We start from the raw sequence: 144,179 nt of genomic DNA, 5'->3' as shown, positions 1-144,179 counted from the left end.
GCTCTTTCTACTATAGCACATGATTGCTAGTGCTCCCTCGGACTTTACCGAAATGGTAAATATGGGGATGAGGCTAGAAGAGGGAGTCTGCGAAGGACGACTGTCCCGTGATGACCATTCGGAAAAGAAATATGAAGGATTCGCCAGGAAGAAAGAAGAGGAGACTCATGTTGTTTCTTCCCATGTTAAGAGAAGGCCCTTTGTGAGGAGGAAAGAAGTCCGACCGACTGTCAACCAACACCAGGTGGCTCATATAGCACCTGCTTTCAGAGAAGTTCAACAACAATCACAACAACAACATCGTCAACAAAAACAGGCTTACCAGCCTCGTAACAATAATAACACCAGCACCATCAACTATGAGAGGAAGAGGGTAACTTTTGACCCGATTCCTATGACGTATGCTGAACTTTATCCTTCCTTAATTGATAGGAAGCTGATAATTCTTCGTGATCTTTCTGCTGTGCCAGCTAATCCCCAATGGTGGTACAAGCCCGAACTTCACTGTGTGTATCATTCCAGTGCTCCCGGATATGATGTGGAGAATTGTTTTCCTTTGAAGACCAAGGTGCAAGACCTTGTGAGGAGTGGGATACTATTCTTTGAGGACGTAGGCCCAAATGTGAAGAAGAACCCATTGCCCGAGCATGGGAAGACAATTGTCAATATGGTTCAGGGGTGCCCTGGCAAATATAAAGTCCTTTATGTGAATGAAATAAGGCAGTCCTTGGTTGAGATGCATAGGCTTTTGTGTGAGCACAGTCATTATGAGCATGATCATGATAAGTGCCAGGTGTGCACTATCAATGAAAGAGGATGCCGCAAGGTGAGGAAGGACATCCAAAAGATGCTAGACCAAGGGATGATTGAGATACTTCAGAATTGTAATGAGGATGAAGTTGATGTTATTACTCCCGTATTCAAAATTCCTGATCCTGTTGTTATTAAGTATGATGGCAGCAAGAAGAAAGTGTCGCCAACTCTTGTGATCAAGCCAGCGGGCCCTGTCCCGTACGTGTCAGATAGAGCGGTCCCGTACCGTTATAATGTTGTTATGCTAGAAGATGGGAAGGAGGTGTCGTTTCCCTCAACCTCTGTCGTGAGCATTTCCGATGTTAGTGGTGTGACCCGTAGTGATTGTATTTTCTCGGCTCAGTCGAAATCCCATGAAGGCGTTGCGAAGAAGGAAGTTGTCAGTCCTGCAGGTCCTGTGGGGACTTCTTTTTCAAATCAGTCTATTCCTGTTGTGAAGGGTGTTGACCCTATTGTTGTTAAATCCAATAAAGCTCCTATCCTGGTTGGCCAGTCTGGCATGTTAAAAGAGGATGGTGATGAGATGTTGAGGCTCATCAAGAGAAGTGAGTACAATATTGTGGAGCAGTTGCTTCAAACTCCATCAAAGATATCTGTCATATCTTTGCTGATGAATTCAAAGCCACACCGTGAAGAGTTGCAAAGGGTGTTGGACATGGAATACGTGGATCACGGTGTCACAATTGAGCAGTTTGATAGCATTGTTGTAAATATAACCGCTTGTAACAATTTGAGCTTCTGTGATGATGATCTTCCCGAGGAGGGAAAAGACCACAATTTGGCTTTACATATCTCTATGAACTGTAAGGACGATTCCCTATCCAATGTGTTGGTGGACACAGGGTCATCACTTAATGTATTGCCAAAGTCCACTCTCGCTAAACTTTTATATCAGAGGCCTCCCATGAGGCAGAGTGGAGTGGTAGTGAAAGCTTTTGATGGATCGCGTAAAACTGTGATCGGTGAATTAGACCTCCCGATCAAGATTGGACCTAGTGATTTCCAGATCACTTTCCAGGATATGAATATACATCCGTCATACAGATGTTTTCTTGGTAGACAATGGATTCACGAGGCAGGCGCCGTGACATCCACCTTACACCAAAAGTTGAAGTTCGTCAAGAACAAAAAGTTGGTAGTGATAGGGGGAGAGAAGGCTCTCTTTGTCAGCCATTTATCTTCTTTCTCCTACATTGATGCTGAGGATGAGGTTGGAACTCTGTTTCAAGCCTTATATATTGCTGAGCCTTCTAGGAAAGGACTTTCTTCATTTGTCTCCTATAATGACGCGAAGTTGTCCATTGAGCACGGTGCAACTGATGGTTTGGGGAAAATGATCAAGTTGGAAGATAATAAGTCCCGGGCTGTTATAAGGTACTCTTCTGGTGTTTCTAATGATCTTGGGTTGTTCTAGAGTGGAGGTTTAATCCACACCGTTGAAGATCAGGAAGCTGCTGCCATCATGGAAGAAGATGAAGAGGAAGACCTTGGCAACTTTGTCATACCTGGAGGGATCTGCAATAATTGGGTCGCTGTTGATGTTCCAACAATCATCCATAAGTCAACGTAATGTGTTCATTTTGTTTGAAAACCCTTCTCCCATGCCAAAAGGAGAAGTGAAGACATTGTTGGCATAATTTGATTAATACAATGATATTCATTCAATAATCGCATGTTAAATGTTTGTTTTTCAAATTATTTTTCATTTTTTGCTTTTCGCATGAAATTGGTGATCACCATAAAACCCTAAAAAAGAGAATAAAATCAATCTTTTCATCTGCATAATGATTTGCCTTGTTTGAATTCTGAAATCTCTTTTATACTCAAAATCATTATGCAGGTTAATCAAACCCATTGAACATAATGATCCAACACCATCTCCCAACTTTGAGTTCCCTGTATTTGAGGCAAAAGAAGATGATGTTGAAGAGATTCCTGATGAGATTACCCGTCTGCTTGAGAACGAGAAGAAGATCATTCAGCCACATCTTGAGAATCTGGAAACAGTCAACTTGGGGTCTGAGGATTGCATTCGTGAAGTGAAGATTGAGGCACTCCTTGAAGAGTCTGTTAAGAAGGGGTTGATTGGGTTGCTACGAGAATATGTTGACGTCTTTGCCTGGTCGTATGAAGACATGCCTGGTCTAGATACTGATATCGTGCAACATTTCTTGCCGTTGAAGCCTGAGTGTGTGCATGTGAAGCAGAAGCTCAGAAGAACTCATCCTGATATGTAAGTGAAGATTAAAGAAGAAGTTTAGAAGCAAATTGATGCGGGGTTTCTGGTGACTTCTACGTATCCTTAATGGGTGGCCAATATTGTATTTGTGCCTAAGAAAGATGGAAAAGTCCGAATGTGTGTGGATTATCGTGACTTGAATAAAGCTAGTCCAAAAGATGATTTTCCTCTACCACACATTGATATGTTGGTAGACAATACAGATAAATTCAATGTCTTTTCATTTATGGACGGATTTTCCGGTTATAATCAGATTAAAATGGCACCCGAGGATATGGAGAAGACAACATTCATCACACCTTGGGGAACATTCTGTTATCGAGTGATGCCCTTCGGTTTGAAGAATGTCGGAGCCACATATCAACGTGCTATGACTACCTTGTTTCATGACATGATGCACAGAGAGATCGAGGTGTATGTCAATGATATGATTGCAAAGTCGAAAACGGAAGTTGAACATGTAGAACACTTGTTGAAGCTATTCCAGCGTTTGAGGAAGTACAAGCTTCACTTGAACCCGAATAAGTGTACATTTGGAGTCCGTTCCGGCAAGCTATTGGGCTTTATTGTTAGCGAGAGAGGTATTGAAGTTGATCTTGCCAAGGTCAAAGCAATACAAGAGATGCCTGCGCCCAAAACTGAAAAGCAAGTCTGAGGTTTCCTTGGCTGCTTGAATTACATTTCGAGATTTATTACCACATGACTGCCACATGTGCGTCTATATTCAAGCTCCTCCAGAAAGATCAATGTCATGATTGGACGGAGGATTGCCAAAAGGACTTTGACAGTATCAAAGAGTATTTGTCTGAGCCTCTGATTCTGTCTCTGCCTGTTGAAGGGAGACCGTTGATTATGTACTTGACCGTGCTTGATGATTCCATGGGTTGTGTCCTTGGTCAACAAGATGAATCAGGAAAGAAATATTATGCAATATACTACTTGAGTAAGAAGTTCATCGACTGTGAGTCTCGGTACTCAATGCTTGAGAAGACATGCCGTGCTTTGGCTTGGGCTGCTAAGCATTTACGCCAGTATATGTTGAATCATACAACTTGGTTGATATCCAAAATGGATCCGATCAAGTATATCTTTGAGAAACCTGCTTTAACTGGGAGAATTGCCCGTTGGCAGATGTTGTTATCTGAGTATGATATTGAGTATCGAGCTCAAAAATCTATTAAAGGTAGTATATTGGCTGATCATTTGGCGCATCAACCAATTGAAGATTATTAGTCTGTGCAATATGACTTCCCTGATGAAGAGATTCTGTATTTGAAAATGAAAGATTGTGATGAGCCTACGCTCGATGAAGGGCCAGAGCCTGGTTCCCGATGGGGTATGATGTTTGATGGTGCTGTCAATCAGTATGGAAATGGTATTGGGGTAGTGATTATTACTCCTCAAGGCACACATTTTCCTTTTACAGCAAGGCTAACTTTCAAATGCACGGATAATATGGCGGAGTATGAGGCTTGTATCATGGGTTTGGAAGAATGTATTGATCTTAGGATCAAACATCTTGATGTTTATGATGATTCGGCCCTTATTGTTAATCAAATTAAGGGTGAATAGGAGACGAATCAGCCTGGCCTCATCTCATATAGAGATTATGCGAGGAGGATTTTAACTTTCTCTACTAAAGTTGACTTCCATCATATTCCTCGAGATGAGAATCATATGGAAGATGCTCTCGCTACGCTTGCTTCAATGATTGCTGTCAATTATTGGAATGAAGTCCCAAATATTACCGTGATGCGCTTGGATAGACCAGCTCACGTGTTTGAAGTTGAAGAAGTGAAAGATGATAAGCCATGGTATTATGATATCAAGTGTTTTCTCCAAAGTCAAACTTACCTGCCTGGGGCATCTGTTAAAGATGAGAAGACTTTAAGGAGATTATCTGGCAGTTTATACCTTAATGGTGATGTTCTTTACAAGAGGAATTTTGACATGGTTCTGCTCAGATGTGTGGATAGACACGAAGCAGACCTATTGATGACTGAAGTCCATAAAGGTTCATTTGGTACTCATTCCAATGGATATGCTATGGCTAAAAAGATGTTAAGAGTATTATTAGCTGACAATGGAGTCTGACTGCTGCAAATTTGTGAAGAAATGCCATAAGTGTCAGATTTATACAGACAAGATTCATGTTCCCCTGACACTTCTGAATGTTATTTACTCACCATGGCCCTTATTATAGCGGGGTATTCGTTACCATTAGAGATATTGACTAAATCCAAGGTAAATCATACAAGTCGAGTCGCCACCGTACTTCTATTTATCCAAAGGAATGGTTAGAAAGCGAACAAAAACCTAAAAGTTTTATCGAATCAAAAACTAGTAAAAATGTCAAAGATCTGGGTAAGGGGGTTGGTTATGCAATGGGAAGGTGTTAGGCACCCAATGCATCCTAGGTACTCCTAGGGAGCCCTTTTCACATTTGTTGCAAAGGTTGTTGTTTTTTGTGAAAATTTATTTGTGCAAACATGATTGAAGGGATGAGAAAAGCGTGTATGTTTATCTAATGTACTACTTACTAAAAGAAGGGTCAAAAGAAAATGACTCGCACGGATGTCGCATCCACTGCATACGTATCTCATTTGAATATGAGAATCAGAGTCTTCGTAGCTCGGCTACCTATGGGTTAAAGAGGAGTGTGCTCGCTAAGACATCGCGTCTTATGCCTACATATCTCATCTGGGATGAAAATCAGAGCGAAACGTAGTTCGACCAACTACGGGGTTATGGATTGGGTTTTGGACGAACGACGTTACTACGCAATCTACCGGATGCTCGACCTTTGGAGACTTACTCGCCTGTAGTAGAAGGAGATAACGTGTTCTTAGGAGAAGAAAAATCAATGAGTTTGGGGTGTTCAGGGATGCTTATGCAAAAAGGCAGTCCTAGATGAAGGAACCGCGCTACCTTAAATGACATGCCACGAGAGGCTATACGAAACCTAAGAAAGCGGTAAAATGCGGGAAAAATAAAGTACCACGCGGATAAAGATCCGAAGCAACAACAATTTAAGAGGTAAGAAAACCAGAGATTCCCAAGCTAAACACCATCAATGAAAGTGAGTCAGTACAGGTAATCGGAATAGACCTCCAGGTGGTATCCCACAAATAAAGTGGAACGCCAGACAAACCATCTCTGCAAGAGTCATGTGAGCCCTCACAAAAAAAACTCAACAAACAGGTTAGAGAAAAAAAGATAGGGTAATCAAGGGTTGCCCCCAAATCAAAATGTAACCACATGAATCATGCCATTAAAATTCACAAAAAGCTCACAAAAAGCAACCAAGGGTAGGAGGCCTAAACCTCTCGTCAAACACATGCATCAAAAGGGTATCAAATTCACCATAATACCTCATACATTCAGAGCATTCAAATTAAAAACATAAAGTAATGGGAATAAGGCAAACCTGATTGGAGAGACCGATGAAATTGAATGACATGGTTAGGTTTGCAAAGCACTTTTAGGGTTTATATGAGAGGGAATTGGTTCTTTGCCGATGAGTTTCCTTCAGTCTCTGGAGGTTGCTCTGAACTCTGTTAGCTCTTCTCTCACTTTCTTTTTCCTGCCAGGATAATAGGAATAGAACGGAATTTTGTTTCACTGAAACTCTGAATTTATAACCTGATTTTTGTGGACCTGTGGGCTCAAATGAGAGAGACCCAAGTCCAAAATTTTTCTGTTATATTTTATTTATTTATTTATTTATTTATTTATTTATTTTATTATGTTTTTCGTTTTTCGTTCTTTCTTTTTTAAACACGTGGGCTTCGGCTAGCGAGCATGACAGTTCAAGAAATTCCTCTGAGCGTAGGTGATTCTGGTGGCTTTTCTTGGGACTCGCTAGGCGACCCATTCTGCTTGCCTAGCGAGCATGACAGCTCATGAACAAACTTTTGCTCCTTCAAGATTAACGTTTTGACTGCCGAATAGACCCCATTTGAACCTGTTGGAAATATCTCAAGCCATTCCCTTGTGTTGATTGATCATCTAAATAGAACCCACAAAGTGTCTTGGATGATACTCAAGCTTCAAACAAAAGATGTTAGTGACACATTTTTGTGCTTTTGGTTAGTAAACAAAAGTAAGAGAAACAATGATGTATAATTCAAGCATGTTTGGTGATCTCAAACCAATCACAAGGAGTCCCACCCAAAGGCAAAGGGAACCGAGATGCTAAAGATCCTTGAGGCAATGCAAATGCAATGTTATGATGCCATGAGGGATCTTAGGGTCAAAATTAGGGTCTTACAGATGCCCCTATTTAAGGTCATTCTAGCCGGAGAAGTGAAGGTTAAAATCTTCGTCTCGACGGGGTATAATGGGCTTAAATAATAACAAAGAGACGAATTTTGGTCCCTAAGAGACCTCATGATGCAAATGTAGGTATGAAAAATGGTAGCACTCTGTGGAGATATGTGTCCACAAAAGCAGAGAAATCAAAAGCCACTGATAATCCATATGAGCAATTCACTCCATGGGACCAAGACCCTGGGCACTCTCCTGGGGATAGAAAATGGATAAAAATGCGCGAGCAGGTCACGACTCAAAGCTTGGGGAACAGAATTCCAAAGGGAAAAGATCCAATGGAAAGACTCGAGCTGACTCGAAGATGCATGTATTGGGGAATATGCCAATACAGCAAAAAACTATCCATAGCGGATACTTCGGATAAAATCCGGATGAAAAAAATCCACTAAGGGACTTCACTGGGGATGTCCACAAGGAGACTCCTGGGGAAGCAGCTGGACGAGGTATTACCGGTTACTGGGTAATAAGCTCAAGGAGACATGTGATCTGAACGCCAGGTATGAGGGTGAGAGATACAACATGCTCAGGAAGAGCTGAATATCCAAGACCGGTATAAGGGTGAGAGATATCAAAACTTCAAAATGTCTGAGGAAAACCTAAAAGGTATACTTCAACTCAGGGATTCTGACTCCACAGGGGACAAAAAGTCATAATAGGGAGCAGAGAGGAAGGAACACCAGGGATACCGGTTACTGGGCATATAATAGGTGACCAACCAAGGCGTGAATTGGGGAATATTCCCAAAATACTCATCATCCAAAAGAGGGCTAAAAGCAAACTCGATTACAGGATGGATATTCGACTCCACAAAGGGGATACGAATCTTACTCAACTAGGGAAGAACAAAAGGCTTCAGACCTGAGAGTGCATGAGATATACTATCTATTACCGTCAGAACATAGATAATATACTCGCATGGACGATTATCCACAACCGGTTATTGGGTTAATAAAGGATAAATCGACCGAAAAGAAAAGGCATCGGGATACCGAAACTAGGTATATAATGATGACCAATTCAGGGGAGGAACAATCGTTACCAACAACAACAAGGTAGACGAGAGATGACCCGCTGGGGATAAATTGCGTAATCAGGGCAATTATCCAAGCAGATGAGGGGATATCATCACCGAATATTGGATGAAGATAACTGTCACCAATTAAAGATGAGCAAAAATAGTTACTCTGCAAAAAGGGAAGAAATAGGGTTTATAACTACCGGTATGAGGGTAGAGAAACACAAACTCCGCCGGGGATAATAATTACTAATTATTGAGCAATTATTCATTTACCACGGGGAAACAGGAAAAGAGTCTCAAGAGACCGATCTAGGATCAAACTAGATAGGCACACCAAATCAAGACTTGTCCTAGTGAGGATATAACTCAATGGGGAAAACCATCCCAATATATGTGTTGGGAAGGAACAAAAACAATCAACATCCACGAGGATATAACCCGGTGGGGAATATGGAAGAAAGGATAAACGCTTTCTGCCTATGGAGCTGACTCTATATGGAGAGATCATACACACACATCTGCTTGGGGAAATATATCACCAAATAGCAGGAGACAACAAATAACGATATATGGCAAAGAATGCAACATGAATATTTGAATGTTATAATTATGCATGTATATGCGTGGCTTATGTATGATGTATGCTGACAAAAAGACATATCTAACACAACCAGGTCCAGGAATCAACCACCCGGTACTACATCTCAAGAGAGAAAGCCAAGTTCACCGGAGAGTATCCAATTTACTGGGGATCAGGGATACCATGAAGCACAAAACTCTGCATGGAATGAATCATCAATCATTCCAGCTGGGGACGAGAGTTATCACAGACAAGGTCCACCACACCAACAACTCTACTGGGGAATCTATCCGAGGAGATAAAGGATTTATCGGTATCAACCACCAAATATCGCTCTTGCCCAAAGAGATCCAAGCTGCTGAGGAAGAAAGATTGCTACTCTGCTGAAGGGAAGAGAGGTGACTCTCAACAAGCAATCCACTTGGTAGGATAAACCACAAGGGGTTCCGGAGGGAGGAGATACAGTCATGCCAGAAATATGGACAAAAATCTTACCCTGTTGGGGATCATACCACCCTTGGGAGAGCACTGAGGATCTCCTAAGTATCCTTTCGTCATTGTGAATGTTCACTTTGTTTAAAAAACAAATTATAAAAAATTTGATTGTTTGAAACAATGATATTTTCTTACTCAAAACATGCAAAACATTTGTTGAATAGAAACAGATAAGAGTGCCAATAATTAGATAAAAGGCTCAAATTTATTTGATAGAATGGTAGTCTGCGAATGGCAAGACTCCATAGATCTTTACAAATTTGAAATTGGTGATATATATTGGAAAAGGGCTACATTGAACATAATGATCATTTCTCCACCAATTCTGAATTCGATGTATTTGAGGCTTTGGCTGATAATGAGCAAGGATTTCTGAGGACGACAGTTGTAGAACAAAGTCTTGTCAGGATGCAGTTACTTGTCAAATCCCTAACTTTTGCCTAGATTGCCCCAGGATGAGGTACTCAATCTAGCGGGATACATATATCATTATTATATATTTTTTGTGTCTCTAACTTTTGCCTGGATCGCCCTTTCGGGTTTTCAATCCACCGAGACGCTCATTTTTTCCTAAGCTACCCTTTCGGTTTTTCAACTTAGCGAGCTATTCAGTTTTTATTTTTTTTAGGCGAATTATTTTTTGACTGCATCTGAATTCACAGGCGAATGAAATCCTCCCCATCCATAGTTGTAAGTATCAAAGCACCGCCTGAAAAGGCTCTCTTAACAACATATGGACCTTCATAGTTTGGAGTCCACTTGCCCCTGGAATCGGGCGCGAAAGACAAGACTTTCTTGAGCACAAGGTCACCTTCTCGGAACACATGAGGCTTGACCTTCTTATCAAAAGCTTTCTTCATTCTCTCCTGATATAACTGAGCATGGCACATGGCAGTCAATCTCTTCTCTTCAATCAAGTTTAGCTGGTCATAACGACTCTGAACCCATTCAGCATCAGTCAACTTGGCCTCCATCAAGACTCTCATTATTGGGATCTCCACCTCTACTGGGAGTACAGCGTCCATGCCATAAACAAGAGAGAAAGGGGTTGCCCCTGTTGAAGTGCGGACAGATGTACGATATCCATGCAAAGCGAATGGTAGCATCTCATGCCAATATTTGTACGTAACAACCATCTTCTGGATAATTTTCTTGATATTCTTGTTAGCAATTTCAACAACCCCATTCATCTTGGGTCTGTACGGAGAAGAATTATGATGTGCAATCTTGAATTCACTACACAGCTCTTTCATCATCTTGTTATTCAAGTTAAATCCATTATCAGTAATGATCTTATCTGGCACACCATATCGACATATGAGTTGATTCTTGATAAACTTCACGACCACCTGCCGGGTCACATTTGCATACGACGCCGCTTCAACCCACTTGGTGAAGCAATAGATTGCTACGAGAATAAATCTGTGTCCATTGAACGCTTTCGGCTCTATCATGCCAATCATGTCAATTCCCCACATGGAGAAAGGCCATGGTGATGAGATCAGATTCAAAAGTGTCGGGGGAATATGAATCTTATCAGCATAAATATGACACTTGTGGCATTTCTTCACAAATTTGCAGCAGTCAGACTCCATTGTCAGCCAATAGTAGCCTGCTCTCAACATCTTTCTAGTCATGGCATGTCCATTGGAATGAGTACCAAATGAACCCTCATGGACCTCAGTCATCAACAGGTCTGCTTCGTGTCTATCCACGCATCTGAGCAAAACCATGTCAAAATTTCTTTTGTAAAGCACTTCGCCATTGAGGTAGAAACTGCCTGACAATCTCCTCAAAGTCTTCCTATCTTTTACAGATGCCACAGGCGGGTAAATCTGGCTTTGAAGGAAACACTTGATATCATAATACCACGACTTATCATCTTTTACTTCTTCTACTGCAAATACATGAGCTGGTCTGTCCAAGCGCATCACAATGATATTGGGGACTTCATTCCACAATTTAACCACAATCATTGAAGCAAGCGTAGGAAGAGCATCTGCCATCCGATTCTCATTTCGAGAAATATGATGGAAGTCAACCTCAGTAAAGAACGTTGAAATCCTCCCCGCATAATCTGTGTATGGAATGAGGCCAGGCTTATTCGTTTCCTATTCACCCTTAATCTGATTAACAACGAGGGCTGAATCACCATATACATCAAGATGCTTGATCCTTAGATCAATACATTCCTCCAATCCCATAATACAGGCCTCATACTCAACCATATTATTTGTGCATTTGAAATTTAGCCTTGCTGTAAAAGGAATATGCGCGCCCTAAGGAGTAATAATCACTGCCCCAATACCATTTCCATATTGATTTACAGCGCCATCAAAGACCATACTCCATCTGGAACCAGGCTCTGGCCCTTCATCAAGTGTAGGCTCATCGCAATCTTTCACTTTCAAATACAGAATTTCCTCATCCGGGAAGTCATACTGAACTGACTGATAATCTTCAATAGGCTGATGTGCCAACTGGTCAGCAAAGATACTACCTTTAATAGCCTTCTGAGCTCGATACTCAATATCATACTCATATAACAACATCTGCCAACGGGAAATTCTCCCTGTTAAAGCAGGCTTCTCGAAGATGTACTTGATTGGATCCATTTTGGATATCAACCAAGTCGTATGATTTATCATATACTGGCGAAAGCGCTTAGCAACCCGAGCCAAAGCACATCATGTCTTTTCAAGCATTGAGTATCGAGACTCATAATCAGTGAACTTCTTACTCAGGTAGTAAATAGCATACTCCTTCTTCCCTGATTCGTCTTGATGAACAAGGACACAACCCATCGAGTCTTCAAGAACAGTCAGATACATGATCAAAGGTCTTCCCTCTACAGGAGGAAGCAGAATCAGAGGCTTAGGCATATATTCTTTAATACTATCGAAAGCTTTCTGGAAATCCTCGGTCCAATCATGGGACTGATCTTTCTGGAGGAGCTTGAATATAGGCGCACATGTGGCAGTCATGTGAGATATGAATCTGGAGATATAATTCAAGCGGCCAAGAAAACCTCGGACTTGCTTCCCAATTTTGGGCGCAGGCATCTCTTGTATTGCTTTGACTTTTACAGGATCAACTTCAATACCTCTTTCACTGACAATAAAGCCCAATAACCTGCCGGAACGGACTTCAAATGTAAACTTGTTGGGATTCAGACGAAGCTTATACTTCCTCAGACACTGAAAAAGCTTCAACAGGTGCTGTATATGTTCAACTTCCGTTCTTGACTTAGAAATCATATCATCAACATATACCTCAATCTCCTTGTACATCATGTTAATACCTTAGGATTGGCATTAATTTTGTAAAACAAATAATGTAATCATCTCTGTTGTTTGAATATGTTGGGTTGAAGAAGTTTAACATGTGGACCAACATGTCATGTACGATGTCACGACATCAGGCATGTGACATCGCACATGTGTTGAAAACTGAATTAATTAATTCAGTATATATTCTGGGATTAGTGAGGATATTTGGTGAATATCCTAACTTCCTTGTGGAGGTCTTAAAGACTCAATCAGAATATATATAGGCTCTAAATATGGAGATATATATGGAAAGATTTTAGGAACTAAAAGATTGAAGACCTTGACTGTAGCAGAAAGTTTCTGCTGGCTTTGTAACAGCAAAGAAGAAGTTTGCTGCGATTTCTGAAGGCCCAAATCCAGTTGGGTGCTTAGGTTATAAATAACATATTGTAACCTAGGATTTGTAAGCCTCATAGAATGAAAATTTAGGGGTGTGTGTGAGGTAAACCTCCCAACCCGTGGGAAGGTTGCCATGTGTTTCTCAGTGCTCAAAGCATGAGAGTATTTGTAACTCAAAGCCTGTAGGCAAGAGTTGTTATGGTCTTGAGCGAAGCTGTGAAGCAAGTTCAAGTTGTTTTAACATTACATTGTATTTGTAGTGATAGGAATGAAAACTGGAGGTTTCTATCTAGGAGTTCCTAGGTATAGATTGCATTGGGTAGGGATTAAGTTAAGAGTTGTAAACGGGGGAGTTTAACTCTGAATTAATACTGCTGATAGTGGATCTTCTTCCTGGCTTGGTATGCCCCCAGAGTAGGTGATGTTGCACCGAACTGGGTTAACAATTTCATGTGTTTGTTTTCCTTCTGCATGTCATATTCATTCTGCCATAACTCAGCTGGTATGTAAGTCTGCTTATCAAGATAATAGCAGACCTGGTACATTACCTTCTATTTGAATGTTAATCAGAATGTTTTGACATTCATCATTAACAGCATATACTGAATAATAGGCAGGTTGGTGTCAATTCAGTATTTAAGTCTGGTCTTCAAGAGGATAACAGACCTGGCCAAAGGATCATGGTGAAACTGTCAAACTGGATGTCTTGACAATTCTTCTTGTAGGTTGATACTGAAGTAGAGACTGGTTGTTCTTTTACAGTACAACAAATTTAACACAGTTTGTTTTCAAGAACATAACAGAATCAGCATGAGGTATATGTTCTGGCTGTCAAACTGAATGTTGTGACATTCATTCCTGACAGCATGTGCTAAATTGTAGGATGATTAGTTTTTCTGTTTCAGTATTTTTCTCAGGCTATTCTTTAGGAATCCAACAACTGAGCTAAAATCCAGGAAACCAACAACTAATCTATAATTAATGAACCTAGCAAATAACCTATTTGTTAGCTCCTTAATAAGTGGAAATTAGTTTAACTTGTTCAACCTTTATTTTAGGAAATACAAGTACATGGCCAACAAATTGGAATAATGTAACAGATGATGTCCAAATCACTATTGAGACATCATGATGATAACAGCGTAGGAAAACAACAAAAGTGAGTGCTATGATTGATCTCTGCTGAGTCTTTCTGCCTGATGCACATAACTAGGTGTTCCTCCATTCTAGGGTGACATAGAAGGAGATGTAGTGACTTCTGTGAACGTGTGCATATGAGTACAGGGTTTAATAACTGTCTTGCTATATTAGTTACAATGTTGGATCAGATGTCACGACTTGAAGTAGAACATCTGAAATCTGACTACGCCAGAATTTCAATTGGTATCAGAACAGGCATCTTGTTCTGTTTCTGGGTGAGATCCATGGGTGATACTTTCTGGTATCTTGCAAGGAGTTATGTTAGTACTGATGTTGGATCCTGTGGAAGGTTCTATGAATTCCCTGAATGGTCCCTTGAAGTAGGTGGATGGACTATTCATGACAGGAACTGTGTGTACCTATCTCTGGAGGTTGGCAATTGGCCTTTGTGTGGGACAGCTGTGCTAGTATTGAATCATATTCAAACTTGGCATGTTCTTGGAGGCTGACCTGGTGAAGTGTGTGTTCATAGGTTGAGTTGTATTATGTTTTCCGCTGCATAATACCTGCCAAAACTCAAACTCTGATGTAGTTTCCCCTCATGTGGATGAAAGGCTGCTGTATTCAAGATTTCATCATAACCTACTGAAGATGTCAAAGATACTTGAGTCTCCTCAAGTCCAATCATCACGATGTTCTCACTTCAGGATGGTAAGAATCACCTGATCACTGATTCTTTTACTCTCTTGGGTTGTGTATATGAAGACCTTGAAGACTTTCAAGGAGGGTTTATTCCAAGGAGGTGGAACTAATGTTCTATGCGATGTTAGAACATGTTGTTCAACAAGTATGCAGCTACTGGTTGAAGAGCAGATGTTTTTAGGTGTCAAACAAAGGGATACTTTTGTTTGGAACCTACTCCTGACCTGGAAGAGGAGACATCTGTGTGTGCTAAGTTGACAAGGGTAGGGTCAACTGTGTGTGTGCTCAAGAAGGTCACTTTTAGAAGTCTGATCTCTAGAAGTGGAGATGGTTGAGATGTGACACTGTGCAAGTTCCTGCTGTTTGTCTTAATCCTGTAGATTGATCAGGGTTGGATAGTTGTTCCCTGAAGTACTATGTTGTGTTGGAAGACAGGTCCCCTGGAGGTTAGAAGTCAACAATGGGGTAACCTGATTGCTATTTTATTTAACCTGATTGGGACCATGAATCTTGTTATTCAAACCCCACGCTCAGAAGTGGCAGTTCTTTCAAGGAGTGAGAATATGAAGATTCAGAGGTTGGTTGAGGTAGTATGCTCTGGCAATGCATATCTACTATTGACTGGTGTTGTTTTCTTTCACTAGTACTTATGGTCAGCTGGAGTCTGATTGGTGTGATTGGAGTATGTATAGGGATAACTCATAGAGTTAGTTGCCACTGGTAGGGATGGTGTATGTCATGTTGAGACATTTGTGTACAATGCATGGATATTGGTGTGGAGTTTCCATGATTGTTAATTTGAGGGGGATTTTTGGTTAACCTCCTCACGTTTGGTCAGCCTAGGGTCTGGTTGGCTGTTGATTTGTGTCACATGGGTTCTGGTTGTTGTGTGACACATTTGCAAGGAAGGACTCATCTCTCTCATTCCTAAGGGTGAATCTAATCTGGAAAGATTCTCAAGACTGTTGAGGTGCTTGCAAGCAGAAGATGTTAACACTAGAAGAGTATTTTCAAAGTATTCTTATGGTGGAAGTATCTGAAAGGATAATTGGGAAAGGATTTAAGATCAATGTCTACTTGTGCCAAGTACAAGTATTTAATTGATTATCCTTGGAGCTCAAGATAACTGATGTTCTTAAAGATGTTGGAACATCTCTTCTTCAAGACCCTGTGCAGAATCACAGGAAGCATAGTAAATTGGTTGATGATCTATCTCCTTGGTGGCAACAAAAGCATATGATCTCTGAAAAGGTTTCCTGGCAAGAAACATGTTCAACCTTGGTGTGTACAAGAAGAAGAAGACATCATAGTCTTGATGGTGGTTACTTGGATCAGTGTATTTCTGATCTAGGTAAGGAAGTGCATTGGCTAATGCACACTGTGGAGTTAAGAACAAGTGGCAATATTCTTGACATCATGGAAACAACCTTGCTTTAGTAAGTGGAATCCTTAGTATAGCTGAAGGGTTAGTTTCTAACTGGTCCTTCTGAAGACTCATGCATCAGAGTATCTGATGTCTTTGGAGAAGAAGCAGGGATTCATCAAGGTGTGAGCTTGGATGACTTAACTGCAAACCTGCAGGATGGAGGTTGTTTACTCAAACTTGGTTCCACAATCAAGTCTATGAGAGCATTGAACTCTTGTTATGTGTAGGGAGGAAGTTCTTTCAAGTGGCAGAAGAAGGAGCTGAATTCAACAGCTAGATGTTAAAACACAATGTTGTGACATTTGGTTCAACATCAGAATCTTAGTTGGTGAAGTGGCACATCAACTTAAGATAGAAGGGTCTACAGAGTTGTAGATTGGGTACTTCAAAAAGATCGTTCTCATTGCAGTTCTTTGGAGTTGCTAGATGGAGAAGATGTTACATGTTCATGTCTTAGAGAATCTAAGTCTTGTTTAACATGTAGATTGAAGTTCAAGTCTCACCTGGAAGGTCAGAATATCTTTGGGAGAAGTCTGATAAACGTGGAGAGGTCAATAAGTGGCATTTGACTTTTTCATATGAGGATTCATGAAGGAGGTAATCAACCAGTGGCATTTGGTCCATCTCAGAAGTGAGTTCGAAGAATCAAGATAATCAACATATGGCAGCTGATTATTCTTGAGGAAAGTCTGAGACAAATTACTTTTGAGCAGAAAAGTAGTAAGTTGAAGACAAAAGGAGGTGTTTTCTATTCATCTCTTGGAGCTTGTGGTAGGAGTTCTGAGCTATCTATGAAAGATTATCTCTTGTACTGGGATGAGAATGTATATGTCCCAATTTATGTCTGGGTTCTTTTGGATCAAGCTGGTGACTCAGTGATATCTGAAGATTATCAGATGGTGTTCTTTGTTATGTTGTGAAGGATATCCTAACTAATGTTAGAACATTTTGTGAAGTGGTTTTCTGTTCTAGTTAGAAGAGAGATTGACACAGAGTGTGGATGTGTTCAGCCAAGAGGGTTGAACAGGGGGAGTGCTCTTGAAGACATGAAGATGCGTCTTATGTTTTCCATTCATCAAGTGGTCTGGGTTCTCTTTGAATCAGGAAGTATGTGAAGGTCCAACCTTGGGGTGTTGGATATGTTCATGTGTGATCTCCAAGTTTCAAGAGGTGAGTTGGTTGTTCATGACAGGGGGAGTTCTGTAGTTGCGCTGCAAGTCATCATCAAGCTTGTGGTCTATGTGTTCTCAGATAACTGGGTATGGCACGTTGTGGGTTATTGGGATGATGTGGTGTAGGTCAAGGCTGAGTGAACAGAAGAATGTCTGACCGGATGTCATGACATTGCCTTGGAAATACTGTTATTTCCTTCTGAATCTTACAATCATGAGGAAATATGGATGTGATGTGTCTAATTATGATATATTAGAATAAGCCTGAGTGTTACAGTTGTGTGGTACAGGGGGAGTAACCATCTACTGATGTTTGTGACCTTGGCTTTAGGGGTGCCAGATGGCAAGCTTCTACTGGAGGTACGAAAGTGGTCTTAGGAAGTGTTGATAGGAAGGATACATGAAGAATGCAGGCAAAAGCCGCGTTGAATGTTAAGACATCGCGTGCAACGTGTCCGACTGCATATATGGAATGGTCTCCATGCACTAGAACTGTTGTTTTGGAAAAGAAACGGTCAAGAGCTATAAAAGGTATTCAAAGATAGTCTGAGATTTTGTTGGTGATTCTCTGACTGTTTCTCAGCAAATATTAATGAATCTTGACCAAGCATTTATTCCTACCGTTAATTCCTAAGCACGGGCTGGACTATTTAAAGGATGTAACAACACTCCTCTTCCCACAAGAGAAACATTCCATTCCCTCTAAACCATTGGGTATGTCAAGGTTTGGGCAAACTGCGCCTGGATCTGGTTTTGTGAAGGGTTCATTTATAAATGTTTAGCTAAAAAGGGGGGGAGAAATATTGTCCTGAGAATGTACCAGAAGCAAGCAAAATTTGGTAGCAAGCAGAAGTTGGCTTCAAGCACAAAAGTCACTAACTGGGTATATCACTTGTGTCTTGTGATCTGAGTTAAGAAGACAGCTGTGTCCTGTGATCTGAGTTACATTGTCTATGTACTCAGCATTACATATTCTTCAGGAAGCCCTCCTACTGAGGGGAAGGATGGTGATGCAGCTGCGACTTGTACCTCTACTTCCTCATGTACACCAACTTTGGTGTTTGTGGTGGTGGAGATAATGACAGAGGCTTATTTGTTTTAGCTAAAATTTGCCAAAGGGGGAGATTGTTAATACCTTAGGATTGGCATTAATTTTGTAAAACAAATAATGTAATCATCTCTGTTGTTTGAATATGTTGGGTTGAAGAAGTTCAACATCTGGACCAACATGTCATGTACGATGTCACGACATCAGGCCTGTGACATCACACATGTGTTGAAAACTGAATTAATTAATTCAGTATATATTCTGGGATTAGTGAGGATATTTGGTGAATATCCTAACTTCCTTGTGGAGGTCTTAAAGACTCAATCAGAATATATATAGGCTCTAAATATGGAGATATATATGGAGAGATTTTAGGAACTAAAAGATTGAAGATCTTGATTGTAGCAGAAAGTTTCTGCTGGCTTTGTAACAGCAAAGAAGAAGTTTGCTGCGATTTCTGAAGGCCCAAATCCAGTTGGGTGCTTAGGTTATAAATAACATATTGTAACCTAGGATTTGTAAGCCTCATAGAATGAAAATTTAGGGGTGTGTGTGAGGTAAACCTCCCAACCTGTGGGAAGGTTGCCATGTGTTTCTCAGTGCTCAAAGCATGAGAGTATTTGTAACTCAAAGCCTGTAGGCAAGAGTTGTTACGGTCTTGAACGAAGCTGTGAAGCAAGTTCAAGTTGTTTTAACATTACATTGTATTTGTAGTGATAGGAATGGAAACTGGAGGTTTATATCTAGGAGTTCCTAGGTATAGGTTGCATTGGGTAGGGATTAAGTGAAGAGTTGTAAACGGGGAAGTTTAACTCTGAATTAATACTGCTGATAGTGGATCTTCTTCCTGGCTTGGTATGCCCCCAGAGTAGGTGATGTTGCACCGAACTGGGTTAACAATTTCATGTGTTTGTTTTCCTTCTGCATGTTATATTCCTTCTGCCATAACTCAGTTGGTATGTAACTCTGCTTATCAAGATAATAGAAGACCTGGTACATTGCCTTCTGTTTGAATGTTAATCAGAATGTTTTGACATTCATCATTAACAGCATATACTGAATAATAGGCAGGTTGGTGTCAATTCAGTATTTAAGTCTGGTCTTCAAGAGGATAACAGACCTGGCCAAAGGATCATGGTGAAACTGTCAAACTGGATGTCTTGACAGTTCTTCCTGTAGCTTGATACTGAAGTAGAGACTGGTTGGTCTTTTACAGTACAACAAATTTAACACAGTCTGTTTTCAGGAACATAACAGAATCAGCATGAGGTATATGTTCTGGCTGTCAAACTGAATGTTGTGACATTCATTCCTGACAGCATGTGCTAAATTCTAGGATGATTAGTTTTTCTGTTTCAGTATTTTTCTCAGGCTATTCTTTAGGAATCCAACAGCTGAGCTAAAATCCAGGAAACCAACAACTAATCTATAATTAATGAACCTAGCAAATAACCTATTTGTTAGCTCCTTAATAAGTGGAAATTAGTTTAACTTGTTCAACCTTTATTTTAGGAAATACAAGTACATGGCCAACAAACTGGAATAATGTAACAGATGATGTCCAAATCACTATTGAGACATTGTGCTGATAACTGTTTCGGAAAACAACAGAAGTGAGTGCTATGATTGATCTCTGCCGAGTCTTTCTGCCTGATGCACAGAACTAGGTGTTCCTCCATTCTAGGGTGACATAGAGGGAGATGTAGTGACTTCTGTGAACGTGTGCATATGAGTACAAGGTTTAATAACTGTCTTGCTGTATTAGTTACAATGTTGGATCAGATGTCATGACTTGGAGTAGAACATCTGAAATCTGACTACGCCAGAATTTCACATCATATCATGAAACAAGGTGGTCATAGCTCGTTGATACGTGGCTCTGACGTTCTTCAAACCGAAGGGCATCACTCGATAACAGAATGTTCCCCAAGGTGTGATGAATGTTGTCTTCTCCATATCCTCGGGTGCCATTTTAATCTGATTATATCCGTAAAATCCATCCATAAACGAGAAGACTTTGAATTTAGTTATATTGTCTACCAACATATCAATATGTGGTAGAGGGAAATCATCTTTCAGACTAGCTTTATTCAAGTCTCTATAGTCCACACACATCCGAACTTTTCCATCTTTCTTAGGCATGGGCACAATATTGGCCACCCATTGAGGATATATAGAAGTCACCAGGAACCCCGCATCAATTTTCTTCTGAACATCCTCTTTGATCTTCACTGCCATATCAGGATGAGTTCTTTTGAGCTTCTGCTTTACAGGCATGCGCTCAAGCTTTAGAGGTAGGAAATGATGCACAATATCAGTATCTAGACCAGGCATGTTTTCATATGACCAGAAAAAGACGTCAACATATTCTCGTAGCAACTTAATCAACCCCTTCTTAACAGATTCTTCAAGAAGTGCCCCAATCTTTACCTCTCGCACACAATCTTCAGACCCCAAGTTGACTGTTTCCAGATTCTCAAGATGCGGCTGAATGATCTTCTCTTTATGCTCAAGTAGACGGGTAATCTCGTCAGGAATCTCTTCAACGTCATCTTCCTCTGCCTCAAATACAGGGAATTCAAAATTGGGAGATGGTGTTGGGTCATTATGTTCGATGGGTTTAGAAATCAACCTGCATAATGATTTTTGGATATGAAAAGCTTTTAGAAATCAAACAAGGTAAATCATTATGCAGATGAAAAAAATTGATTTTATTCTATTTTTTAGGGTTTTATGTGATCACCAATTTCATGCAAAAACAAAAAGGGAAAATAAATGGGAAAAACAAACATTTAACATGAATTTATTGAATGAAAATATCATTGTACTTATGCGCCATCAATGTCATCACTCCTCCTTTTGGCATGGGAGAAGGGTAAGGGTTTTTAAACAAAGCGATTATTACGTTGACTTATGGATAAGTGTTGGAATATCCACATTGACCCAGTTGTTGCAGACCCCTCCAGGGATGATGAAATTGTCAGAGTCCTCTGTATCTTCTTCTAAAACGGCAGCAGCCTCCTCATCTAGACCAGTGTGGATGAAACCTCCACTCTGGAATAACCCTTTCTTGTTGAAAGTACCAGAAGAAAAACCTATGCCAGCCCGGGATTTGTTGTCTTTTAACTCAATCATTTTTCCTAAACTAGTGGTTGCACCACGTTCAATGGCCAACTTTGCATCTTTCTAGGAAGCAAATGAAAGAGTTCTCTTCTCAATAGGCTCAGCTATAGATAAAGCTTGGAAAGAAGTTCCAATTTCAACCTCAGTATCTATATAAGAGAAGGAAGACAAATGGCTAACCAGGAGAGCCCTTTCTCCCCCTACCACCACCAGCTTCTTGTTTTTCACGAATTTTTCAATTTCTGGTGTAGGGTGGACGTTACAACGCCTGCCTCGTGAATCCATGGTTTGCATAAGAGACAACTATATGATGGGTGAATGTCCATAACCTGGAAGGTAATCTGGAAATCACTTGGTCCGATCTTGATTGGGAGATCAACTTCCCCAATCACAGTTTTGCGAGACCCATCGAAAGCCTTCACAACTACTCCACTCTGCCTCATGGGAGGCCTTTGATATGATAGCTTGGAGAGTGTGGATTTTGGCAATACGTTCAATGATGACCCAGTGTCCACCAGTACATTGGACATGGCGTCGTCTCTACAACCCATAGATATATGTAATGCCAAGTTGTGGTCTCTTCCCTCCTCAGAGAGATCAGAGTCACAAAAGCTCAGGTTGTTACAAGCAGTAATGTTTGCAACAATGCTATCGAATTACTCCAAAGTGACATCGTGATCCACATATGCCACATCCAACACCTTCTGCAGAGCCTCTCGGTGTGGTTCTGAATTTAAGAGTAAGGATAACACAGATATTTTGGAAGGCGTTTGTAGAAGTTGGTCTACAACATTGTACTCGCTCCTTTTGATGAGTCTCAACATCTCATCATAGTCTTCTTTCACATTGCCACTCGGGCCAACAGAAGTAGGAGTTTTTAGTATGGAGGAGGGCTTAACAGCAAGTGCCGGATTCGGAGAATTCACAGCGTTCTCGATCGGGCGTTCAACAAAATCAGCATTAACTTGAGGCTTCGGCGATGCTGAAAATACACGACCACTACGGGTCAAACCGCTAACATCGGCAATATTCACAACAGAAGAAGAAGGCAAGGACACCTATTTCCCATTCTCTACTGCTACGGCGTTGTAGCGATAGGGAACTTCCTTTTCAGAAGAGTAAGGCACAGGACCAGCAGGCTTAATGATCAGAGCGGGAGAAGCCTTCTGCTTGCTACCATTGTACTTGATGATAACAGGCTCGGGTATCCTGAACACTGGGGAGATCACATTGACCTCAGGCTTATTTTCATCAACATTCTTGTTTTGAAGGATCTCAATGACTCCTTCGTCCAGCATTTCCTGAACATCCTTGCGCACCTGGCAATAACCCAATCGATTAACAATGCAGACTCGGCATCTATCATGGTCATGCTCATAATGATTGTAGTCACACAACAAATGATGCATATGGACCAGAGACTGTTGAATATGACTGACATATTTGACCTTGTATTTTCCAGGGCAACCCTGGACCATGTTGACAGATTTCCCATGTTCGGGCAATGGGTTCTTCTTCACATTAGGGCCTACGTCCTCAAAACATAAAATACCGCACCTCACAAGGTCTTGAACCTTGGTCTTCAAAGGGTAACAATTCTCCACGTCGTAGCCGGGAGCACCAGAATGGTAAACACAATGTAACTCAGGCTTATACCACCACTGGGGGTTAGCAGGTATAGCCGGTGGGTCTCTCGGAGTAATCAGCTTCCTTTCTATCAAAGAGGGATATAACTCCACGTACGTCATAGGAATAGGATCGAAGGTGACCCTTTTCCTCTCGTAACTCGTGCTGGTTTGATTACTATTTCGAGGCTGGTAGGCCTGCTGCTGCGATCGGTGCTATTGTTGCTGATATTGCTGAGGTGGTTGCTGATTGTTGCTATGTTGCTGATATTGATGATTGTCTCTGAAAACAGGTGCTATATGAGCCACCTGGTGCTGGTTACTGGCGGGACGCACAGTCTTCCTCCTCACAGAGGGTCTTCTTGGTTTCTTATGGGAGATCACAGCATGTGTCTCTCCATCTTTCTTCTTTGCAAACGCCCCATAATGTTTGGCAGAAGAGCCTTCTTCTCTGGTTAACCGTCCTTCATGGACCCCTTCTTCTAGATGCATCCCCATATTCACCATCTCGGTGAAGTCAGAAGGAGCGCTAGCAATCATCCGCTCATAATAAAAAGAACTTAAAGTTTTCAAAAAGATCTTAGTCATCTCTTTCTCTTCTAGTGGAGGCACGATCTGTGTTGCCACCTCTCGCCACCTCTGGGCGTACTCCTTAAATGTTTCTTTATCCTTCTGGGACATGGCTCTTGTCATACGGTGAACTGGACTTTTGTGTTTTGCTTTAAAACGCAATGTCGCGGATAGCAAGAGTCGCCACCGACTTTTCTTTTATCTGATAAGGAAAGGCGGAAAAGAACAGGAAAGACCTTAATTAGATTTTGAGTTCGGGAGGTACGTTATACAAAGGGAAGGTGTTAGCACCCTTTGTATCCATGGTTATCCATGGGCTCTCTTAATTGCTTAACTCACTTATGTTTTCATTGTTTGAGAAAGTGTTTGAGAAATGTGGTGTGTTTAGAATATATCTTGAAAAGAGAGTTTAACTTTGTAATGATTCTTGTATGAATGTATACAAAGTGTATATCTCGTTTGATTTTGAAAGATGTGTAGAAAAATATAACTCGGCAATGATTTTGGTGCGAATGTATACCAAGTGGTGATTTTCTAAAAGACGTTTTGAAAAGTGTGAGGTGTGAAAAGTATTTTAAGCTGTGAGCAAGCATTTGAGAGTTATACCTTAACCAAGGTCTTTATAGGTAATTCCTATCCTTAGGAGGGTAAAACTGTCCTTACTATTGAGAAGTAAGTAATTTTATCCTTTGGATGTAAAGGGACATCGTATGGTCGTCGATTGGTCATTGAAGGCAACATTTGTAAGGATACCTTAGCATTCGAAGGGGCGATCATCATTTTAACCGTAGGCTACCACGAAGGGTCATCGAGGGACAAAGTCATGTATTCGAAGGCAACATTCGAGGGACTATGATGATTTAACCGAAGGGTCTTTGCTAAGGATATCCTTACATTCGCGGGACATGGCCATAATATCGTAAGGCAACAAGGAGAGGATCTAGATCATATGTTCGAAGTTGATGTAATCAGTCAAGTAATTAAAATGAATCTTCACAAGGGTATCCCACATATAAAGTGGAATACCTAGCAAACTGTCTCTTCAGGAGTATGCGAACCCTCACAAAAATTCAACAAACGGGTTAGAATACCAAGCTAGGGTGCACCCAAGAGTGGAACCAAACAAAAGAATCACGACAATAATAGTGTCAGGTGAACAACGTATAGATGCAAATAGAAAACATGTCAATCAAGTACAGAACATATTAGAATGCAGATGCAGAAACAAATACTGTCATGTTCGCTACTGCCTCACCTAGCGAAGGCTTAGCGAACCCTCACTACATGTTCGCTTAGCGAAATGCTAGCGAACGACTGCGGGTTCTGGGTTCCTCTTTGTTAACAGTGCGATTTCAGGAACCCCGGACCCTATGGCATCCATTACAGAAATTACATGGTTAAATCTTCAAGATATCATGTTACACAATCATGCATTACTTAAACCCATATGCAAAACCTAATGATACATTTAGAAATTCAATCATAATACCTCATGTATTTGAAGATGTCAAATTAGGAGTATAAAATAATGGGGGTATGGCAAACCTGTTTGCAATTGCAATTACATCGTTGGACTTACGGATCACTCTTATGGTTTGTACCAGATTGAGTTGGGCGAAGGTAACCTTTGTGCAAATGAGTTTCCTTCGGGGTGTCCGGGGGTTACTTTGAATTCTCCTCGTCAGCCTCCAGGGTTTTTCCGGTTGCCTCTGTTAGGGTTTGCTTGTTAGCGTTTGCTTTTGTTCCCTTTTTTCTCTCTTCTATGTGTGAAGTTCTGGTATTTATAATAATTGTGTCTTGGTGGGCTCAGAATTAAGCCCAAAATTTTCTGGTATTTCGTGAGCTCGCTAGGCGAGTGAGGTAGCGAAGGGTTCGCTAGGCGAGCAGCTAGCGAAGGGTTCCAGTAGCTAATTCATCAAACTCGCTAGAGCGAGGAATGACGCGTGGACTTCGCCTAGCGAAGGGTTTTCTCGCCTAGCGAGCATGTCAGTTTGGGTCATCTTCTGGATCTGATAACCTGTGTGCTGGACCTTTGTTCCTTTAACCTTAATGTCTTGAAAATGGATTAGAATGTCTTGGAAAATGTCCTGAAAGCTTAACGGGCAAATTTTGGGGTATGACAGTTGCCCCTGTTCAATATTCATAAACCGAGAGAGTTAGGATGGTATGTATGCCATTCGTGATCTGGAGGTGGAAGATTATTGAACACTTAGAATACCCCAAAAATTTGCGCATGTTAATTAAAAGCTAGCCTTGATGGAGATGGGCTTAGAGATGCCATCCAGAAGTTATGATGATGAGGGCTTCAGAGTGCATCGTACGTTAGATCGTCTCTGAGTAGCAGAATGAGCCGTCTGTTAGGCTGGCAACTTCACTGGGGATAAAAGATCGGAATGGATCATACGCTAGATCGTCCTTGAGCAGAAGGAGTCGTCCGTTAGGCTGTATCTGATGATGAAAGGGGTAGTCGTATGCTAGACTACACGTCAGAATGTACCGTACGCTAGGTAGCACCTGAGGACTAAAGATTAGAATGGATCGTACGCCAGATCGTATCTGAGTAGCAGAATGAGCCGTCCGTTAGGCTGTATCTGATGATGAAAGGGGTAGTCATACGCTAGATTACACGTCAGAATGTACCGTACGCTAGGTAGTATCTGAAGAATAAAGATCAGAATGGATCGTACGCCAGATCGTATCTGAGTAGCAGAATGAGCCGTCCGTTAGGATGTATCTGATGATGAAAGGGGTAGTCGTACGCTAGACTACACGTCAGAATGTACCGTACGCTAGGTAGTATTTGAGGGGATGAACATCCAAATGGGTCGTATGCTAGACCGTATTGGCACAGTTGAAGGAACCATACGTTAGGCTGAATCAGAATGAGCCGTACGTTAGGCTATATCTGATAATATTTGTATATGTTGTATTTGCAATAAATGTCTGGGATGGGCTTAAAGACACCATCATTGGGAGAATGTCAGAATGCTTATCAGAACGAACATTCATATGGATTATATCTGAAAGATGCATCTGAATCTCAAATGTAACCGATGAGGGTGCCTATCTGGATGAACCTTTATTTTGACTATATCGGGAGGGTAATTAACCTGGAAAAGTTAGCCTCATGCCATGTCATGATGCATGAGATGTTTTATGCTCGTGATAATAAATGCGAACATTGCATGCATGTATATGATGCGAAATGATGCATGAATGAATTATGCGTCTGAAAAGTTTGCTAGGGGAAAATAAATCCCCATATTCTGGTTGGAGATATCTGTATTGATGACCCTTTCTTAGCTGGGGATATTTGATTTCTGTCTGATGGTAGAAATATTCAACAGAACTTGACTGGGGGTAAAAGAGATGACCAGTCTGTCTAGTAATGCCAATTTCTTCTGGGAAATAACTGGTTTTGCTGGGGAATAGGATTAGCAACTGGATTCATCGGAAAGCATGGTTAGACTTTATCCTCGACCCTAAAGTCTTTTCGTAATTGCTATTTCTATTTTATGCATGTATTTTCGGTACACATCAATCATGTTCAAACGCATATAGTAATTCGAATTAAATCAATGGACGTTTATGCAAACAAAACAGAGAAAGTAAAACAAAAGCATTTTTTTGGAAATAAAATTGTATCGATTTTGAAAGGGAGCCTATAAAACAGGAAATTTGTGTACAAGGAGACAGAAATCCTAGTAAGAGGAGATTGTCAAGAAAACAAGGAAAAAGTTATGAAGAAAAAGTCCTATTGATTTTAATTCCACGACTGTCGTTATGTCTTCAAGCCTCTCCTCTCCTGCTGTCGGATAGAAGTGATTGGCTTGTTCAGTCCCTTTGACTTGGGTGAAGCTGGCCGAGAACGGGACATAGTCATACGCTTTAATCCCTAATTTTTGCCTGGATCGCCTTTTCAGGTTTTCAGTCCACCAGGATACCCTTTTTTGCCCAAGCCGCCTTTTCAGGTTTTCGACTTGCCGGGTGTACATTTTTATATGTTTTATCCCTAATTTTTGCCCGAACCCTTTTGGTTCGTCGGGATGCCCTTACTTTTGCCTAGATACGTCGACCTAGCGGGTCTCTTTTATGCGTAGTATTTTTTTAACTATGTCCGCGTTCACGGGATGTGGGAAGTCTTCGCCATCCATTGTAGCGAGCATCATGGCTCCACCAGAGAATACCTTCTTAACTACAAATGGCCCTTCGTATGTGGGAGTCCACTTGCCTCTAGGATCACCTTGTGGTAGAATGATACGCTTTATCACCAGGTCGCCAATTTGATATACATGTCTCTTGACTTTTTTATTAAATGCCTGGGTCATGCGCTTCTGATATATCTGTCCATGACAAACAGCCGCAAGTCTCTTTTCATCAATCAAATTTATCTGATCGAGTCGAGTCTGAATCCATTCATCTTCATCTAAGCCTGCATCTTTCATAATTCTTAGAGAGGGAAACTGGACTTCCACTGGTAAAACGGCTTCCATTCCGTAGACTAAAGAGAAAGGAGTTGCCCCTGTCGAAGTGCGTACTGAAGTGCGATAACCATGAAGAGCAAATGGTAACATCTCATGCCAGTCTTTGTATGTTACTGTCATCTTTTGTATGATCTTCTTAATATTCTTATTAGCAGCTTCTACATCGCCATTCATCTTTGGCCGGTACGGAGAAGAATTATGATGTTTTATCTTGAACTGCGTGCATAGTTCAGTAATCATCTTGTTGTTCAAATTAGTACCATTATCAGTGATAACTCTTTCAGGGATGCCATACCGACAAATAAGACTATTCTTGATGAATCGTGCCACCACATTCTTGGTGACAGAAGCAAATGAGGTTGCCTCTACCCACTTCGTAAAGTAATCAATAGCAACAAGAATGAAACGATGTCCATTAGAAGCAGTAGGTTTAATCTCTCCAATCATATCAATGCCCCACATTGCAAAGGGCCAAGGGGCTGTCAACACGTTCAATGGAGCAGGAGGTACATGTACTTTGTCCGCATAGATCTGGCACTTGTGACAAGTTCTGGAGTGATGGTGGCAATCAGCTTCCATGGTAGACCAATAATACCCTGACCTCAGAATCTTCTTGGCCATCGTATGTCCACTAGAGTGAGTCCCAAAAATACCGTCATGTATGTCTTCCATAATCTTTTCTGCTTCCTTTTTATCCATACAGCGCAGCAAAGTCGAATCATGATTATGTTTGTATAATACCTCATTACTCAAAAAGAATTTAGCGGAGAACCTCCTCAGAAATTTTCTGTCATTGATGGATGCCCCTTCAGGGTATTCCTGAGTTTCCAAATATCTTTTTACTTCGTGGAACCAAGGTTTCTCTTCTACTTCATCGGTATTAAGTTCATAACAATATGTTGGTTCATCTAGTCGTTCAATGGTGATCATGGGAGCTTCATTGTCCCATCTGAATCTGAACATAGATGACATGGTAGCCAAGGCGTCTGCCAACTGATTCTCTTCTCGTGGAATATGTTCGAATGTAATCTCTTCAAAGTATGGGATTAATGTCAACACCTGATCTCGATAAGGGATGAGATTCGGATGTTTAGTGTCCCATTCTCCTTTGATCTGACTGATTACTAAAGCTGAGTCTCCGTACACCCTCAAAAACTTGATTCTCAGGTCTATAGCAGCCTTGAGTCCCAAAATACATGCTTCATACTCAGCCATATTGTTGGTACAGTCAAAACATAGTCTTGCGGTGAAAGGCGTATGGCAACCCTTGGGAGAAATAATTACAACACCAACACCGTTGCCCAATGCATTAGAAGATCCGTCAAAAACCATAGTCCATCGGGATCCCAGTTCGGGTCCTTCATCTGGTCCAGGTTCTTCATAATCAGTAACAAGCATGACATCCTCGTCAGGGAACTCAAAATTCATAGATTGGTAATCATCAACTGCTTGATGAGCCAAATGATCAGCTAACACGCTTCCTTTGATTGCTTTCTGGGTAGTATACTGGATATCATACTCTGCTAAAATCATTTGCCACCTTGCTATTCTTCCGGAGAGAGCAGGTTTCTCAAATATATATTTGATAGGATCCATCTTAGAAATCAATAAAGTGGTATGATTCAACATATACTGTCTTAGTCGGCGAGCAGCCCAAGCCAAAGCACATCAAGTTTTCTCGAGCAATGAGTATCTTGTTTCACAATCGGTAAACTTTTTGCTAAGGTAGTATATGGCATGCTCTTTTCGACTAGACTCGTCATGTTGCCCCAACACACACCCCATTGAATTTTCTAACACGGTCAAATACATGATTAGAGGTCTACCTTCAATTGGTGGCATCAGAATTGGAGGTTCTTGGAGATACTTCTTGATTTTGTCAAAAGCTTCTTGGCATTCATCATTCCATATCATCTCTTGATTTTTCCTCAGTAATTTGAAGATGGGTTTGCAGGTAGCAGTCAAATGGGAGATAAATCGGGCAATGTAATTCAAGCGTCCCAAGAAACCTCTGACTTCTTTATCTGTACGGGGAACTGGCATTTCTTGAATAGCTCTTACCTTATCCGGGTTAACCTCAATTCCTCTACCACTGACAATAAAGCCCAAGAGTTTACCGGATCTTACTCCAAAGGTGCATTTGTTCGGGTTCAAACTCAGCTTGTATTTCTTCAACCTCTCAAACAGTTTGTATAAATGATCGAGATGTTCTTCTTCAGTATGAGATCTGGCTATCATGTCATCCACATATACCTCTATTTCATGATGGATCGTATCATGGAACAAAACCACCATAGCACGCTGGTATGTTGCCTCTGCATTTTTTAAACCGAATGGCATTACTTTGTAACAGAAAGTGCCCCATTGTGTCACAAACGTAGTTTTCTCCATGTCTTCAGGTGCCATCTTAATCTGGTTATAACCCGAGAATCCATCCATGAATGAGAATACCTTATGTTGAGCGGTGTTATCTACCAGAACATCAATGTGCGGAAGTGGAAAGTCGTCTTTGGGACTCACTTTATTCAAATCTCTATAATCTACACACATTCGCACCTTACCATCCTTCTTTGGTACTGGTACCACATTAGCAACCCATTGAGGATAAGAAGTAACAGCCAGAAAACCTGCATCAAATTGTTTTATAACCTCGGCTTTGATTTTCTCAGACATCTCAGGACGCATGCGACGAACCTTTTGCTTAACAGGATGACAATCCTCCTTCATTGGCAAACGATGCACTACTATATCAGTATCCAGTCCTGGCATGTCTTCATAAGACCAAGCAAAAATCTCTATATAGTCACGTAACATCTGAATCAATCTTTCTTTGACACTGTTTTCCAAGCCTGCTCCTATTTTGACTTCTTTCTTGTCTACTTCAGTACCCAGATTTACAGTTTCAATTGATTCCCCATGCGGCTGTATAGTCTTTTCCTCTTGCAGTAACAGTCTGGCAAGCTCTCCAGGTACTTCACAATCTTCCTCACTTTCATCCTTGGCTTGGTAGATCGGATTTTCAAAGTCATAATGAACAGTAGGAGAATTATTATCAACAGGATCCGGAGTGGATATGGATCTGCAATTTGTTACGTGAGTGTGTGTAAGAGAGCATAGCTTGTTTAAAAGATGACAGGAAAGATAAAGAGCGCAATATTTGAATGCAAAAAGTCCATTGATTTATTGAATGTGAATATGCTTATGAAAATGACAAAACCCTTAACAAATTAGCTATTGTGCCCCGGGCATAGACACAATGCTTTAAGAAGTTCAATTGTTCATAATAAAACTTATAAAATTTGCAACACTAAAATAGGCAATAACAATTACTCCTTACTAAAGGAAATCGGGATAGTGTCTTCAGCCTTCCAATTATTGAGTCCGTCACCAATTGTTGGGAAAATCCAGCTATCCAAGTCGCAATCGCTATCAGCATCTTCTACAACATTAATCTGATCTTTGACTATCTTTTCAGAGCTAAATCCCAGGCCAAATCTATCAGACTTCTACGGTACATCAATCAGTGGACCCCAGCCAGTACGACCACCATCTTCAACCACGGCTTGAGCATCTTTCAGGGAAATCATAGCAGGAGGAGCACGAATAACCTTGGGCACCCAGGAAGTTGGCTTAAGGACAGGACTGGTCGGAGGAACTACTTCAAATGACTGAGAAGGAGTCTCGAAGAATTCACCATCCATCCCGACATATCTGAAGGTATGTACACTACTGACCATATACTCTTCATCTCCACACACAGTGACAATCTTGCCCTCTATTGGATACCTCAGCTTTTGATGGAGAGACGAAGCTACGACACTTGCCTCATGAATCCAAGGGCGTCCCAGCAAGCAGGAATAGGCAGGACGAATGTTCATTACGTGAAAGGTAGTGTTGAAGACTTGAGGTCCTATCTTGATAGGGAGAACTACTTCACCATGGACAACACTCTTCGCACCATCGTAAGCACGTACCACAACGTCACTAGGTTTCAGTTCAAGGTTTTTATAGTCAAGTTTATCGAGCACAGCTTTCGGTAGCACATTCAAAGAAGGGCCATTATCGATCAGCACATGAGACAAGGTGATCCCCTCACACTCAATGGAGATATGCAGAGCTTTATTGTGATTCTTTCCTGCTGGTGTCAGGTCAGCATCGGAAAAGCCTAGGCAATTGTCAACAGCCAAGCTAGCAACATAATTTTCGAACTGATTGACAGATGTCTCCTGAGGTACATGAGCGGTCTTCAAGAATTTTATCAACGCATTGGCATGAGATTCAGAAGATAACAACAAGGATAACATCGAAATTTTAGACGGAGTATGGCCCAACTGTTCTACCACGTCAAAATCACTCTTGCGGATGATTTTCAGCATTTCTTCCATTTCCTATTTGGTGACATCTTCGGTAGCAACTTCGACTGGTGTCCTTGACTGAGAAGGATTGATTTCTGGTTCCTTTCCTCGAGTTTCAGAGACGGGAGGTGAGATGGGAGAGAAGATCCTTCCGCTTCGAGTAATTTTACTAGTCCTAACAATGTCAACGTCATTAGGATTAGCAGAATTATCATCTTGCTTTATGCCGTGGATGTAAACATCACCTCCATAATTCCACGGAATGGCTTTGCTTGAGGAATACGGTACTGGGCCGGGTGTAACACCCCAAAATTTGCCCTCCTCATTCATGCATTCATTTAGCATTTCATATTGCATTTCATCATGTCAATCAGAATTAGATCCAAAAAAAAAAAACGAAAAAAAAAACGAAAAAAAAATAAAATAAAATAATTTTTTACAAAAAAAAATAAAAAATAAAAAATAAAAAAAAAAAAAAATAAAAAAAATAAAAAATTTTAATTAATTAATTAATTAATTAATTAATTAATTAAATAAATAAAATATAATAAAAAAAAACAATTGGACTTGGGTCTCTCTCATTTGAGCCCACAAAACCATGAAATTCAGTCTATAAATACCAAGACTTCACTTGAGAGAACACAGAACAAAAGGGGGATTTTGGAGAGAAGCAAAAACACTCTGAGGTTTCCTTGGAACAAAATCCTGAGGAGAAAGATTTTGAGAGAAGGAAACCTAGGAACTACTCTGCAGCAACCTCCAGGCAACTCTGAAAGGTTCATTCTAACTCACAGACTTTCAGCTCAAGCAAACCCTGCCATTTGATTTTTCTTCTCCAATCAGGTTTGCCCTTATTCTCATTACCTTTGTGCTTTGAAGTTGAATACTCTGAATGTATGGGGTATTATGGGTGAATTTGATACCCTTTTTGATGCATGTGTTTGACAAGAGGTTTAGGCCCCCTACCCTTGGTTGCTTTTTATGAGCTTTTTGTGAATTAAAAGGGCATGATTTATGTGATTACATTTTGATTTGAGGGCAACTCTTGGTTACCCTATGTCGTTTCACTAACCCTTTTGTTGAGTTTTTGTGAAGGCACATGACTTTTGCAGGGATAACTTGCGTGGTTTTCCCACTTTATTTGTGGGATAACCCCTGGAGGTTCATTCCGATTACCTGTACTGACCCATTTTCTTTGATGATGTTAGCTTGGAAGGATCTCAGGGTTTCTCATTCCTCTAATTGTTGTTACTTCGGATCTTTATCCGCGTGGTACTTTTACATTTTTCCCGCATTTTACTGCTTTCCTAGCTGGAAGACCTCGATAGGAGGCAATGTTTTTGTGTTTACTTTATGCAGGTTCCTTTGTCCAGGGTTAAGAGCTATGAGGTCTTATCCTCATTACCCTTTTGCATGCGTGTTCCTACAATGCAAACAAACCCTTCATTGATTTTTCTTCTCCATAACACACGTTTACTCCTTCTACTACAGGCGAGTAAGTCTCCAAAGGTCGAGCATCCGATAGATTGCGTAGTAACGTTGTTCGCCCAAAACCCAATCCATAACCTCGTAGTTAGCCGAACTACGTTTTGCTCTGATTCTCAGGCCAGATGAGATACGTAGGCATAAGACGCGATGTCTTAGCGAGCACACATCCTCCAACCCATAGGTCAGCCGAGCTACGAAGACTCTGATTCTCATATCCAGATGAGATACGTATGCAGTGGATGCGACATCCGCGCGAGTCATTTTCATTTAACCCTTTTTTTTTTGGTAAACAGCACAAGATAAACTCACACCCTTTAGACAAAAACTACATAAGTGGATCCCGTAGAGTACTACGGATGCGTAGGGGTGCTAATACCTTCCCTTCGCATAACCGACTCCCGAACCCAAGATTTGGTTGCGAGACCTTGTCTTTTCCTTTCCTCTTTTCAGGTTTACTTCGAGCGTTTCCTTTCCCTCCTTTGGGATAAATAACGCACGGTGGCGACTCTTCTGTCATTTTTCTTTCGCCGGTTGTTTTTTCGCGCACTGTATTTTTCAGGTTGCGACAGCTGGCGACTCTGCTGGGGACACTAAGAAGTTGACCTCTTGCTGGTCCATCTTCCCTAAGCGAGTCCCTCCTAGCTTTTGTAGTTTGTTTGTTTATTGGGTGTTCATGCTTTTGTACAGTTATTTATTTACCTTCTTTACCTTATTGCATTGTGTACATATCATTGTTGTATCTGTTGGTTGGCTATGGCTGCTTGGTGATCTTTGTGAGATGAGTTCTATACCCGAACTCGAGTGCACTTAGGATAGGAGAATGGCATAGTCCTGTCGACTTGTGTGGAGTTATTCCTTAGCGAGTTGACTTGCAAGCCCATTCACTTGGTGGAGGTCATGTTGAGATCAATAATGTCACATAAGTAAGTTGTGGTTAGACATTACTTGTTCCAATATAGACCTTAGAAGCCGAGGACCTTAGTTTACCAAACCCATCTTGGCCTATTCGTAGGACGTAGTGCGAAAGTCGTTCAAGTGTAAGATTTGATACGATTGTTACGCGATACTACACTCATAAGAGTCTCTCTTGAGAATATTGTTGGAATACGAGTAGTCGTTCCTCCAATAATATCCGAAAGATGGGATTATGACTATGGGAACCTTTTGTAGAACATGTTTGGCAGGTTTAAACCTTAGTACACTCCTTTTGGGTGGTTCTTAACCTAAACTCCATGCTCGTGACTTGCAACAAACCCTTGATTCATGGTTAATCCGATCAGGTATCCTTAATATCAATGGAACTCGGGTGTTGATAAGATGTAAACCATAATCCACCAAAATGGGTGGTTGATATTAAGGATAACATGATCCATCCCATGACCTTTCTTTGGTGTGCTCTTAATTTCTCTCCAGACAGTGCAACCCGACAGATGTTCAAGCAGATACATCAATTCTGATTGACATGCCTTTGCATTGCATAACATCATCTGCATATTTGCATCCAACATCTCATGCTTATTCATTTGCAGGGTATTCCCTTTCAAAACGGGGGTGCCTTAAAACTGAACAAGCAATGCATCGCATACCATGCATATTAACCCTTGTCTGTTTTGCAGGTGTCACCGCAATGTTTAATGTTTGTTCCCTGTTTCAGGAAGTATTGGTCCCAAGCGAGTCCACAAGTACCCGACAAAGGAAAATCGTCCACAACTAGCGATGGACCAAGTACAGAAAGAGCTGGCTGATATGCGTGAAAGGATGGATCAGTTCATGACATTGATGATTGGTATGGCAGCAGGCCAAGAAAAGCTGAGGGAATTGGTTGAGCAACCGAGGCCCAATCTAGATTTGGAGATACCAAATGCTGAGGGAAACCCTGGTAACCCTAGGAACGCTGATAACCCTGTGAACACTGGTAACGCGGGTAACGCAAATGCTGATGGAAACCCGGGTAATGTTGGCAACACAGGGAATGTTGGAAATGGTATTGGCGGAAGGTACAATGTGAATCAAGGAATTCGGATTAACGGGAACCCCGTTATTGAAGATTATCAGTGTGATCAATTTTCTTTGCACGACGAGGCCCTCGAGACCACTCGCCGTATGGATGAGCTTGCTGAGAAGCTCAAATCTTTGGAGTCTCAAAATTCCTTAGGCTTTGATGTCACAAATCTTGGTTTGGTTCAGGGAGTAAGGATTCCTCACAAGTTCAAACCCCCTACTTTTGAGAAATACAACGGGGCTTCTTGCCCACGCACTTATCTCCAATCTTATCTGGGAAGGTTGGGAGCTCACACGGAAGATGAAAAGCTGTGGATGTACTATTTTGAAGATAGTCTAACTGGAGCTTCTCGTGAATGGTATTCTCATTTGTCTCGTACTACCATCAAGAGCTGGAAAGACTTGGCAGAGGCTTTTATCAAGCAATATCAATACAACTTGGACATGGCTCCAAATCGGACCTTGTTGCAAGGTATGTCTCAGACTGCCAAGGAAACCTTTAGGGAGTATGCTCAGCGTTGGAGACAGATTGTTGCGTCCGTCCAACCCCCTATGTCTAAAAGGGAGATGGCGGACATGTTCATGAACACTCTTCAAGGCAATTATATTGAGAGATTGGCTGCTTGCCCGTCAATCAGCTTTGCAGAGATAGTAATTGCTGGAGAAAGAATCGAGAGTCTGTTGAAGATGGGCCGAATTCAAGACAATACTGCTTCCAAGAAACCGTTTGCTGGTAACGGTCAGCGAAGAAAAGAAGGCGAGGCAAGCGTTGTGTATGCCGGCAGAGGCAGGGGTAGAGGACGCCCTAATTATTATCAAGATCAAGTGGCCGCAGTCACTATTCCAACACCTGTTCCTCAACCGCAATATCATCCGCAACAACAACCCAGGTACAACAATCAACAACAAGGAGGTAATCCGGGTCAGCAGAGACACTATCAACAACGTCCAAGGCAAATGGACCGGGTCATCGAGCCAATCCCAATGCTTTTTTCAGTATTACTTCCCAAGCTGATTGACATGAATCTGGTTACATTGAGAACTCTGGCCCCACCAATCGATCCTAATAATTTTCCTAGAGGTTATGATGTCAACGCCAGATGTGCTTTTCACTCCAACGCACCTGGCCATACTATAGATAATTGCAAGGCTCTCCAGTTAAAGGTACAAGATTTGAGAGATGCCCAGGCTATCAATTTTGCTTCGGTGCCTAATATTATCCAGAACCCGATGCCGGCTCACGGCGCGCAGGGGATTAATGTCGTTGAAGTGGTTGAAGCTGGTAATGCCCAAGGTTGGGGCACATTTGTGGAGCCAGTCATCAAAGAAGACAAGTTTGGATTGGGGTATGCTCCGGGATCTCAGAAGAATGAAACCGGTACTCTCTCCAACGGGGGTTTGGTTTCTCCCCACATCGTCAATGCTGCAGATGAAGACAAGGCTGACAGCGACTGTGACTTAGATAGCTGGATTCGCCCGTGTGTCCCGGGAGAAAAGCTCGACAATTGGTCGTCTGAAAAAACCGTTTGGGTTACTCTACTGAAAGAGTGATTTTTATTGTTTTCCTTGATTACATGCATAATAAAGTCTTACACTTTGCCCAAGGTGTAACGGCTCATTTGTAGGGCCATCCATTTACTTACATTTCGCAATTATTCTTATCATCAATAAAGGACAACTTTTGCAAACAATTTTGTGTTCTCTTTCTTTCAGTTTTTTTTTTACTTTTTACCAAAAAAATGGCAATGTTTCTTTTTTCGCTTTTCCTTTCTTTCAAAAAAAAAATCTCTCATTCTAAGGTAAAGCATGATCCTCCATCATGCAGAGCCGACCACCCGAATCTCACTGCTAACGACACTGCTATGGCCAAGTATGACTTCGACAATCCTATCTATCAAGCCGAAGAAGGGGCTTAGGGAGATTGTGAATTGCCTGAAGGGTTAGCCAGATTGTTGAAACAGGAGGACCGAGCTATTACACCTTATCAGGAGGTGGTTGAGACCATCAACGTTGGTACCGAAGACGACAAGAAAGAGATCAAGATCGGGGCCAGTCTACAGGCCGAGAGGAAAGACCGTTGATCATGTACGTGACTGTGTTAGAAAGGTCAATGGGTTGTGTGCTCGGTCAACATGACGAGTCAGGTCGAAAAGAGCATGCAATATACTACCTTAGCAAAAGTTTACCGACTGTGAACAAAGATACTCATTGCTCGAGAAAACTTGCCGCGCTTTGGCATGGGCTGCTCGCCGACTAAGACAGTATATGTTGACACACACGACTCTATTGATATCAAAAATGGATTCAGTCAAGTATATTTTTGAAAAGCCAGCACTTACCGGAAAAGTTACTAGGTGACAAATGATACTGACAGAGTATGACATCCAATACACTTCACAAAAAGCCATCAAGGGAAGTGTCTTGTCAGACTATCTTGCAGAGCAACCGATTGATGATTACCAACCTATAAGGTTTGACTTTCCTGATGAGGACATCATGTTTCTCAAATCGAAAGATTGAGAGGAACCACTCCCGGAGGAGGGGCCTGACCCTGAATCCAAATGGGTTATGATGTTTGATGGGGCGGTCCACGTCAATGGTCGCGGAGTTGGTGTAGTGTTGATCACACCGGAAGAGGGTTCATATGCCATTTGGTGCCAGAATAACTTTTCCCTGCACCAACAATGAAGCCGAATACGAAGCTTGTATCCTAAGACTTGAGGAAGCCGTCAAAATACAGATTAAATCCCTGGATGTATACGGGGACTCAGCTTTGGTCATCAATCAAACCAACGGGAAATGGTGCTATGCTGGAACTACGTACCCAGAATTGACGTATCTCGGTCAGAGACGAATGAAGAAAGCATTTGGTCAGAAAGTGCGCCCTCGGGGGTATCAAGTCGGTGAATTGGTACTCAGAAGATTTCTTCCTCCCAACACAGATCACAGGGGCAAATGGACACCAAACTATAAAGGTTAGTACGTGGTTAAAAGGATTTTCTGTGGCAGAGCTTTGATGCTAACAACCATGGATGGCGAAGGATTCCTGTCCCCTATTAACTCATACGCAGTTAAAAAAATACTTCGCATAAAATAGACCCGCTGGACAGTAAAAAGAATAGTCCAGGCAAGAAAGGGGCATCCCGACGAACCAAAAACAAAAGAATAAAGAGGTTCGGGCAAAAATTAGGGATATATAAAAAAAAAAAGAGTACACCCGGTGAGTCGAAAACCCAAAAGGGCGGCTCAGGCAAAAATGGGTATCCCGGTGGATTGAAAACCCGAAAAGGGGGCGATCCAGGCAAAAGTTAGGGAATAAGCGAATGACTGTGATCTGAGTTCATCAGTGTTATATCACCGTTTCATTCAATCCGGCAATCTTCGAAGGTTAAAGATCGACTAATCATCCACTTCAGAAAGCAAGATGAGCAGAGCGTCTTGAGGACATACGAACCATAGCAGAGTTGAAACTCAGTGGGACCCCGTTTCCACATTGCCATTAGGATAGTTCTCTTTTTTTATAGCGATCACCTCTTTTCAGGGATCAGCTTCCTAATACCCTCGCCTATTCCTGGCACAAATTTTCTCCCCATTAAGAGTCGAATAATTCAGTTAAAGAGCCTTTTTATTTTTCATTTATCAGTTTGTTTGCAAAAATGTCCGAATTTTTGATAAAACATATTGCATATGAACGTAATGGTGGCTTTTGCAGATGATTTGCACAGGAAAACATTTAAAATTGCTTTGAATGTGCTTAATCCCGGACGGTGAATTCAAACCGAGTAATTCCCCCGAGGCATACGTGTATTTTTGGTTGCAGGTCACAGGAACCGAATGCCAAGTCATGAATCCTCATCCCCAAGCGGTTGACAAAGTCTCTCCTCAGCAGAGCATGTTCCCCAACAGAGTTGACAATATCCAGACTGTCTATCCCTAGTAGAGTTGACAGTATCCAGACTGTCTATCCCCAGCGGAGTTGACGGTGTCAGACTGTATCTTCCTAGCAACAGCGGAGTGGTTGCATACCCAACGGACAAGAGGGTGGTGTTCCCAGTGTTCATCTCATCCCCAGTAGATTATTTCTAACAGATTTGTTCTAATCCCCAGCTTGAGGACGATTAGCAAGTTCATATCCCCAGCAAAGGTCGTTTCCTACGACATTTCCCCAGGAAGTGTTTTCCCCATAGACTCTCCTCACAGAGCCTCGCCGAACAAAGTTTCCATAGTTGATACTCCCCCCGCAAGGTCGACTTTTCAAGCAGCCAATTTATTTTTGGTGGCTCATTGGTCCCGGCAGACGGATCATTCCCCACAGAGCATTCAAGGATTGATACAGCGATCTGTTCCCTACCGGGGTTTGCTTCCCCTAGCAGATTTCTTTTTTCTTTTACACCATGCATAGCATTTGCATTCGCATGCATATCATATCAAGCATACACATAAGCTGATAAACAGGTTCTTCCAAGCAGACTGAAGAATTACTTTATAACCAAGGTCATGAGATCCAGCCAGAGGATCAAGCGTGAGTGATCCAGCCTGAGGGTTATTTTGAAGATTCAGCCTGAGAATCGTTTTCCCGTGATCCAGCATGAGGGTCACTTTTTGAAGATTCAGCCTGAGAATCGTTTTCCCGTGATCCAGCATGAGGGTCACTTTTTGAAGATTCAGCCTGAGAATCGTTTTCCCGTGATCCAGCATGAGGGTCATTTTTGAAGATTCAGCCTGAGAATCGTTTTCCCAAGAGTCAACTTGAGGCTCAATTTGAAGATTCCCCAGTGAAGTCGCCTACAAGCTTTATTTTCCCAGCAAGTCTAATTGAGGAGTCGTTACAACATGTTCTAGCCCGAAGAATATGTACGAAGCCCAAAAGTGGAATATGCTCGAAGCTGCATATCTAATATGAAGGTTGGGTGTAGATTTCAAAAGAGGGTCAATCAGCGCATGCCTCAGATGCGGGATCCTAATGATGGGAATTTATCATCAAAACAATCCAGATCTAGCCAGAAGATCAAAATCAGGTCTAGCCCGAAGACCGAAAATGGATTCAGCCAGAGAATCAAAGGAAATAGATTCAGCCAGAGAATCGAAACAATTCAGATCTAGCCAGAAGATCAAAGTAGATTCAGCCAGAGAATCAAATTAAGTTCAGATTCAGCCAGAGGATCGACACTCCAGATCTAGCCAGAAGATCAAAGTCAGGTCTAGCCCGAAGACCGAAAATGGATTCAGCCAGAGAATCAAAGGAAATAGATTCAGCCAGAGAATCGAAAAAATTCAGATCTACCCAGAAGATCAAAGTAGATTCAGCCAGAGAATCAAATTAAGTTCAGATTCAGCCAGAGGATCGACACTCCAGATCTAGCCAGAAGATCAAAGTCAGGTCTAGCCCGAAGACCGAAAATGGATTCAGACAGAGAATCAAAGGAAATAGATTCAGCCAGAGAATCGAAACGAAGGAGATCTAGCCAGAAGATCGAAGAAGATCTAGCCAGAAGATCAAAATCGTATCCAGCCCGAGGATCAAAATTAATATCCGACCAGAGGACTAAATTGAGTATAGGTTCAGCCAGAGGATCGAAACTCCAGATTAAGCCAGAGGATCGGAAGAAAGATAAACAGCGCGGTGTATTTCCGCGTTTTTGTGGTATTCTCAGAGCACAAATTTTCGGTTTGTCTTTGGTATTCAATCACAGCTCACCCCGTTTGTCTGATAAGTTGTTCGCTTTCATCCTACTCGGGTTAGCTGATGTGTGAATAGGGGCAGCTGTAACACCCTAAAATTTGTCCTCCTCATTCATGCATTCATTTAGCATTTCATATTGCATTTCATCATGTCAATCAGAATTAGATCCAAAAAAAAAAAAAAAAACGAAAAAAGAAAAAAAAATTACAAAAAAAAAAAATAAATAATAATAATAATAATAAAATTGAATTAATTAATTAAATAAATAATTAAATAAATAAAATATAATAAAAAAAAATTTGGACTTGGATCTCTCTCATTTGAGCCCACAAAATCATGAAATTCAGTCTATAAATACCAAGGCTTCACTTGAGAGAACACAGAACAAAAGGGGGATTTTGGAGAGAAGCAAAAACACTCTGAGGTTTCCTTGGAACAAAACCCTGAGGAGAAAGATTTTGAGAGAAGGAAACCTAGGAACTACTCTGCAGCAACCTCCAGGCAACTCTGAAAGGTACATTCTGACTCACAGACTTTCAGCTCAAGCAAACCCTGCCATTTGATTTTTCTTCTCCAATCAGGTTTGCCCTTATTCTCATTACCTTTGTGCTTTGAAGTTGAATACTCTGAATGTATGGGGTATTATGGGTGAATTTGATACCCTTTTTGATGCATGTGTTTGACAAGAGGTTTAGGCCCCCTACCCTTGGTTGCTTTTTATGAGCTTTTTGTGAATTGAAAGGGCATGATTTATGTGATTACATTTTGATTTGAGGGCAACTCTTGGTTACCCTATGTCGTTTCACTAACCCTTTTGTTGAGTTTTTGTGAAGGCACATGACTTTTGCAGGGATAACTTGCGTGGTTTTCCCACTTTATTTGTGGGATAACCCCTGGAGGTTCATTCCGATTACCTGTACTGACCCATTTTCTTTGATGATGTTAGCTTGGAAGGATCTCAGGGTTTCCCATTCCTCTAATTGCTGTTACTTCGGATCTTTATCCGCGTGGTACTTTTACATTTTTCCCGCATTTTACTGCTTTCCTAGCTGGAAGACCTCGATAGGAGGCAATGTTTTTGTGTTTACTTTATGCAGGTTCCTTTGTCCAGGGTTAAGAGCTATGAGGTTTTATCCTCATTACCCTTTTGCATGCGCGTTCCTACAATGCAAACAAACCCTTCATTGATTTTTCTTCTCCATAACACACGTTTACTCCTTCTATTACAGGCGAGTAAGTCTCCAAAGGTCGAGCATCCGGTAGATTGCGTAGTAACGTTGTTCGCCCAAAACCCAATCCATAACCCCGTAGTTAGCCGAACTACGTTTTGCTCTGATTCTCAGGCCAAATGAGATACGTAGGCATAAGACGCGATGTCTTAGCGAGCACACATCCCCCAACCCATAGGTCAGCCGAGCTACGAAGACTCTGATTCTCATATCCAGATGAGATACGTATGCAGTGGATGCGACATCCGCGCGAGTCATTTTCATTTAACCCTTTTTTTTGGTAAACAGCACAAGATAAACTCACACCCTTTAGACAAAAACTACATAAGTGGATCCCGTAGAGTACTACGGATGCGTAGGGGTGCTAATACCTTCCCTTCGCATAACCGACTCCCGAACCCAAGATTTGGTTGCGAGACCTTGTCTTTTCCTTTCCTCTTTTTAGGTTTACTTCGAGCGTTTCCTTTCCCTCCTTTGGGATAAATAACGCACGGTGGCGACTCTTCTGTCATTTTTCTTTCGCCGGTTGTTTTTTCGCGCACTGTATTTTTCAGTTGCGACACCGGGTGTAGTAATAATTAGGGGAGCTACCTTAGGCTCAGCAGTAATCTTCACAGGCACTCTAGTAGCGGTAATCTTCACTGGAACTTTGGACCTAGCGATCACAGATATTTCTTCAATAGGGTTTTCCACCTTAGGAATCTTTTCAAAGAGAATTGTACGATCATCCATCAACTGTTGAATACCATTCTTCAACTTCAAACAATCATCGGGTCGGAGTATACAAAGATCACAATTTTCAGCACAACCTGGAAATAAACCAGCTTGCAATAAGTTCCTCTTGATGATCAGGAGAGGAGATGCTAAGTCAGCTACATTAAAAATGTGAGAATCATCATCCACAACATTAACATTCTTGTCATGATTAGACAGAGGAGCAGTGATGACATTAGGAGTCTCAAGAGGATCAAATTCAATTTCTCCAGCGTCGATCATATCCTGAATCTTATTCTTCAACAACCAACAATCGTTCGTATCATGCTCGGGGCTATCAGAGTGATATGCACACCTGGCATTGGGATTATAACGAGGAGAAGTAGTGTTGGGATTTGCAGGAGGACCTCTGAGGGTAATTAAATCTGCTTTTAGCATACCCTGCAGTGCTTGTGCTAAAGTCATATTGATCTTCGTAAACTGTCTTCTTGGTCTCTCTTGTCTGTGTTGGAAGTTTTGAGATGGCGGTGCGGCAATCGTAACTGCTCCCACAATATGGTCACGATTTTTCTTGTTATGACCCCTTTGACTGTACACAGCATTTGATTCATTCCTCCCCTAATAGGACTTTTTGGTGCTTGCAGAGGTAGCCGCCTGTATCTTTCCACTTCGAATACCACTTTCAACACGTTCACCTGTTAATATAAGTTCAGTGAAACCCGATGAGGAACTTCCCAATAGATGGCTGTAGAATGGGCCAGTCAGTGTACCCATGAACATGTCTACTAATTCTCGATCGGTCATAGGGGGTTTGACTCTGCCAGCCAAATCTCTCCATTTTTGAGCATACTCTTTGAAGCTTTCTTTAAATCCCATAGTCATATTCTGCAACTGTAGCCGAGTAGGCGCCAATTCAGAATTATACTGGTAATGCTTGTAGAAAGCTGTCGCTAAATCAGTCCAGGTGCGGATGTTAGAGCTCTCGAGCTGATAATACCACTCTAGCTGTGTGCCAGACAGACTTTCTTGAAAGAAATGGATCCATAGCTTCCTATCAGTGGTATACGGTTGAATCTTTCTCACATAAGCTCTCAAATGCATCTGAGGACAAGACGCACCATCATACTTAGTGAAAGCGGGGACCTTGAATTTACGGGGAATGACCACATTAGAGACCAAACCTAAGCCTTCGAAATCCAGACCGGGCGCCTTCTGACCCTCCATAGCCAGCATGCGTTCTTCCAGCAACTTATACTTATCATCTTTTGGAGAGTACTGTTCCTTTTCATAATCTTCATCGTCGTCTTCAGGGTTGAAGGGATCAACATCTTCCTCTTCCGAACATTTTCTGTCTCCTCTTCTTGGTCCTTCGGAATTCTAATCTTGACTCCTGAGGCCTGTCCTTTAAGCCTTCTTCCCGGGTTAATGTAACTCACAGCTTTCTTGTCTTTCTTCTTCTCGAGTAAGAGAGCCTTCAGCTCCTCCTGCCCCTTGGATAAGTTCAAAATCATCTCCTGGAATTGAGCATTCTGAGCCTGGAGATCTTTGACAGTTTGTTCGAGAGCCATCTGTTTGTTTAGAAGGAAGACCGTGAGAACATTGACCTTTTAGAATACATGTTATGCAATGTTATGTTATGCTATGCAATGTATGAAATGTTTTCAAGGACTTTTGGAATTTAACTTTGCGGAAACCACCAAAAGGGGAATTTTCATTAATAATTTCTTTAATCAGTGTTCATTACAAAAAATAATAAAATACAATGAAAGCTCAAGTCTCCCAGGGACGGCTTCTTTTTGGGCGGAGATATGCATTGAGTCTTCGTTCCTCATTAAGCTGGCTGGTGAGCTCTAATACTTTCTTCCTTTCTGCACCGAACTGAGTTTCAAAAGTATCCCTTTCCTCTCTCAACTGGATCCAGGATTTCTTCAATTCTTCAACGTTAGTAGGCATATCTGGATAAGGAATGATCTGAGGGACACCTCCTTCAACTTTTGGTTCAACAATCAGAGGTCCGATTGCAAGATATGGCATGGTAAGCTCACAAGCTCTAGCGCGTACCCATCTGAGATAAGGTTCCATGGGAATAGAGTTTTTTTGTCCTAAAGTACTTCTTTTCACCATGCCCCAAGCTCGTACGAACCTTTGACGGAGACCTCGAGAATCATTGTCATAGTCAAACACAGTGCCTTGAATAATTATTTCATGTGGACCATCTCTTCGAGCATAACCAAACTGACGTAGGGCTAAAGCAGGATTATAAGTAATACCTCCTCTTATCCCCAGGAGTGGTACGTTAGGGAACTCTCCACAATGATCAATGATGATAACGTTTTCTTTGGGTTGGGGACACCAATGGATGTCTGAATGGGAGAGCGACATTATCCTTTGAGACCATTTCAAATTTTGCTCATTCTTCAAGACTGATTGAGGAAGGTGCAAAATAAACCACCTAGATAATAAAGGTACGCAACACATGAGAGTCCCCTGCCTTTTCATAGTACGAGTGTGAAGGGAATGCAAAATGTCTCCAAGCAAGGTGGGCACAGGGTTATGAGTGAGAAATATCCTGACATCATTCTTGTCTATGAATTGATCCGGGTTAGGAAATAGCACCAAACCATAAATTAGTAGTGCTAGAACATCTTCGAAAGCATGGACATTCATAACTTTTAGGAATTCTCGGGCCTTATTTATCATAAACTTGGCAAGTAAACCCTTAACTCCACTTCTTGTTACCCAATTAGTTTCAATGTCGAACTTTGTCATGTGTAAAGCCGCAGCAACTTCTTCAGACTTCGGAATCTTTTCTAAGCCACTGAAAGGTATTTGATCAAGGATAGATATCCCAAGCAGTCTGGAGAATTCTTCCAATGTGGGTACCAACTGATAATATGGGAAGGTGAAGCAATGATGTTTAGGATCGAAGAACTGGAATAGAACTCTCATCATATCTTCTTCGAAACCGGTGGTAACTAAATTGAGGAGAGAACCATGTTTCTTGATGAACTGAGCATGATCGGGAAGCTCTGACACCAAATTCTTGAGTTGAGGAGAGATCGCTATAAGATTGATTCGGATGGTCTTCCTGGAAGCCATAGCCTGTTAAACAGAGCAAAGTTAAATCCCTAAGTCCTTGAAATGGTTAGTACAATGCCATGATGTCATGATGTTATGATGTTATGATGTTAAGTAACAAACATAAACAAGTCACACCACAATCATTCCTAGGTTTTAAGGCTTGCATGTGTTCCATAGGTAAGTACCCTCCCCACTGAAGTTTGGTTGGTTCAACCTGTCCTAGAATAGTAACCGGGTTCTAGAAGGATCTCAAATCATCGACCTTTCCTTAAGTCCATTCAGTGCAACACCAAGCGGTTGACCAAAATTTCCCTAAAGTCCAATCTCAAAGAGTGTAGTATCGAGTATCAACCAACCCCAGTCGGAACCGAAGTCAGTTATCTCACTACTTTCTAATAGCTAGGATGAGTCAATTAGTGTTCTAAAGGTCTGGTTAACACTTTGATGACACCACGCAGACGCCAAATTTTTCCTCAAGTAAACATGAGGAACATCAGGACATCCAAAGTGTCGCATTAACCGTAGCCATCATTTTAACCATTCCAGTATACGCCGGATAGTCGCGATGATCTCTTGCTACTTACCTAAGGTACACTAGATCCGGGTGTAGGATCTTTCACTCAAGCATAAGATACCCAAACAATCCCTTAAAAATAAATCAAACAAAGAAAAAATTCGAAAACATAAGTGATCTTATCCTTAAGGTAACCTCTCTTTTCCCCAGCAGAGTCGCCAGTTCTGTCATACGGTGAACTGGACTTTTGTGTTTTGCTTTGAAACGCAATGTCGCGGATAGCAAGAGTCGCCACCGACTTTTCTTTTATCCGATAAGGAAAGGCGGAAAAGAACAAGAAAGACCTTGATTAGATTTTGAGTTCGGGAGGTACGTTATACAAAGGGAAGGTGTTAGCACCCTTTGTATCCATGGTTATCCATAGGCTCTTAATTGCTTAACTCACTTATGTTTTCATTGTTTGAGAAAGTGTTTGAGAAATGTGGTGTGTTTAGAATATATCTTGAAAGGAGAGTTTAACTTTGTAATGATTCTTGTACAAATGTATACAAAGTGTATATCTCGTTTGATTTTGAAATATGTGTAGAAAAATATAACTCGGCAATGATTCTGGTGCGAATGTATACCAAGTGGTGATTTTCTAAAAGACGTTTTGAAAAGTGTGAGGTGTGAAAAGTATTTTAAGCTGTGAGCAAGCATTTGAGAGTTATACCTTAACCAAGGTCTTTATAGGTAATTCCTATCCTTAGGAGGGTAAAACTGTCCTTACTATTGAGAAGTAAGTAATCTTATCCTTTGGATGTAAAGGGACATTGTAGGGTCGTCGATTGGTCATTGAAGGCAACATTTGTAAGGATACCTTAGTATTTGAAGGGGCGATCATCATTTTAATCGTAGGCTACCACGAAGGGTCATCGAGGGACAAAGTCATGTATTCGAAGGCAACATTCGAGGGACTATGATGATTTAACCGAAGGGTCTTTGCTAAGGATATCCTTACATTCGCGGGATATGGCCATAATATCGTAAGGCAACAAGGAGAGGATCCAGATCATATGTTCGAAGTCGATGTAATCAGTCAAGTAAATAAAATGAATCTTCACAAGGGTATCCCACAAGTAAAGCGGAATACCTAGCAAACTGTCTCTTCAGGAGTATGAGAACCCTCACAAAAATTCAACAAACGGGTTAGAATACCAAGCTAGGGTGCACCCAAGAGTGGAACCAAACAAAAGAATCACGGCAATAATAGTGTCAGGCGAACAGCGTATAGATGCAAATAGAAAACATGTCAATCAAGTACAAAACATATTAGAATGCAGATGCAGAAACAAATACTGTCATGTTCGCTACTGCCTCACCTAGCGAAGGCTTAGCGAACCCTCGCTACATGTTCGCTTAGCGAAATGCTAGCGAACGGCTGTGGTTTCTGGGTTCCTCTTTGATAATAGTGTGATTTCAGGAACCCCGGACCCTATGACATCCATTACAGAAATTACATGGTTAAACCTTCAAGATATCATGTTACACAATCATGCATTACTTAAACCCATATGCAAATCCTAATGATACATTTAGAAATTCAATCATAATACCTCATGTATTTGAAGATGTCAAATTAGGAGTATAAAATAGTGGGGGTATGGCAAACCTGTTTGCAATTGCAATTACACCGTTGGACTTACGGATCACTCTTATGGTTTGTACCAGATTGAGTTGGGCGAAGGTAACCTTTGTGCAAATGAGTTTCCTTCGGGGTGTCCGGGGGTTACTCTGAATTCTCCTCGTCAGCCTCCAGGGTTTTTCCGGTTTCCTCTGTTAGGGTTTGCTTGTTAGGGTTTGCTTCTATTCCCTTTTTTTTCTCTCTTCTTTGTGTGAAGTTCTATTATTTATAATAATTGTGTCTTGGTGGGCTCAGAATTAAGCCTAAAATTTTCTGGTATTTCGTGAGCTCGCTAGGCGAGTGAGGTAGCGAAGGGTTCGCTAGGCGAGCAGCTAGCGAAGGGTTCCAGTAGCTAATTCATCAAACTCGCTGGAGCGAGGAATGACGCGTGGACTTTGCCTAGCGAGCATGTCAGTTTGGGTCATCTTATGGATCTGATAACCTGTGTGTTGGACCTTTGTTCCTTTAACCTTAATGTCTTGAAAATGGATTAGAATGTCTTGGAAAATGTCCTGAAAGCTTAACGGGCAAATTTTGGGGTATGACAGCTCTCAATTGATCTCTATCGGGAGCCATATCCACGTTGTACTTGTACTGCTTGACGAAGGCTTCGCCGAGATCATTGAAGGATCGGATGTTCGCGTTATCTAAACCCATGTACCAACGCAAAGCGGCACCGGACAGACTGTCCTGAAAGTAGTGGATGAGTAGTTGGTTATTATCGGTTTGAGTCGACATCTTCCTGGCATACATGACCAGGTGGCTGAGAGGACAAGTATTTCCTTTGTACTTTTTAAAATTAGGGACCTTGAATTTTGCAGTGATCTTCACATTTGGAACCAAGCAGAGTTCGGCAGCAGACTTGCCAAAAAGACCCTTCCCTCTGAGAGTTTTCAATTCCTTGCGAAGCTCAAGAAATTGATCGTTCATAGCATCCATCTTCTCATAAACATATGGACCCTCAGACGGCTCAGAATGATAGATGGTGTCGTCTACCCTGGGCAAAGTATGCATGATAGGAGGAGGAACGGCAAGGACCGGGCTAGATGCCGACAGAGAAGCAAAGGTAGGAACAGGACCCTCAGGCATGAAATTGGGAGGCATCCCCCACGGGAACCCGGTTGGCATGGCTGTTGGAACAAAGTGTGCACTGGAAGCGGGAACAGTAGAGGAGACAATCTCAGAGATAACTGTCCTCTGGGGAGGAGTTGAAGGTGTCGGAGAAGACTGGCTCTGGGCAGCCATGAGTGACTCCATTAGGGCAGTCAATCTGGCCACTTCCTCTTTCAGCTCGCGGTTCTCTTGCTCTAAGTGATCCATCAGTCTTGAAATGTTGGCTCTAGTGTAGTACCGGTGAGTCAGCTTGTCTTCAAAATAAATGAAGGACACAGAGTTAGACCACATGGTAAGGGACCGGAAACAAAACCTGCTTATGCATATGATGCATACAATGTTTGTGCATATGATTTGTTTTTTTATTTCAAAGGAACTTTAGAGTTTTATTTGCAAATTCTGGAAATATTAAGCATTTTATCACATATGGAAATATCTCATCAAATAATATCATGGAAAAGAAGTGCAGCATCGTCAATCATATACAAGAGAAAAGGAAAATAATCATCCTATGGATCCCTAGAAACAATCATCTAAAGCTCGGGACACAGGAAGATAAGATGCGCGAAGCCTCTTCACCTCCCTCTCATAGGCTGCCTCCATATCGGCCTTCTCTTTGGCGAGTCGATCATACTTCCTCTTCCAGAACTAAGAAGACTGAGGAAGTAGCGAAGTCCATACATCATTAGGGTCATCAATAACCTGATGCTCAAGAAACTCAATCAAAGCATCCTTCTCCTTAATCTGCTGAAGCAACTCTTCACGTTCACGGATCCAGGCACGTGAACAGTCTTCGTCTCTCAACTCCTCTACTCCTTGATTAGGGAGGGTTGAAGGCCCAGCCATAATCATAGGTGTAGATCTCGGATACTCGTAAGGCATGAGATACTCAGACGCCCTCTTCCTAACCCAAACAGTGTAAGGCTCCAAAGCGATGCTATTCTTAGGACCCAACTCTTTCCTTCCTTTCCTATGAATCTTGCGCCAAGCGCGGACCATCCTAGCTTTCAAGCCTTGGGGATCTTTACCATCCTGAAAGAATACACCCTCTAACAAAATGTTATTGGGTTTATCCTTTAAGGGGAACCCAAGCTGCCGACGTGCCAAAACAGGATTGTAGTTAATCCCACCACATGTACCAAGAAGAGGTACATTGGAGAATTCGCCACAAGAGTCAATAATCTTCACACCTTCATACACACGGTTATACCAAGAGATATCATCATTAGTGAGAGACATAAGTCTCGTGGACCACCGTAGACATTCCTTGTTCTCCTTGAAAGCGACCGTCTGAGGTAAGTGAGAAATAAACCACTTATACAATAGAGGCAAACAACACACAATGGCGCCACCACCCTTTGCATTCCTCACATGCAAAGAGAAGTAGGTATCGCCCAATAGAGTCAGAACGGGATTAAGAGTAGAGAAAATCCTAATAGCGTTCACATCCACAAACTTGTCGATGTTGGGAAACAATACCAACCCATAGATGAGAAGTACAAATATGGCCTCAAAGGCATCCTCACACATGACCTTCCCATATATAGTAGCTTGAGCAATGAGGAACTCGGAAGGGAGACCTTGAATTCCACCTTTGGTAGTCATATGAGCCCCAACCAGAGATTCATCTATGTGTAACATGTCTGCTATCTCTTGAGAAGTAGGAATACTCTCCAAGCCATTGAATGGCAACTGGTCTAGAATAGGTATACCCACAAGGTAAGCATACTCCTCAAGGGTAGGCAAAAGTTGGAAATCCGGAAACGTGAAGCAACGGTACAAGGGATCATAAAACTGCACCAATACACTCACCAATCCTTCATCCACCTGAGTAGTCAGAAGAGGAAGAAGCTTTCCAAAACGAGCCTTAAAACCCAAGGGATCCAATACATAGGATATCAGATTCCTTAACTTTTTCAAATCTGGTTGCCTGAAGCTGTACTTCTTTGTATTCCTTCTTTGTCTTTCCATGTCTGAAAATTTTGCAAATAAACCCCTTAAGTTCCTTGAAAATTTTCTTATTTATTTTGATGATATGAATGCAAATGGGTGCATGAATGCATGAATGAAACAATCACACTCAAGGATCAAGCAAATCACACCAAACAAAGGTCATGGGATGGATCATGTTATCCTTAATATCAACCATCCATTCTGGTGGATTATGGTTTGCACCTTATCAACACCCAAGTGTAACACCTCAAAATTTGCCCTCTTCTCTTGGGACTAGTTTAACATATTGCATTACATTTTTAGGTCATTAGACATTGCATATTGCATATCATGTGGTTACATTATGCAAGTCATCCTCATAAGTCTTGATCAGGAGATGAAGAGGTTAAAGTGCAAGCTAGGGTTTCATTGAATGGATCACTAATCATCTGAGGATGTGGGGTTCCAATTAGGGTTTCTTGATTCTCAAGGAGAATGAGCTTCATCTTGGTGGAAATGATACATCATCATCATCATGGTCTTGATATCCTCCAAGTGTTGGATCATACACCTTGAGATTAGGGTTTTGACCACTGGTCAACCCTAATCTTCTGCATTGGGCCAATCAGGGCTTGGCAAGGAGATGGGGTCTATAATGGATATGGGGATCATTTTGTGATTATATTGAGATTATTGAGGCTAGGGTTTCATCCTTGAGCCATTTCATCAGAGAATTGAGGTTCAACTTGATCAGTGCATGGCCAAATTCATCTATCAATCAGAAAAGTCAATTGTGGTCAACTGTGCCTGATTTTATGGATTGGAAGGTGGGAAGTGGTTTGAAACACTTCATTAATGTCCATATAAGTCTAATTTGACATATCAAAGACCAAGGTTGAAGATTTGGAGGTCAGACAAAAAGTTTCCAAAAATAGCAAGTGACCTGTAATTTCAACTGCCCAAAATGGAAACTTTTTCTCCTCAAAATTACTTCATCATACAAGCTTAAAATCGATTTTTGTTCAACATGAAAGTTGTAGATCTTGTTCTCACCTTTCCAAAAAGTCCAAGAACTTGAAATTCCCATGTATGGATAGTAAGATATGGTCCAGTCATTTTTCAAAAATGCCTAAATTCAAAGTGGCATAACTTTCACATGGAATGGCCAAAATGGATGATCTTTCTTTGAGCAAACCCCATTTCACATGTACTTTCATGATGTATGGTCAACTTTCATCAAAAATGGTCATGGCAAAAAGTCATTTTTCAAGTGGACTATTTAGCATTTTTGGTGTGGAATAGTGAAATTTCAAAATACAAGGCCTATGCACTCAAGACCAATTCCAACACTTCACAAATGCCAAATAGAATTTGCTTGCACTGGTTTTACTGTTCCATTGGATGCATAATGAAAAGGCATTTTTGACATTTCACTTAAAACTCATTTTCACTAATACACTTGGTTTTGCTAATTGTGATTAGCAAAGTGGATTAGGCATTGGTATAAAGGCTTAACTGTAACAGAATATCATAATCACATTCCATTTTCCAAGATCTAACAACTTTTCCCTCCAAATTCTCTCCAAATTCTCCAAATCTCTTCACACTTTTTCATCAATTCTCAGTGATTTCTTCATCAATCTTGCTCGTGCTCATTGGATTCACCTTCTATAATCATCATTGAGGAACTGTTTTGCAAAACCAAGGCCAAAAGCTTATTGAATTTGGACTGTCATAAGCTTGCACTTCCATGGCAAATTGATGAATCTTTCAATTGAAGCATCATTGAGCTAAGCTAGCCGTTCCAATCACTTTCCACATCATTGAACTACTTCTGTTTTGGTGTTTTGGCCTTGGAAACGCGAGGATTCTTCACTGCCATCTCCATAAGGTGAATTTTCGATTTCTTTAATTGCTTAAATTGTGATATGGATTGGATAGGTCTTTGATCATAGATCATCGTGCTGCTTGTAGTTTTTGATTTGGTTGAGTGTAGAGAGAGATATCTTGATTTGAACATTTGATGTTGAAACTTGATTTGATCGATCCCGTTGATAGGTTTAGAATTAGGAAGAATCAATTGCATATCCATGATCTAGGTTGAGAGACGGTTCCATTGATGTATCATTTGTTGATTTTGGTTGAGAAGTGTTCTTCGTGATTTCTGGAAAAATTGGAGATGTTCTTGATGAAGAACATGAGGAAGAACGCGTTTAATCCGTTTCTCGCGTGGCCTTGTTTGAAAACCTGTTTCCCGCTCCCAAAGGCCAATGGCGTGGCGCCAACACATTAATTGAAAACGGCGTCGTTTTGCTTTACTGAAGGAATATTACAAAAATGCCATTATTCACATTTAATTTAATTTCATTTCATTTTCTTTCACAATTTTTTTCATTTTGATGCATGAACTTAGAAAATTCATAGGAGATTCATTACTTGTCCAAATTTTGTGAGGTTTTTTTTATGATTCTCCTTGTAATGTGTAGATTTTAATGATGATTTTTATGATTTTTGTGCACATGTGGAAAATTAATTTGTCTAGAGATTGATTGAATGTGTCACATTTGTACATGCCATGCCATATCACTCATGAAATGATGATGCTTCCAAAGAAATTGAGGAAATTTTTTGTGCTTATTATTGACTCTTTGCTGGTGATTTTGGTATGTAGTTTGTAATTTTTGGATACCTGGTTGAGGAGATATGAGTTTTTGATTAGAGGTGTGACAATTTGTGTCACACCAAGCTTGATGAATTCATGATTTTATTTGATGTGCTTAGGGACATTGAATTGAGCCAAATTTTTGCATGTTTGAGCATGTGTATGTTGAGATCACATGTGAATTTTTCTGGATTTATTGATTGCACTTCCTAATTGATTGAGATTTTTCTCCCCTGTGTGGTCGTTTGGTGATTTGTTGTGACACATGTTGGTATTTGATATGTGAAATTCTGATGGTTTATTGGATGAATGTGAAATTTGACATGTGCATTGTAGACACATTATAGGTCATTGTGGTTTTGATCCAATTCATTTATCATGTTGTGTCACTGTTTTATGATTTATGGAAGTTGATGCTTGTGTTGATGCCTTGTGTTGGCTTGTGTAAATGTGTGTTGACTTTCTGATTTTCATTGACCTACTTCCCTTGATCCAAATGAGTTGAAATTTGATGTGTATATCATGTTAGGGATGATGTTTGATCATGAATTATTTGAGGATTTATTGAATTGTTTTGGTATGCTTTTGATTGTGATCATTCTGTTTGGTCCTTTGAGGTTGCAAATTGCCTAGTTTGACATGTTTTGGTCATGAAATGATAATGGTGAATGATATGAGCATGGGACAAATTGGTTTTGTTTCTAAATTGTTTGATTGTGATTTTGGATAATTTTCACTTGTTGTTTTGATTTTTTTCATCTCCTTTGGACCCTAGGCTTGGCCTAGTGGTCTTGTTTCTCATGTTTGAGTTTGCTTTTCAGGAAGAGATGCAAATGGTTTAAGGAGATTGCTTCAAATTGAGTTTGGTTGATGTTGAGAACTAACTTGTTTCTTTTGTAGGATGCTTGGCTCAATTGAGTTGATTGTGCTTTGCACATGGCTTTGCTTGTACAGATTAACTGATTAACTTTTGCTGTTTACTGTTGGTTTGTCTGAGTACTAATGGTATTGGATTGATTTCAGGTACCTTAGTTGCTCATAGTTCTTTGAGAACTTGCTTTTGTTGTGGCTTTGTTGTTTAACCAATAGATGTAGAACACTCTAACTCCATGTAGTCTGGAAGACCTGGTCTGTTACTTGGCCAGGCACCTGTCTGAAGTCCTCCTTAAGAGGCAATGTTTGTGCTTATTTACATTTGTGCCAAGCAGGAAAAGACCTTGATTAAGGCAATTGGCAGAACACAAGAGATGTGCAACCCATCTCCTTCTATTCTTGTTGAGTCATCCCTTTGCTCACACAACTGGTGTTGATGCATTGGGATATTAACCCAAGATCTTGTACAGTGTACAGTTGTGTCAGAGTCATGAGTGTAGAAGGGTTCCCACTTTCTGGACCCACACTCCTTTGTCTGAAGCTCTCCCTGGCCAGGGATAAGAGCTGTGAAGTCTAATCTTCACTTACCTTTCATCAACTTCACCCTGACTCTCAATGTCAGGGTTAAGAGCTAATACCACCCTTGTACAGATGACTTGCTTTGGCAGCCTAACCCTTGTGTGAGCCCACTTTGTCTGTATATAGTGTGTGCTAATTGTGTATGATTGCTTTGTTTTGCTTGTGCTTGTATGCCTTGCTTTGCCTGTTTAGGATTAGCCTGCTGCCTGTGCAGGTAGATAGAAAACTCAACCTAGGACCATTGTGGAATACATGATAACTATTAGGCTCGAGTCAGTCTCCCTTTTAGTTTGTCATTTCCCGGTCTCTGGTTAGGAGAAAGTTTCTCCCCTGTTAAGGGGAACTACGTTGCCCTGATCCTCATACCAGATGAGGTACGTAGGCAGGAGGTCGTGCGAGATCTCTCCGGGCAAACCTTTTTCTTTTTGCGTGTAATTGTTTGACAGCTATTAGGCTCGAGTTCCAGACTCCCTATTTAGCCTGTTTTGTGTGTTGTTTGACAGTTGCTAGGCTCGAGTTCCCGACTCCTTAGTAACTTGTTATTTGTTTGTGTGTGTGCTTGACAATTATAGGCTCGAGTTCCCGACTCCCTATTAACTTGTTTGGTTGTTGTGTGCTTGGAAGCTGATATTAGTCCAGTGATTGGCATTCGGGTTCCAGTGTGGGTTTGTTTGGTTCGGGCGCTGATATAAGTCCAGTGATTGGCATTCGGGTCCCATGTTTGCACTTTTTGTGTGTGCGTTTTGTTATGTTTGGCGTGCGTGAGCCGAACTACGGCTGCTTTGATTCTCATTCCAGATGAGATACGTAGGCATAGGATGCGATATCCTATCGAGCACGTTCCCCTTTTGTCCCGAACTACGTCGACTCTGATGTTTGTTTCTGACAAACTACGTAGGACCAGGATGCGATATCCTGCCGAGTTACCTTCTTCCGTCTTCCATCTGTTTTGTTAGTATGTGTGCGTGTGTGTATTCTTAGAGCGGTGTTTGTTTTAGCAACCTTTTCTTTCTTTTAGAGCGTGGATCCCGTCGAGTACGACGGACGTGATGGGTGCTAATACCTTCCCCTTGCGTAACCGACTCCCGTACCCTTTCTCTTTGGTCGCGAGACCATTTCCTTTCCAGGTTTACTTCGAGCGTTTCCTTTCCCTCTTTGGGATAAATAACGCACGGTGGCGGCTCTGTGTTGTTTTTGTTTCAGCCCGCCGGTTGTTTTTCGCGGATGCGGCAGCTGGCGACTCTGCTGGGGACTAGAAGTTGACCTATTGCTGGTCCATCTTCCCTAAGCGAGTCTCTCCTAGCGTTCTAGGATAGTTTAGGTTGCTTGTGCTGCTCTATTTATTGCATTTATTATTTTGACTATGTATATATTTGCATAAATATTTGCATGCATCATACTATCATCTTGCCGTCTTCTGCAGGTGGTTCCTCTGTTTGGGGTGGGTGTTCTGAGTGGGGCTAAAACCCAGGCCCGAGTATACACCTAGGATTAGTGTGGTCCCATGTTGCCTCCTTCATGTTAGGTTAACATGTTCTTGGCAATGTGATGTACCACAAGCCGGACGAGGTTCATCCGAGAGAGTCCTTCCGAGTGGAGTATTCCACTTTGGTCGGGTATCTCTTTTGAACTATTGACTCTGGTGACCGATCATTTCCCGGATCTTTGGTTTAGACGATCTTAAGGGAGCTACAATGGCACACCCGAAAGGGCAAACCCATTGAGTATCTTTGCCCGATTATCGAGACTATTATCCGCCTTAGGATGACCTGATTAGAATTTACCTGTGAGGGGAGGGTGATTCTTTCAGATGCATGTTCAGATGGTGACGTTGATGGTGACTATCGGTTCCGTGGATCAGAGTCCTATTTATAAGTCGGATTTATGGCCATTCGTTTCTGAGACGCCGGAGTGCTGTCTGAATTATTTATTAGTGGGGATCCGTTTATTTCAGGATTCCCCGGGCCGGTTCAGAGGTTATGATGGGTGTCTGCTCAGAGACTGTGTGGTGATGATGATGATGTATCTTTCAGTTCCGTTTATTTCGGAACCCTTGGGTCGGATTTGTGGTTACATGTTCCCTCAGATGATTGTGATCAGTTCAGAGTGTCGCATTACGCGAAAAACCGGCGGGAAAAGAAAGAAACAACAGAGCCGCCACCGTGCGTTATTTATCCCAAAAGAGGGAAAGGAAACGCTCGAAGTAAACCTAGGAAAGAACATGGTCTCGCGACCAAAGAGAATGGGTTCGGGAATCGGTTATGCGAAGGGAAGGTATTAGCACCCCTACGCATCCGTAGTACTCTACGGGATCCACGCACAAAAGGAAGGAAAAATGGTTGCTAAACACTGCTCAAATACTCACACACACTGGCTGAAAGAAACAGAAGAGACTGACTGAAACTGAACTCGGCAGGATGTCGCATCTTGGGCCTACTTAGTCTATCAGACATAGACATCAGAGTCCAAGTAGTTCGGACTGGGGGAGACAAAACATGCTCGCTAGGATATCGCATCCTATGCATACGTATCTTCTCGGACGAGAGAAGAATCAGAGCATTCGTAGCTCGGCTGACACGCACACAAACAAACAAGACACAAGCAAACATGGAGCCCGACTGCCAATCACTGGACTTACGTCAGCATCCGAACCTAAACACACACACACTGGAACCCAAATGCCACTCGATGGACTTACATCGGCGTCCAAGCACACAACAAAACAAACAGGTTAAACAGATTGCTAAGGAGTCAGGCACTCGAGCCTAGCAAAGGTCAGACAACTCACGCAAAAAGAAAAAAGGGCGCCCGGAGAGATCAGCTCAATCTCCTGCCTACATACTTCATCTGGTGTGAAGATCAGGGCGATGTAGTTCCCCTACGCAGGGACAAGGATCTAGCCTAACCAGATAACAGAGGGAGACACAACACTAGGGAGACTACGACTCGAGCCTAGATGTTGTCATGCAAAAGTCAACCCTAAGTTAAGGTTTCTAGCTAAATGGCACGAGGGCCAACCTATCCTAGACACGGCTTGCACAGGAAGCAAGGGTCTCGATTGCAACAAGGGCAAGAGAAAGGGGAGGTCTCAATCGCAACGAGGGCGAGAGAAAAGAATTAGTGTTAGTTGTTAGTCAAACTCGACAAGACATCGCATCTCGTGCCTACGTATCTCATCTGAACATGAGAATCAGAGTTGCCGTAGTTCGGCTACGGAGGGAAAAAGGACTCGATTGCAACTAGGGCAAGAGAAAGGAAAAGTCTCGATCGCAACGAGGGCGAGAGAAAGGAAAAGGCTCGATCACAACGAGGGCGAGAGAAAGGAAAAGGCTCGATCGCAACGAGGGCGAGAGAAAGGATCGCAACGAGGGCGAAAACAAACAAGGAGTAGTCTAAACTAAACCTAACTTGCACAGGAAGCAAGTCTAAGCTAGCCTAAGAAGCAAAGCAATCACAATCACAGATAGCACACACTATATACACACAAGAGGCTCACACAAGGGTTAGGTTTTAGTTGAGGGGTCATATCAACCTCAACAAACAAACCTCTGGAATGGGGTGAAGTGTGCTCTTAACCTTGCCATTGAGGGGCTAAGGTGAAGCAGATGAAAGGAGATGAGGGGTGTGCCTCATTGCTTCTATCCCTGGCCTGGGAGAGCATTTGACAAGAATGTGTGGGTTCAGAAAGTGGGAACCCTTCTACACATTTGATACTGACTAGCAGGGGATAGGTTGCTTATCCCTTGGTTCTGCCAATTGCCTCTTCACTTAGGAGGTCTTTGACTCTGTACAAGGACAAATTAAACATACACAAACATTGCCTCTTAAGGAGGACTTCAGACAGTTTGCCCGGCCAAATAACAGGCCGGGTCTCCAGACTACATGAAGAAAAAGGAATTATACCTCAAGCAAGTTGCTAAATAGCAAAGCAAAGCAAGTTCAAAGAACTTAAGCAACTAAGGGTACCTGAAATAGTCAAACTAATCAGTATACAGCTCAACAGTTTAAAGCAAGAGGAATTGGTAAACAAAATTCAACACAGAGGAACCAATGTGCAAAGCACAAACTCAAGTCAAATGAGTCAAGCCACCTACAAAACAAGGGTTAGCACATGATATATAATCAAGCTCAATCAAATTTGTATGATCTTTGAGGCATTGTTGCTTAACCTGAAACATGAACTCAATCATAAGTCCAAAAGACCACTAGGACAAGCCTAGGGTCAAAAACAAATGGGAAAGTCAAAACAGCAAATGAAAGTCAACCAAAGTCAAGTTCAAACATTCAAGAAGCAAACACAATTGGATTCATATTCATATCATGCATCATTATCATTTTATAGACAAAAGAAGTCAAAGCATGGCAAATGAAAGCACACAAAAGGTCAACAGCAAGACCAAGCTCAAAAGCAAACATAATCAATTCCAAAAATTATGAGATAATTCATACTCAATCACAATCCATAACATAGCATGCATATGAAATTTCAGCTCAATTGGATCATGGGAAGATGGTCAATTAAAATCAGGAAGTCAACACAATTTCAAGTAAGCATAAAGAAGTCAACAAAACATGTGTCATCTTCAAAAAATCATAACAAAATGAAAACAGATGAGAAATGGATGGGATCAACACCAATGCAAAGCTCAAGATGTCTAGTATGCACATATGAAATTTCATGATCATACAATAAGGCATGAGAATTTCCCAAATGAAATGGCAAGAGGTGTCACATAAAGTCAACAATTGACTAGGCAGGGAAGAAAATTCACAAACAAATGGGAAATTACACAAATAAATCCAGGAAAAATCACACATCAACTAGACATATAAGAGATGGCTCATGCAAAATTTCACATTATTTGAGGGCCAGGAAGTATGTCAACAAAAATCATGAACTTGCATAACAATGGTGTGACACAAATTGTCACACCCTACTTCAAAAATTCATATCTAGCAAACCACAAATGATAAATGCACAAATTCTACATCAAAACAAAGATGAATGAGTCTAGTTTCACCACAAAAAATTTCAGGGGCATTGGATACATCATCATCATTTCACAAAAAGAATGGCAAAAGGTGCAAAATAAACATACATGTTAAGGAACCTTATACCATTTAAAATCCAGCCAACCAAAAATTCAGCAAAAATCATGATTAAATAATATACATTCATGTGAAAATGATGGAAAAAATTTCATGAATTTTGGAGCTAAATTGAGTGAGTTGTGAATTTTAGAAGATGAGTGAACAAAATGGGATAACATGAACAAAGAACATGGATGAATGGTCAAACATGGTTGACCGCGTGGCATTGTTGTAAATATGCATTTCATTAATCAAAACGCAGAGTTTAATGGCCAGGCAACGGAATGTTCTCATTGGTTGATGGCCAATGGAACAGTAACAAGCAGAAAAATCAAACCAAACAGCCAATCGAATTTCATGTTTCTGGGCAAGCTCTAAAGTTCACGCAACCTAGGGTTTTAGCAGCAACAACATTCATCTTCATGCTCATCAACACCAAAACGAAATTCAATAGCATGGCAAACAGCATGGCAGTGATACAACAATATTCATGCAACATCAAAACATCCATAAACCAAACATAAACAATACAATTTCTCAATGAATCTGGGTTCTATCTTAGGGTTTAAGCTACAGGGCATTCATCATCAACAGCAATCGAGCACAAAAAATTCACCCAGAAACAGAAATCGAGTACACCAATCTCATCAGCAGACCAAACATAAGCATAATCCAACATCCATTATCATTAAAGCGAACTAAGTAAGGAGCAACAAACAAAAAAACAAACATGAACATCAACTTTCAGATCGACATATCTTCACCAATATCTAACCATTTTCAAAAACTTATAGCTCAAAACAATCAGCAAAGAAGGACCTACATGATATATGGCATGATTTGGAAAAGCAAAGAAGTCGAAAAACTCACTTGATCTGAAGAACAGTCGTGTGTGATTGTTGTTTGGTTCCAAATAGCAAAACAGTCGTGGCTTCAGGCTTCAAATGACCAATGATGGAAGGATTTAAGCTCAAACTTGCTCGATTCCCTTTTAAACCCAAACTGCCATGGAAGGATGGTCGAAGAAACAGAACACCAAATGAACTTCCAGCTGGTGTTTTACACTTGGAAGCAGCTCACAATGATGATGGATGATGAAGCAATGCAAGCTAGCTCGTGGTTTTTAGAGTTTGTGAGCAGAAATTGCAAAATGGCCAAAATGCAAATTGAGAGAATGAGATGTGTTCTGTGGTCTGCAGCTGCCTCTAGGGTTTGGAATGGACAGAAAATATGCTTATATTCATCTGTTTAGCATTGCTTAATGAAGTCCTGAGTTGGATTAGCTCAAATGAAGTTAAATGCATAAATTGCTAATTTGGAAAATTGCACATGGAGGGGTATGATCCTGGCCGAGTTGGGCCTCAAAACATGTTGCAAATGACAATTAAAACAAGTTCCAAAAAGCCAAATATGCTGAAATGGTTTAATTCCAAAAGTCAAACTTTGGTCAAACTTGGATTTTAAATGAAACAAGTCAAAAAATGCCATTTTGATTGCCAGGGTTTTGGTGAATGATGAATGAATTTTTGGAAAGAGGGGATTAAATGGAGTTTTGTAGGAAAAAACCCCATCAAATTTGGCCAAAGGAATCATGAGATATGGCCTTTTGAAGTTCATGAAAATGTGAAAATGATTTGACCATATCTTGCAAACCATTCATGGGATTTGGGTGTTCTTGGACTTTTTGAAAATGGGAGAACAAGATCTTCAACTTTCATGTTGGGCAAAAATTCATTTGAAGCTTGTATCATGATGCAAGTTGAGGATCAAGAAGTTTCCATTTTTGGCAGTTAAAAATACAGGTCCACTTTCTATTTTTGGAAATTTTCTGATTGGCTTCAAATTCTTCAATGATGTTGATTGCCATGCCATATGAGGCCTATTGGGACATGAATAAGCTCTCTCAAACCATTTCCATCCATCAAAACCATAAAATCAACCACAGTTGACCAACTTTGACTTTCTAGGGTTTCTGACTGTCTGTGCCTGAATTGATGGCTTCTGAACATCCAACCCTTGACTTAAACACTTCAAATGGACCTCCAAGTCATGTGCACTTGTTGGACAAACCCTAGGGCCTTGGCTCCTTGAGAAACACCCTTGCTTGATTGGTTGACTGATCTCCTGACCAGTTTGACCTAATTCTTGACTTGCTTGCTCTTGAGGCAACTGGGGACAATGCAATGCTATGCAATGTATCATGATATGCTATGACCTAATATGAGATGGTATGTACAACGATAGGTGCAAATTTGAGGTGCTACAGCTGCCCCTATTCAATCAGCTGGGAACCCGAACGGATGATAGCAACGGCTGTCAGACTTTCAGGGTAAACAGGGATTGAATACAAAAGAACCGTAGAAATTTGCACCGACTGGATATAATACAAAAGAACCACATCATTTACCGATGACAACTGCAAGACAACTTCAAAACAGCAAAACCATTTACCGATGGTTGGAAAACTGGAAACTTGATATTTACCGATATCAACTTCAGCAAGACCATTTACCGATGGCTGCTGGGAAAACAACTTCTGAAAATCAAAACCATTTACCGATGGTTAAAACTTTGATATTTACCGATATCAACTTCAGCCAGACCATTTACCGATGGCTGCTGGGAAAACAACTTGAGAAAAACAGAACCATTTTACCGATATCAACTTCAGCAAGACCATTTACCGATGGTTGCTGGGAAATAATTTGATGTAGGAAGGAAGCAAGACCATTTACCGATGGTGGCTTCAAAGAAACTTGACATTTACCGATGTCAACTTAGCAAGACCATTTACTGATGGCTGCTGTAACTGGGAATTCGATATTTACCGATATCGAAGAAACTGGGCCATTTACCGATGGCATCTCCGCTTGGGGAGGAACAAAATCTTTGTGGTGATACCAGACAAGACGTTTACCGACGACTTCTGGGGATTTTGAATTTATTAACAAGAGAACAAAGAAATGACCAGACATTTACCGATGACTGGGATGGGACTCGATGTTTACCGACACCGAAACAATGGTGTTTACCGACACCAAAAAGAATGACCAGACATTTACCGATGACTGGGATGAGAAATTTATTGGTGAGAGACAAACAAATATTTGCAACTGAAAACCAGGGTAGGACATTTACAGATGACTCTACTGGGGATTTCTAGCTGGGGGATTATCAGACATTTACCGATGACTGAAGGAACTCGATGTTTACCGACACCGAAGCAATGGCGTTTACCGACACCAAAAATGACCAGACATTTACCGATGACTGGATGAGACTCGATGTTTACCGACACCGAAGCAATGGTGTTTACCGACACCAAAAATGACCAGACATTTACCGATGACTGGGTGAGACTCGATGTTTACCGACACCGAAACAATGGCGTTTACCGACACCAAACGATAGAACACACGCGGGTGCAGACATGACACTTACTGGTATCACATGAACAATATCTGGGACCTGTTGAGGCAAGGCTGAACACTTGCTGGGGGTCTCACTGGGGAGAAACAAGCTTCCTGTCACCATCGGGTGAGGAAATAAACCTCTATCACCATCGGGTGAGGAAATAAACCTCTGTCACCATCGGGTGAGGAAATAAACCTCTGTGGGGATAACAGTTCTGAATGCTGTTGAAACAACTGTAGCAGGCTTGCTGTGCTAATGTTGAACAAAACAATCTGCCTCTGCCGGGGATACCGTCTGATGGGGTTTCGAACACATGAATGCATATGTTTGAATTTTTCTATGGCGTAATGCTCCATATGGGATGGAAATGCTACGCAGTTTGAGGATGCAATGATTACTATATGCAATGCAATATGATAAGAACTCTGCGGGAGAAATACACAGGACGACTGTGCTGAGGAATCTTCAAGACGAATCCGCTGGGGGGGAGCAATACAACTGCTGGGGAACCAATAATACAAATCCACTAGGGGAAGCCAAGGCAACTCGCTGGGGAGTAATAAAGCAACTCTGCTAAGGGAAAACAACGGTAAACTGCTGGGGATAGCCCAATCAATCCACAAAAATTCCGCTTGGGGAAATAAAAACTCCGCTGGGGAAGCTAAACCAGGCAACTCTCTGGGGATAAGGCTCAAACCTCAGATAAAAATAGACTATGCCTTGGGAAATAACTGTTACTCTGCCGGGGACGACCCACAATATTCACAAGTAGAATCAACTCAGCTAGGGATGCGGATATCGATCTGCTACGGACACCCGTCCAATCCTCTGGTGGGATGAACTCTGCTGGAGGAATATTTCGTGAAACCCACTCCACTCGGGGATCAAGGTCACGACAGCGAGCAAACAGGAAGGAACACCATGGATACCAGGTTGTAGGTATGAAACGGGTGACCGACCAAAGCGTGAATTGGTTTGAATGCCATAAGTACATCGACCTGATCGTCGGAAACTTCTTCGGTCTGAATGCCGGCAAAACATAAGTACATCGACCTGATCGTCGGAAACTTCTTCGGTCTGAATACCGGAAGATTGGCCTGAGTGCCATGAGTACGTCGACCTGATCGTCGGAAACTCCTTCGGTCTGAATACCAGAAGATTGGCCTGAGTGCCATGAGTACGTCGACCTGATCGTCGGAAACTCCTTCGGTCTGAATACCGAAAAAACAAGAGACATATTATCTAAAGCCGTCAAGACGTAGATAATACACTCGCATGGAAGATTATCCATAACCGGGTTGTAGGTTGGATAAATGACCGAAAAGAAAGGCATCAGGGTACCAGGACTAGGTATGCAAAAGATGACCAATCAAAAGAGGATAAAGTTGCTTACTCGGAGCAAGTATCCAAAAGGAAGGGGAAGACCCACTGGGGACAATACTGCTTGATCAAAGCAAGTATCCAAAGGGGAAAGAATATCAATACCGCAAACCGGATACTGATAACTGCAAAGAGGGGATTACATCTACCGGTTAGTAGGCAGAAAACCACGGAAAAGTAACCAGTCATCATCGGGATGAGCACAAAGGGTTAACTCCAACAAGGGGAGGAATGTGGGATTTTACAACTACCAGCTAGTGGGTAGAAAACCACAAAGATAGGACTTACAACTACCGGTTTGTAGGTAGAGGCCAACAAATTCCGCTGAGGGATGAAAGTGGGATTTTACAACTACCAGCTTGTGGGTAGAAAACCACAAAGATAGGACTTACAGCTACCGGTTCGTAGGTAGAGGCCAACAAACGGTCTGCTGAGAGACAAAGTGAGAAAAAGGATTTACAACTACCGGGTAGCGGGTAGAAGACCGTAAAGAAAGGACTTACAACTACCGGTTCGTAGGTAGAGGCCCACAAATTCCGCTGAGGATAAGATGAATGAGTGCCGGTTAGTGAGCAACTATTCATTTATGCCCCAGGGAAGCACAGGAGACAGCCAACAGGAAACCAATTTAGGAACGATCCAAAAAGGCAGACTGAAACAAGACTCACCCTAATGAGGAAAGAACTCAATAGGGACAACCCATCCCGTGTAGGGAGGGAACGGAAGCAACCGTCATCCACGAGGATGTATCTCAGTGGGGAAATGGCAGGAAAGGATAGACACTTTCTGCTTAAGGGGTTGGCTCTACATGGAGAGATCAGACACACCCATATCTGCTTAAGGAAAATCTACTGGAGAGATCTGTATCACCAGGTAGCAGGAAACAACCATCAACAGATACACGGCAACAGCTGCAGCATGAGTATCCGAATGCTATGATTATGCATGTATGCATTATGCATGATGAATGTATGATGAATGCTGGCAAACAGACATGCTCAACACGCAGGTCCGGGAATCAATCGTCCGGAGAGAAAACCAAAGCCGCCAGAGAGCAAAGAAAATCCACTGGGGACTGGGATATCAGGGAACACTTATCCTGCAGGGGAGGAAGGCCACCGGAGGCTTCCGGAGGGATCGTCGGTCACAACCGGAGAGAAGAGTTCAACATACAGGCGAATGCGCCACAACAACTCGTGATGAAAATCAAAGATACCAAGAAGCAACCAGATCTCTGATGAGGATACATAAGCATTGGTAAAGCTCATCATGCCAACAACTCCGCTGAGGATCCATCTGAGGGCATGACATAGTACTGGGATGTCAATCCACCGAATACTGAATCTTCAAAAAAAACACCCACGTTGGGGGAGAGAGGAAGACTACTCTGTTGGAGAGAGGAAAGTTGAAGTCTTCAGTAAACACTCTGCTAGGGGAGCTGCCCCACAATAATGTCCGAAACAGCAAACTTGCTGGGGATGCCCCACGATAGGGCTCAAACAGCGCTCTACTGGGGATGCCCCACAATAGAGCTAACAGGGACTTGGAGGAAGAACGTGTACTGTCGGGAACATGAAGATGAACAACTTCAAACAACACTGCATCGGGCAACTTCACTGAGGAGAGACCATACGAGGTTCTGCAGGACAAAGATACAGTCATGCTCGAGATACGAACAATTGTCTTACCTGTTGGTAATCATACCACCCCCGGGAGAGCACTGTGGGTCTCCTAAGTATCCTTCCATCATTGTGAATGTTCACTTTGTTTAAGAACAATTTTTTTTTTTTGAAAAATTTGTTTATTTTGAAAACAATGATACTTTATCAGTTAAAACGTGCAAAACATTTGTTGAGTCGAAACAAATAAGAGTGCAAATAATTGGATAAAAGCTCAAATTAATGTGATGGAATGGTAGTCTGCAAAGGGCGAGACTCCATAGATCTGTACAAGTTTGAAATCGGTGATGTATATTGGAGAGGGCTACATTGAACATAATGACCTTTCCTCTACCATTCTGAATTTTCGATGTATTCAAAGCTTCAGTCGACGATGAATCGAGAATTCCTGACAGATGACAGATGTACATCACAATCTTGTCAAGATGCAGTTACTTGCCAAATCCCTAATTTTTGCCTAGATTGCCCCAGTGTGAGGTGTTCAATCTAGCGGGATGCAAATTCTTTTTTTTTTCAATGTCTCTAACTTTTGCCTGGATCGCCCTTTCGGGTTTTCAATCCACCGAGACGCTCCTTTTTGCCTAAGTCGCCCTTTGGGGTGTTCGACTTATCGAGCTTTTTGCTTTTTTGTTTTAGGCGAAGTATTTCTTGACTGCATCGGGAATTCACAGGACGAGTGAACTTCCATCCATTGTTTGTAAGTGTCAGAACACTGCCTGAAAAGGCTCTCTTGAAAACATATGGACGTTCCTAGCTTGGAGTCCACTTGCCCCTGGAATCGGGCACAAAAGACAAGACTTTCTTGAGCACAAGGTCCCTCGGAACACACGAGGCTTGACCTTCTTGTTGAATGCCTTTTCACTCTCTGCTGATATGACTGACCATGACACATGGCAGTTGATCTCTTCTTTTCGATCGAATTCAGCATCAGTCAACTTGGGACTTTGAGGGTGCTATCTTTCTTTTGTTTTTTTTCTTTTGATTTTGCTTTTGATTTTGCTTTCTTTTGATTTCTTTTGATTTTGCACCCTCCTCTTTTTTCTTTTTTCTTTTTTTTTCTTTTTTTTTTTTTGATAATGCCCCAGTTGGCTGTTCTGCTGATTCTCGAGATGCAGCTGAGTGTGATCTTCTTTTCTCGCTCAAGAAGTCGGGAAATCTCGTCAGAAATCCCTTCAACATCATCTTCTTCCGCTTCGAATACAGGGAATTCAAAATTGGGAGATGACGTCCGATCATTATGTTCAATGGGTTTGAGAAACAACCTGCATAATGATTTTGATATGAAAAGCTTTTTGAAAATCAAACAAGACAATCGTTATGCAGATGAAAAGATTGCTTTTATTCTTGTTTTTAAAGGTTTTTTGTGATCACCAATTTCATGCAAAAAGCGAAAAGGGAAAACAAATGGAAAAACAAATGTTTAACATGAATTTATTTGAATGAAAATATCATTGCACAAAATGTTGCCAACAATGCCATCACTTCTCCTTTTGGCATGGGAGAAGGGTTTTAAACAAAGTGATTATTACAAAGACTTATGAACAACTGTAGGAAAGCCCACAGTGACCCAATCGTGATAGATCCCATCGGGGACGACAACTGTCAGTATTTCTTGCATCAGCAGCTTCTGCTTTTCTGAACAACCCTTCTGAAGAAAAGTCGGCGCCAGCCCGGGATTTGTTGTCTTCAAACTTGATTAGCATTGGGACCTAAGTCCTCCAAGATCAGAATGCCTGACCTCACAAGGTCTTGAACCTTCATCTTCAGCTGGAAACAACTGTCCACATCATGACCAGGAGCACCCGAGTGATACACACAATGCTGTTCAGGCCTATACCACCACCGAGGGTTGACGGGTATGGGCGGCGGGTCTCTGGGAGTGATCAAGTTCCGCTCTAACAGAGAGGGATACAGTTCGGCGTAGGACGTGGGGATTGGATCAAAAATGATCTTCTTTCTCTCGTTACTTGTACCAGCTTGATTGTCAATGGGAGGCTGATAAGCCTGTTGCTGAGGACGATGTTGCTGACGCTGATACTGCCGAGTTGGCCTTCTCTGTTGCTGTTGAGTAGCTGGAATAGTCACAGCAGCAGCCTGACGATTCTGTCCTCTGTTTGCACTCCTCTGACGGTGCACAGCATTTGTTTCACTTTCTCCCTTTTGGATGCCCCAGAGGATATCTTCTTAGAACTGGAAGAACTTGAAGAGCCAGGATGGCGAACCGGAGCGCGGGTTGCTCTGACATTAACAGTCTCTGCAGCAAGAGGCTGTTCACTGATTCTGATCCCCTTCAAATCATCACTCACGGCATAATCATTGATGAGAATAGTGACAGCAGCATTCTCATGAACGGGTACACCCACTGGTGAAGTACGGTGGACTGGTGGAATCACGGCTTCCAGTCTCTGGGCTAAGGCACGCAGCTCCTCTTGCCCCTGAACAACCCCTTGCATCATTGTTATGAACTGGGCCATGTTTGCCCTCATCTCGGCCAGTTCTGCTTGAACCGGGTCCATACTTCTCTGTTGATTGAGCCTGGTTGAATACCGGTGTGGTCTTTGATCAGCTATCCTGCCTGAACACAGGAACCCACAGTAAGAAGACGGCACAAGAACACCTGTTATGCAAATGATATGAGTATGATGTTTTAATGATATGCATGATGCACATGAGATGCTCATTTCTCAGGCATTCAAAGAGCCTGACTCGTCTTCAAAAGATGGCAACCTGCAGCAACAAGAGAATGATATACAGGGAGAAAGAGAGCAACAAAGAAATACTGACAACCTTATACATCCATAAGGGTAAGAAGGTCATACAGCCAAGTCAACACAAAATCCGAATAATCAGAGTACAAAGAAAAAGAATCCCATCCAACAAGCCTGGAGGTGATTCTTAACAAAAAGATCCAAGAGATGGATTACACACAAATGAATCCCACCCAACAAGCCTGGAGGTGATTCTCAACAAAATACAAACAGAGATACAGTCTACGGCAGACGGCCTTCTGGAATGAGGGTCTTCAAGTAATGACACTGGTCTATCAACAGTGAGCATTCTGAACAATCTGGTAAAGAAGTGATCTTCTCTTTTAGTTGTCTTCTCAGCTCCAGGACTTCTCCTCCAAGATAATCCTCTGACTTCTGTCTCAACTCCATCTCCTTCTTTAACTGAGCGTCTTTGTCTTTGAGTTGCTTCTCCAAGTCTCTGATCCTCTTTTGATAGTTGACTTCTACTCTCTGCAGTCTCAGACATTCCCTATGCTCTGTATCTAACATGGATTCCATCTCCTCATATGATCTCTTCTTACTCCTTGCTCTGCTAGCATCCTCTCCTTGCACTTCCCTGAGTTGATGGGCCAAGTGCAGCTTATCAGCTTTAGCTTTGTACAACTCCATATGGGTGTCCTGCTCCTTCTCTCTCAGACGACGACTCTCCATCAGGGCTTGCTTATAGCGCTCAGTAGGCACACTATCAGCAAGTACCAAAGGTGGTTGCTCTTGCAACGGCTCCATCCTATCGTAGGGTAGCAGCAAAGTTTCCACTCTCTTCGTTACCCAATCGGTGTAATCGGGCATTGCAACGGCAAACTTCTTCCCTAGGATGGACCCGTCCTTCACCCCAATAGCTCTCCAGGCCTTCCCTATCTGCTCCAACCTGACAGGGTCATCCTTCTTCTCAAAACACACACTCTCAGCTATCTCAGCTTCGAGCGGTCTTCTACTCATAACAAACCCTAGCTGGCGAAGGGAGAGAATTGGGTTGTAGTTGATGCAACCCTTGGTCCCTACAAGTGGCACGTTCCGGAATTCACCACAGCTCATGATAACATCCTTCACGTCCATCCGGTGCGACTGCCACCTGATGTCATAGGAAGTGAGCGACACGACCCTCTGAGTCCACTTCAGAGTGCTCTGGGTATCTACAAATGGTCCACTGGCTGGCAGAAGAGACATGAACCATTTGAACAGGAGGGGTAGACAGCACCTGATGGCTCCACCCTTACCATGCCTACTGTGGATGGCATAGTAAGTATCAGCCAAAAGAGTTGGGACCGGATTCCCTCTGATGAATATGCTGATGGCAGTAAAGTCAATGAAGTTTGGCATACTGGGAAATAGGATGATCCCATAGATCATGGCAGCAAGCTGTGCGTGAAAGACTTCCCAATTCCCCTTTTCTGCTTCAACTCTGGCAATTCTTATCAGAAACTTCAATGGCAGACCCACTACTTCCCCACAGGGCTTCCAATTCTCACCAACCTCCTTAACACTCAACCGGAGAGCTCTGGCAATCAATCTGAAGTCAACCTCCTTTGGGACGTCCAAGAAGGGAGTCTGATGCTGAATAGGGATACTCAACAGGATAGAATACTCTTCGAGAGTAGGTGCAAGCTGGTAGTCTTGAAATGTGAAGCATCTGAGCTCTGGATCATAGAACTGAAGAAGCGTCTGCAGAGGTACTGGATCCACTACTGTCTTCAGCACCGTCAGAATATCTCCATACTGCCCAACAAAACTCTTCAGGCGATCATCTGTCACGAGGCTACCCAACTCAACTAGTGGAGTCAACGGCTCACGGTGAAAACTGTAGGAACAGGTCTTTCGCTTCGGCTCTGGGACCGTTGCCATCTCTATCAGTAGACAAGCTCGGGAATGTACCTGAGAAATGATATGCATGCAGAGATTAGTTTTTTTTTTTTTTTGATTTTTTTTCTTTTTTTTTTTCAATATTTTTTTTTCAATGCGTTTCTTTTGAAAAATAAATATGCTATGATGCACATGATGCAGACTGGACTGGCTGGTTGTGCAAACTTTGATACTAGGTCGAAGCTTCAGTCAAAATCAGAACATAAATCCAACTTATGGTCCAACTGATCACACTGTTGTCTGAACTAGAGTCACCAACAGAACCAAGTCACCAACGGTACCTGTAATGATCAACCCTTCCCCACTCACGGGTGTAGTCTAGGCCAGGGTAAAGCTGAGAGAAACGCAGCATAAATAACCTTTCGCAGAATACTATCATATACACACCGGAAGTATGTAACGACAGTACCCCACCAGGGTCTGAACTGCTCGTGATATCAATGTTCCGCTAAGTGGCGCAATACCACCCGCTTCCCATGAATCACTCTATTCCTAGTCATCCTAGATTTCACTCATGGTCTGGGTATTGGACCTTTTACCTCAACTGACTCCCCCCCACACAGAGAAAAACAACAACCAGCCAGACAGCAACAAATGATGAATATGAATGCAAACATTAATGCACACAATCAATGCAATCAATAAATGTACATATATACAATGAATGCAATAAAATACAACAAGCAGAAAGCAACCAAACCCTAACCTAGAGAGCGCTAGGAGAGACTCGCTCAGGGAAGATGGACCAGCATAGGTCAACTTCTCTACATCCCCAGTGGAGTCGCCAGCTGTCGCATTACGCGAAAAACCGGCGGGAAAAGAAAGAAACAACAGAGCCGCCATCGTGCGTTATTTATCCCAAAAGAGGGAAAGGAAACGCTCGAAGTAAACCTAGGAAAGAACATGGTCTCGCGACCAAAGAGAATGGGTTCGGGAATCGGTTATGCGAAGGGAAGGTATTAGCACCCCTACGCATCCGTAGTACTCTACGGGATCCACGCACAAAAGGAAGGAAAAATGGTTGCTAAACACTGCTCAAATACTCACACACACTGGCTGAAAGAAACAGAAGAGACTGACTGAAACTGAACTCGGCAGGATGTCGCATCCTGGGCCTACTTAGTCTATCAGACATAGACATCAGAGTCCAAGTAGTTCGGACTGGGGGAGACAAAACATGCTCGCTAGGATATCGCATCCTATGCATACGTATCTTCTCGGACGAGAGAAGAATCAGAGCATTCGTAGCTCGGCTGACACGCACACAAACAAACAAGACACAGGCAAACATGGAGCCCGACTGCCAATCACTGGACTTACGTCAGCATCCGAACTAAAACACACACACACTGGAACCCAAATGCCACTCGATGGACTTACATCGGCGTCCAAGCACACAACAAACAAAACAGGTTAAACAGATTGCTAAGGAGTCAGGCACTCGAGCCTAGCAAAGGTCAGACAACTCACGCAAAAAGAAAAAAGGGCGCCCGGAGAGATCAGCTCAATCTCCTGCCTACATACTTCATCTGGTGTGAAGATCAGGGCGATGTAGTTCCCCTACGCAGGGACAAGGATCTAGCCTAACCAGATAACAGAGGGAGACACAACACTAGGGAGACTACGACTCGAGCCTAGATGTTGTCATGCAAAAGTCAACCCTAAGTTAAGGTTTCTAGCTAAATGGCACGAGGGCCAACCTATCCTAGACACGGCTTGCACAGGAAGCAAGGGTCTCGATTGCAACAAGGGCAAGAGAAAGGGGAGGTCTCAATCGCAACGAGGGCGAGAGAAAAGAATTAGTGTTAGTTGTTAGTCAAACTCGACAAGACATCGCATCTCGTGCCTACGTATCTCATCTGAACATGAGAATCAGAGTTGCCGTAGTTCGGCTACGGAGGGAAAAAGGACTCGATTGCAACTAGGGCAAGAGAAAGGAAAAGTCTCGATCGCAACGAGGGCGAGAGAAAGGAAAAGGCTCGATCACAACGAGGGCGAGAGAAAGGAAAAGGCTCGATCGCAACGAGGGCGAGAGAAAGGATCGCAACGAGGGCGAAAACAAACAAGGAGTAGTCTAAACTAAACCTAACTTGCACAGGAAGCAAGTCTAAGCTAGCCTAAGAAGCAAAGCAATCACAATCACAGATAGTTACCAGGACTAGGTATGCAAAAGATGACCAATCAAAAGAGGATAAAGTTGCTTACTCGGAGCAAGTATCCAAAAGGAAGGGGAAGACCCACTGGGGACAATACTGCTTGATCAAAGCAAGTATCCAAAGGGGAAAGAATATCAATACCGCAAACCGGATACTGATAACTGCAAAGAGGGGATTACATCTACCGGTTAGTAGGCAGAAAACCACGGAAAAGTAACCAGTCATCATCGGGATGAGCACAAAGGGTTAACTCCAACAAGGGGAGGAATGTGGGATTTTACAACTACCAGCTAGTGGGTAGAAAACCACAAAGATAGGACTTACAACTACCGGTTTGTAGGTAGAGGCCAACAAATTCCGCTGAGGGATGAAAGTGGGATTTTACAACTACCAGCTTGTGGGTAGAAAACCACAAAGATAGGACTTACAGCTACCGGTTCGTAGGTAGAGGCCAACAAACGGTCTGCTGAGAGACAAAGTGAGAAAAAGGATTTACAACTACCGGGTAGCGGGTAGAAGACCGTAAAGAAAGGACTTACAACTACCGGTTCGTAGGTAGAGGCCCACAAATTCCGCTGAGGATAAGATGAATGAGTGCCGGTTAGTGAGCAACTATTCATTTATGCCCCAGGGAAGCACAGGAGACAGCCAACAGGAAACCAATTTAGGAACGATCCAAAAAGGCAGACTGAAACAAGACTCACCCTAATGAGGAAAGAACTCAATAGGGACAACCCATCCCGTGTAGGGAGGGAACGGAAGCAACCGTCATCCACGAGGATGTATCTCAGTGGGGAAATGGCAGGAAAGGATAGACACTTTCTGCTTAAGGGGTTGGCTCTACATGGAGAGATCAGACACACCCATATCTGCTTAAGGAAAATCTACTGGAGAGATCTGTATCACCAGGTAGCAGGAAACAACCATCAACAGATACACGGCAACAGCTGCAGCATGAGTATCCGAATGCTATGATTATGCATGTATGCATTATGCATGATGAATGTATGATGAATGCTGGCAAACAGACATGCTCAACACGCAGGTCCGGGAATCAATCGTCCGGAGAGAAAACCAAAGCCGCCAGAGAGCAAAGAAAATCCACTGGGGACTGGGATATCAGGGAACACTTATCCTGCAGGGGAGGAAGGCCACCGGAGGCTTCCGGAGGGATCGTCGGTCACAACCGGAGAGAAGAGTTCAACATACAGGCGAATGCGCCACAACAACTCGTGATGAAAATCAAAGATACCAAGAAGCAACCAGATCTCTGATGAGGATACATAAGCATTGGTAAAGCTCATCATGCCAACAACTCCGCTGAGGATCCATCTGAGGGCATGACATAGTACTGGGATGTCAATCCACCGAATACTGAATCTTCAAAGAAAAACACCCACGTTGGGGGAGAGAGGAAGACTACTCTGTTGGAGAGAGGAAAGTTGAAGTCTTCAGTAAACACTCTGCTAGGGGAGCTGCCCCACAATAATGTCCGAAACAGCAAACTTGCTGGGGATGCCCCACGATAGGGCTCAAACAGCGCTCTACTGGGGATGCCCCACAATAGAGCTAACAGGGACTTGGAGGAAGAACGTGTACTGTCGGGAACATGAAGATGAACAACTTCAAACAACACTGCATCGGGCAACTTCACTGAGGAGAGACCATACGAGGTTCTGCAGGACAAAGATACAGTCATGCTCGAGATACGAACAATTGTCTTACCTGTTGGTAATCATACCACCCCCGGGAGAGCACTGTGGGTCTCCTAAGTATCCTTCCATCATTGTGAATGTTCACTTTGTTTAAGAACAATTTTTTTTTTTTGAAAAATTTGTTTATTTTGAAAACAATGATACTTTATCAGTTAAAACGTGCAAAACATTTGTTGAGTCGAAACAAATAAGAGTGCAAATAATTGGATAAAAGCTCAAATTAATGTGATGGAATGGTAGTCTGCAAAGGGCGAGACTCCATAGATCTGTACAAGTTTGAAATCGGTGATGTATATTGGAGAGGGCTACATTGAACATAATGACCTTTCCTCTACCATTCTGAATTTTCGATGTATTCAAAGCTTCAGTCGACGATGAATCGAGAATTCCTGACAGATGACAGATGTACATCACAATCTTGTCAAGATGCAGTTACTTGCCAAATCCCTAATTTTTGCCTAGATTGCCCCAGTGTGAGGTGTTCAATCTAGCGGGATGCAAATTCTTTTTTTTTTCAATGTCTCTAACTTTTGCCTGGATCGCCCTTTCGGGTTTTCAATCCACCGAGACGCTCCTTTTTGCCTAAGTCGCCCTTTGGGGTGTTCGACTTATCGAGCTTTTTGCTTTTTTGTTTTAGGCGAAGTATTTCTTGACTGCATCGGGAATTCACAGGACGAGTGAACTTCCATCCATTGTTTGTAAGTGTCAGAACACTGCCTGAAAAGGCTCTCTTGAAAACATATGGACGTTCCTAGCTTGGAGTCCACTTGCCCCTGGAATCGGGCACAAAAGACAAGACTTTCTTGAGCACAAGGTCCCTCGGAACACACGAGGCTTGACCTTCTTGTTGAATGCCTTTTCACTCTCTGCTGATATGACTGACCATGACACATGGCAGTTGATCTCTTCTTTTCGATCGAATTCAGCATCAGTCAACTTGGGACTTTGAGGGTGCTATCTTTCTTTTGTTTTTTTTTTCTTTTGATTTTGCTTTTGATTTTGCTTTCTTTTGATTTCTTTTGATTTTGCACCCTCCTCTTTTTTCTTTTTTTCTTTTTTTTTTCTTTTTTTTTTTTTGATAATGCCCCAGTTGGCTGTTCTGCTGATTCTCGAGATGCAGCTGAGTGTGATCTTCTTTTCTCGCTCAAGAAGTCGGGAAATCTCGTCAGAAATCCCTTCAACATCATCTTCTTCCGCTTCGAATACAGGGAATTCAAAATTGGGAGATGACGTCCGATCATTATGTTCAATGGGTTTGAGAAACAACCTGCATAATGATTTTGATATGAAAAGCTTTTTGAAAATCAAACAAGACAATCGTTATGCAGATGAAAAGATTGCTTTTATTCTTGTTTTTAAAGGTTTTTTGTGATCACCAATTTCATGCAAAAAGCGAAAAGGGAAAACAAATGGAAAAACAAATGTTTAACATGAATTTATTTGAATGAAAATATCATTGCACAAAATGTTGCCAACAATGCCATCACTTCTCCTTTTGGCATGGGAGAAGGGTTTTTAAACAAAGTGATTATTACAAAGACTTATGAACAACTGTAGGAAAGCCCACAGTGACCCAATCGTGATAGATCCCATCGGGGACGACAACTGTCAGTATTTCTTGCATCAGCAGCTTCTGCTTTTCTGAACAACCCTTCTGAAGAAAAGTCGGCGCCAGCCCGGGATTTGTTGTCTTCAAACTTGATTAGCATTGGGACCTAAGTCCTCCAAGATCAGAATGCCTGACCTCACAAGGTCTTGAACCTTCATCTTCAGCTGGAAACAACTGTCCACATCATGACCAGGAGCACCCGAGTGATACACACAATGCTGTTCAGGCCTATACCACCACCGAGGGTTGACGGGTATGGGCGGCGGGTCTCTGGGAGTGATCAAGTTCCGCTCTAACAGAGAGGGATACAGTTCGGCGTAGGACGTGGGGATTGGATCAAAAATGATCTTCTTTCTCTCGTTACTTGTACCAGCTTGATTGTCAATGGGAGGCTGATAAGCCTGTTGCTGAGGACGATGTTGCTGACGCTGATACTGCCGAGTTGGCCTTCTCTGTTGCTGTTGAGTAGCTGGAATAGTCACAGCAGCAGCCTGACGATTCTGTCCTCTGTTTGCACTCCTCTGACGGTGCACAGCATTTGTTTCACTTTCTCCCCTTTTGGATGCCCCAGAGGATATCTTCTTAGAACTGGAAGAACTTGAAGAGCCAGGATGGCGAACCGGAGCGCGGGTTGCTCTGACATTAACAGTCTCTGCAGCAAGAGGCTGTTCACTGATTCTGATCCCCTTCAAATCATCACTCACGGCATAATCATTGATGAGAATAGTGACAGCAGCATTCTCATGAACGGGTACACCCACTGGTGAAGTACGGTGGACTGGTGGAATCACGGCTTCCAGTCTCTGGGCTAAGGCACGCAGCTCCTCTTGCCCCTGAACAACCCCTTGCATCATTGTTATGAACTGGGCCATGTTTGCCCTCATCTCGGCCAGTTCTGCTTGAACCGGGTCCATACTTCTCTGTTGATTGAGCCTGGTTGAATACCGGTGTGGTCTTTGATCAGCTATCCTGCCTGAACACAGGAACCCACAGTAAGAAGACGGCACAAGAACACCTGTTATGCAAATGATATGAGTATGATGTTTTAATGATATGCATGATGCACATGAGATGCTCATTTCTCAGGCATTCAAAGAGCCTGACTCGTCTTCAAAAGATGGCAACCTGCAGCAACAAGAGAATGATATACAGGGAGAAAGAGAGCAACAAAGAAATACTGACAACCTTATACATCCATAAGGGTAAGAAGGTCATACAGCCAAGTCAACACAAAATCCGAATAATCAGAGTACAAAGAAAAAGAATCCCATCCAACAAGCCTGGAGGTGATTCTTAACAAAAAGATCCAAGAGATGGATTACACACAAATGAATCCCACCCAACAAGCCTGGAGGTGATTCTCAACAAAATACAAACAGAGATACAGTCTACGGCAGACGGCCTTCTGGAATGAGGGTCTTCAAGTAATGACACTGGTCTATCAACAGTGAGCATTCTGAACAATCTGGTAAAGAAGTGATCTTCTCTTTTAGTTGTCTTCTCAGCTCCAGGACTTCTCCTCCAAGATAATCCTCTGACTTCTGTCTCAACTCCATCTCCTTCTTTAACTGAGCGTCTTTGTCTTTGAGTTGCTTCTCCAAAGTCTCTGATCCTCTTTTGATAGTTGACTTCTACTCTCTGCAGTCTCAGACATTCCCTATGCTCTGTATCTAACATGGATTCCATCTCCTCATATGATCTCTTCTTACTCCTTGCTCTGCTAGCATCCTCTCCTTGCACTTCCCTGAGTTGATGGGCCAAGTGCAGCTTATCAGCTTTAGCTTTGTACAACTCCATATGGGTGTCCTGCTCCTTCTCTCTCAGACGACGACTCTCCATCAGGGCTTGCTTATAGCGCTCAGTAGGCACACTATCAGCAAGTACCAAAGGTGGTTGCTCTTGCAACGGCTCCATCCTATCGTAGGGTAGCAGCAAAGTTTCCACTCTCTTCGTTACCCAATCGGTGTAATCGGGCATTGCAACGGCAAACTTCTTCCCTAGGATGGACCCGTCCTTCACCCCAATAGCTCTCCAGGCCTTCCCTATCTGCTCCAACCTGACAGGGTCATCCTTCTTCTCAAAACACACACTCTCAGCTATCTCAGCTTCGAGCGGTCTTCTACTCATAACAAACCCTAGCTGGCGAAGGGAGAGAATTGGGTTGTAGTTGATGCAACCCTTGGTCCCTACAAGTGGCACGTTCCGGAATTCACCACAGCTCATGATAACATCCTTCACGTCCATCCGGTGCGACTGCCACCTGATGTCATAGGAAGTGAGCGACACGACCCTCTGAGTCCACTTCAGAGTGCTCTGGGTATCTACAAATGGTCCACTGGCTGGCAGAAGAGACATGAACCATTTGAACAGGAGGGGTAGACAGCACCTGATGGCTCCACCCTTACCATGCCTACTGTGGATGGCATAGTAAGTATCAGCCAAAAGAGTTGGGACCGGATTCCCTCTGATGAATATGCTGATGGCAGTAAAGTCAATGAAGTTTGGCATACTGGGAAATAGGATGATCCCATAGATCATGGCAGCAAGCTGTGCGTGAAAGACTTCCCAATTCCCCTTTTCTGCTTCAACTCTGGCAATTCTTATCAGAAACTTCAATGGCAGACCCACTACTTCCCCACAGGGCTTCCAATTCTCACCAACCTCCTTAACACTCAACCGGAGAGCTCTGGCAATCAATCTGAAGTCAACCTCCTTTGGGACGTCCAAGAAGGGAGTCTGATGCTGAATAGGGATACTCAACAGGATAGAATACTCTTCGAGAGTAGGTGCAAGCTGGTAGTCTTGAAATGTGAAGCATCTGAGCTCTGGATCATAGAACTGAAGAAGCGTCTGCAGAGGTACTGGATCCACTACTGTCTTCAGCACCGTCAGAATATCTCCATACTGCCCAACAAAACTCTTCAGGCGATCATCTGTCACGAGGCTACCCAACTCAACTAGTGGAGTCAACGGCTCACGGTGAAAACTGTAGGAACAGGTCTTTCGCTTCGGCTCTGGGACCGTTGCCATCTCTATCAGTAGACAAGCTTGGGAATGTACCTGAGAAATGATATGCATGCAGAGATTAGTTTTTTTTTTTTTTTGATTTTTTTTCTTTTTTTTTTCAATATTTTTTTTTCAATGCGTTTCTTTTGAAAAATAAATATGCTATGATGCACATGATGCAGACTGGACTGGCTGGTTGTGCAAACTTTGATACTAGGTCGAAGCTTCAGTCAAAATCAGAACATAAATCCAACTTATGGTCCAACTGATCACACTGTTGTCTGAACTAGAGTCACCAACAGAACCAAGTCACCAACGGTACCTGTAATGATCAACCCTTCCCCACTCACGGGTGTAGTCTAGGCCAGGGTAAAGCTGAGAGAAACGCAGCATAAATAACCTTTCGCAGAATACTATCATATACACACCGGAAGTATGTAACGACAGTACCCCACCAGGGTCTGAACTGCTCGTGATATCAATGTTCCGCTAAGTGGCGCAATACCACCCGCTTCCCATGAATCACTCTATTCCTAGTCATCCTAGATTTCACTCATGGTCTGGGTATTGGACCTTTTACCTCAACTGACTCCCCCCCACACAGAGAAAACAAACAACCAGCCAGACAGCAACAAATGATGAATATGAATGCAAACATTAATGCACACAATCAATGCAATCAATAAATGTACATATATACAATGAATGCAATAAAATACAACAAGCAGAAAGCAACCAAAACCCTAACCTAGAGAGCGCTAGGAGAGACTCGCTCAGGGAAGATGGACCAGCATAGGTCAACTTCTCTACATCCCCAGTGGAGTCGCCAGCTGTCGCATTACGCGAAAAACCGGCGGGAAAAGAAAGAAACAACAGAGCCGCCATCGTGCGTTATTTATCCCAAAAGAGGGAAAGGAAACGCTCGAAGTAAACCTAGGAAAGAACATGGTCTCGCGACCAAAGAGAATGGGTTCGGGAATCGGTTATGCGAAGGGAAGGTATTAGCACCCCTACGCATCCGTAGTACTCTACGGGATCCACGCACAAAAGGAAGGAAAAATGGTTGCTAAACACTGCTCAAATACTCACACACACTGGCTGAAAGAAACAGAAGAGACTGACTGAAACTGAACTCGGCAGGATGTCGCATCCTGGGCCTACTTAGTCTATCAGACATAGACATCAGAGTCCAAGTAGTTCGGACTGGGGGAGACAAAACATGCTCGCTAGGATATCGCATCCTATGCATACGTATCTTCTCGGACGAGAGAAGAATCAGAGCATTCGTAGCTCGGCTGACACGCACACAAACAAACAAGACACAGGCAAACATGGAGCCCGACTGCCAATCACTGGACTTACGTCAGCATCCGAACCTAAACACACACACACTGGAACCCAAATGCCACTCGATGGACTTACATCGGCGTCCAAGCACACAACAAAACAAACAGGTTAAACAGATTGCTAAGGAGTCAGGCACTCGAGCCTAGCAAAGGTCAGACAACTCACGCAAAAAGAAAAAAGGGCGCCCGGAGAGATCAGCTCAATCTCCTGCCTACATACTTCATCTGGTGTGAAGATCAGGGCGATGTAGTTCCCCTACGCAGGGACAAGGATCTAGCCTAACCAGATAACAGAGGGAGACACAACACTAGGGAGACTACGACTCGAGCCTAGATGTTGTCATGCAAAAGTCAACCCTAAGTTAAGGTTTCTAGCTAAATGGCACGAGGGCCAACCTATCCTAGACACGGCTTGCACAGGAAGCAAGGGTCTCGATTGCAACAAGGGCAAGAGAAAGGGGAGGTCTCAATCGCAACGAGGGCGAGAGAAAAGAATTAGTGTTAGTTGTTAGTCAAACTCGACAAGACATCGCATCTCGTGCCTACGTATCTCATCTGAACATGAGAATCAGAGTTGCCGTAGTTCGGCTACGGAGGGAAAAAGGACTCGATTGCAACTAGGGCAAGAGAAAGGAAAAGTCTCGATCGCAACGAGGGCGAGAGAAAGGAAAAGGCTCGATCACAACGAGGGCGAGAGAAAGGAAAAGGCTCGATCGCAACGAGGGCGAGAGAAAGGATCGCAACGAGGGCGAAAACAAACAAGGAGTAGTCTAAACTAAACCTAACTTGCACAGGAAGCAAGTCTAAGCTAGCCTAAGAAGCAAAGCAATCACAATCACAGATAGCACACACTATATACACACAAGAGGCTCACACAAGGGTTAGGTTTTAGTTGAGGGGTCATATCAACCTCAACAAACAAACCTCTGGAATGGGGTGAAGTGTGCTCTTAACCTTGCCATTGAGGGGCTAAGGTGAAGCAGATGAAAGGAGATGAGGGGTGTGCCTCATTGCTTCTATCCCTGGCCTGGGAGAGCATTTGACAAGAATGTGTGGGTTCAGAAAGTGGGAACCCTTCTACACATTTGATACTGACTCAACTGTGCAATTGCACAAGATCTTGGGTTTTTATCTGTAATGCATCAACACAGTGGTGTGAGCAAAACAGAAGACACACTGAATAGCAGGGGATAGGTTGCTTATCCCTTGGTTCTGCCAATTGCCTCTTCACTTAGGAGGTCTTTGACTCTGTACAAGGACAAATTAAACATACACAAACATTGCCTCTTAAGGAGGACTTCAGACAGTTTGCCCGGCCAAATAACAGGCCGGGTCTCCAGACTACATGAAGAAAAAGGAATTATACCTCAAGCAAGTTGCTAAATAGCAAAGCAAAGCAAGTTCAAAGAACTTAAGCAACTAAGGGTACCTGAAATAGTCAAACTAATCAGTATACAGCTCAACAGTTTAAAGCAAGAGGAATTGGTAAACAAAATTCAACACAGAGGAACCAATGTGCAAAGCACAAACTCAAGTCAAATGAGTCAAGCCACCTACAAAACAAGGGTTACCACATGATATATGATCAAGCTCAATCAAATTTGTATGATCTTTGAGGCATTGTTGCTTAACCTGAAACATGAACTCAATCATAAGTCCAAAAGACCACTAGGACAAGCCTAGGGTCAAAAACAAATGGGAAAGTCAAAACAGCAAATGAAAGTCAACCAAAGTCAAGTTCAAACATTCAAGAAGCAAACACAATTGGATTCATATTCATATCATGCATCATTATCATTTTATAGACAAAAGAAGTCAAAGCATGGCAAATGAAAGCACACAAAAGGTCAACAGCAAGACCAAGCTCAAAAGCAAACATAATCAATTCCAAAAATTATGAGATAATTCATACTCAATCACAATCCATAACATAGCATGCATATGAAATTTCAGCTCAATTGGATCATGGGAAGATGGTCAATTAAAATCAGGAAGTCAACACAATTTCAAGTAAGCATAAAGAAGTCAACAAAACATGTGTCATCTTCAAAAAATCATAACAAAATGAAAACAGATGAGAAATGGATGGGATCAACACCAATGCAAAGCTCAAGATGTCTAGTATGCACATATGAAATTTCATGATCATACAATAAGGCATGAGGATTTCCCAAATGAAATGGCAAGAGGTGTCACATAAAGTCAACAATTGACTAGGCAGGGAAGAAAATTCACAAACAAATGGGAAATTAAACAAATAAATCCAGGAAAAATCACACATCAACTAAACATATAAGAGATGGCTCATGCAAAATTTCACATTATTTGAGGGCCAGGAAGTATGTCAACAAAAATCATGAACTTGCATAACAATGGTGTGACACAAATTGTCACACCCTACTTCAAAAATTCATATCTAGCAAACCACAAATGATAAATGCACAAATTCTACATCAAAACAAAGATGAATGAGTCTAGTTTCACCACAAAAAATTTCAGGGGCATTGGATACATCATCATCATTTCACAAAAAGAATGGCAAAAGGTGCAAAATAAACATACATGTTAAGGAACCTTATACCATTTAAAATCCAGCCAACCAAAAATTCAGCAAAAATCATGATTAAATAATAGACATTCATGTGAAAATGATGGAAAAAATTTCATGAACTTTGGAGCTAAATTGAGTGAGTTGTGAATTTTAGAAGATGAGTGAACAAAATGGGATAACATGAACAAAGAACATGGATGAATGGTCAAACATGGTTGACCGCGTGGCATTGTTGTAAATATGCATTTCATTAATCAAAACGCAGAGTTTAATGGCCAGGCAACGGAATGTTCTCATTGGTTGATGGCCAATGGAACAGTAACAAGCAGAAAAATCAAACCAAACAGCCAATCGAATTTCATGTTTCTGGGCAAGCTCTAAAGTTCACGCAACCTAGGGTTTTAGCAGCAACAACATTCATCTTCATGCTCATCAACACCAAAACGAAATTCAATAGCATGGCAAACAGCATGGCAGTGATACAACAATGTTCATGCAACATCAAAACATCCATAAACCAAACATAAACAATACAATTTCTCAATGAATCTGGGTTCTATCTTAGGGTTTAAGCTACAGGGCATTCATCATCAACAGCAATCGAGCACAAAAAATTCACCCAGAAACAGAAATCGAGTACACCAATCTCATCAGCAGACCAAACATAAGCATAATCCAACATCCATTATCATTAAAGCGAACTAAGTAAGGAGCAACAAACAAAAAAAACAAACATGAACATCAACTTTCAGATCGACATATCTTCACCAATATCTAACCATTTTCAAAAACTTATAGCTCAAAACAATCAGCAAAGAAGGACCTACATGATATATGGCATGATTTGGAAAAGCAAAGAAGTCGAAAAACTCACTTGATCTGAAGAACAGTCGTGTGTGATTGTTGTTTGGTTCCAAATAGCAAAACAGTCGTGGCTTCAGGCTTCAAATGACCAATGATGGAAGGATTTAAGCTCAAACTTGCTCGATTCCCTTTTAAACCCAAACTGCCATGGAAGGATGGTCGAAGAAACAGAACACCAAATGAACTTCCAGCTGGTGTTTTACACTTGGAAGCAGCTCACAATGATGATGGATGATGAAGCAATGCAAGCTAGCTTGTGGTTTTTAGAGTTTGTGAGCAGAAATTGCAAAATGGCCAAAATGCAAATTGAGAGAATGAGATGTGTTCTGTGGTCTGCAGCTGCCTCTAGGGTTTGGAATGGACAGAAAATATGCTTATATTCATCTGTTTAGCATTGCTTAATGAAGTCCTAAGTTGGATTAGCTCAAATGAAGTTAAATGCATAAATTGCTAATTTGGAAAATTGCACATGGAGGGGTATGATCCTGGCCGAGTTGGGCCTCAAAACATGTTGCAAATGACAATTAAAACAAGTTCCAAAAAGCCAAATATGCTGAAATGGTTTAATTCCAAAAGTCAAACTTTGGTCAAACTTGGATTTTAAATGAAACAAGTCAAAAAATGCCATTTTGATTGGCAGGGTTTTGGTGAATGATGAATGAATTTTTGGAAAGAGGGGATTAAATGGAGTTTTGTAGGAAAAAACCCCATCAAATTTGGCCAAAGGAATCATGAGATATGGCCTTTTGAAGTTCATGAAAATGTGAAAATGATTTGACCATATCTTGCAAACCATTCATGGGATTTGGGTGTTCTTGGACTTTTTGAAAATGGGAGAACAAGATCTTCAACTTTCATGTTGGGCAAAAATTCATTTGAATCTTGTATCATGATGCAAGTTGAGGATCAAGAAGTTTCCATTTTTGGCAGTTAAAAATACAGGTCCACTTTCTATTTTTGGAAATTTTCTGATTGGCTTCAAATTCTTCAATGATGTTGATTGCCATGCCATATGAGGCCTATTGGGACATGAATAAGCTCTCTCAAACCATTTCCATCCATCAAAACCATAAAATCAACCACAGTTGACCAACTTTGACTTTCTAGGGTTTCTGACTGTCTGTGCCTGAATTGATGGCTTCTGAACATCCAACCCTTGACTTAAACACTTCAAATGGACCTCCAAGTCATGTGCACTTGTTGGACAAACCCTAGGGCCTTGGCTCCTTGAGAAACACCCTTGCTTGATTGGTTGACTGATCTCCTGACCAGTTTGACCTAATTCTTGACTTGCTTGCTCTTGAGGCAACTGGGGACAATGCAATGCTATGCAATGTATCATGATATGCTATGACCTAATATGAGATGGTATGTACAAGATAGGTGCAAATTTGAGGTGCTACACAGAGATCGGGCCTCAGTGCAACAGATGATCAGATGACTTGGAGGATGGCACAATGCATTGCATTCATTCATCAACATCATTAACATTTTGCATTTACCTGCATCTAACACATGTTTACCCATATGCAGGGACATTTTTGATCGAGATCCTGGTTGAGAGACTTTCTGCTCAGATATGAGGACCGGTTTGAAGCCTGATGTTGTCTATAGCTTCTTTGACCCAGAGATTGGTGTACTGAAAGAGATGATAGCATTGATTACGCCCGACCATGTGGGGATGTTCAGAGAAGAATACGGTAGTATCCTGAAGATGGTTTTCAGACTCACTGACAGTGATAGGAGTGCCATTCATACTCTTCTCCAATTCTATGACCCGGGCCTGAGATGTTTTGTCTTCCCAGATTATTTGTTGGGACCTCTGATGGAGGACTATGCTAGCATCCTGGGTATGCAGATCCGTGATCAGATTCCTTTCTATGTCACTAGGGTGGAGCCTGACATCCTTGGGATTTCCCAGGCTCTTTATTTGAGTTCGGAGATGATCAAGGAGGGTTTGAAGGAGAAAGGAAAATTACCTGGATTTCATTTGAGTTTCTTGGAGGCTGTCGCATCGCGCGAAAAACCGGCGGGAAAAGAAGAAACAACAGAGCCGCCACCGTGCGTTATTTATCCCAAAAGAGGGAAAGGAAACGCTCAGAGTAAACCTAGGAAAGAACATGGTCTCGCGACCAAAGAGAATGGGTTCGGGAGTCGGTTATGCGAAGGGAAGGTATTAGCACCCCTACGCATCCGTAGTACTCTACGGGATCCACGCACACTAGAAAGGAAAATGGTTGCTAAACACTGCTCAAATACTCACACATACTGGCTGAAAGAAACGCAAGAGACTGACTGAAACTGACTCGGCAGGATGTCGCATCCTGGGCCTACTTAGTCTATCAGGCATAGACATCAGAGTCGAAGTAGTTCGGACTGGGGAAACGACACATGCTCGCTAGGATGTCGCATCCTATGCATACGTATCTTCTCGGACGAGAGAAGAATCAGAGCATTCGTAGCTCGGCTGACACGCACACAAACAAACAAAGGCAAAGGCAAACGTGGAGCCTGAATGCCAATCACTGGACTTACATCAGCATCCGAACCAAAACACAACAGGTTGATAGGGAGTCGGGGACTCAGCCTATAACTGTCAAGCACACACTCGAACAAACAGACAACAAATTGCTAAGGAGTCAGGCACTCGAGCCTAGCAACTGTCAAACAACACACACAAAAAGAAAAAAGGGCGCCCGGAGAGATCAGCTCAATCTCCTGCCTACATACTTCATCTGGTATGAAGATCAGGGCGATGTAGTTCCCCTACGCAGGGATAAGGATCTAGCCTAACCAGATAACAGAGGGAGACACAACTAGGGAGACTACGACTCGAGCCTAGATGTTATCATGCAAGATCATCCCTAAGTTAAGGTTTCTAGCTAAATGGCACAAGGGCCAACCTATCCTGAACAGACACAGGAAAGAGCAAGGTCTCGATTGCAACTAGGGCAAGAGAAAGGGGATATCTCAATCACAACAGGGGTGAGAGAAAATTGTTAGTGTTAGTGGTTAGTCAAACTCGACAAGACATCGCGTCTAGTGCCTACGTATCTCACCTGAACATGAGAATCAGAGTTGCCGTAGTTCGGCCAAACAACTCTAAGCATGGCTCACACAGGAAGCAAGCCACACACACTCTTAACTTGCACAGGAAGCAAGCCAAGCAAAAACTAACTTGCACGGGAAACAAGTCTAAACTAATCCTAACTTGCACAGGAAGCAAGTCAAACTAACCCTAACTTGCACAGGAAGCAAGTCAAACAAACCTAACTTGCACAGGAAGCAAGTCAAACAATCCTATCTTGCACAGGAAGCAAGTCAAACAATCCTACAAGCACAGATAGCACACGCTATACACAAACAAGTGGCTCAAACAAGGGTTAGGTTTTAGTCAAGGGGTCATATCAACCTCAACAAACAAACCTCTGGAACGGGGTGAATGTGCTCTTAACCTTGCCATTGAGGGGCTAAGGTGAAGCAGATGAAAGGTGAGTGAAGGTAAGACTTCACGGCTCTTATCCCTGGCCAGGGAGAGCTCAAGACAAGAATGTGTGGGTTCAAAAAGTGGGAACCCTTCTACACATTTAAAACTGACTCAACTGTACAATGGTACAAGATCTTGGGTTTGTATCTGTAATGCATCAACACAGTGGTGTGAGCAAAGCAGATGACACACTGAATAGTGGGGGATAGATTGCATATCCCTACCTTCCACCAATTGCCTCTTCACTTAGGAGGACTTTGACTCTATGCAGGGACAAAAGTAAACATCCACAAACATTGCCTCTTAAGGAGGACTTCAGACAGTTGCCTGGCCAAGTAACAGGCCAGGTCTTCCAGACTACATGGAGTAAAAGAGACATACCTCAATGCAAATTGCTTATACAAGCAAAGCAAAGCAAAAAGTTCACAAGGAACTAAGCAACTAAAGCACCTGAAACAGTCAAGCAGATGTTAGTATACAACTTCAAACAAAACAAACAGAAACAGACACCAACAGTTAATTGGAGGCACATGGATGTGCAAGGCACAAGGCTTATGGCATGTGAGCCAAGCCACCTACAAAACAAAGAGGTTAGGCAATGATACTCGAGTAAGCTCAATCAAAGAATTGGTCTTAATGGCCACTTGATGGTCAACCTGAAAACACAAGCTCAAAGGTGAGTAGCAGGGCCACTAGGGCAAGCCTAAGGTCAAAGATGAATGAGAAAGTCAAAGCAGCAAGGGGCAAGTATCCAAAACCATGCTCAAACCATTAGGAAACACAACCAATTGGGTTCACACTCATATCAATTACTATCATTATTTCATGAACCATTTAGGTCAAAACATGGCAAACAGAAGCTCATAGAAGTCAACAGCAAGACTTGCATCAAAAGCAATCTAAACATTTTCCAAAAATCACCAAATAAATCATGATCAAACCTAACACATAGCATGATACGCATGTCAAATTTCATCTCATTTGGACAAGTGGAAGGCAGTCAATGAAAATCAGAAAGTCAAAGCAATTTTGAACATGCTCAATGAAGTCAACCAAACATGCATCAACTTAGAAAAATCATAAGTCAAGAATGGTGTATGATAAATGAATGGGATCAAAACCATGGCAAAGATGAAGATATCTAGTTATCTCATGTAAAATTTCATGTCCATCTAATAAAGTATGAGAATTTCACAAATGAAATGGGAACATGTGTCACACAAAGTCAACATTTGACTAGGCAGGGAAGAAAAATCTCAAACAAATGGAAAATAGTTCAAATAAATCCAAGAAAATTCACATGTAAACTAGACATACAAGAGTAGGCTCATGCAAAATTTCAATCTATTTGGAGGTCAAGAAGCATAGCAATGAAAATCATGAAGTTGGTCATCAATGGTGTGACACAAATTGTCACACCCTAATTCAAAAAATCATAACTCACAAACCACAAATGATAAATTCACAAACTCCACACCAAAATCACCATGAGTGTGTCTAGTTTAAGCACAAAAATTTTGGGAGCCATTGGATACATTCTCATCATTTCACAATTGATTTGGCAAAGTGTACAAAATTTGGTCACATGTCACAAACCCTAAGGCCATTTAAAAAACCACTCATCCAAAAATTCTGGAAAAATAATGATAAAAAAGTAGAGATCATGATGAACACAACACAAAAAATCCCATTCAATTTGGATCAAAAATGAGCAAGTTATGAATTTTGGAAGATTGATGAAATAATTGAAGAAATAAATTGGAATAAAATTGAAAGAATGGCATTTTTGTAAATAACCCTGTCACTTATCAAAACGACCGTGTTTTGGTCCAGAAAATGAAATATTTTCATTGGCTCATGGGGGGATGGTACAGTAACAGCATACAAAACACGTTCAAATGCAGAAAATCTGGGCTTCTAGGGTTTGTGAACAGTGCTTCATCCCTCCCAAAATCGAATTTCCCAATTTCTCCCAAAAATGTCAATTGATTACACCATTGTAAACATTAAACAACACACAACAACATCCTAACATTGGTTTTCATTAATTTGAACTACACAACAAGAAATCGATGGAAACATTTTCAAGCATCAAGCTTCATTTCATCATATCTTCATGAATACACAACTATTTTCAAAAAGGAGAGCATCATGACACTCAGCATTGAAAAACCTTTCCAAAGTATATGTCAATTTGAGAAAATGGGAGGGTCGAATCCATACCTTTTTGAAGGGCAGTTTGTGTTCTTGATGTTGTTTTGTGATGCCTTGCCAAAACAGATGAGCCTTAAGCTTTCCAATGATGGATAATGGTGATGGTATGGCTCAAGACATCTTGGAAGTGCTTAGATCATGGACTGTCATGGCTGTACACCTCTTTAGGACAGTGCTAGGAAAGGTATTTTCAGGTGGAGAAATGTGGTTCCAAAGTGGTAAATGGAGGGTGACAATACAATGCCAAGCTCAAGTGTGGCTCATTGTAAGTTTTGGAAGTTTGACTGTTTGTTGGAAATGGCCAAAGGTGAGTTTTGGACAAATGAATGAAGGGGGTTGTTTTCCTGCTGTCAAGTGGCCTATGTAATGTTCATTCAAGATGAGGTGAATGTTATCAAGCCAGGCCAGGTTTCATCCTTTTTAGAGGTGTGCTGACTGTTTCTTGAAAAAGGCAAGGAATGAGGCTTGAGAGAAAGGATAGGACAAATGTTTAGTCTGCTGTTTATGACAGGAAAATGAGGGTGGTGGACTGCTGTTTTGTGGTTTGGAGTTTTTTTTCTTTCTGACAGCCTTCTCAGAAAAAATCAAGGCAAGGTGAATGAGGCTTTTGTTGGTCTGTTTGTTTTTGACAGGATCCTTGGAATGCAAATAGCAGGGCCAGTTTTGAATGAGTGTTGTTATGCAGTGTGTTGGAACTGTGGAGTTTTTTGGCAGAATTTTCAAATGCAAATAGCAGGTTGTGTTATGTTGGCAAAGTTTGGAAATGATGAAAAATAGAGATGAACCCAAACTGTCATGGTTGGCAAGGCAATGTTTGGAGTTGGACAGGAAAATGGGAATGCAGGGCAAGGCAAGGTTGGGTTTGGTGTTCTTATGTTGGACAGGGAATTTGAGATGCAAAGCCAATAGCTAGGTTAGTTTTTGAGAGAAGGTGTTGGTTTGTTGTGTTTGTACAGAAAAATAGCAAAATGAAGGCAAGGAGAAATCATGATTTTTCTGCTGCAGTGGCTTGTTCTTTTGTTATCTGATGACAGGAAAATGCAAATGGCAAGGTGGGATGCCTTTTTGAGAATGAATGAAGAGTGTTTGGTCTGTGGTCTTGTGCAGCCATTGTGCTTTTGACAGAGGAAATCCAATGCCAATAGCAGGGTTCCTTTTTTTTTGATCTCAGCAGAATGAAAAATAAATGCCAATGTATCTTGTTTTCTTCATGGATGCTGTTGTCTTGCAATGTCTTGACAGCCTTAGTTTTGTTGTGTTGTATCTTGGATGCTTTTTGACAGCAAAAGAAATGCAGAGCAAGGGTTTTTTGTTGGAAAAATGAGTGGAGGTCCCTTTGGTATGCTGCTTTGACAGACCTCTTGAAATGCACAGCAGGGTGAGGTTTTGAGAGAGTCAGTGGTCTGCTGCTATGTGTGTGTCCAAACAGAAAATGATGGCCAAAAATTCTGCTATGTGAGAGTGGTACAAGGCAAGGTTGCAAGAGGTATGGTTGTTCCTTTTTTAAAATGCAAGGCAAGTGTTTCTTTTTGTGATGCTGCCATCCTGCTACTACTTGTTTCATGACAGGAAGTACACCCCTACCATATGCTGTTGAGTGTTGCTTCTATTTCAAACAATACCTTGCAGTTTTTAGTGGAGGTCCATGCCAAGTGAGAGAGTGAACATTTGTGCATGTGTGTGTTGGTTGTGATGGCTGCAACTTCATTTCTGCTGTCATAGTACAAAGTAAAGTGTGGAGGTATGGATGGATGTGGTTGCTTTTGTCCTTTTGTCCCAAAATTCAAGTGAACAAGCATGGCTTCTTTTCTGAGATTTTAAGTTGCTAAGATGTGTTCAATTGACAGAGAATAGCCTTCTAATTTTCTGTTTTGAGAGTACAAATCATGGTATGGTGGATGGCATGGACAAGTATGGTTAAATTGTACTTTTCTTACAATTCAAGCAACCAAGCAATGGCCTTATGTACTGCACAAAATGAGTTTGCAAACACATTCTAAATGACATTTATGAGCTGTTCCAATTGGCCAAATGTTGAAAAAATGTTTAAATCAAAAAGTCAACTATTGGTCAAACTTACATTTAAATGAAAAAGGTCAAAATGTGCCATTTTGATTGGTGAAGTTTTGGCTCATGAAATTTATATTTTTGGAAAGAGGGGATCAAATGTGACTTGTAGGAAAAAACCCCACCAAAATTGGCCAAACGTTTTGAGAGATATGGCCCTTTGAAGTTCAAGATTTTCTGAAATCGATTCGATCATAACTTGCCAACCACACATGGGAATTGAGAGTTCTAGGACTTTTTGGAAATGGGAGAACAAGATCTTCAACTTTCATGTTGGGCAAAAATTCATTTGAGGCTTGTATCAAAATGTAGGTTTGAGGATCAAGACTTTCCATTTATGGCAGGTTTCAGTTACAGGCCCAGTTTCCATTTTGGGAAATTTATGATCTGGCTTCAAATTCTTCCATGATGGTGTTTGGCATGATGTATGATGACTATTTGAACATGAATGAACTCTTACAACCCAATTCCAATCATCAAATCACTGATTAAATGGACGGTTGACCAACAGTTGACTTTTAGGGTTTCTGACTGATTATGCATTGACTGATGAATTCCAAACCCTAATTCCTTGAGAATTTGACTTCAAATGATGTCCCAAGTTATATGAACTCTTGATTATTGACCATGGTGCTCAAATTCCACAAGAATGACCACCATCCACTGCTTTGACTGACAGTTGACTTTCTTTGACTTTTGACTGTCTGTGTATGAACTGATGACCTCTGAGCCTTCAATCCTTGACCAAAATACTTCAAATAGACCTCCAAGCCATGTGAACTTGTTGGACAAACCCCAAGGCCTTGATTCAATGAGAAATTCTTTTGCTTGCTTAGCTGACTGATCAGGAGATTAGTTTGACCTAATTCTTGATTGCTTGCTCCTGAGGCAACTGAGGGACAATGCAAATGCTATGCAATGGATCATGATATGCTATGACCTATAATGAAAATGTATGTACAATGATAGGTGCAAATTTGAGGTGCTACAGCTGCCCCTATTCAATCAGCTGGGAACCCGAATGGATGATAGCAACGGCTGTCAGACTTTCAGGGTAAACAGGGATTGAATACCAAAGAACCGTAGAATTTGCACCGACTGGATATGATACAAAAGGAACCATGTCATTTACCGATGACGCCTGCAATTGACAACTTCAGAAAGGCGAAACCATTTACCGATGGTTAGAAACTGTAACTTGATATTTACCGATATCAACTTCAGCGAGACCATTTACCGATGGCGGCTGGGGAAAACAAATTTCTGAAAAACAAAACCATTTGCCGATGGTTAAAACTGGGACCTTGATATTTACCGATATCAACTTCAGCCAGACCATTTACCGATGGCTGCTGGGAAAACAACTTCTGAAAAGCGAGAACCATTTACCGATGGTTAAAACTTGATATTTACCGATATCAACTTCAGCCAGACCATTTACCGATGGCTGCTGGGAAAACATCTTGAGAAAAACAGAACCATTTACCGATGGTTAAAAACTTGATATTTACCGATATCAACTTCAGCCAGACCATTTACCGATGGTTGCTGGGAAAACAACTTGGTGTAGAAAAGGAAGCAAGACCATTTACCGATGGTGGCTTCAAAGCAAACCTGATATTTACCGATGTCAACTTAGCAAGACCATTTACCGATGGCTGCTGCAACTGGGAATTCGATATTTACCGATATCGAAGAAAGCTGGGCCATTTACCGATGGCATCTCCGCTTGGGGGAGGAGCAAAATCTTTATGGTGATACCAGACAAGACGTTTACCGACGACTTCTGGGGATTTTGATTTTATTGACCAGACATTTACCGATGACTGGGATGAGACTCGATGTTTACCGACATCGAAAGATGATGTTTACCGACATCAAAAGAAATGACCAGACATTTACCGATGACTGGGATGAGACTCGATGTTTACCGACATCGAAAGATGATCTTTACCGACATCAAAAGAAATGACCAGACATTTACCGATGACTGGGTGAGAAATTTATTGGGGAGATACAAATATTTGCAACTGGAAACCAGATAGGACATTTATAGATGACTCTACTGGGGATTTCTAGTTGGGGGTTATCAGACATTTACCGATGAATGGGAGGGCTCGACCAGACATCGACGGATGAATGGGAGAAAACTCGACGTTTACAGACATCGAAAGATGATGTTTACAGACACCAAAAAAGATCGACCAGACATTTACTGATGAATGGGAATAAGCGAGACACAACCAGACGTCAACGGACGACTGGGAAAAACTTGTCGTTTATCGAAACCAACGGAGAGGTAAGTCCACATGGGGAGGGTACAACTAGACATCACCGGATGACTAGGAAAAACTCGACGTTTATCGATACCAACGGAGAGGAGGAAAACTCTTCTGGGAGAGTGAACACATCCAAATCATCAACGGATGATCGGGAAAAACTCGACGTTTATCGACACCAACGGAGAGGAGGAAAACTCTTCTGGGAGAGTGAACACATCCAAATCATCAACGGATGATCGGGAAAAACTCGACGTTTATCGACACCAACGGAGAGGAGGAAAACTCTTCTGGGAGAGTGAACACATCCAAATCATCAACGGATGATCGGGAAAAACTCGACGTTTATCGACACCAACGGAGAGGAGGAAACCCTACTGGGGAGAGTGAACACAACCAAATCATCAACGGATGATCGGGAAAAACTCGACGTTTATCGACACCAACGGAGAGGAGAATACTTCACTTGGGAAGGAGGACACAACCAAATCATCAACGGATGATCGGGAAAAACTCGACGTTTATCGACACCAACGGAGAGGAGGATACTTCTTCGGTCTGAATACCGGAAAATTGGCCTTGTGCCATGAGTACATCGACCTGATCGTCGGAAACTCCTTCGGTCTGAATACCGGAAAATTGGCCTTGTGCCATGAGTACATCGACCTGATCGTCGGAAACTCCTTCGGTCTGAATACCGGAAAATTGGCCTTGTGCCATGAGTACATCGACCTGATCGTCGGAAACTCCTTCGGTCTGAATACCGGAAAATTGGCCTTGTGCCATGAGTACATCGACCTGATCGTCGGAAACTCCTTCGGTCTGAATACCGGAAAATTGGCCTTGTGCCATGAGTACATCGACCTGATCGTCGGAAACTCCTTCGGTCTGAATACCGGAAAAACATGAGACATATTATCTAAAGCCGTCAAAACATAGATAATACACTCGCATGGAAGATTATCCATAACCGGGTTGTAGATTGTTAAATGAATAATCGACCGAAAAGAAAGGCATCTGGGTACCAGACTAGGTATGCAAAAGATGACCAATCAAAAGAGGATAAAGTTGCTAACTCGGAGCAAGTATCCAAAAAGAAAGTGAAGACCCAATGGGGACAATACTGCTTGATCAAAGCAAGTATCCAAAGGGGACAAGACCATTAATACCACAAAGAGGGGATTACATCTACCGGTTTGTAGGCAGAAAACCACGGAAAAGTAACCAGTCATCATCGGGATGAGCACAAAGGGTTAATTCCAACAAGGGGAGGAAAGTGGGATTTTACAACTACCAGCTTGTAGGTAGAAAACCACAAAGGTAGGACTTACAGCTACCGGGTTGTAGGTAGAGGCCAATGGAAAAGTAACCAGTCATCATCGGGATGAGCACAAAGGGTTAACTCCACCAAGGGGAGGAAAGTGGGATTTTACAACTACCGGGTTGTAGGTAGAAAACCACAAAGGTAGGACTTACAGCTACCGGGTTGTAGGTAGAGGCCAACAAATTCTGCTGAGGATGAAATGAATGAGTGCCGGTTAGTGAGCGACTATTCATTTATGCCCCAGGGCAGCACAAGAGATAGTCAACAAGAAGCCAATTTAGGATTGATCCAAAAAGGCAGACTGAATCAAGACTCATCCTAATGAGGAAAGAACTCAATAGGGAAAACCCATCCCGTGTAGGGAGGGAGCGGAAGCAACCGTCATCCACGAGGACGTATCTCAGTGGGGAAATGGCAGGAAAGGATAGACACTTTCTGCTAAAGGGGTAGACTCTACATGGAGAGATCAGACACCCATATCTGCTTAAGGAGAAAAGACCCAAGCTGGCAAGACACTAACAATTGGGGAGTAACACTGCTGGGGATACCCACTCGACTGAGGAATCACTTGTTGGGAAAACACCAACCTCCCGACCATGTTGATGAACCCAATTCTGAAGCCGATCCAATGGCGCGATGCTAAACTCTTTCCAACAACCCAATCTCGGCTGGTCGCCACGGCCTAGGGCTAATGGATATGCTTGCAATGTTGATGCATGAGTTTTTTTCTTGCTTTACACAATGCCCCATGATTATGGAAATGCTATGCACTAATGATGCGATATGCTATGCTTATCTAAATGATGAATGCATAAACACACGTCTCCTTTAGAGACAGCACCGGGGAACTCCAGGAACTGTGCTGGGGATCCTATACCCAGGTCAACTTCCATCCTGCTGGGGAAAGACAAACCTTGCTGGGAAAGAAACATCAACACAACCTCTGCTGGGAAGACAGCTTCAGATTTGGAAAACAGTCACAACTCCGCTGGGGATGCCGATATCAGTCTACTACAGAAACCCGTCCAATCCACTGGTAGGATGAACTCTGCTGGAGAAATAAATGCTACTCCACTAGGGACGACCCAACCAATCCATATGTAGGAGAATCACTGCTGGAGATGTATTTCATGAGACCCGCTCCACTCGGGGAACTTGCTGAGGAAAAACCACACCATTCTGCTGAGGAGAACGATCCTGGTGGAGAGAACAACCATAGTGGTGAGAGTAACAACTCTGTTGAGGATGATAACATGTTATATCATACTGGAGATGAATTCCCACAAACCTTGCTAGGGATAAGCACTCACGGCCACACTGGAGATGATAGCGTCACAAAACCAATTGTTGGGGAACACACCAACGGTCTACAGATAAACTCCACTGGGGTGCTCCCGAGGAAAATAACTGTCAGGCGCTCAGCGGGGATTCTCAACTGGGGAAATCCGCAAGCATAGGCCTGCTGGGGAGAAGCAATCCTTAGATCTGCTGGGGAAAGAAGGTACTGTCCACAGGTATCTCTGCAGGGGAAAATAATTCTGATAGCTTCAATACTGGCTTGGGCTGGGGACGTGATAACCTTCAGGCTTGCTGAGGAAAACGATCTTGAATCTGCCAGGGAGATCACACTCTCAATCCTCTGGGGAGATACAGCTTGTTTGACACGGATGTCGGTCAACTCGTCGGACACTGGTATCCATCATCCACTCATGGTGTTGACTTTCCACTTTTAAGAACTCCCAGACTCTTCTGGACTTTTCTGCTCCATCATCTCGTATTCCCACTCGTCCGTACTTCACGGAGGTTGAACTCTTGGGATTTATACATACTTTCCAATCATCAGACTTTGAATAGTCTTCTTGATTAAACTTTCCAGGATCGTTGTCGTAATCCTTCACCGTCTTTTCACGGTTCATCTATCCCTTGCCCCTGGTTGGACTCTGAGGGGATCTCTTGTCAAAAAGGTTCAAATTACCACTGGTAAGTGAATGAAGATGTCTAACTGCACTTGCACCAGAGATCGTTAGATAAAAAAACGTGCCCCAGGTATGCCCCATGATAAGGCTCAAACAGCACTCTACTGGGGATGCCCCACAATAGAGCTAATAGGGACTTGGAGGGAGAAATGTTGCACTACTGGGGACATGAAGATGAACATCTTCAAACAACACTGCGTCGGGCAACTTCACTGAGGGGAGGCCATACGAGGTTCTGTAGGACAAAGATACAGTCACGCTTGAGATACGAACAATTGTCTTACCTGTTGGTAATCATACCACCCCCGGGAGAGCACTGCGGGTCTCCTAAGTATCCTTCCATCATTGTGAACGTTCGCTTTGTTTAAGAACAGTTTTTTGTGAAAAATTTGTTTATTTTGAAAACAATGATACTTTATCAATTAAAACATGCAAAACGTTTGTTGAGTTGAAACAAATAAGAGTGCAAATAATTGGATAAAAGCTCAAATTGATGTGATGGGATGGTAGTCTGCAAAGGGCGAGAATCCATAGATCTGTACAAGTTTGAAATCGGTGATGTATATTGGAGAGGGCTACATTGAACATAATGACCTTTCCTCTACCATTCTGAATTTTCAATGTATTCAGAGCTTCAGTCGACGACGAATCGAGAATTCCTGACGGATGACATATATAGAGCATAGTCTTGTCGATGCAGTTACTTGCCAAATCCCTAATTTTTGCCTAGATTGCCCCAGTGTGAGGTGTTCAATCTAGCGGGATGCAAATTCTCTTTTTTTTTTTCAATGTCTCTAACTTTTGCCTGGATCGCCCTTTCGGGTTTTCAATCCACCGAGACGCTCCTTTTTGCCTAAGTCGCCCTTTGGGGTGTTCGACTTAGCGAGCTTTTGCTTTTTTGTTTTTGTTTTAGGCGAAGTATTTCTTGACTGCATCGGAATTCACAGGACGAGTGAACTTTTTCATCCATTGATGTAAGTGTTAAAACACTGCCTGAAAAGGCTCTCTTGACAACACATGGACTTTCATAGCTTGGGGTTCACTTGCCCCTGGAATCGGGCACGAAAGACAAGACTTTCTTGAGCACAAGATCACCTTCTCGGAACACACGAGGCTTGACCTTCTTGTTGAATGCTTTCTTCACTCTCTGCTGATATGACTGACCATGACACATGGCAGTTGATCTCTTCTTTCCGATTGAATTCAGCATCAGTCAACTTGGGACTTCGAGGGTGCTATTTTTTTTGTTTCTTTCTTTGTTTCTTTTTCTTTTGATTTAGATTTCTTTTGATTTGGTTTTGCACCCTCCTCTTTCTTTTTCTCTTCTTTTTTCTTTTTCTTTTTTTTTTGATGCCCCAGTTGGCTGTTCTGCTGATTCTCGAGATGCAGCTGAGTGATCTTCTTTTCTTGCTCAAGAAGTCGGGCAATCTCGTCAGGAATCCCTTCAACATCATCTTCGTCCGCTTCGAATACAGGGAATTCAAAATTGGGAGATGACGTCCGATCATTATGTTCAATGGGTTTGAGAAACAACCTGCATAAAGATTTAGAGATGAAAAAGCTTTTTGAAAAACAAACAACACAATCGTTATGCAGATGAAAAGACTGCTTTTATTCCTGTTTTTAAAGGTTTTTTGTGATCACCAATTTCATGCAAAAAGCGAAAAGGGAAAACAATTGGAAAAACAAATGTTTTAACATGAATTATTTGAATGAAAATATCATTGCACAAAATGCTGCCAACAATGTCATCACTTCTCCTTTTGGCATGGGAGAAGGGTTTTTAAACAAAGTGATTGTTACTCTGACTTATGAAAAAACTGTAGAAAAGCCCACAGTGACCCAATTGTGGCAGACACCTCCAGGAATGATGAAATTGTTCAAATCCCCTGCGTCCTCTTCCAAGATAGCAGCATCCTTTTCTTCAAGTTGATCGTCATGGATGAATCCTCCACTCTTGAACAGACCTTGCTCATTGCATGCCCCAGAATAGTAGCCAATGCCAGCCCGGGATCGGTTAACCAGGAATAAATCCATCAACAGTACAAAGTCTGGCAAATATCTCTCTGAGTTCACAATTCTCTTGCTCAGGATGATCCATCAATCTGGCAGAGATGGCTCTGGTATAATACCGGCAAAGTGCGTCTTCAAAATAAATGAAGATCGCAGGGTCAGACCACAGGACAGGAGACCGGAACAGAACCTGCTGATGCAAATGATGCATGGAGTGTTTATGCATATGCTTGTTTTTATTTCAAAGGAACTCGAGGGTTTTATTTGCAAACTTTGAAATATTTAGCATTTTGATCATATATGAGAATATCTCCTCAGATATATCAGGTGAAAAAATTTTCCCGGTTTTTTCATGTTTTGAAATTTTTTGCAAATAAACTCCTTTGAGTTCCTTGAAAATTTTCTTTTTTTGATTTTTTTTCTGATTTTTTTCATTGCGTTTCTTTTGAAAAATAAATATGCTATGATGCACATGATGCAGACTGGACTGGCTGGTTGTGCAAACTCTGACTAGGTCGAAGCTTCAGTCAAGATCAGAACATAAATCCAACTTATGGTCAAACTGATCACATTGTTGTCTGAACTAGAGTCACCAACAGAACCAAAGTCACCAACGGTACCTGTAATGAATAACCCTTCCCACTCACGGGCGTAGTCTAGGCCAGGGTAAGGTCGAGAGAAACGCAGCATAAATAACCTTTCGCAGAATATCATCCTGTGCACACCCGATGTATGCACCGATAATATCCCACCAGGGTCTGAACTGCTCGTGATGTCAATGTTCCGCTAAGTGGCGCCATACCACCCGCTTCCCATGAATCACTCTATTCCTAGGTTTCCTAGATTTCACTCATAGCCTGGGTATTGGGCCTTTTACCTCGAGTAACTCCCACCCCCAAACAGAGAAACACAGACAGATGAACAGATGAATATGAATGAATGCAAACATTAATGCAAATAATAAATGCAAACAGTAAATGCAAATATATACAAAGAATGCAATAAAACAGCATAAAGCAACCAAAGCCCTAACCTAGAGAGCGCTAGGAGAGACTCGCTTAGGGAAGATGGACCAGCACAGGTCAACTTCTCTTATATCCCCAGCAGAGTCGCCAGCTGTCGCATCGCGCGAAAAACCGGCGGGAAAAGAAGAAACAACAGAGCCGCCACCGTGCGTTATTTATCCCAAAAGAGGGAAAGGAAACGCTCAGAGTAAACCTAGGAAAGAACATGGTCTCGCGACCAAAGAGAATGGGTTCGGGAGTCGGTTATGCGAAGGGAAGGTATTAGCACCCCTACGCATCCGTAGTACTCTACGGGATCCACGCACACTAGAAAGGAAAATGGTTGCTAAACACTGCTCAAATACTCACACATACTGGCTGAAAGAAACGCAAGAGACTGACTGAAACTGACTCGGCAGGATGTCGCATCCTGGGCCTACTTAGTCTATCAGGCATAGACATCAGAGTCGAAGTAGTTCGGACTGGGGAAACGACACATGCTCGCTAGGATGTCGCATCCTATGCATACGTATCTTCTCGGACGAGAGAAGAATCAGAGCATTCGTAGCTCGGCTGACACGCACACAAACAAACAAAGGCAAAGGCAAACGTGGAGCCTGAATGCCAATCACTGGACTTACATCAGCATCCGAACCAAAACACAACAGGTTGATAGGGAGTCGGGGACTCAGCCTATAACTGTCAAGCACACACTCGAACAAACAGACAACAAATTGCTAAGGAGTCAGGCACTCGAGCCTAGCAACTGTCAAACAACACACACAAAAAGAAAAAAAGGGCGCCCGGAGAGATCAACTCAATCTCCTGCCTACATACTTCATCTGGTATGAAGATCAGGGCGATGTAGTTCCCCTACGCAGGGATAAGGATCTAGCCTAACCAGATAACAGAGGGAGACACAACTAGGGAGACTACGACTCGAGCCTAGATGTTATCATGCAAGATCATCCCTAAGTTAAGGTTTCTAGCTAAATGGCACAAGGGCCAACCTATCCTGAACAGACACAGGAAAGAGCAAGGTCTCGATTGCAACTAGGGCAAGAGAAAGGGGATATCTCAATCACAACAGGGGTGAGAGAAAATTGTTAGTGTTAGTGGTTAGTCAAACTCGACAAGACATCGCGTCTAGTGCCTACGTATCTCACCTGAACATGAGAATCAGAGTTGCCGTAGTTCGGCCAAACAACTCTAAGCATGGCTCACACAGGAAGCAAGCCACACACACTCTTAACTTGCACAGGAAGCAAGCCAAGCAAAAACTAACTTGCACGGGAAGCAAGTCTAAACTAATCCTAACTTGCACAGGAAGCAAGTCAAACTAACCCTAACTTGCACAGGAAGCAAGTCAAACAAACCTAACTTGCACAGGAAGCAAGTCAAACAATCCTATCTTGCACAGGAAGCAAGTCAAACAATCCTACAAGCACAGATAGCACACGCTATACACAAACAAGTGGCTCAAACAAGGGTTAGGTTTTAGTCAAGGGGTCATATCAACCTCAACAAACAAACCTCTGGAACGGGGTGAATGTGCTCTTAACCTTGCCATTGAGGGGCTAAGGTGAAGCAGATGAAAGGTGAGTGAAGGTAAGACTTCACGGCTCTTATCCCTGGCCAGGGAGAGCTCAAGACAAGAATGTGTGGGTTCAAAAAGTGGGAACCCTTCTACACATTTAAAACTGACTCAACTGTACAATGGTACAAGATCTTGGGTTTGTATCTGTAATGCATCAACACAGTGGTGTGAGCAAAGCAGATGACACACTGAATAGTGGGGGATAGATTGCATATCCCTACCTTCCACCAATTGCCTCTTCACTTAGGAGGACTTTGACTCTATGCAGGGACAAAAGTAAACATCCACAAACATTGCCTCTTAAGGAGGACTTCAGACAGTTGCCTGGCCAAGTAACAGGCCAGGTCTTCCAGACTACATGGAGTAAAAGAGACATACCTCAATGCAAATTGCTTATACAAGCAAAGCAAAGCAAAAAGTTCACAAGGAACTAAGCAACTAAAGCACCTGAAACAGTCAAGCAGATGTTAGTATACAACTTCAAACAAAACAAACAGAAACAGACACCAACAGTTAATTGGAGGCACATGGATGTGCAAGGCACAAGGCTTATGGCATGTGAGCCAAGCCACCTACAAAACAAAGAGGTTAGGCAATGATACTCGAGTAAGCTCAATCAAAGAATTGGTCTTAATGGCCACTTGATGGTCAACCTGAAAACACAAGCTCAAAGGTGAGTAGCAGGGCCACTAGGGCAAGCCTAGGGTCAAAGATGAATGAGAAAGTCAAAGCAGAAAGGGGCAAGTATCCAAAACCATGCTCAAACCATTAGGAAACACAACCAATTGGGTTCACACTCATATCAATTACTATCATTATTTCATGAACCATTTAGGTCAAAACATGGCAAACAGAAGCTCATAGAAGTCAACAGCAAGACTTGCATCAAAAGCAATCTAAACATTTTCCAAAAATCACCAAATAAATCATGATCAAACCTAACACATAGCATGATAAGCATGTCAAATTTCATCTCATTTGGACAAGTGGAAGGCAGTCAATGAAAATCAGAAAGTCAAAGCAATTTTGAACATGCTCAATGAAGTCAACCAAACATGCATCAACTTAGAAACATAATAAGTCAAGAATGGTGTATGATAAATGAATGGGATCAAAACCATGGCAAAGATGAAGATATCTAGTTATCTCATGTAAAATTTCATGTCCATCTAATAAAGTATGAGAATTTCACAAATGAAATGGGAACATGTGTCACACAAAGTCAACATTTGACTAGGCAGGGAAGAAAAATCTCAAACAAATGGAAAATAGTTCAAATAAATCCAAGAAAATTCACATGTAAACTAGACATACAAGAGTAGGCTCATGCAAAATTTCAATCCATTTGGAGGTCAAGAAGCATAGCAATGAAAATCATGAAGTTGGTCATCAATGGTGTGACACAAATTGTCACACCCTAATTCAAAAAATCATAACTCACAAACCACAAATGATAAATTCACAAACTCCACACCAAAATCACCATGAGTGTGTCTAGTTTAAGCACAAAAATTTTGGGAGCCATTGGATACATTCTCATCATTTCACAATTGATTTGGCAAAGTGTACAAAATTTGGTCACATGTCACAAACCCTAAGGCCATTTAAAAAACCACTCATCCAAAAATTCTGGAAAAATAATGATAAAAAAGTAGAGATCATGATGAACACAACACAAAAAATCCCATTCAATTTGGATCAAAAATGAGCAAGTTATGAATTTTGGAAGATTGATGAAATAATTGAAGAAATAAATTGGAATAAAATTGAAAGAATGGCATTTTTGTAAATAACCCTGTCACTTATCAAAACGACCGTGTTTTGGTCCAGAAAATGAAATATTTTCATTGGCTCATGGGGGGATGGTACAGTAACAGCATACAAAACACGTTCAAATGCAGAAAATCTGGGCTTCTAGGGTTTGTGAACAGTGCTTCATCCCTCCCAAAATCGAATTTCCCAATTTCTCCCAAAAATGTCAATTGATTACACCATTGTAAACATTAAACAACACACAACAACATCCTAACATTGGTTTTCATTAATTTGAACTACACAACAAGAAATCGATGGAAACATTTTCAAGCATCAAGCTTCATTTCATCATATCTTCATGAATACACAACTATTTTCAAAAAGGAGAGCATCATGACACTCAGCATTGAAAAACCTTTCCAAAGTATATGTCAATTTGAGAAAATGGGAGGGTCGAATCCATACCTTTTTTGAAGGGCAGTTTGTGTTCTTGATGTTGTTTTGTGATGCCTTGCCAAAACAGATGAGCCTTAAGCTTTCCAATGATGGATAATGGTGATGGTATGGCTCAAGACATCTTGGAAGTGCTTAGATCATGGACTGTCATGGCTGTACACCTCTTTAGGACAGTGCTAGGAAAGGTATTTTCAGGTGGAGAAATGTGGTTCCAAAGTGGTAAATGGAGGGTGACAATACAATGCCAAGCTCAAGTGTGGCTCATTGTAAGTTTTGGAAGTTTGACTGTTTGTTGGAAATGGCCAAAGGTGAGTTTTGGACAAATGAATGAAGGGGGTTGTTTTCCTGCTGTCAAGTGGCCTATGTAATGTTCATTCAAGATGAGGTGAATGTTGTCAAGCCAGGCCAGGTTTCATCCTTTTTAGAGGTGTGCTGACTGTTTCTTGAAAAAGGCAAGGAATGAGGCTTGAGAGAAAGGATAGGACAAATGTTTAGTCTGCTGTTTATGACAGGAAAATGAGGGTGGTGGACTGCTGTTTTGTGGTTTGGAGTTTTTTTTCTTTCTGACAGCCTTCTCAGAAAAAATCAAGGCAAGGTGAATGAGGCTTTTGTTGGTCTGTTTTGTTTTTGACAGGATCCTTGGAATGCAAATAGCAGGGCCAGTTTTGAATGAGTGTTGTTATGCAGTGTGTTGGAACTGTGGAGTTTTTTGGCAGAATTTTCAAATGCAAATAGCAGGTTGTGTTATGTTGGCAAAGTTTGGAAATGATGAAAAATAGAGATGAACCCAAACTGTCATGGTTGGCAAGGCAATGTTTGGAGTTGGACAGGAAAATGGGAATGCAGGGCAAGGCAAGGTTGGGTTTGGTGTTCTTATGTTGGACAGGGAATTTGAGATGCAAAGCCAATAGCTAGGTTAGTTTTTGAGAGAAGGTGTTGGTTTGTTGTGTTTGTACAGAAAAATAGCAAAATGAAGGCAAGGAGAAATCATGATTTTTCTGCTGCAGTGGCTTGTTCTTTTGTTATCTGATGACAGGAAAATGCAAATGGCAAGGTGGGATGCCTTTTTGAGAATGAATGAAAAGTGTTTGGTCTGTGGTCTTGTGCAGCCATTGTGCTTTTGACAGAGGAAATCCAATGCCAATAGCAGGGTTCCTTTTCTTTTTGATCTCAGCAGAATGAAAAATAAATGCCAATGTATCTTGTTTTCTTCATGGATGCTGTTGTCTTGCAATGTCTTGACAGCCTTAGTTTTGTTGTGTTGTATCTTGGATGCTTTTTGACAGCAAAAGAAATGCAGAGCAAGGGTTTTTTGTTGGAAAAATGAGTGGAGGTCCCCTTTGGTATGCTGCTTTGACAGACCTCTTGAAATGCACAGCAGGGTGAGGTTTTGAGAGAGTCAGTGGTCTGCTGCTATGTGTGTGTCCAAACAGAAAATGATGGCCAAAAATTCTGCTATGTGAGAGTGGTACAAGGCAAGGTTGCAAGAGGTATGGTTGTTCCTTTTTTAAAATGCAAGGCAAGTGTTTCTTTTTTGTGATGCTGCCATCCTGCTACTACTTGTTTCATGACAGGAAGTACACCCCTACCATATGTTGTTGAGTGTTGCTTCTATTTCAAACAATACCTTGCAGTTTTTAGTGGAGGTCCATGCCAAGTGAGAGAGTGAACATTTGTGCATGTGTGTGTTGGTTGTGATGGCTGCAACTTCATTTCTGCTGTCATAGTACAAAGTAAAGTGTGGAGGTATGGATGGATGTGGTTGCTTTTGTCCTTTTGTCCCAAAATTCAAGTGAACAAGCATGGCTTCTTTTCTGAGATTTTAAGTTGCTAAGATGTGTTCAATTGACAGAGAATAGCCTTCTAATTTTCTGTTTTGAGAGTACAAATCATGGTATGGTGGATGGCATGGACAAGTATGGTTAAATTGTACTTTTCTTACAATTCAAGCAACCAAGCAATGGCCTTATGTACTGCACAAAATGAGTTTGCAAACACATTCTAAATGACATTTATGAGCTGTTCCAATTGGCCAAATGTTGAAAAAATGTTTAAATCAAAAAGTCAACTATTGGTCAAACTTACATTTAAATGAAAAAGGTCAAAATGTGCCATTTTGATTGGTGACGTTTTGGCTCATGAAATTTATATTTTTGGAAAGAGGGGATCAAATGTGACTTGTAGGAAAAAACCCCACCAAAATTGGCCAAACGGTTTGAGAGATATGGCCCTTTGAAGTTCAAGATTTTCTGAAATCGATTCGATCATAACTTGCCAACCACACATGGGAATTGAGAGTTCTAGGACTTTTTGGAAATGGGAGAACAAGATCTTCAACTTTCATGTTGGGCAAAAATTCATTTGAGGCTTGTATCAAAATGTAGGTTTGAGGATCAAGACTTTCCATTTATGGCAGGTTTCAGTTACAGGCCCAGTTTCCATTTTGGGAAATTTATGATCTGGCTTCAAATTCTTCCATGATGGTGTTTGGCATGATGTATGATGACTATTTGAACATGAATGAACTCTTACAACCCAATTCCAATCATCAAATCACTGATTAAATGGACGGTTGACCAACAGTTGACTTTTAGGGTTTCTGACTGATTATGCATTGACTGATGAATTCCAAACCCTAATTCCTTGAGAATTTGACTTCAAATGATGTCCCAAGTTATATGAACTCTTGATTATTGACCATGGTGCTCAAATTCCACAAGAATGACCACCATCCACTGCTTTGACTGACAGTTGACTTTCTTTGACTTTTGACTGTCTGTGTATGAACTGATGACCTCTGAGCCTTCAATCCTTGACCAAAATACTTCAAATAGACCTCCAAGCCATGTGAACTTGTTGGACAAACCCCAAGGCCTTGATTCAATGAGAAATTCTTTTGCTTGCTTAGCTGACTGATCAGGAGATTAGTTTGACCTAATTCTTGATTGCTTGCTCCTGAGGCAACTGAGGGACAATGCAAATGCTATGCAATGGATCATGATATGCTATGACCTAATATGAAAATGTATGTATCGAGATCCTGGTTGAGAGACTTTCTGCTCAGATATGAGGACCGGTTTGAAGCCTGATGTTGTCTATAGCTTCTTTGACCCAGAGATTGGTGTACTGAAAGAGATGATAGCATTGATTACGCCCGACCATGTGGGGATGTTCAGAGAAGAATACGGTAGTATCCTGAAGATGGTTTTCAGACTCACTGACAGTGATAGGAGTGCCATTCATACTCTTCTCCAATTCTATGACCCGGGCCTGAGATGTTTTGTCTTCCCAGATTATTTGTTGGGACCTCTGATGGAGGACTATGCTAGCATCCTGGGTATGCAGATCCGTGATCAGATTCCTTTCTATGTCACTAGGGTGGAGCCTGACATCCTTGGGATTTCCCGGGCTCTTTATTTGAGTTCGGAGATGATCAAGGAGGGTTTGAAGGAGAAAGGAAAATTACCTGGATTTCATTTGAGTTTCTTGGAGGCCAAGGCCAAGGAATATGCTGCTATGGGTAATTGGAAGACGGTTTGCGCCTTGATTGCTGTGAGCATTTATGGGGTTATTCTGTTTCCTAATCAGAAGAGCTTTGTGGACCATAATGCTATCAGGTTGTTCATGCAGAGAAACCCTATTCCTACTCTGATCGGAGATGTCTATTACTCGGTTCATAACAGGAACGAGAAGCGGCGTGGTGGTTTGATCAGGTGCTGTGCTCAGTTGCTATTTAGATGGTTTATGGGGTATTTGCCTTCCCGAGGTGCTTTTGCTCATATTGATCCTACTGTCAAGTGGTCGTTCAGATTGATGGGTTTGCGGGCCGCTGACATCGCTTGGACTCATAATGGCATGGCTGGACGGGATTTCATATATAGTTGTGGGAGTCTATCCAATGTGCCTCTTATAGGAGTTCAGGGTTGCATCAACTACAACCCGGTGCTTCTTAGGAGACAGATGGGGTTTGCTGTGGAGGGTCCTCCTCTCGGGCGAGAGATCCAGGAGTCCTTTTACTTCCCGATTGATGGCAATCAGGCCAAGCTGAGGCAAGTATTGGATGAGTGGCGTGATATTCAGAGAAAGGGCAAGGTTCCTTATGGCAAGGTCAACAGTCAGTATTTTCCTCTATTTGATGATTGGTTGCGGAAGAGGATAGAGCTCACACTTCTACCATTTCCTGGAGGTGATCCTGGGTGTCCTATGATTGAGGGTCCAAGTTCTTCTGTCAGTATGGAAGAATTCCTCGAGATGAAGAGAGCCAGAGATCAGTTGCTTACAGAAAAAGCAGAATTGGAGATGAGTGTTGCTCGGATTCAGACGGCTAATCAGGAGATCAGAGTGAAGATGGAAGATCAAGACAAGCAACATGCCTTGGAAGCAAAGCGCTTTGAGATGGATATTGCCTACTATGGGAAGATCAGCCAAGCCCTAGCATCATCCACCAGGGAGCACGACATCACTAAGGAGAAGCTGTCCAGAGCTGCAAGGGTTATTGAAGAGCAGAAGAGGAGGCAAATCCTCGTGAGAGATCAGAGGGACAACAGAGTCCGAGTCCTCATTGCTGAATGGGAGACCAAGCTGAAGGTCAAGGAAGCGGAGAAAGCGAAGATCATCACCGAGAGAGATCATTACCTTGCTGAGAGAGATCATTACTTCAGGCAGATGAAGATTCATCAGAAAGAGGTGGGGAGATTACAGCAGGAGAACACCGAGCTCAGGTTCGCCACAGAGTTCGCGAAGATGGTTGACGATATAGGGCCATCTGTGGGACCCTCGTCAGGCTAGACTTTTCTCATTGATGGATTACCGTCAGGCTTGTTGACGGAATTCATTTGGTTGTATTTCTTTCCCGATTCTGGGGATTTGTATCTGATGCGATGTATGACTATGGCACTGTTTGTGCATTTTGCTATGTGATGATTATTTTCATTCTGTGATCGATCTTCAAGCTTTATTTGGTTTACTGTATGCACTCACAAGCACACACATGGTGGGGTGGTATCATGCTAAATCATATATCTCTGATCTGTATGGTGAAATCAAATGTTGAAAGTCAGAATATTGATGCCGAATTATTATTTGTCTCTATGATGCCAGGATCAAGAGACAAAGTGTTCCTCATGTGGATAAACACTGCATTCATGCATGATCATGATAACTTGTGTTTTATTTTGCAGGTGTCTGTTGCTAACGTGCTTGATTGTTTCAGGAATCATTGCTCGTGCTCGCAGAGTCGTACCTTTGCACTCAACCCGACCTCACAGATACTTCACAAGGCGCAATACTCCTCGACTGATGGATCTCCCAAACGCAGATATCCTCGAGCTGAAAGACAAGATGAGTGAGTTGATCAACATCATGCAAGGTTTTGCAGTTGGTCAGAAAGCTCTAGCTGACAAAGTTGAAAAGCTCGAGCGGGCTTCGGCAGCAAATAGTGGTGTGAACCTGGATGGTGTCTCCAACCAGGGGCTGGGTGGTTCTCGGGATGGCGGTAAGAGAACGACTATAGGCGTGGTGAATAACGCTGGTGGATTCGGTGGTGCTGGTGGTGGGCCCGGTCAGGGGCAGAATTTGAAGGATAGTCTATTCCCTCCGTTCTTCGGGGCTGATGATGACAGAGAGGAAGATCGGGAGGCTGACCAGTTCTCAATGCATAATGAGCCATTTGGTCAGTATAGTGCGCCACCGCAGAACAAGGAGATTCAGCTGCTGGCTGAAAAGATCAGAGCTCTGGAAAGCTATGCCACTCCGGGGGTGGTTAACATGTCAAACATGGGGCTGGTGGAGGGGATTGTGATCCCGCAAAAGTTCAAAGCGCCCGCGTTTGATAGATATAATGGGAGTTCCTGCCCCGAGACTCATTTGCAGGCGTTCGTCCGCAAGATCTCTGCGTACACCATGGACCAGAAGCTGTGGATGTACTTCTTCCAGGACAGTCTGTCCGGAGGCTCACTGGAGTGGTACACCAAGCTGAAGTCCTCAGATATAAAGAATTGGCAAGATCTTGGGGACGCTTTCTTTAAACAGTATCAGTTCAATGCTGATATGGCTCCGAGTCGTACCCAGCTGCAGGGTATGTCTCAGAAGAACAATGAGGGGTTTAAAGAATATGCGCAAAGATGGAGGGAGTTGGCTGCCAGAGTGCAACCTCCTCTAGTTGACAGGGAGATGTCTGATCTCTTTATGGGGACCCTGCAGGGGGCATACGCTGAGCGGATGGTTGGTTGTCCGGTGACCAACTTTTCTGATATAGTCGTGGCAGGGGAGAGAATTGAGAGCTGGCTGAAGCTCGGGAAGATTCAGGGTAGTGCTTCTTCTTTGTCGTCTGGGTCGAAGAAGCCCTTTGGCAATGGCCAGAGGAAGAAAGAGGGTGATACCAGTGCTGTCTACGCACAGAGGGGACCCAGTAGGGATCGTTACTTCCAGCACACTGCTGCGGTAACTATTCCTGCTGAACATCAGCCTGCACCGCAACAGCAGCAGCAACAGCAACAACAAAGACCACCCTTTCAACAGAGGCCTCAGAGGGCTGGTTACTAGGTGAAGGCTAGAGCTATGGACAGGCAGTTTGACAGGCCTCCGGTGACTTACTCTTTTCTACTGAAAAAGTTGATGGATTTGGGGTTGGCACAAACCAGAACTTTGGCGCCTTTGAGACCTGATCAAAGGCCAGCCAACTATGATGAAAACGCCAAATGCGAATTCCATTCGGGATCCCCCGGACATAACATTGAGAACTGCAAAGCTTTTAAGCATGTAGTTCAAGATTTGGTGGATTCAAAGGCTATCAACTTCGCACCATCTCCCAATGTGAATGTTAATCCCATGCCCACGCATGGTCAAAGGGGGGTGAATGATATCTCTGAGGAGAATAGAGTGGGGTTGTTTACTGTTGACCAGTTGAAGACTTCTCTGGCTGAGGTTAAGCGGCAGTTGTTGAAGAATGGGGTCTACCCGGGCTGCGGGATTGATTGTGTTGAGTGCACTGTTTCTGTCAACGGGTGTGAACTCTTTAGGAGGACTGTCCAGGGTCTGATGGACAATGGAAGTATTATGATTGAAAGAGCTGATTCAGGGAAAGACGAAGTCTCCACCATAACAATTTACTTTGATCTGGTGGATTTGTCAACTCTGGCAGAGGCGGCTCCAGTTACCATTACGGTACTTGGGCCAATTCCGTATGACAAAGATGATGCCGTGCCATGGCATTATGGGGGAGAGATGTACTGTAATGGTGAGAAGGTGGAAGAACAAACTACAAGTGAAACCACCGTGTCAAAGGTGGATAATGCCGGTCCCAGCGGTTTCACTCGTAGTGGAAGATTATTCGCACCGGATGCCCTGAGGGGAGGAGAAGGAGAGAAAGAGAAAAAAGAAAAGGCCGAGGCTTTAGCCAGGGCAAAAGGAAAAGTTGTGTTGAGTGAAAGTACTCCAGTGGTGACACCGGCGCCGGTTGGGTCAGAAGAAAAACTTGATGACGATGCAGAGGAATTTTTAAGGATCATCAAGAAGTCTGAGTACAAGCTTGTTGACCATCTGCAGCAAACTCCTTCTAAAATATCGATTCTATCGTTGCTGTTAAGCTCTGAGGGGTACAGGGAGGCTTTATTGAAAATCTTGAAGAAAGTCTATGTTCCTCAAGAGATAACAATAAACCAATTGGAGACGGTCGTGTCTAATGTGCATGCCAGCCATGGGCTGGGTTTTACTGACATGGACTTGACTGTGGATGGGAGGAATCACAATCGGGAATTACACATCGCCATGGAATGCAAAGGAGCCGTGCTTTCGCATGTGCTGGTTGATACCGGCTCCTCATTAAATGTGTTGCCGAAGAAAGCTCTGGCTAAGCTTAATTGTGAAGGGCTGATTCTGACTCCCACTGATCTGATAGTGCGGGCCTTCGACGGGTCAAAGCGGGCCGTGTTTGGAGAGTTTGAGCTGCCGGTGAAGATAGGCCCAGAGGTATTCAAGTCGACTTTCTATGTCATGGATATTCAGCCGGCATACAGTTGCCTGTTGGGTAGGCCATGGATTCATGCTGCTAGGGCAGTAACGTCGACTTTGCACCAAAAGTTGAAGTGTATCTGGGAAGGACAGGTTGTCACCGTCTGCGGAGAGGAGGACATCTTTGTCAGCCACCTTTCGTCATTCAAATATGTGGAGATGGACGGCGAAATATGGGAGACGCCCAGCCAAGCATTTGAAACCGTTAAGGTGGAGAATGCTCTTTTTGCCAAGGAGGAGGAGAAACCGTCCATATCTTCGTACAAGCAGGCCGCTGAGGTGGTGAAGAGTGGAGAGGCTCCCGGTTGGGGCAGAATGATGGATGTCCCCGCAAAGAAAGACCGCTTCGGAGTGGGGTATCAGCCGAACAGAGGCTCGCTGGGACAAGGCAGAGGACGTCGTACGTCAGTCACGTTCACTAGTGCCGGAATGCTGGATCCGGATCACATCTGCATGTTGGGTGATGATACTGATAGTAATTGCGAGATGGACTGGTGGGTAAAGCCGTGCGCACCAGGGATGGGAATCCAGAACTGGAAGGCTGAAAAGATCATCCGGGTCACTCTGCTTGAAGAGTAATGATTTCCTGTTTTTGATTTTATATGCATGAAAACCATGCGTGTTGCCCGACACGTAATGGTTCATTGTAAGGGCCACCTCATGTTTATATTTGCAAGGTTTTGCATTATCAATAAAAGGATGTTTTTCAGTTAAAAGCGGTGTTCCCTGTTTTTCATTTATTTTTGCAGTTTAAAAATAAAAACAAATAAAAATGGCAATGTTTTCATTTTTCTTTTCAATTTGTCTCACACCGGTTCTAAAGCAATGCATGAATCAACATTCATGCAGATGCGATCATTCTCCGGATCTCATTGGTAACAATCCTGTTACACCCTCATATGACTTTGACAATCCGATCTATCTTGCTGAAGAAGAAGACGAAGAAGATTGTGAACTGCCAGGGGAATTAGCCAGGTGGTTGAAACAAGAGGAGAAGGTGATTCAGCCGCACGAAGAGCCGATTGAGGTTGTGAATTTGGGTACCGACGAGGTTAAGAAAGAGGTGAAAATCGGGGCTGCTTTGGAGGAGAGTGTCAAGAGCAGATTGGTGGCATTGTTGAAAGAGTATGTCGACATCTTTGCCTGGTCTTATCAAGATATGCCAGGGTTGGATACCGATATCGTTGTGCACAAGCTACCGTTGAGAACAGATTGTCCTCCTGTGAAGCAGAAGTTGCGCAGAACTCGACCTGACATGGCGATGAAAATTAAAGAAGAAGTGCAGAAGCAGTGGGATGCTGGTTTCCTTGCTGTCACTAATTATCCGCCGTGGGTCGCAAACATTGTGCCAGTCCCGAAAAAAGATGGGAAAGTGAGAATGTGTGTGGACTACCGGGATCTGAACAGAGCTAGTCCGAAAGATGATTTTCCGCTGCCTCACATTGACGTGTTGGTAGATAATACAGCTCAATTCTCGGTGTCTTCCTTCATGGATGGCTTTTCTGGCTATAATCAAATCAAAATGTCGCCAGATGATATGGAGAAAACAACGTTCATCACACCGTGGGGCACTTTTTGTTATAAGGTGATGCCGTTTGGTCTCAAGAACGCCGGTGCTACTTATCAGAGAGCCATGGTGACTTTGTTTCATGATATGATTCATCATGAAATTGAATGCTATGTTGATGATATGATAGCAAAGTCCCAAACAGAAGAGGGACATTTGGTAGATCTGGCCAAGTTGTTCGACCGGCTGAGACAGTTCAGACTGAGGTTGAATCCGAATAAGTGCACGTTCGGAGTGCGGTCCGGTAAATTGCTGGGGTTCATTGTGAGCGAGAAAGGAATCGAGGTTGATCCTGCAAAAGTAAAATTAATAAGAGAAATGCCTGAACCGAGAACGGAGAAAGAGGTTCGTGGTTTCTTAGGTAGATTGAACTACATTTCGCGGTTCATATCTCATCTAACAGCCACGTGCGAACCGATATTCAAATTATTGAGAAAAGATCAAACGGTCAGGTGGAATGATGATTGCCAAGCGGCATTTGAAAGAATAAAAGAGTATTTGCAAGAGCCTCCGATTCTGATGCCTCCTGTGGAGGGAAGACCGTTAATTCTGTACTTGACGGTCCTCGAGGGGTCTATGGGGTGTGTATTGGGGCAGCATGACGAGTCTGGTCGAAAAGAGCATGCCATATACTACCTTAGCAAAAAGTTTACCGACTGTGAAACAAGATATTCACTGCTCGAGAAAACTTGTTGTGCTTTGGCCTGGGCTGCTCGCCGACTAAGACAGTATATGCTGGTTCATACCACTTTATTGATTTCCAAGATGGATCCAATCAAGTACATTTTCGAGAAGCCAGCATTGACCGGACGGGTTGCGAGGTGGCAAATGATTTTAACTGAATATGATATTCAGTACACCTCTCAGAAAGCAATAAAGGGGAGTGTATTGTCTGATTACCTCGCCCAGCAACCCATTGATGATTATCAACCGATGAAGTTTGAATTCCCTGATGAGGACATCATGTTTCTCAAATCGAAAGATTGCGAGGAACCGATCCCGGAGGAGGGGCCTGACCCTGAATCCGAATGGATTCTGATGTTTGATGGGGCCGTTAACGTGAATGGAAGCGGTGTTGGTGCTGTTTTGGTTACGCCGAAAGGATCCCATATTCCTTTTGCTGCCCGGCTAACATTTGAGTGCACCAACAACGTGGCTGAATATGAAGCTTGTATTTTGGGCATTGAAGAGGCGATTGATTTGAGGATCAAGAACCTTGTCATATATGGAGATTCAGCTCTGGTTGTAAATCAAGTTAACGGAAAATGGTATACGCATCAATCTCATTTAGTTCCGTATCGAGATTATACGAGGAGATTGTTGACGTTTTTCACTAAAGTGAAGATGCATCATGTGCCCAGAGAGGAGAATCCTTTGGCAGATGCTTTGGCTACTCTGGCTGCCTTGATAAAGGTGCAGAGGTGGAATCAGTTCCCCAGTGTGGAGATTGGACGTCTGGATAGACCGGCTTATGTGTTTGCTGTGGATACAGCGCCTGATGATGAGAAGCCGTGGTATTATGATATCAAGCGCTATCTTGAGACGCAAGAATATCCTAAGGGAGCATCTAAGAAGGACCGAAAGACTCTGCGGAGGTTGGCCATGGTGTTCTACCTTAATAAGGATGGGGTTTTGTACAAGCGGAATTTTGATTGGGTCTTGCTCAGATGTGTTGATGATAGAGAAGCGAGCCAGTTGATGAAAGAGGTTCACGAGGGATCGTTCGGTACCCATGCCAGTGGGAATGCGATGGTGAAGAAGCTGTTGAGAGCAGGTTATTACTGGATGACAATGGAGGCCCAATGTTTCAATTTCGTGCGGAAGTGTCATAAATGCCAGATTTATGCTGATAAGGTGCATGTGCCTCCAAATCCGTTGAGCTTAATGTCGTCTCCGTGGCCGTTTGCTATGTGGGGCATTGACATGATCGGAAAGATTGAGCCTACGGCTTCGAATGGACACAGGTTCATATTAGTGGTTATTGATTACTTTACCAAGTGGGTTGAAGCAGCCTCTTATACGAATGTGACAAAGCAGGTCGTTGCCCGATTTCTCAAGAGAGATATCATTTGCCGGTATGGGGTTCCCGAGAGAATCATTACTGATAATGGTTCTAATTTGAACAATAAGATGATGGCAGAGCTGTGCCGGGAATTCAAGATTGAGCATCACAATTCTTCTCCCTATCGTCCGAAGATGAATGGGGCGGTTGAGGCAGCCAACAAGAATATAAAGAAGATTGTGCAGAAAATGGTGGTAACTTATAGAGACTGGCATGAGATGTTGCCGTTTGCATTGCATGGGTATCGAACGTCAGTGCGCATGTCTACTGGGGCAACGCCTTTCTCGTTGGTATATGGAATGGAAGCGGTGCTACCGGTTGAGGTTCAAATTCCCTCTTTGAGAGTCCTGATGGACGTAAAATTGCAAGAGGCTGAATGGGTGAGGACCCGGTACGAAGAGTTGAGCCTGATTGAAGAAAAGAGGCTAGCAGCCATTTGTCATGGGCAGTTGTACCAGCAGCGGATGAAGCGTGCTTTTGACAAAAAGGTACGACCTCGGGTATATCACGTAGGTGATATGGTGCTGAAAAGGATCCTTCCTCCTCAAAACGATCGTAGGGGCAAATGGACACCCAATTATGAAGGTCCATTCGTGGTCAAGAAGGTTTTCTCTGGCGGAGCCTTGTTGTTGACGACCATGGATGGCGAAGATTTTCCATCCCCTGTGAATGCGGACGCAGTTAAAAAATACTTCGTATAAAAGACCCGCTGGACAAAAAGAATAAAATAGTCCAAGCAAAAATGGGCATCCCGGCGAACCGAAAACAGAGAAAAAGGTTCGGGCAAAAATTAGGGATAAAAAGAAAGTTGTACACCCGGCAAGTCGAAAACCTGAAAAGGCGACTTGGGCAAAAAAAGGGTATCCCGGTGGACTGAAAACCCGAAAGGGCGGTCCAGGCAAAAGAGGGATTGAAACGAACAATTGCGTCTAGCATGATCGTTTGCGCTTTGGTTAAAGCATCATGGATAATACCCGGTAGGGATCAGTTGGAATCGTCTTGTTCAGAAGGCAGTAAGCACGGAGAGTTTGAGGACATATGGGGTGTAACCGAGTTGGAACTCGATGAGATCACGGGTTTCACGTCGCCATTAGGATAGATTTTTCCTTTTGTGCGCAATTACCTCTTTTCAGGAATTGCTTCCTTTGTATTGCTCATTTGAGCCACACTTTTTCAATCAATAAAATGCATATTCAGTCAAATAATTTTGTTTTTGTTTTTCATTACCGCTTTGATTGCAAAAACATCCGATTATTTTTGATAAAGAATCTTTGCATTTTAAGACATACAGGTCCCTTCCAATGCATGCTTATAAGATTGACGACTTGAAATCTTATTTGGAAGGTTGAGCGACCCAAGTGTTGAAATCTTGACACGCCTGGGGCACGGTTTTATCTAACGAGCTTTTTTGCAGGTACTGTTAGAAATTTTCACTCACTTGCAGGTTGTGGTGTGGGAGCTGTTGAAAAACAAATCCCCATGGAGTCCAATCAGGGATGAATGGATGAAGGAATGATGAAAAAACGGCAGGACGTACGACGATCCTTGAATGATAATCAAGAAGACTCTTCAAAGTCGGAAGATTGGAAAGTCTGTAGAAATTCCCCGCAGAGTCCAATAAGAGACAAGCGAGTTGGAGAACGGTGAAGAGACGACGAGAGACGTCCGACGACCCTTGGTAATTAATCAAGAAGACTCTTCAAAGTCGGAAGATTGAAAAGTCTGTATAAATCCCAGAAGCTCGCTCTTCGGCGAGCGCGGAGCGATTGGGAATACAGGATGATGGAGCAGAAAAGGTCCAGACGAGTCGGGATGTATATCCCCAAACAGAGTCGTGAGGACCAAATTTCCCAGCAGATCCAAGGTTTGTGGTTTCCCTAGCAGGGTCAGGATGGTTATCCCCAGCAGGGTTCAGATCGATGCTTCCCCAGTCGACAGGCCTGGAGGTTGTTGTTTCCCAGCGGAGCTATTTGTGAGCATTTCCCCAGTGAAGTCGCCAGGTATCTGTGAGGGTTCTCCAAGCAGAGTCGGGATGTATATCCCCAGCAGGTCAGAGATCGTGGTATCCCCACAGAGTGTTGGTGGTTCTTATCCCCATCGATTCCCCAAGCGGATCGGGTGCAAAGGAGGTTTTCCCCAGCAAGGGTTGCTTTCTCCCAGCAGCAGTGATATTCCCCAGCAGGGTGGAAGTTGGAGCAGTGACGAGTTCCTCAGCAGAGTGTCTCGTGCTTCCCAGAAGAGTCCTTTGAGGGGGATGCTTTTTATACATTCATCATGTAGAATAAGCATAGCATGTTGCATAGAAAAAATAAGTCGTGTAGCCTTTCCATAATTATGGAGCATTACGCAGAAAAATCAATCATGCATCATATTGCGGGCATAAGCTAGTCTCAGACCGTGGTTACCGTTTGAGAGGTGGTTTTGCCAGAAAAGCGAAGGTGTTGCTCCGAGGAGTTTAGCCTCATGATTTGATCAACAATGTTCCCCAGTAGTGCGATACTGGAGGAAGTTTTTTCCGTCGGACAGAGATGGAAACGGTACGCGATCAGCGCGACTCAAGCTGTGGTTACCGCTTGAGTTTTGGTTTCACCTGATGGTGAAGATGTTACTCTGAGGAGTTTAACATCACGACGTCAGATCAGCAATGTTCCCTAGTAGTGCGATACTGGAGGAAATTTTTCCGTCGGACGGAGATGGAAATAAAATCAAAGGACATTACGTGATCAGCACGATTCTGGGGTTCAAACGGAGAAAAGGAAATGTGGAGACATTTTCTGGAGATCGGGGTTCAAATGGAGATTGGAGATGAAGAATGTATCCGGGATGAGGTCCTTAGGATTATCTTCTGTTCATGTGTCACCTTAGACTTGGGCTGAGGCCAACAGGGGTCGTTATAGATATCTTCTGAGGAAGAGATGCACATGTTACCTTCCTTTTGTGAAGGTGTACCCTCTGATATGTCGCCCTCAGAGTGGTGTTTGATGTTATTCCCGGCGTTGCTAGCGGAATTATCACAAGAAATTGGAGAACGGGGTTCAAATGGAGAAAAGGAAATGTTGAGGCATTTTCTGGAGACGGGGTTCAAATGGAGAAAGGGAAATGTTGAGGCATTTTCTGGAGAATGGGGTTCACAATGGCGATCGCAAGTTATCGTCAGGCGACTGGGGTTCAAACTGGAGAATGGGGTTCATTATTTGGCAAACAGGATAACGGGGTTCAAATGCAGTGATCGGGGATCATTTGTAGAAGAAAAATTCCGGGGTTCAAGAAAATGAAAATAAGAAAAATTTCGGGGTTCAAGAAAAATAAAAAATAAAAAGAGAATAATAATCCCTAGCGGATGTGGTGTTCAGGCCATGGTTATCCCTGCATTACCATTTATTTTGGTATCCAGGTCGATGTTTTCGTTTCGGTGATCAGGCCGAATTTTTCCGTACCAGACGGATTCTTGTTTCAAGATTGTTTCTTGGCCGATTTTGATAGGCGTTGTTAATTATATCCCCTCAGAGTGCAAAGTGTTCGTCTGTTCTTGGTATTCAATCACTCTTCATCCTGATCATCTGAAAGCCGAGGCTGTTCATATCGACAGGTTCACAGTGGATTGAATAGGGGCAGCTGTAACACCTCAAAATTTGCCCTCCTCTCTTGGGACTAGTTTAACATATTGCATTACATTTTTAGGTCATTAGACATTGCATATTGCATATCATGTGGTTACATTGTGCAAGTCATCCTCATAAGTCTTGATCAGGAGATGAAGAGGTTAAAGTGCAAGCTAGGGTTTCATTGAATGGATCACTAATCATCTGAGGATGTGGGGTCCCAATTAGGGTTTCTTGATTCTCAAGGAGATTGAGCTTCATCTTGGTGGAAATGATACATCATCATCATCATGGTCTTGATATCCTCCAAGTATTGGATCATACACCTTGAGATTAGGGTTTTGACCACTGGTCAACCCTAATCTTCTGCATTGGGCCAATCAGGGCTTGGCAAGGAGATGGGGTCTATAATGGATATGGGGATCATTTTATGATTATATTGAGATTATTGAGGCTAGGGTTTCATCCTTGAGCCATTTCATCAGAGAATTGAGGTTCAACTTGATCAGTGCATGGCCAAATTCATCTATCAATCAGAAAAGTCAATTGTGGTCAACTGTGCCTGATTTTATGGATTGGAAGGTGGGAAGTGGTTTGAAACACTTCATTCATGTCCATATAAGTCTCATTTGACATATCAAAGACCAAGGTTGAACATTTGGAGGTCAGACAAAAAGTTTCCAAAAATAGCAGGTGACCTGTAATTTCAACTGCCCAAAATGGAAACTTTTTCTCCTCAAAATTACTTTATCATACAAGCTTCAAATGTATTTTTGTTCAACATGAAAGTTATAGATCTTGTTCTCACCTTTCCAAAAAGTCCAAGAACTTAAAATTCCCATGTATGGATAGCAAGATATGGTCCAGCCATTTTTCAAAAATGCCTAAATTCAAAGTGGCATAACTTTCACATGGAATGGCCAAAATGGATGATCTTTCCTTGAGCAAACCCCATTTCACATGTAATTTCATGATGTATGGTCAACTTTCATCAAAAATGGTCATGGCAAAAAGTTATTTTTCAAGTGGACTATTTAGCATTTTTGGTGTGGAATAGTGAAATTTCAAAATACAAGGCCTATGCACTCAAGACCAATTCCAACACTTCACAAATGCCAAATAGAATTTGCTTGCACTGGTTTTACTGTTCCATTGGATGCATAATGAAAAGGCATTTTTGACATTTCACTTAAAACTCATTTTCACTAATACACTTGGTTTTGCTAATTGTGATTAGCAAAGTGGATTAGGCATTGGTATAAAGGCTTAACTGTAACAGAATATCATAATCACATTCCATTTTCCAAGATCTAACAACTTTTCCCTCCAAATTCTCTCCAAATTCTCCAAATCTCTTCACACTTTTTTCATCAATCTCAGTGATTTCTTCATCAATCTTGCTCGTGCTCATTGGATTCACCTTCTATAATCATCATTGAGGAACTGTTTTGCAAAACCAAGGCCAAAAGCTTGTTGAATTTGGACTGTCATAAGCTTGCACTTCCATGGCAAATTGATGAATCTTGCAATTGAAGCATCATTGAGCTAAGCTAGCCGTTCCAATCACTTTCCACATCATTGAACTACTTCTGTTTTGGTGTTTTGGCCTTGGAAACGCGAGGATTCTTCACTACCATCTCCATAAGGTGAATTTTCGATTTCTTTAATTGCTTAAATTGTGATATGGATTGGATAGGTCTTTGATCATAGATCATCGTGCTGCTTGTAGTTTTTGATTTGGTTGAGTGTAGAGAGAAATATCTTGATTTGAACATTTGATGTTGAAACTTGATTTGATCGATCCCGTTGATAGGTTTAGAATTAGGAAGAATCAATTGCATATCCATGATCTAGGTTGAGAGACGGTTCCATTGATGTATCATTTGTTGATTTTGGTTGAGAAGTGTTCTTCGTGATTTCTGGAAAAATTGGAGATGTTCTTGATGAAGAACATGAGGAAGAACGCGTTTAATCCGTTTCTCGCGTGGCCTTGTTTGAAAACCTGTTTCCCGCTCCCAAAGGCCAATGGCGTGGCGCCAACACATTAATTGAAAACGGCGTCGTTTTGCTTTACTGAAGGAATATTACAAAAATGCCATTATTCACATTTAATTTAATTTCATTTCATTTTCTTTCACAATTTTTTTCATTTTGATGCATGAACTTAGAAAATTCATAGGAGATTCATTACTTGTCCAAATTTTGTGAGGTTTTTCTTATGATTCTCCTTGTAATGTGTAGATTTTAATGATGATTTTTATGATTTTTGTGCACATGTGGAAAATTAATTTGTCTAGAGATTGATTGAATGGGTCACATTTGTACATGCCATGCCATATCACTCATGAAATGATGATGCTTCCAAAGAAATTGATGAAATGTTTTATGCTTATTCTTGACTCTTTGCTGGTGATTTTGGTATGTAGTTTGTAATTTTTGGATACCTGGTTGAGGAGATATGAATTTTTGATTAGAGGTGTGACAATTTGTGTCACACCAAGCTTGATGAACTTCATGATTTTATTTGATGTGCTTAGGGACATTGAATTGAGCCAAATTTTTGCATGTTTGCGGATGTGTATGTTGAGATCACATGTGAATTTTTATGGATTTATTGATTGCACTTCCTAATTGATTGAGATTTTTCTCCCCTGTGTGGTCATTTGGTGATTTGTTGTGACACATGTTGGTATTTGATTTGTGAAATTCTCATGGTTTATTGGATGAATGTGAAATTTGACATGTGCATTGTAGACATATTATAGGTCATTGTGGTTTTGATCCCATTCATTTATCATGTTGTGTCACTGTTTTATGATTTATGGAAGTTGATGCTTGTGTTGATGCCTTGTGTTGGCTTGTGTAAATGTGTGTTGACTTTCTGATTTTCATTGACCTACTTCCCTTGATCCAAATGAGCTGAAATTTTATGTGCACATCATGTTAGGGATGATGTTTGATCATGAATTATTTGAGGATTTATTGAATTGTTTTGGTATGCTTTTGATTGTGATCATTCTGTTTGGTCCTTTGAGGTTGCAAATTGCCTAGTTTGACATGTTTTGGTCATGAAATGATAATGGTGAATGATATGAGCATGGGACCAATTGGTTTTGTTTATAAATTGTTTGATTGTGATTTTGGATAATTTTCACTTGCTGTTTTGATTTTTTTCATCTCCTTTGGACCCTAGGCTTGGCCTAGTGGTCTTGTTTCTCATGTTTGAGTTTGCTTTTCAGGAAGAGATGCAAATGGTTTAAGGAGATTGCTTCAAATTGAGTTTGGTTGATGTTGAGAACTAACTTGTTTATTTTGTAGGATGCTTGGCTCAATTGAGTTGATTGTGCTTTGCACATGGCTTTGCTTGTACAGATTAACTGATTAACTTTTGCTGTTTACTGTTGGTTTGTCTGAGTACTAATGGTATTGGATTGATTTCAGGTACCTTAGTTGCTCATAGTTCTTTGAGAACTTGCTTTTGCTGTGGCTTGGTTGTTTAACCAATAGAGGTAGAACACTCTAACTCCATGTAGTCTGGAAGACCTGGTCTGTTACTTGGCCAGGCACCTGTCTGAAGTCCTCCTTAAGAGGCAATGTTTGTGCTTGTTTACATTTGTGCCAAGCAGGAAAAGACCTTGATTAAGGCAATTGGCATAACACAAGAGATGTGCAACCCATCTCTTGCTATTCTTGTTGAGTCATCCCTTTGCTCACACAACTGGTGTTGATGCATTGGGATATTAACCCAAGATCTTGTACAGTGTACAGTTGTGTCAGAGTCATGAGTGTAGAAGGGTTCCCACTTTCTGGACCCACACTCCTTTGTCTGAAGCTCTCCCTGGCCAGGGATAAGAGCTGTGAAGTCTAATCTTCACTTACCTTTCATCAACTTCACCCTGACTCTCAATGTCAGGGTTAAGAGCTAATACCACCCTTGTACAGATGACTTGCTTTGGCAGCCTAACCCTTGTGTGAGCCCACTTTGTCTGTATATAGTGTGTGCTAATTGTGTATGATTGCTTTGTTTTGCTTGTGCTTGTATGCCTTGCTTTGCCTGTTTAGGATTAGCCTGCTGCCTGTGCAGGTAGATATAAAACTCAACCTAGGACCATTGTGGAATACATGATAACTATTAGGCTCGAGTCAGTCTCCCTTTTAGTTTGTCATTTCCCGGTCTCTGGTTAGGAGAAAGTTTCTCCCCTGTTAAGGGGAACTACGTTGCCCATGATCCTCATACCAGATGAGGTACGTAGGCAGGAGGTCGTGCGAGATCTCTCCGGGCAAACCTTTTTCTTTTTGCTTGTGTTTGTTTGACAGCTATTAGGCTCGAGTTCCAGACTCCCTATTTAGCCTGTTTTGTGTGTTGTTTGACAGTTGCTAGGCTCGAGTTCTCGACTCCTTAGTAACTTGTTATTTGTTTGTGTGTGTGCTTGACAGTTATAGGCTCGAGTTCCCGACTCCCTATTAACTTGTTTGGTTATTGTGTGCTTGGAAGCTGATATAAGTCCAGTGATTGGCATTCGGGTTCCAGTGTGGGTTTGTTTGGTTCGGGCGCTGATATAAGTCCAGTGATTGGCATTCGGGTCCCATGTTTGCACTTTTTGTGTGTGCGTTTTGTTGTGTTTGGCGTGCGTGAGCCGAACTACGGCTGCTCTGATTCTCATTCCAGATGAGATACGTAGGCATAGGATGCGATATCCTATCGAGCACGTTCCCCTTTTGTCCCGAACTACGTCGACTCTGATGTTTGTTTCTGACAAACTACGTAGGACCAGGATGCGATATCCTGCCGAGTTACCTTCTTCCGTCTTCCATCTGTTTTGTTAGTATGTGTGCGTGTGTGTATTCTTAGAGCGGTGTTTGTTTTAGCAACCTTTTCTTTCTTTTAGAGCGTGGATCCCGTCGAGTACGACGGACGTGATGGGTGCTAATACCTTCCCCTTGCGTAACCGACTCCCGTACCCTTTCTCTTTGGTCGCGAGACCATTTCCTTTCCAGGTTTACTTCGAGCGTTTCCTTTCCCTCTTTGGGATAAATAACGCACGGTGGCGGCTCTGTGTTGTTTTTGTTTCAGCCCGCCGGTTGTTTTTCGCGGATGCGGCACCAAGTTCCATTAATATTAAGGATTCATGAACGGATCAACCATGAATCAAGGGTTTGTTGTAAGTCACGAGCATGGAGTTTAGGTTAAGAACCACCCAAAGGGAGTGTACTAAGGTTTAAACCTGCCAAACATGTTCTACAAAAGGTTCCCATAGTCATCATCCCATCTTTTGGATATTATCGGAGAAACGACTATTCGTATTCCAAAAATATTCTCAAGAGAGACTCTTATGAGTGTAGTATCGTGTAACAATCGTATCAAATCTTACACTTGAACGACTTTCGCACTACATCCTACGAATAGGCCAAGATGGGCTTGGTAAACTAAGGTCCTTGGCTTCTAAGGTCTATATTGGAAAGAGTAATGTCTAACCACAACTTACTTGTGTGACATTATTGATCCCAACATGACCTCCACCAAGTGAATGGGCTTTCAAGTCAACTTGCTAAGGAATAACTCTACACAAGTCGACAAGACTATGCCATTCTCTTATCCTAAGTGCACTCGAGCTCGGGTATAGAACTCATCTCACAAAGATCACCAAGCATACCAGGAATTAATATTCAAACAATTCAATCATTACATACAATACAGTAATCCCAAATTGCACAAAAATATGTCACAAAACAAATACAATACAACAAGCATGAAAAGTAGGCAAAACCCACTAGGAGGTCCTTCCCAGCAGAGTCGCCACTTTTCTGTAGCGGGGTATTCGTTACCATTAGAGATATTGACTAAATCCAAGGTAAATCATACAAGTCGAGTCGCCACCGCACTTCTATTTATCCAAAGGAATGGTTAGAAAGCAAACAAAAACCTAAAAGTTTTATCGAATCAAAAACTAGTAAAAATGTCAGAGATCTGGGAAAGGGGGTTGGTTATGCAATGGGAAGGTGTTAGGCACCCAAAGCATCCTAGGTACTCCTAGGGAGCCCTTTTCACATTTGTTGCAAAGGTTGTTGTTTTTTGTGAAAATTTATTTGTGCAAACATGATTGAAGGGATGAGAAAAGCGTGTATGTTTATCTAATGTACTACTTACTAAAAGAAGGGTCAAAAGAAAATGACTCGCACGGATGTCGCATCCACTGCATACGTATCTCATCTGAATCTGAGAATCAGAGTCTTCGTAGCTCGGCTACCTATGGGTTAAAGAGGAGTGTGCTTGCTAAGACATCGCGTCTTATGCCTACGTATCTTGTAACACCCTTCTAAATACCCCAAAATATTTAATTTAATATAATAACCTATCAATCAGAGTAATTATGCCCCGAAGGGTGTCACACAATCATTTCACAACATTTATCAAAACATCCTGTCATGCTCATTTATTTATCAAATAAAACAGTTGCATAATACGCAGCGGAATAGAATTCAACATCAGCATGAGACATGTAACACCATACATGTAACTAATTCGACAATTTCCAACAATACAACGAAAAGGTTCCCTCCCGATGTTACATCTACCAGAGCATGACCCATAGGACACTACTATAGACTCCAATCGTTAGCTTCTATTCAATTCATTTCTCGTTACCTGAAAAATGGGTTGTAAGGGTGAGTTCCTCAATCAATATAATAAGCATTATAGAACAACATGTAATGCTAAGTAAATCACACATCAATTCACCCTAACCAGACTACGCATTCAGCAACGGCAATATCCGTCCAAACATCATATTCAACAATAATATATATCATATGTATAATCCTCAAACCATATTCAACACCAACAACACAACACAACGATTTACTCACTAATTCCTCACAATGGGAATTAGCTACAGCCCCACAGGCTATGCCATGCATTCATTATGCAATGAGACTCCATGAAATGCGGTACCGACTCTTCTCGAACATATAGTTCAAGCTCACCGATCCCTCCAGATACGGCTACTAAGCTCACTAGTCCCACTCATTGAGATCTAATGCCTCACTCACTAATTCCTCACCATGGGAATTAGCTACAGCCCCAAAGGCTAGACTATGCACACTACTCATCTAGTATGCAAACATCAACAATAAATCCACAATGGTTCACTCACTAATTCCTCACTATGGGAATTAGCTACAGCCCCGAAGGCTATGCCATGCATGCTAATCATCTAGCAATGCAACACCAACAACAATTCATAACGGACACAAGCTCATACTCTAAGCCATACCACAGTCCATTCACACATGCATGCAATATATATATATATTCACAGCATCATGCACATCATTATACATCATCAATATTTCATCACATAAGCATGTCAGACTATGCCAAACAACAACTACAATATTAGTACATTCCACTAATCCATGTACTGCTCAAAACAGCGGGAATTAATCCCTATTTCACCATAGGCCAACATAGACCAACCCTCAGATAGGTACACAACATTTAAATAACAATTTTTCCATTCTGCTACAGCGTTAACCGGTTAACACCCTGGGTTAACCGGTTAACGCAGCACAACACGCCTTCTGTCTCAATTTTTAACAGTGTTAACCGGTTAACGCCCTGGGTTAACCGGTTAACGCAGCACAAACAGCCAAATATCAGAAATGACAACAGTGTTAACCGGTTAACACCCTGGGTTAACCGGTTAACGCAGACAAAACAGCACATATTCATAATCCAACACGGTGTTAACCGGTTAACACCCTGGGTTAACCGGTTAACGCAAGACAGAAGCTGTTCCTGCGCTAACTCAAGGCAAAATGCAGAATTCTCCGCATTTTCCGCCATTGGAGGACTTCCGGACCTCCGAATCCGATTCCGTAAAAAGCTATACGATCGGAAAATTACAACAGACTCAATTACCGATTTAATTTCAACTTCTCACACGGTTCATCCAACAAATTTTCAGCATTCACAATTCCCAATTAGGGTCAAATTAACAGCTTATTACTATCCATCACATATTCTCCCATAATACCCATTAATCGAGATAAACCCCCCTTACCTTGACAATCCGGCAGAATCTTTGAGCTTCAAGCTTTCGTTCTCCAACCTTTGTTCTTCAGCTCCTCTTCTCTGCCCTTTTTCCTTTTTCACGATCGTTTCTCTGTTTTCACGTAAAACCTTATTTTCCAAAATGAAACTCTTTTTCCTTATTCCAACTTATATATTTTCCAATAATAATTATTATTCCAAAATAATAACAATAATAATCCAATAATATTTCCAATTAATTAATTAAATTAATAAATATTATATTAATTTAAATTAAATAATTAGCCTTATCTCATCGGGGTGTTACAACTCTCCCCCACTAAAAGAGTTTTCGTCCTCGAAAACATACCTTAAGCGAACAACTCTGGGTAAGACTCCTTCATCTTACTCTCAAGTTCCCAAGTCACATTGCCACCTGCTGGTCCTCCCCAAGCTACCTTTACCAAGGCAATCTCTTTACCCCGCAACTGCTTCAACTCTCGATCCTCAATCCTCATAGGTGATGTTTCAACAGTCAGGTTATCTCGCACCTGTACATCATCTACTTGGACTATATGCGACGGATCATGAATGTATCTCCTCAACTGAGACACATGAAAAACCTCATGCAAATTCGCAAGCGACGGCGGTAAAGCGATACGATAGGCTACCTCTCCTATCCTCTCCAAAATCTGATAAGGACCAATGAATCGAGGTGTCAACTTCTTCGACTTCAAGGCTCGACCAACACCAGTTATCGGAGTAACACGAAGAAACACATGGTCTCCCTCTTGGAACTCAAGTGACTTCCTCCTCTTGTCATGATAACTCTTCTGACGACTCTGAGCAATTCTCATCTTATCCTGAATCATCTTAATCTTTTCCGTAGTTTGTTGAACAATCTCCGGTCCAACCACAGCACTCTCACCGGACTCATACCAACATAAAGGTGTCCGACATCTCCTACCATACAAAGCTTCAAACGGTGCCATACCAATGCTCGAATGAAAACTATTGTTGTAGGTAAACTCAATCAAAGGCAAATAACAATCCCAAGCACCTCCTTTTTCCAAAACACAAGCTCTCAAAAGATCTTCTAATGACTGAATCGTCCTCTCAGTCTGACCATCAGTCTGCGGATGATATGCAGAACTCAATCTCAGCTTAGTTCCCAAAGCCCTCTGCAAACCTTCCCAAAACTTCGATGTAAATCTAGGATCTCTGTCCGAAACAATACTCGACGGAATACCATGCAAACTTACAATCTTCTCAATATACAACTCCGCCAATCTCTCTAACGGATAATCCATTCTGATTGGAATGAAATGAGCCGATTTCGTCAATCTATCCACAATCACCCAAATAGCCTCAAAATTCTTACTTGTCCTCGGTAAACCAGAAACAAAATCCATACTGATATTATCCCACTTCCACTCTGGAATAGCCAACGGTTGCATTAGCCCAGACGGCTTCTGATGCTCAATTTTTGACTTCTGACAAGTCAAACAGGAATAAACAAAACTCACAATTTCTTTCTTCATTCCCGGCCACCAAAATAACTTTTTCAAATCATGATACATCTTCGTAGCTCCAGGATGGATACTCAAACCACTACGATGTCCTTCTTCAAGAATACTCTTCTTAAGTTCTGTAACATTCGGAATACACACCCGATCGCCAAATCTCAAAACACCATTCTCATCAACTCTGAATTCACCACCTTGGCCTTGATTCACTAAAGTCAGCTTATCAACCAAAAGCATATCAGATTTCTGACCCTCTCTGATCTCCTCCAGAATACCACTTGTTAATTTCAACATTCCCAATTTAACACTATTGTGAGTACTCTCACACACTAAACTCAAGTCTCTAAACTGCTCAATCAAATCCAATTCCCTAACCATTAACATAGACATATGTAATGATTTCCGACTCAATGCATCAGCCACTACATTTGCTTTACCCGGATGGTAATTCAACCCAAAGTCATAATCCTTCAGAAACTCTAACCATCTCCTTTGTCTCATATTCAGCTCTTTCTGATCAAACAAATACTTTAAACTCTTATGGTCACTGAAAACCTCAAATCTTGATCCATACAAATAATGCCTCCACAACTTCAGAACAAATACCACAGCTGCCAACTCTAAATCGTGAGTAGGATAGTTCCTCTCATGAACCCTCAGCTGTCTCGAAGCATAAGCTATAACCTGCTTATTCTGCATCAACACACCACCTAAACCCAACAATGAAGCATCACAATAAACCTCAAATAATTCCGACGAACTCGGTAATATCAGAATAGGAGCAGTAGTCAACCTTCTCTTTAACTCTTGAAAACCCTCTTCACATTTTGAGTCCCAAACAAACGCTTGCCCCTTTCTAGTCAACATCGTCAGCGGTAACGCCAACTTAGAAAATCCCTCAATGAACTTCCTATAATAACCAGCCAAACCAAGAAAACTTCGAATCTCAGCAACAGACTTCGGAGCTTCCCACTTAGATACCGCTTCTATCTTAGAAGGATCAACAGTAACACCACCTCTTGAAATCACATGACCAAGAAAACTAACCTCTTCTAACCAAAATTCACATTTAGAGAGTTTAGCAAATAACTTCTTTTCTCGTAGGACTTCTAAAACCACTCTCAAATGCTCAGCATGCTCTTCTTCAGATTTCGAATACACCAAAATGTCATCAATAAACACCACAACAAACTTGTCTAGGTACGGATGGAAAATCCTATTCATATACTCCATAAATACTCCAGGTGCATTAGTCACACCAAAAGGCATTACAGAATACTCATAATGTCCATACCTTGTTCTGAAAGCAGTCTTCTGAATATCCTCAGTTTTCACACGTATCTGATGATACCCAGATCTCAAATCTATCTTGCTGAACACACTCGCACCAACCAACTGATCCATCAAATCATCGATCCTCGGCAAAGGATACCGATTCTTGATCGTCACTTTATTCAGTTGCCTGTAGTCCACACACAACCTCATAGTACCTTCTTTCTTCTTAACCAACAACACTGGTGCACCCCACGGTGACACACTCGGACGAATAAATTTCTTATCCAACAGATCTTCCAGCTGACTCTTCAATTCAGTCAACTCAACAGCAGACATACGGTACGGAGCCATCGATATCGGCCTAGTACCAGGTACCAATTCAATCGAGAACTCAACTTCACGCTCTGGTGGTAATTCATTCACTTCTTCAGGAAACACATCAGGAAAGTCACACACCACTGCTAGATCACAAATCGCCAGTTTATCTTTAGCCTCTAAAGTTGCCAACAGCATAAACAACTCTGCCCCATCTGCCACTTCCTCATTCACCTGCCTGGCTGATAGAAACAGACTCCGCCCTTCCTCAATCTCAGGAAATATCACAGTCTTAGCAAAACAGTTGATATAGACTCGGTTAAACACCAACCAGTTCATTCCCAAGATAACGTCAATCTGCACTAATGGAAGACACACAAGGTCTATCCCAAAATCTCTACCAAAAATATTCAAAGGACAACTCAAACAAACCGAAGTAGTAGTCACTGAACCCTTTGCAGGAGTATCAATCACCATACTTCCACGCATCTCAGATATCTCTAACTTAAGCTTCACAGCACAATCCACAGATATAAAAGAATGAGTAGCACCTGTGTCAATAATAGCTATAAGAGGAAAGCCATTAATATAACACGTACCTCTGATCAAACGATCATCTGCAGAAGTCTCAGAACCTGATAGAGCAAAAACCTTGCCTCCCGACTGATTCTCCTTCTTCGGCTTAGGACACTGGGGACTGATATGACCCAACTCTCCACAGTTGAAACAAGTTACAGTCTTCAACCGGCACTCTGCAGCCAAGTGACCACCTTTACCACACTTGAAACACTTCATCGCAGCACTGGTACACTCATGGACACGATGTCCAGCCCGACCACATCTATAACACTTAACAGGAGCACTAGAGTCTCCCCCACTAGGCCTCTTCATCCCACTCTGCTTCTGAAAACCTTTGCCAGCTGCATACGGTTTTCCACGATCCATCTGATTCTTACCCTTCCTATCAACCCTCTGCTGATAGCTCTCTGCTCTAGCCTTGGAATCCTGTTCAAAAATTCTGCAACAGTCAACCAAATCAGAAAACACTCTAATCCTCTGATATCCAATCGCCTGCTTGATCTCGGGACGCAACCCGTTCTCAAACTTCACACACTTCGAAAATTCTCCAGCAGCCTCATTATAGGGAGTATAGTACTTTGACAGCTCTGTGAACTTCGCAGCATACTCAGTAACAGTCCTGTTACCCTGTTTCAATTCCAAGAATTCTATCTCTTTCTTTCCTCTGACATCTTCCGGAAAGTACTTCCTCAGGAATCTCTCTCTGAACACAGCCCAAGTGATTTCAGCATTCCCAGCAGTTTCCAACTCAGTGTGGGTAGCAACCCACCAATCATCAGCTTCTTCTGACAGCATATGTGTACCGAACCTGACCTTCTGGTTATCAGCACACTCAGTTACTCTGAAGATTCTCTCAATCTCCTTCAACCACTTCTGAGCACCATCTGGATCGTATGCTCCTTTGAACATTGGAGGATTGTTCTTCTGGAACTCACTCAGTTGACGAGCAGCTCCCATTCCCATAACATTCTGATTTCCTCCAAGCACTCCAGCTAGCATACCCAGAGCCTCAGCAATTGCAGCATCATCTCTACCTCTTCCGGCCATCTCTATTCTGAAAACCCAACAACTAAAACAATAAGTACTGATAGGGTTACATAACACCTATCCCGTACAGGGGAAACAGAATAATTACGACTCGACTCGACTCGACCGACTATGCTCTGATACCACTAATGTAACACCCTTCTAAATACCCCAAAATATTTAATTTAATATAATAACCTATCAATCAGAGTAATTATGCCCCGAAGGGTGTCACACAATCATTTCACAACATTTATCAAAACATCCTGTCATGCTCATTTATTTATCAAATAAAACAGTTGCATAATACGCAGCGGAATAGAATTCAACATCAGCATGAGACATGTAACACCATACATGTAACTAATTCGACAATTTCCAACAATACAACGAAAAGGTTCCCTCCCGATGTTACATCTACCAGAGCATGACCCATAGGACACTACTATAGACTCCAATCGTTAGCTTCTATTCAATTCATTTCTCGTTACCTGAAAAATGGGTTGTAAGGGTGAGTTCCTCAATCAATATAATAAGCATTATAGAACAACATGTAATGCTAAGTAAATCACACATCAATTCACCCTAACCAAACTACGCATTCAGCAACGGCAATATCCGTCCAAACATCATATTCAACAATAATATATATCATATGTATAATCCTCAAACCATATTCAACACCAACAACACAACACAACGATTTACTCACTAATTCCTCACAATGGGAATTAGCTACAGCCCCACAGGCTATGCCATGCATTCATTATGCAATGAGACTCCATGAAATGCGGTACCGACTCTTCTCGAACATATAGTTCAAGCTCACCGATCCCTCCAGATACGGCTACTAAGCTCACTAGTCCCACTCATTGAGATCTAATGCCTCACTCACTAATTCCTCACCATGGGAATTAGCTACAGCCCCAAAGGCTAGACTATGCACACTACTCATCTAGTATGCAAACATCAACAATAAATCCACAATGGTTCACTCACTAATTCCTCACTATGGGAATTAGCTACAGCCCCGAAGGCTATGCCATGCATGCTAATCATCTAGCAATGCAACACCAACAACAATTCATAACGGACACAAGCTCATACTCTAAGCCATACCACAGTCCATTCACACATGCATGCAATATATATATATTCACAGCATCATGCACATCATTATACATCATCAATATTTCATCACATAAGCATGTCAGACTATGCCAAACAACAACCACAATATTAGTACATTCCACTAATCCATGTACTGCTCAAAACAGCGGGAATTAATCCCTATTTCACCATAGGCCAACATAGACCAACCCTCAGATAGGTACACAACATTTAAATAACAATTTTTCCATTCTGCTACAGCGTTAACCGGTTAACACCCTGGGTTAACCGGTTAACGCAGCACAACACGCCTTCTGTCTCAATTTTTAACAGTGTTAACCGGTTAACGCCCTGGGTTAACCGGTTAACGCAGCACAAACAGCCAAATATCAGAAATGACAACAGTGTTAACCGGTTAACACCCTGGGTTAACCGGTTAACGCAGACAAAACAGCACATATTCATAATCCAACACGGTGTTAACCGGTTAACACCCTGGGTTAACCGGTTAACGCAAGACAGAAGCTGTTCCTGCGCTAACTCAAGGCAAAATGCAGAATTCTCCGCATTTTCCGCCATTGGAGGACTTCCGGACCTCCGAATCCGATTCCGTAAAAAGCTATACGATCGGAAAATTACAACAGACTCAATTACCGATTTAATTTCAACTTCTCACACGGTTCATCCAACAAATTTTCAGCATTCACAATTCCCAATTAGGGTCAAATTAACAGCTTATTACTACCCATCACATATTCTCCCATAATACCCATTAATCGAGATAAACCCCCCTTACCTTGACAATCCGGCAGAATCTTTGAGCTTCAAGCTTTCGTTCTCCAACCTTTGTTCTTCAGCTCCTCTTCTCTGCCCTTTTTCCTTTTTCACGATCGTTTCTCTGTTTTCACGTAAAACCTTATTTTCCAAAATGAAACTCTTTTTCCTTATTCCAACTTATATATTTTCCAATAATAATTATTATTCCAAAATAATAACAATAATAATCCAATAATATTTCCAATTAATTAATTAAATTAATAAATATTATATTAATTTAAATTAAATAATTAGCCTTATCTCATCGGGGTGTTACATATCTCATCTGGGATGAAAATCAGAGTGAAACGTAGTTCGACCAACTACGGGGTTATGGAATGGGTTTTGGACGAATGACGTTACTACGCAATCTACCAGATGCTCGACCTTTGGAGACTTACTCGCCTGTAGTAGAAGGAGATAACGTGTTCTTAGGAGAAGAAAAATCAATGAGTTTGGGGTGTTCAGGGATGCTTATGCAAAAAGGCAGTCCTAGATGAAGGAACCGTGCTACCTTAAATGACATGCCACGAGAGGCTATACGAAACCTAAGAAAGCGGTAAAATGCGGGAAAAATAAAGTATCACGCGGATAAAGATCCGAAGCAACAACAATTTAAGAGGTAAGAAAGCCAGAGATTCCCAAGCTAAACACCATCAAAGAAAGTGAGTCAGTACAGGTAATCGGAATAGACCTCCAGGTTGTATCCCACAAATAAAGTGGAACGCCAGGCAAACCATCTCTACAAGAGTCATGTGAGCCCTCACGAAAAAAACTCAACAAACAGGTTAGAGAAAAAAAGATAGGGTAATCAAGGGTTGCCCCCAAATCAAAATGTAACCACATGAATCATGCCATTAAAATTCACAAAAAGCAACCAAGGGTAGGAGGCCTAAACCTCTCGTCAAACACATGCATCAAAAGGGTATCAAATTCACCCATAATACCTCATACATTCAGAGCATTCAAATTAAAAGCATAAAGTGATGGGAATAAGGCAAACCTGATTGGAGAGACCGATGAAATTGAATGGCACGGTTGGGTTTGCAAAGCACTCTTAGGGTTTATATGAGAGGGAATTGGTTCTTTGCCGATGAGTTCCCTTCAGTCTCTGGAGGTTGCTATGAACTTTGTTAGCTCTTCTCTCACTTTCTTTTTCCTGCCAGGGTAATAGGAATAGAATGGAATTTTGTTTCACTGAAACTCTGAATTTATAACCTGATTTTTGAGGACCTGTGGGCTCAAATGAGAGAGGCCCAAGTCCAAAAAATTTCTGTTATATTTTATTTTTTTTTCATTTTCGTTATTTTTTTTAAAACACGTGGGCTTCGCCTAGCGAGCATGACAGTTCAAGAAATTCCTCTGAGCGTAGGTGATTCTGGTGGCTTTTCTTGGGACTCGCTAGGCGACCCATTCTGCTCGCCTAGCGAGCATGACAGCTCATGAATAAACTTTTGCTCCTTCAAGATTAACGTTTTGACTGCCGAATAGACCCCATTTGAACCTGTTGGAAATATCTCAAGCCATTCCCTTGTGTTGACTGATCATCTAAATAGAACCCACAAAGTGTCTTGGATGATACTCAAGCTTCAAACAAAAGATGTTAGTGACACATTTTTGTGCTTTTGGTTAGTAAACAAAAGTAAGAGAAACAATGATGTATAATTCAAGCATGCTTGGTGATCTCAAACCAATCACAAGGAGTCCCACCCAAAGGCAAAGGGAACTGAGATGCTAAAGATCCTTGAGGCAGTGCAAATGCAATGTTATGATGCCATGAGGGATCTTAGGGTCAAAATTGGGGTCTTACACTTATCCATGTGGGGAATTGACATGATTGGCATGATTGAACCCAAGGCGTCAAACGGTCACCGTTTTATTCTCGTAGTCATTGATTACTTCACCAAGTGGGTTGAAGCGGCATTATATGCAAATGTGACCAGGCAAGTGGTTGTGAGGTTTATCAAGAACCAACTCATATGCCGGTATGGTGTGCCAGACAAGATCATTACTGATAATGGATCTAACTTGAACAATAAGATGATGAAAGAACTGTGTAGTGAGTTCAAGATTGCATATCATAATTCTTCTCCCTATAGACCCAAGATGAATGAGGTTGTTGAAGCTGCTAACAAGAACATCAAGAAGATTATTCAGAAGATGGTTGTTAATACAAAGATTGTCATGAGATGTTACCGTTTGCTTTGCATGGTTATCGCACATCTGTCCACACTTCAACAGGGGCAACCCCTTTCTCCCTTGTATATGGCATGGAGGTTGTGCTCCCCGTAGAGGTCGAGATCCCATCAATGAGAGTCTTGATGGAATCCAAGTTGACTGAGGCTGAATGGGTTCAGGGTCGTTATGACCAACTGAATTTGATTGAAGAGAAGAGATTAACTGCCATGTGCCATGGTCAGTTATATCAACAGAGGATGAATAAAGCCTTTGATAAGAAGGTCAAGCCTCATGTGTTCCGAGAAGGTAACCTCGTGCTCTAGAAAGTCTTGTCTTTCACGCCCGATTCCAGGGGCAAGTGGACTCCAAACTGTGAAGGTCCATACGTTGTTAAGAGAGCCTTTTCAGGCGATGCTCTATTGCTCACAATTATGGATGGGGAGGATTTCACTCGTCCTGTGAATTCAGATGTAGTCAAGAAATACTTCGCCTAAAAAAATAAAAACAGAATAGCTCGCTAAGTTGAAAACCCGAAAGGGCGACTTAGGCAAAAATGAGTGTCTCGGTGAATTGAAAACCCGAAAGGGCGATCCATGCAAAAGATAGAGACACACAAAAAAATGAATAAATATATCCCGCTAGATTGAGTACCTCATCCTGGGGAAATCTAGGCAAAAATTAGGGATTCGGCAAGTAACTGCATCCCGACAAGACTTTGTTCTACGACTGTCATATGTCAAAGATTCTCGCTCAATCGTCATCAACTGAAGTTTCGAATACAGTGGATTCAGAATTGGTGGAGAAACGATCATTATGTTCAATGTAGCCCTTTTTCCATGTATATCACCAATTTCAAAATTTGTAAAGATCCATGGAGTCTCGCCATTTGCAGACTACCATTCTCTTAAATAAATTTGAGCCTTTATCCAATTCTTGGCACTCTTATTTCTTTCTGTTTAATTTTTTTTGCATGTTTTAATTGATAAATATCATTGTTTTAAACAAATAAAGTTTTCATAAATAAACTATTTTAAACAAAATGAACATTCACAATGACTGAAAGGATGAGAGGAATGTCCTCAGTGCTTTCCCAAGGATAGTATGATTACCAAAGGGTAAGACATTTATTCATATTCTGGCATTTTTATGTCCTCTTCATCAGGATTCAAGTTGTCTCCCCAGCGAGCGCAGAGAGAGTGATACATCATCAGCTTCCCAGAGAGTTTGGCACTAGCATTTGTGTTTTATCAATTATATGGTTGTCATCCCTTGTGTGGACTGACCTAAAATCCCTTATAGATTGATAAAAGTTGATATGCTATCTACTCACGAGGAAGTTTTGTGTTTCCCCAGTATGAGTAGAAGTCCCCAGCGGAGTAAGCATGTGTTCCCTGCAGAGCTATCTTTCCAGATGATTGTCTCCTCGGCAGGAAGTTGGAAAGAGCAATTGATGAAGGGCTTGTCTCCCTTTTCATCCCAACATGTCGTTTGTTGACGAAGAATTCATTTCCAATTTCCTCAGCCAGGGTAGTTCCTTTGAGAACATTTACAGCTTGTCCCCGTAGGGTTGGAAGATCAGAGTTTGATGTTTGTATCTCCTCCAGGTCGGGAGATTTCTTCTAGCATTAAGAGCTGGTGTTGAAGATGTTTATTTCCTTCCCCAGTGGAGCAAAATGCTATTTCCCCCCCTTTTGCAGAGTTTCCTCTCCAGCAGATAGAAGGGAATGTTTTGATTGATGTGAATTTGATTGGTGGTTGTTCCCCATGGAGTTTCATATCATTCCTTAATAAGTTTCTCCAGTAGAGTTTCTTCTCAGGTGGATCTTATTGTGTTTTAACCACCTGTCCTCGAGAGAGTGGATGGAAACTCCCCGGAAGATATTATGTGTCTTCCTTATGTCAAGATTGTTTTGCTCCTGGGAGACTTCTCCTGTGCAGAGTGTTATCTCCTGCAGTTGGAAGATTTAACTTTGCCTATTTCCAGCTATGGTTAAAGTCTTCCTGTGTTTACTCTTGTCCCAGAGATGATCCCCATCAGAGTTGAGTTCTCTATTTGATTATCTTCTTTCTCTGCTCCTGAATACATCTTCTTTGTATCCTTGGCGAGTGTAGCTTTGGGATAAGGTTTGATATCCCCGATGATTCATTTTCATCCTTCTCGGTTTGTTCCAAAGTTGAGTTCTCCAGTGGGCTTCGCTTTTCCTGTCGAGACGTTGTGTCGGGTGTCCGTTCGTGATTCTTGGACTTGTTTGTGTTAGATATGTCTGTTTGTCAGCATTAATCATACACAAATCATACATATACATGCATAATCATAGCATTCAGATATTCATGCTGCATTCTTTGCCATATATCCTTACTTGTTATCTCCTACTATTGGTGAAATATTCTTCCCCAAGCAGGTGTTTGTGTCTGATCTCTCCATATAGAGTCAGCCCCATAGGTAGAAAGTATCTATCTTTTCTTCTTTATTCCCCACTGAGTTATGCCCTCGTGGATGATTATTGTTTCAGTTTCCTCCCCATGTGTATCGGGATGGAATTACTCCCCTGAGTTATATCCTCATCGGGTTGAATCTTGTTTGATTGTGTCTTTCTAGCTTATTCCTAGATTGACTTCCTTTCTTGTTATCCCCTGCAGTTCCCTGTGGTTTAGTTGTTCAATTGCTTAGTAACCAGTAATTGTCCATCTTTTCCCCAGCGAATTTTGGGGCCTTCTACCTAGTAGCCGATAGTTGTAAGCCATATTTCTGTGGTTTTCTACCCAGTAACCGGTATTGATATTCCTTTATTTTTTAGTATACCACCCAGTAACCGGTGATATATCTCTTTGATAATTGCTTTTGTCAGGCAATTTATCCCTGGTGAGTCATCTTTCATTTACCCTTGTTTAGCAATGATGGTTTCTCCTTCTGATTGGTCATCATTTTATACCCAGTAATCGGTATCCCAATGTCCTTTCATTTCGGTCAATTTATCCTTTATTAACCCAGTAACCGGTTGTGGATAATCTTCCATGCGAGTATGTTGCCTATGTTTTACCCATATAACAGTAGTAGATAATATATCTCATGCTCTCTTCATTCGAAGTCTTTTTCTTCCCCAGTCGAGTAAGATTCGTATTTCCTTGTGGAATCGAATGCCCATCCTGTAAGTCGAGTTTGCTTTTTCAACCGTCCTTTCGGATGATGGGTGTCTTGGATATGTTCCCAATTCACGCCTGGTTGGTCACCTATTATATACCCAGTAACCGGTATCCCTGGTGTTCCTTCCTTCTGCTCCCTATTATGACTTTTTGTCTCCTGTGGAGTCAGATTTTCCTGAGTTGAGATGTGCCTTTTAGATCCTCCTTAGATGTTTCGTGTAACACCTCTTTTTCTATCCCAAATTACTTAACATATAATCAGAGTAAATAAGCACACATATAAACAAAAGGGTGTCACATCGATATTTTCAAAAACTAAAAGCTTTCAAAAACCAACATCATTCATCATCACTATACCATACACCTGGTCATTCAAAATAACACATTTCAATTATCATGAATATTCAAGAATATGCGTTCGCAGCGGAAAATAATGAATACTCATACATTTCATAAATGATCCATGTCCCATACCATGATCATCTCTCAATAACCTCCTCAAGATCAAATAAAACAAGTAATAACATAATGCATATCCAAATTAGATATGAGTTCAATACTAACAATCTACCCAGTGTTACATGACCAGAGCATTGACTCACTACCTAGTCTCCAAACTAGAATGCAGAAGCTCTCCGGCTAAATCTCGAATGAGCTACCTTCCACTTACTTCAGCGATACTACTCCTGAGTATCTGCACGATACCCATGTAAAGGTAACATTCAAACAGAAACGGTGAGAATTCAAATCATTATGAAGAAGTATAATCAAGCACAATGATTAAATCAACAATTAAAGGAATTCATCACACTTCGTATAACCATGTAAATAATATTAACCAACATTTATTTCACATGTTTCAAGCACACATAAAACTCATGGAGTACTATATTCAAATCCAATATTATATTCTCAAATATACACATAACTACAATTATCACATAATCACTTATTTTTCCAAGTTATGTATCCAAACATCACCAAATTCAATTACCCTATCTCATACACACATCCCAATCACAACAATGCATACACTCAATTATCACATGACTCTAATGTGACTCAATCCAAGACATGTGACTCTATGCATGTGGTACCTCAATGTGAATCCAAAGTTTCATCGCTTTCCGATTCAATATCTAGAATCCAAGCCACGCTTTCGATCCGGACTAGATCAAAGCCACTACCACGCCTATTTCCAATTAAGGATCAACGTGTGCTACGTCTATTTCCAATGAAGGATCACCGTCTACTACCACGCCTATTTCCAATTAAGGATCAACGTGTGCTACATCTACCACGCCTATTTCCAATTAAGGATCAACGTGTGCTACGTCTATTTCCAATTAAGGATCACCGTCTACTACCACGCCTATTTACAATTAAGGATCAATGTGTGCTACATCTATTTCCAATTAAGGATCACCATCTATCTACCACGCCTATTTCCAATTAAGGATCAACGTATGCTACGTCTATTTCCAATTAAGGATCACCGTCTATGTGAACCCACAGTTTCACCGCTTCCACTATGAAGTCGACCATGCCATGAATGAATGTACAAATACCAATACATATGCAATTAAGATCATCTCTACCCTCTTAACATTCCACATATCACCACAATTCAACTCTATGAATTATCCACCAATGGTACACATACACATTCATAACAAATATACCATTCACATAATATGCAATTAAATAACAAATACACCATTCACATAATATGCAATTAAGATCATCTCTACCATCTTAATCATTCCACATATCACCATAATTCAACTCTATGAATTATCCATCAATGGTACACATACACATTCCTAATAGTATATCATTCACAAATATAGGCTAATTATCAAATATGTACACATAGATTTCATCCCAAAACGAATACAACATTCAAATCTCAATTTTCCACTTTTCAAACAGTGGTAACCGGTTAACGCTCGGTGAGTAATCGGTTACTGTAAAACATAATTAACAGATTTTTAAGCAAGTAACCGGTTAACGCTCGGTGGGTAACCCGTTACTCAGTTTAACAGAATATAGATTTTTAAGCAAGTAACCGGTTAACGCTCGGTGGGTAACCCGTTACTCAGTTTAACAGAATGCATATTTTTAAGCAAGTAACCGGTTAACGCTCGGTGGGTAACCTGTTACTGTAAAACAGAATGCAAAATTTTCTGCGTTTTTCATCGTTGGAGGACTTTCGAACCTCCGATTTCGATTCCGTAAAGAGCTACACGTTCAGAAAATTATAACTCATACAATACCATAATTATATAACGTTAATTTTCAGTTTTAACACAATTAAATCACCACAATCAAGCATACTCATCAAAATTTAACAATTTCAAACAACCATACAAAACTAGGGATTTTAACCTAAACATACATCTACCCATTGACCCAATCATACTAACCCATAATAATAAGGATCCCCCCTTACCTCTTCAATTTTCTGGAAACCCTAGCTCCTCTCTTGTTCTTCCCTTCTTCTCCTAACTTTTCCTCTTCTCTTTCTCTATTATTGTCAAATGATCAAGTGAATCCTAATTCTCACTCTCCTCCTCTTATATACTAGTATTCTATTTGGTCTTAAAGCATAATAACTCTAATTTAATTAATAGGCCCAATAAGACATAATATTTAAATATCTCTGATTAGTTCAATTATATTAAACTAACACAATATACTCACCAAGTTAATTAATTCAATTATATCTCATATCAACTAAATAATTAATTAACACACCAAATTAATTAATATAATCAATTATTATCCTACCTAACAACCAATTAATTAATCAACACTCCAAATAAATAAAATAAAATATAGTAATAATAATATAAGAAATAAATACTAAAATTGGGTTGTTACAACTCTCCCCCACTTAAAAGATTTTCGTCCTCGAAAATTTACCTCAAACGAACAACTCCGGATACGATTCCTTCATCTTATCCTCGAGTTCACAAGTAGTATT

Source organism: Lathyrus oleraceus, chromosome 5, assembly GCF_024323335.1.
Source record: "Lathyrus oleraceus cultivar Zhongwan6 chromosome 5, CAAS_Psat_ZW6_1.0, whole genome shotgun sequence".
In the NCBI taxonomy this organism is placed as follows: domain Eukaryota; kingdom Viridiplantae; phylum Streptophyta; class Magnoliopsida; order Fabales; family Fabaceae; genus Lathyrus; species Lathyrus oleraceus.
The sequence above is the reverse complement of the archived record's forward strand: the minus strand, read 5'-3'. Positions refer to the sequence as shown.